The sequence below is a fragment of the Cervus elaphus genome, chromosome 24 (genome assembly GCF_910594005.1).
Source record: "Cervus elaphus chromosome 24, mCerEla1.1, whole genome shotgun sequence".
In the NCBI taxonomy this organism is placed as follows: Eukaryota; Metazoa; Chordata; class Mammalia; order Artiodactyla; family Cervidae; genus Cervus; species Cervus elaphus.
The window spans coordinates 68,894,047-69,037,024 of record NC_057838.1 but is presented as its reverse complement, the minus strand read 5'-3'; the positions used below and the strand labels follow the sequence as shown (position 1 = coordinate 69,037,024).

The 142,978-nt window shown below is 53.3% G+C and overlaps 1 protein-coding gene across 1 annotated transcript; it reads right to left on the bottom strand.

The window, feature by feature from the left end:
• Nucleotides 1-39,949: 39,949 nt before the first annotated feature.
• Nucleotides 39,950-106,438, bottom strand: WNT7A (Wnt family member 7A). The gene is made up of 4 exons (XM_043886991.1): nucleotides 106,071-106,438; nucleotides 100,605-100,831; nucleotides 83,710-83,981; nucleotides 39,950-42,251 (listed from the first exon to the last, which is right to left on the bottom strand). The coding sequence occupies exons 1-4, from the start codon at nucleotides 106,139-106,141 to the stop codon at nucleotides 41,772-41,774; spliced, it is 1,050 nt and encodes a 349-aa protein (XP_043742926.1). The 5' UTR covers nucleotides 106,142-106,438; the 3' UTR covers nucleotides 39,950-41,771.
• Between the last annotated feature and the right edge of the window lie 36,540 nt (nucleotides 106,439-142,978).

The following is a 142,978-nucleotide window of genomic DNA, read 5'->3' as shown; positions in this document are numbered from 1 at the left end:
CCCTGCCCCTGAGCCCCTGCCGGCTACCGTCCAGGAAGCCAGGCCAGTTCTGGGCCTGGAGTGAAGGGAGGGCGGTCTCGTGGGGCTGCCAGAGATGCTCCATCTCTCGGGGATGTGGAAGGCTGTGCCGTGGAGTCGGGGCACAGCTGTGCTGGCGGTAGGGGAGACCCGAGGCACCCTTTCTCTGCCTGGCGGGGCAGCGGGGACTCGGGGGAGGGCCTCGGGGGTGCGGGGAAGCCAGTTCGCAGGAGACAGCTTCAGGTCCATGTGGCCTGAAGTCCCGGGCGGGTGACGCTTCTGCTAGATGCCCACACGCAGAGCTTGCAGGTCAGGCATCAGGGAGCCCGCCTCTGGGTACCACGTCTGAAGCTCATGTTCATCTTCCCCTCCCGCTTCACCGTGGCTCCAACACACCAGGCACCCCAGATACATTACTAGGTTTTGCGGTTGCTGTTTGACTATCTGCTCCAGCAGGACAGGGTTTGGGGGATCTGTCTGTCTGTTTATCTGGTACATTCACTGCCTTCACTTCCACTGCTCATGCCCCCAGAAGGTTCTCAACAAAGATGCACGGAATGAACTTGTGCCGTGAGCTTGGAGTAAGGATGTGGGAAGCCGTGTCTGTCCTCGGGGGGACAGTAGACACAGGCAGCGGGGACGGCCAGCCGGGACGTGGCACAGCCTCTGGCTGAAGCCAGCCCAGGGCTCAGAAGGGCCCAGGGGTCACTTGGGCCGCCGGCTGGCAGGGGCCAGGGCAGCAGTCGGGGGAGGAGCACAGCGTGGAAATCCGACATTAATACCGCAGGACCTAATTCATGAAAACATCTAATTACAGGGTGCTGGCGTTTAATTGTAATTTTGGTAATGACCTGCAACTGCATACAAATTATAGGGTAATCAACTCGAAACGTGCTTACAGCTGCTGTAAATGCCATTTAATCTAACGGGGAGCGCCCCGGCCAGGGTCTGCGGGGCGCGGACCAGGGCACGGCGCTGGGAACGTCCTCCGTCTGGCTTGTGATGTCCCCGCCAGGGAGGCGAATAGCATGGAGCTGGGCTGCGAAGGCCAGCTTCTCTGCACCCCCAGCCCCCGGCCGTGAAGAGGGCCCTCTGCACACAGGCTCCGGTTTAGACTGCAACAGGAGAGGCTGAGGTCAAACCCAGACTGAGCCGGCAGAGATCGCAGGGCGAGCGGGAAGGTCGACCTGCTGGCTGGTCTCGGCAGGTGGGAGCCCCAAGACAAGGGCTTGAATGTGTAGGCCTCCTTCGTACCTGCAGGGAGGACCAGGTGACACGCCTGTGGGTGCGTTTTATTTGGGCTGCTTCCCAGGTGGTGCTAGCAGTAAAGAACCCGCCTGCCAATGCAGGCAGATGTAAGAGACGCGGGTTCAGTCCCTGGGTGGGGAAGACCCCCTGGAGGAGTGCGTGGCAACCTGCTCCAGTGTTCTTGCCTGGAGAATCCCATGGACAGAGGAGCCTGGCAGGGTGCCGTCCACGGGGTCGCAAAGAGTCGGACACGACTGAGGTGACTTCGCACACGGAGAGCTCTGAAGGGGCAGAGCTGAGCGCCTTGGACGGGCACCCACGCTCTCGTAAGCACATCCCGCCTCGGCCCCGGTGGTCTCCCCGCAGGGCCCTGCCTCTCACGCTCACTTGTGCCCTTACTGCCTGGATCTCGGCGGTATTGACTCGCCTGCAGGCGTCCAGAGGCAGCGCCCCTGCTGAAAGGGAGGTGGGCTTCGGGGCCGGACACCCAAGGACTGAACTCTGCCCGCTGCCTCTTGCCAGCTGGGCGGCCTCGGGCGTGAGGTCAGGCACACGCAGAGAGTGCTCAGCTTGCAGCCCCAGGCAGCGCGTTCTCCAGCTGCAAGGGCGGCCTAGCGTCGTGGGTAAGAGTGTGGGCTCTGGAGCCAGCCACCTGGCTTTCCATCCCAGCCCGGCACCCGTGAGCTTCCTAAACTTGCCTCCCCTTGGACAACACTTGTTTCTCTGTCTGTAAAAATGGGGATGATTGTAAGGACTGCTGCCTAGCTCAGAGAGTCCGTGGAATGAGTTCATGAATAGGAAGGGCTTCAATATAAAGAAATATCAGCTGTGAGTCTGCACTGTGTGCTGGGAGAGAGCTGTGGGTAAAGGGGAGGACAGGCTAGCCCGGGTTCCTGCACGGGTGCACACATCTCCCCTTCCTCTCCTGGATAACTTTCCCTTGCCGATCTGCCTGGCGAACTCTTATTCATCCTTCAAAACCCAGCTACTTTCCCCGTCTTTGGGCCAGTGTTGGCTACTCTCCTCCCCCTCAGGGGCATCATCCACCGAGTGCTGCCTCTTCTGGTGGCATCACATTCACGAGGCCGCTGGCTCATTTCTGTCTCCGAGTGGGAGTGTTTGGGGGCACGTTGGTGGCTGGCATCGTAACTGCAATGGGCGCAGCTGCTCAGAAGAACTTCCTAAATGTTGATTGAACTGATCTGATTGGATTAGCGAGCGAGGAGAGGGGGGACTTGGGGGACTCCGTGCCTAGGTAGATGCTTTTGAGTTTTTTGTTTAAAAAAGGAAACATTCATAAGGGGAAATATATATTATATAAAGCAATAAATAATTACATCGAGTAAAAGTAACATTTTCCTTGTCAACCTCTTGAATCCTCTAGAGGCGGCCACTGTAGTGAACTCTTCACTGCACACCTTTTCTGTGCTTCTGCACACAATATATATTTCTCTCTACAAATGGACCCTCGAGACACACTTGTCTGTGTCTCCTCTGTTCATTTGCTAGTGTTTGCTGACCGTCCTGCCACTGCAGAGTTCACAGACCACCCCGCTGGTTTTTGGGGTGCGTGGTGTTCCACCGTCCGGGTGCCTCATGATTTATTTAGCTGCCCCCCTGACCCGCATGTTCTGACGATGGGCAGTTTCTGGTTTTCGCTCCCCCGGGCCAGGCTGCACGGGCGTGTCTGTGCGACCCCCCAGCATGCGTGTCTGCTGCAGTGGGGAGGTCCCCCAACCGGCCGGGCCTGCCCCGCAGTGCTGGGCCTCCCCATTGCTTTCAATCCTTCGCTCTTTCTGCAGCTCTTCAAGCGGTTGTCCTGCCCTGCTTTACAGAGAGAAGCCTTACCTATCCCGTGGCTCCCGCCCCGGTTCAGGGCTCTGATGGGAAACGCCATCGAGGGTGAGAAGAGGGACAGACGGGATGGTCCCTGCCCCTTCCACCCCGATCGGCGCCAGCCAGCTGGGGCAACGCCGCGCTGTCTAGTTTTAGATGGCTTTCTTTTCCTGTGGGTGTGGAGTTTCTCAGCTGAGAACCACATTTGAAGGCCCTTCTCCTTGTTCTAGATCCAGGGACCCTGAGGTCCCAGCAGAGGGGCTTGGAGGGCGAGGCTCTGCCTGGAGCGGGGTGTGGGGGGAACGTCTGGGGGCAGCAGTTGACACTCCCTTTCTCCGGGGAGCCCATCAGGGGCCTGGAGCCCCGTCCCTCGGCCTAATCCCGTTTTCTGCCCAGCTGAACAGCGGAGAAGGCTTATTTCTCGTCCCATTTTAATGCAAAGGAGGCTGCCAGGCCCGGCTTGTTCTGAGCTCGGTGACAGTGGCCGTGAATGGGGACCCCAGTAACCGGGACAAAAATGTGACAGGCCCTCCATCATGGCATTGTCCGACAGCCGGGACATTACGGCTGCGCCCGCAGCCCCGCCTGGTATGCTAAGCAGACAGGGGCCACCGGCCTGGTCCGGTCAGTGCTTCCATTGTGTCAGGAGCTTGGACCTGAACAATTCAGACGGCCCCCCAGCTGCTCCCCCCTCCCGCCCTCCTCCTGACACGAGGCGCGGACGTGCGGGTGTGGGTAGAGGGGCTCCCCGACCACCGCCCTGGAGAGGCCACGGCCGCTGCTGGACGCCAGGGCGGGCGCTCCCCTCTGGGGCTCGGTGACAACACCCGCCCCCAGCAGGAGCATTTCTGAGTGTTTGCCGGGAGCGCCTGCCAGGCAGGCCTGCTCTGAGCCCCACGGTGGCCTGGGCCGGACCCGGCACCGCCTCCAGCTTGCGATGGTCACACCGCGGGCCAAGTCACCAGGCCTCGGGGGGCCCAGGAGGCGTGGCGGAGGGCTGCAGGGGGCGAGGAGGGCAGCGCTGTTCGGCAGAAACGGGGTGCAAGCCAGACGTCTCATGATGTGTGTGACTTCCACACAGTTCCAGTAAAAGAAAGGGAAGGGAAACAGGTGAAATGAATTTCAGGAGTACAGTTCATGGGACTTGCCAGAAATCTCAGTTCAGCACGTAACCTCTATTGGAAATACTGTTAACGAGACACTGCATTTATGAGACACACCGGGCCTTTGAAATCTGGTGGATGCCAGACCCCCGCTCCCCGCACATCTCAGTCCTCTTGTATCTGCTGAGGGTCCACACGTGGCTGGTGGCTGTCGTGCTGGGTGGCTCAGGTCTGCAGGGGCCAGCGGGCACACCCACCCTCCCCCGTGACCCTGGGCCGCTGCTCCACCTCTCTGGAGGTTGGTTCCCCCCTGGAGAGCCCTTTACAGCCTGGTGATGGAGAGGAGCAAGGCGATCCCCAGGGCCCTGGTGGTGGCTCCTCAGGGGAAGGCACCCTAGTAGGGCTTCCCTGTGCAACCCCCCACCCCCTGATTGTTCTGCAGCCTCCACCCACCCCAGGGCCTCCCCCCCAGACCCTGGCCGGGGCAGCCCCTCCTCTCTTCAGGCAGCAGCAGAGACCCCGCAGCTCCTGTCCCGCCCCTCTGGAGGGCTGGGTGGGGGCGCCGGGGTGGTGCATGTCGGGCTGGACTAGATGGGGATCTCCCAAGCCAGGCAGCAGTCCCTCTGCTGGACCTGCCCTCGCTGCACCCATTTTGCAGATGTGGAAACAGAGGCCCGTTCGCACAGATACGTGGAGGGAGGGTGGAGCTGAGCCACTCTCTGAGCTGCCCCTCGTCGACATTCAGCTAGGAGAGTCCTCCCCACTCCAGTCTGTTCAAAGATCTGTGAAGCTCCTTCACGTACAAAGAGAAAGGGCTACTACCGCCCCGGGCGGGGTGGGGAAGCTGGGATGAGGGGCAGCTGGGCGGGGCGGCCTCTGGTACGCGTGTGCTGAGCAGCTGCAGGGAAGTCACTGCCCTCCTCACGCAGTTTCCGGCGGGCACGTCCAGGGTCTCTGCACCCGCGGCGAGAAGGCAGACACATTTGCAAGCTTTGAAGGGCGGTCCCCAGGCCGGGGCTGGGAGGGCAGAGGGGGTGGGTGTGGACACAGCGCTCCTCTCCTTGCCCCCCACCACCCTCACCAGACCCCATTGATCACAGGAGGCTCCCATCCTCAGAACCGCAGGCTCGCCTGCTCAGCCAGTGCATTTGCGACTGGACACCTTCCAGGGCCGGAGCGGGGACGGCTGGTGACGGACCGCAGACTGAGTTATGCAGCCGCCAGGCTGGCCCGGGGGAGGTGATGGGGGCCGGGACACGCAGGGGTGGGGTGCCCCCGCCCTCCGCCTCCCTGCCCCTCTTCTCCCCAATGCCCCAGCCTCTGAGCCGCCCTCCCGCCCCCATCCACCACCACCCAGATGGGCCAAGCAGCTCTATTATGCGGAGTTGGAGACTGAGGCCTGGAGGAGGGAAGGGGCTTGTCCAGGGTCAGAGAATAAGTGACCTCTAGAGTCCGGGGCCCTTTCTCCTGGTCCGGAGCTGCCTGGGGACCCTCCTAGCAGCCTGAGCCACACGCTGTCGCCCACCTGCCCCAGCGCTTGGGAGGTCCAGCCTCGAGGCTCCCAAGTCTGCCCTCTTCCTGGCCTTGGATTTGCTCTGCCTGCCGAAGGAGGAGGGCATGTTGCTTCACCTTTATGTGCTCCATGATGCTTCCCACTGAGTCTGTTTCTTCATCTGTAGCATAGAGAGTGAATTTTACAGCTGGCTTCTGGAGAAGGAAATGGCAACCCCCACTCCAGTATTCTTGCCTGGGAAATTCAACGGACAGAGGAGCCTGGCGGGCTACAGTCCATGGAGTTGCAAGAGCTGGACCTGACTGAGCAACTAAACCAGTACAGAGCAGTTGGGGACCATGTGAGGAACAGCGTTAGAGCCTCAGCCCTTCAGGACACGCTGGTCTGACCCTCGACCCTGGGCGCCCTAGGTCCGGGCCTGAGCGGGGAGACCTGGGGGACAGTGAGGGGTTCCACGCTGGCCTCGTCCAGGGAGACCTTCAAGGACCGGACACGCAGGCATTGGGAGGCCTGATCTCACCGGGATGGGTGAGATCACCTGGACACAGACATGCAGAGAGCAGGAGGATGGGCTCAGAGCTGGGCCGACTTGAACCCAGGTCCCATTAATCAAGGTCTATACCTAGGAGAAGGGAGGTGAAGTTGTGCTTGGGCGGCCCAGCCCCTCTTGGGTCCTGTGCCTGGAGCTGGGTGAGAGGCGCCAACCAGGTTTGGGAGGCGACCACACACACCATTCAGTGAGTGAGGCTGGGGAGATGCCCAGCTCCGTCTGAGTCTCTGCCGGCTGCCCCGGGTAGGGGAGGAGGTGGGGCCCTGCGCCCAGAGGGCCAGGAGGGGCTCCAGTGGGCAGAGCAGAGTCGGGCTCCAGCTGGGTGTGAGGGCGTGTGTCCTCCCAGGCAGGCTCGGCAGGATGGGGCGGGCTGATGGACAAAGGGGGAAGCGGAGCCTCACGTGGACGCTGAGGGATGCAAAAGTGGGCCCTGGTGTTGAGTGGGGGCGGGCCTCCGGGTCCACAGGGCCCCTCCTGCTCAGAGATGCGGGCCTCCAGCGGGGAATAGTGTTCCCAGGGAGCAGCGGGAACCACCGCTGACTACAAATTGCTCTGTGATTTTTCTCCCGTTACCAGGGCGACAGCAGGCTGAGCATCTTAAGCAGCAGCGGGATGCAGCGGATCTTTTAAAGCCGTAGATGGTTTCCCTTCAGGGCTCCACACATCCTTTCTCCACCTTTCACCCTCCCTTCCCCTTGCACCTCCCGGTTTCATTAACACTGTCTCCTCCCTCCCTCCCTCCCCCTCTGCCTCCCTCCCACCAACCCCGCACTCACATGAGGGGTCACACCTGTTCCCCGCTCACCTTCACATATTGTGCCTCATCCCTGCAGTTCAGGGCTTCTTGTTCTCAGGTTCCCTGGGCCTCAGTTTCTACATCTGTAGAATGGGAACGGCACGTGCCTGGGTGATGCCTACCCCATCCTCACAGGGTCATATCAACTCACCCTGCAATTCCAGGGCCAGTGCAGGAAGTCTCCGGAGGGGTCCAGGCTGCAGCAAAACCCTCCTTGATTCATTCACGTTCACCTGAGGGTTCTTTAACCTGTGCTGTTCTATGCAGTAGCCACCAGCCCACGTGTGGCTACTGAGTCCTTAACCTGTGGCCGGTACTGTGTTTTAAGACGGTATTGGGGCTATATTGGGTTAAACAACATAAATTATTAGAGTGGCTTGCACCAGTTTCTTTTCAGTTTTAGAGAAGTTTAAGCCACAGGTGGTCTGCATTGTATTTCTGCTGCAAACGGCATTAACAGGTGTGACCACGGGGCAGCAGCCGCGGTGGCAACTGCTGTGGACGGAGGTGGGGCTCGTTTCACCCGACGGAACCCCCTGAAGTCATGTCCACATTGTCGGTCTGACCACCGGGGAGAAGGAGGCCCGGAGGAGGAAGTTGCTGGCCGACGGCACCCTGTTGGGTGGTTGTTCTAGGACCCCGTCTTGGTGGGCGTGGGGCATGGGGCGTGGCATGTGCCCCACGGATGCAGGGCTTGAAGGCAGAGAGCGAGTGGCTTCGGAGCCCAGCGGGGCTGAGCGGGGGCTTCAGGGTGTTCAGGTCGGCAGCAACTTCAGGGTGTTCAGGTGGCCGCCCCGCGTCTGGGGTGTCAGGGCGTGGCACGTGCTGAAACAGTCCTCCCCGAGCCCGGGGCCCCTCGCCCGCCTCATCGCCCCAGAGCTCTGGCATCACCACCTTGTCCGAGTGGGGCTAACACCCAGGTCCCACCTGCTGCTGTGTCCCGAGCCCACACGTGTGCGGCCTCACAGCGGCCCCCGTGCCTCCCTCATCTGTGACCTTCTGTGAATAGTGCACACATACCCGTGGACCCCAGCCCGGCAGGCTCCTCTGTCCATGGATGTGTGTGTGTGTGTGTGTGTGTGTGTGTGTGGCTTCCCAGGTAGCTCAGTGGGATTTCCCAGGCCAGAATACTGGAGTGGGTTGCCATTTCCTCCTCCAGGGACTCTTCCTGACCCAGGGGTTGAACCCACATATGCTGTAGCTTCTGCATCGGCAGGCGGATTCTTTACCCCTGAGCCAGTCATAGTCACACACACACTTACATATATCCAGTGTGTGCACATACATGTACACGCACCTACATATAATCACACAGACACCACATGCACGTGTTTACACACACATCTGTATGCATCCACATAGTAGGCATATAGATAACATATACGTATGTATGCACGTGTATACACACATCTGTATGCATTCACATAGCAGGCATATAGATACATATACACACGTATGCAAGTGTTTACACACACATCTGTATGCATTCACATAGCAAGCATATAGATACATATACACATGTACACAGCTATGTATATAAACTGGTGTGGTTGGGGCATCTTCAGTTTGTAGAAACTGTTAGAAGCTGCCAGTTGGATGCCCGGGTGAGGCGGCTTGACGTGGACAGAGGGGGGAGCACTTTCTGTAGCCTCCGGGGCTTACGTGGGTCACTCTGTGCCCAGCAGGCGTCTAGCACGGTGCCCACAGCCCCCGGGGCAGGAAGACACATTTCATAAACGGAAGAACACTCTTGCGAGACAGGAGCCCTGCACCCAGGACTCTGCATCATCTCTGTGGCCAGTGCCAGGCCTGAGCGCTGGGCCCGGCTCCTGGCAGCGCGGCATGCTGGGGACCGACGAGATAGGCGCGTGTTTGCGGGCAGGTCGTGGGCCCTTGGAGCCCTGGCTTGGCCATCGCCCGCTCTGTGGAGATGGCTGGGCTGGCCCTTCCACGTCGGCCCCTGCAGACCACCTTGCAGTCCTGCTCCAGGCCCTGGGGGCTGACCTTGGGGTGGCTCCCATAGCCTCCCAGCCGCTGGGCGGAGGGTGAGTGGGGCTCCCTGCCCCTCCTGCAGGCTGGCAGCGGGGCAGGGGGCACGGTGTCCACCAGGGCCCGTGGCTCCTGCCTGGCCGCCCGCTGCTGCCCTGGCCACTGGTTCCAGCTTTTCCGAGCCTCAGGCCCCAGAGGGAACGTCTCCCCACCTCTGCCGGCCCCCCCGCCCCACCCCCATATCCTCCTGGCTTCTCTGGCCCGCGCCTCTGAAATCGTGTGAATCACCCACCCACGGGGCTGCCTGTTCCCCACCAGGACCCCGTCCAACACACCAGGCAAGTCCCCCTGCATAGTTGAGCCTCGGTTTCTGTGAAATGGGAGTGCTCACAGGCGCCACACCCTGCCGAACAGGTTAAGGGAGAGAACTCGCCCCAGCGGCGTGGCCAGCCCATCGCCCGCACCCGGCAGACGGCTCTTGTTTAACGAGGCTGCGGGGGGCGGGCCGGGAGGGCTCCGCCGCAGTCAACAGCTTGGACTCTGGAGCCGCACGGTCTGGAGTTCCCAGTCGCGTCTCGGCCGTGTGGCAGCTGTGTGACCTTGGGCCAGGGACTCAGCCTCTCTGAGCCTCGCCTGTAAGTTGGGAGTGGCAGTTACTAGAGCACCTCGCACATGAGGACTCTGCATGCGCACCAGCCGGGCTGTCCCTGCCCTTCCCGAGTGGCCACGGATGCCCACGTGTGCGGGGGAGAGGCTGAGCGCCCGTGGTCCGCGGGGAGCAGCAGGCGCCCCCCACCCCCTGCACGTGGGGCCTCGTCCGCCTGTCCGGCCACCCACCTCGACTTCCTCTGCCACGTGGCTGGTGGGCAGACGTGACCCAGCGCTCCCGGAGGCTGCGTGTGGGTCCTCTCTTCTCCGACGGTGGTGTGTTGGGTCCGGGGGCTCTGTGGCATCAGGGTACGCGCCCTTCTTTCTGGGATATGTGGGGGTCACTCCATCCGCCCTTGGGGACACGCGGGGCCTCACGCCGGGCCAGCAGCCTCACGGCCCCTCCCGGGCGGGCGCCCCCCACCCCACCGGGGCCGTGTAACCAGAGTCGCAGCCCCGGGAGCCGGGCCCGGGCCGGATCGCACAGGTATCAGCTCACCGCCTGGGTCTCGTTTCCCTTCACACGAGGGTGGCTAACAATGGCTGACAGTCCCCATGGGGGGCCCGGCCCCCCGCCCAGGGAGAGGCCCCGGCCAGCTATCGGGCCACACGATCTCACCCCTCGGAGAGGTGGCCCTCCCCTGCCAACAGGGCGCACAAACAGGGCCTTCAGCGGCTGCCAGCGCCCGGGGAGCGGCCAGAACCGGCCCCCCGTGCCAGCCAGGCCGCGCGGCTGCCTCTTCCCCTCCGTGTGAACCTGCCCCCCCGCACCCGGGCCTGGGTTACACCCCGTGAAAGCCCTTTGTTCCCGGGCCTGGACGAAACTGGGCCCGGCTGGGCGAGGGGCTGCCCCGCCTCTGCCCACGGAGCCCACTGCCCCCCGAGGGCCCGAGGGCCCCGGCTGGCGGGCTGGGGCACCAGGCCCGGAGGCAGGTGGGGTCAGGGTGGGGGGTACCACTGGGCGAGGGGGCGAGGCTGCTGTCGCCTCAGGGGGCCTTGATTTTGTCTCTTTCCTGCCCCCTGGATGCCGGCTCCTTTGCTCTAGAAGTTTCTCTGCCGTGGGGCACGGGAGGCTGGGATTCATGACAGGGTCCCCACGGGGACACGCAGAGGCCAGGCTCCCCTGAAGCCTTTCCAGCCACACCTTTCGGGGCGTGGGGAAGCACCCTGAAGATGCCGAGCTGCAAGCCGAGCCTCGGGGTTCTTTGTTTTTTTTAGTATTTGTTTGTCTGCACCGGGTCTTCACTGAGGCACGTGAGGTCTTGAATCTTGGTTGCGTTGTCTTTTAAGTTGCGGCATGCGAAGTCTTAGTTGTGGTATGCAGAATCTAGTTCCCTGAGTGGGGATTGAACTGGGGACCCCACTGTGTGGGGAGCATGGAATCTTGGCCACTGAGCCACCAGGCAACTCTCAGAACTTGGGGTTCTTGAGGGAATTCAGCCCACGCAGTGGTCTGTCACCCCCAAAACACAGGCTGTGGGTCTGGGCGGGCCGGGTGCTGGGTGAGCCGGACTGTCCTTGCAGTAGCCACTTGCCCCGTGCGGCGAGTCACACTTGAGAAAGATGAAATAGTGTTGGCTCCGTCACACCTGCCGCGCTTCACGTGCTCCTGGCCGGGCGTGGCCGCAGTTGCCACACTGTTCCACGTGGAACACTCTCTGGAATGGCGCGGCTGTCGAGCCTGGGGGCAGTGGACTAACACACACCTGCTGGGCACCTGCCCGTGTGCCAGGCCCCGCCCCGGCTGTCTGCGAACCGGCGGGTCAGAGGCGCCCTCTGAGCCCCACTGCTTGCTCTCCCCACGTGCGTGTGTGGGGCGTGCACACGGCTGGCAGCAGAGAGAGCAGGGCCCCGGCCAAGCTCACAGCACACGGCAGAGGCACGTGGGGTAACACAGCCCTGGGGGTGATGACCCCCGAGAGAGGTGCAGGCCGGGTGCTGGGAGCTGGTGCAGAGGAGTCCCCTCTGCCCACAACTGGGGCAAGGGATGCTTCCATTTCTCTGCCCCAAAATGTGCAGTCTGGGCTGAGAGTGAGTGCCGAAGTTTCAGGTCTGAGGTGAGCACCCACGACTCCCAACGCCAGGGTTCTGCGTGGACCCGAAATGTGCTCCATGCATCCAGGGACAGGGAGGTCACTATCTCCTCTCTAGCAAGACGCAGCCCAACCTGTTCATGGCTGTGGCAGGCAGGAAAACGGCCCTCCAAATCACAGGTGTCCTAGAACCTGGAGCCTGAGTGTGTTAACCTCGAGCGGCAGAAGGGCTTTGAATATGCGGATAAATCTAGGGTCTTGAGATGGGGGATGAGCCTCAGTTGCACAGATGGCCCTGATGTCATCATCATGACTTCGTGAGGAAGGCAGGAGGAAGGGGCCAGGAGCCAAGGAGTGCAGGTGGCCACCAGAAGCTGAAAAAGGCAAAGGCCTGGGTCCTCCTCTCAGAGGCCCCAGAAGGGACCAACCAGCTGGCACCTGCCTCCACCCCAGGGAAAGTGACTCCAGACTTCTGACCTCCAGAGCTTGAAGAAGGTAAGTCTTTGTTATTTTAAGCCGTTCAGTTTGTGGTCATTTGTCACAGCAGTGAGAGGGGTCTAATACACTAGGATCGTGGTCAGCATCACGGGTTTCGGCAAAGATGGAAATAGGTTTCAGTCCCAGCTGCTACCTCTTCTAAGTGCGTAATCTTGGGCAAGTGGCTCTGTTTCTCTGTGCCTCAGTTTACTTTAGCTGGAAAATGGGTCTCCTAATGATGCCCACCTAATAGGGTTCAGTGCAAGCAGGCTATTCAGAAAATGCCCCCTGTTGGCATCATTGTCAGAATCCCTTGAAAGGCAGTGCGTGGTCTGTGACGGTGTGGTATCCAGAACAGGACCATCTGGGCTGTAGAAGTACTCCGTCTGCCTCAGTGTGTTTATCCGTAAAATCACAGTAGTTGATGGGATACCGTGACGGTTAAACAAAATACTCTGCATACCTCACTGAGCACAGTGCCCAGCCCCTGGTAAGCATTCTGTTGTTCATTCTCCAAGCATGTCCGACTCTTTGCAACCCCATGGACTGCAGCACACCAGACTCCCCTGTCTTCCACCATCTCCCGGAGTTCGCTCAAATTCACGTCCATTGAGTAGGTGAAACGATCCCCTTCATGGATCACAGCCTTGTCGTTGTGAAGGGGCCAGTGTAACTCAATGAAGCTGTGAGCCATGCCGTGCAGGGCCACCCAAGATGGACAGGTCAGAGTGAGGAGTCCTGACACAACGTGGTCCTCTGCCGGAGGAAGTGACAACCCACTCCAGTATCCTTGCCTGGAGAAACCCATGAACAGTAGGAAAAGGCAAAAAGATATGACACTGGAAGATGAAACCCCCGCCAAGCCCAGGTCAGAAGGTGTTCAGTGGTAAGCATTTAAGCAATGCTAATTATTATGGGCCTCTATTGTAGCTCAGTTGGTATAGAATCTGCCTGCAATACAGGAGACTCAGGCTCGATTCCTGGGTCAGGATGATCCCCCGGAGAAGGAAATGGAGAAGGAAATAGTAATTATTATTATTGATGTCATTGGATACCCAGCCCCAGCGCCCCCATCCTGGGAGCCCCGCAGGCCCGGCTGAGCGTGTAGCCAGGAAGACTGCCCACGGTGCCCAGCCTGGGGGGCGGGCTGGGTGGGGCCACGCTGGCTGACCAGGCCTGGCTCTCTGCATCTCTACTTGCTCTGCCCCTGCGCCCCTCAAGCTGTCCATACACAGGCCGGGCGCCCCAGGAGGACCCCCAAGCAGCAGCCCTGGGGAAGGCCAGTGTCCACAGCACGCGGCTGGAGGAAGCGGCCCTTGTCTGCTCCCTCGCAGCCCCCGGGAGCTCCCCGCCCTCTGCGAGTTTGCTCAGCTTCCCGGCAGCTGTTGGCTGTGGAGGGCTGGCTGCCCGGCGGACCCGGGCCCAGGAGCTCAGTCCCCGACCTCATCTCCCAGACTCGGCTCTTGTCCTCCTGGCCGTCGAGAGTCATTAAGGAGCGGCCGCCACCAGCGTCGCCGAGCACCCACCGTGTGCCTGGCCCCCTTCGCCGCGGCCCACGGAGGTCGGTTCCTCAAACTTTCCCTGGGACACTTTGAGCTCGTACCTTCTCTCCCCATCGACCAGCCAGGAAACCGAGGCACAGAGCCGCCAGGTAGAGCCCCAAGGTCTCACCACTCCTGGGGGTTAGATCTGATCTCCAGGAACCTCAGCCCAAAGCCACCTTCTCTGTGTGGCCCCCTCTGAAGCTGTCACATGGAATCAGGGGCTCAAAATCACGTGATAGAGCATTTTAAAGCAGAGCTGGATAAGGAAACCGAAGACAGACATTCTCAATAGCACTCCGAGATCTCAGAGGGAAATCAGAGGTCCTTACTGTCAGGCTCCTTACGTCTCACTGCCGGGGAGCCTCTGAACGTCATGGGGTCCCCCCCAGTTCAGTCCTTCCTAGGAGGCTGGGAAAGACGGAAGGCAAATGGAGAAGGGGGCGGCACAGGCTGAGATGGTTGGATGGCATCACCAACGCCACAGACATGAGTTTGAGCAAGCTCCGGGAGTTGGTGATGGACAGGGAAGCCCAGCGTCCTGCAGCCCATGGGGTCGCAGAGTCAGACACGACTGAGCGACTGAACTGCAACAGACACTTTTCCTTGCCTGGCCCCAGCATGGGGCTCTCTCGCCTCCCTAGCCCGCGCATCCTCCTCGAAGCCCCCTTCCCACTTGCCTGCATAAATTAGCACCCCTGCCTCAGAGCATCTGGTGACAAACAGTGGCACTGATCAGGCACTGCAAGGCGTTGCAGTTCTCCTGTGGATTTCACAGGGCCATCCCGGAGGAGGGCGAGGAGGGCGGAGGAGCATCAACCCCAGGCTGAGGCGGCTCTCGTTCCCTCAGCAGATGGCCTCCTCCCCACCTTCGCACCGTGGCTGTGAAGGGAACTCATGCAGGTCTCACCCTGCGGGGGGGGGGGGGTGGGCGTGGTGGCTTAAAAACCCCTTGAATTCCTCCAACAAAGAGAAGCTCACTCCCTCAGGGGCTCTCCAGGGCTGAGCCAGAGTCATCCTGGGGGAAGACCACCCCACTTGTGGCGGTCCCAACAGAATGTAAAAGCCACCACCGTTTGACCCAGAACCCCCACATTTAGGAGGCAGAAAAGCTATGACGAACTTAGACAGTGTATTAGAAAAGCAGAGACATCACTTTGCCGGCAAAGTTCCATCTAGTCAAAGCTGTGGTTTTTCCAGTAGTCACGTGCTGGAATGTGAGGGTTGGACCGTAAAGAAGGCTGAGCGCCGAAGAATGGATGCTTTGGAACTCTGGTGCTGGAGAAGACTCTAGAGAGTCCCTTGGACTGCAAGATCTCTTCTCTTCACAGAGGCTGCCCCCTGCTTCGTGCAACCAAGGCCGGCTCCTTGCTTTTCCTGAGTCTGCAGAAGGCTCATGGTGAGACAGGCCAGGGCAGCCTCTGTGGATAGGAACCGGCCCAGAGGGAGCGACAGGCCGAGTCCCCAGGGCGGGGATGAGCGTGGCAGGTCAAACCAGCCTGGAAGCCCCTGCTTAGGCAGGCTGCAGGCCGGTCAGGAGAGGTGGGCTGCAGCAGGAGCCCTGTCCTGGGGCCCCTCTGGCCATGGTAAGGAGTTTGACTTTATTCCAGTTTGATGACAGACTGTCACAGTGGCTGCATGAAGGAGGCAGAGGAGCAGGCGGTTGTGAGAAGGCAGTACTGCCCGTCCCAGCAGGGAGAGCCGAGCACAGCCAACCACCTGGGTCCAGGCGCCCCGCGGACGTGGGACCCCTGCCCGCTTCCTAAGGAGATGATGCCTCGGAGCAGGGAGGTTGGCCAGGCCAGCGGCTCGGGAGGGTTTTCTCAGGTAGTAGCCATGGTAGAAATACAGTCATGGGTGTAAGCAGGCCATTCACAGCAGAGACGGAAAAGGCCCAGATGGGCAAACTCACCGGTGATCAGGGAAGCCCAGGTCTCATCTGCATCCACTAGACCTGGGCAGGTGGGGCTGGGCAATGCCAGGTGCGGGCATGGGCGTGAAGGCCCCCTGGTGCCCTGCGTGGGAACAGTAGCTGGTGGGGCCACCTCCGGGGCTCATGCACATGAGGCACCCCCTCCCCGGGACTCAGCAATTCTGCTCCTGGAGCTGGTCCGCAGACTTGCTCACAGGTTCCTATGAAGCCCCCCGTCCTGCAGTGCTCTCTGGGGCAGTGAGCTTACAGGCACCTGGGTGCCCGTGACTCACAGGCACGTGCAGTTGACCTCATGGCTCCACTGCAGAAGGAATCTCTCTTGTTGTGCCCATTGTACTGCCCAGAAGACTGAGGCTCAGCAGGTCGGCACCCTCACTTGACCTGGCACCCTCACTTGACCTTATGACTCCACTGCAGAAGGAATCTCTCTTGTTGTGCCCATTGTACTGCCCAGAAGACTGAGGCTCAGCAGGTTGGAGCCCCGGTGCCTGAGGCACCGAGTGTCAGGAGCTGAGGTCTGACCCTGAGGCAGCTGTCGTGTGTCTTCAGCTCCTGACCCGGTTCCCATCACGGGGGCAGCTTCTGCATGGACGGTGGCGGAGAAGTGTGCAGGAGGGGCATGCGGGCTGCACCCTGGCCGTTGTCAGGAGAAGGGGACTGCAGAGGTTGAGATGGTTGGAAGGCATCACCGACGCAATGGACATGAGTTTGAGCAAGCTCCAGGAGTTGGTGATGGACAGGGAGGCCTGGCGTGCTGCAGTCCACGGAGTCACGAAGCGTCGGCCATGACTGAGCGATGGAACGGGATCCCAGCGTGAGTCCTGGCTCTGCCCTTCAGCAGCCGTAAAACGTCAGACCGGTCGCCCCTTTGCTCGGCATCCTCCACCTTCCCGTCTGTGAGATGGGCACAGGCCACCCAACTCAGAAGCCTTAGTGAGGTTTCCTGGGCCAACTCCTGACACAACTCTTCCTTCTCCTTCTCCCTACTCCCCAGGCACACGGGGGAACTCTCCCATCACCACCCCAAAATTCAGTAAGGAAGGCTTCTCAGAGGGGAGGGGAAACAGGTTTTGCAGAAGCAGAATCCAGGCCTTCACTCCGGCCTCCATCCCTCCTGTTAGGCAGACAGTCCAGCAGGGCCGCAGACTCTCTCCACCCGAGCAACGCTGCCTGCCGGGGGCCAGGAGCCCTGCGTGCTCTGGATGGAAGAGCAGAGGTGGGGGAGAGGCAGACTCCCCAGGGCGGTGTGGGCAAACCTGCACCCGGACGTGGGGGCGTGTTGAGGGGTTCACAGCAGCCAGGGGCCCCAGCCCTTTTCTGGGCAGCAGAGCCGCACCCCACATAACTGCCTGAGCAAAGACCCTTGAACCTGGCACCCTCTCTCGGCCTGGGCCCAAACCAAGCAGAGAGGCCAGGCACTGAGCTGCCAGCCTTCCTCGGGGCCAAGCTGGCCTCTAGGCTGCGGCGGCTGGCACCTTCCGGCCCTCAGAGGCAGGGACAGGAACTGGGGGGCCAGCTCACAGCCTGCCTACCTCCTGGGGCTCCCCAGACAAGTGTCCCGTCATCAGCAGGGCCACCGGGGTGCTGCGACCGTGCGGCGAGCCGGTCGGGGCATTAGACACACAACGCGGATAAGCCCCTGGCATTGTTGTTCTGCAGCTCCTCCGGGCAGTGTGTGGGCCGTGGAATCCCATTCATCAGGACCGTCAAGTCAGGAGAGCCCAAGTTTTGCTGCGGTAACAAAGGCCCCAAATCCCCAGCGGCTTTACTGCAACAAAAGTTTCCTTTTCACCCATTCAGCACGCCCCAAATGGGCCAACTGTGGCTTTGCTGTGTGCAGTCGAGTCAGGCTGACGGGGCAGCCGGCGTCGGGAACGCTGCCAGTCTCTGCGGCAGAGAGAACGAAGCAGGGGCTGCTGCCGGCTCCCAGGGTGTCCGCCTGGACACGAGACGCATGACTTCCCCTGCAAACTGGCCAGTGCGGGTCACACGGCCAGCCGCGAGGCAGGAGCGTGGCCCTGGGCGCGCCTGAGGGGTGGAGAGGCAGCTTATGTGTGAGCAGTGCCAGTGCCTGCCCACCAGGCCTCCTCTATTATTGTCGTTCAGCCGCTCAGTCACGTCCGACTCTGTGACCCAGGGACTGCAGCACGCTAGGCTCCTCTGTCCTTCCCTGTCTCCCGGAGCTTGTTCAAACTCACGTCCATTGAGCCGGTGATGCCATCCAACCATCTCATCCTCTGTCGTCCCCTTCTCCTGCCCTCAATCTTTCCCAGCATCAGGGTCTTTTCCAATGAGTCAACTCTTCGCATGAGGTGGCCAAAGTACTGGAGCTTCAGCTTCAACAGCAGTCCTTCCAATGAACACCCAGGACTGATCTGCTTTAGGATGGTCTGGTTGGATCTCCTCGCAGTCCAAGGGACTCTCAAGAGTCTTCTCCAACACCACAGTTCAAAAGCCTCAGTTCTTTGGTGCTCAGGTTTCTTTATGGTTCAACTCTCACATCCATACATGACCACTGGGAAAACCATGGCTTTGACTAGACGGACCTTTGTTGGCAGCATGGCTGGAGTCCTTATAAAAAGGGGAAGTTTGGACACAGACATGCGCTGAGGGCAGGCAGTGTGGATAGGGTCATATACAAGCCGAGGAGAGAGGCCTGAGCAGACAGTCTGTCACAGCCGCAGAAGGAACCCACCTGCTGATGCCCTGATTTGGGATTTCCAGCCTCCAGAACTGAGAGGCGATAAATCTCTGCTGTTTAAGCCACCGAGCCTGTGGTGCTCATACCAAGGCTGAGAAGAGTCCTGTCTCATATAGAGAGGAGTACATCAGAGAAGATGTGCAAAGTGCTTAGAAGAGGGCCTCACTCCATCACCGATCAGGCAGCTGAGGCCCAGGGAGGTTAAGCAAGTTGCCCTGGATCACACAGCTCCTGGGTGCCTGATCTCTTGGTGACCCTGCTGAGCTCCAGTTTAAATCCCCTCCCGAGGGCGTTTTGCTGGGTTCCTGCCACCCTGGGCCTTCTTTGCCCATAGCTGGGGCTCAACCACACCAATCGATCATCCTTTCAGAGGTCAAGGGAAATGGCGAAACAGCAGAGAAGGGGGCCGGGCTGACAGAGGAAGGCTGTTACTCAAGGAAGTAATTATGTATTAAGTGGAAAAAGTCCACCGGTGTGTTCAGTGATTCAGCATCGCCAAGTCCCTGCCGGATGTGCAGCGCTGGCTGCCTTCCATCGGCAAGAGATGCGTCAGCATGTCCACCAGCGGTCGCCTCTGCCGCCATCCAGGTGTGCTGGCGGGCAGGGGCCGGAGGCAGGTGGGCTGAAGGCCGCTCCAGGCAGAAGACCTTCCCCTGGAGAGAGGGCCTGGCATTTCAGGATCCAGTGGCCTGGCACCTAATCGAGCACTAAATCACAGGCCCTAAGAGCTGAGCCTCAGTTTCCTTGTCTGTAAAATGGGTACCTCTCTGATGAGGAAGCTCCAGGACCTGTGGCCTTTCAGGAACCTGTTGCTGGGTGGCCCCTCCCCAGCCACGCCCCGTGGGAGGTCAGAGAGGGTCATGGTGAGGCTGCAGAACCCACAGTCCTTCCGGGACACCCAGGGTGGGGGCAGGGGCGTGCATTTTGCAACAGCTCTGGGACGACCCCTCCAAGTAGCCCTGACCGGCTTTAGAGGGGGGGCCAGGGCGGGTGTGTGGGGTGGGTGACAGGATGCTGTGGACACCGGACTTTAGGGGAAAGGTTACTAGAATGAAAAACGCCCGTGATCATTACAACTCTGCTCCCACCACCCCTCCATCTCGGCCCTGGGGAGGGGAACCATAAGGCAGACCAGAGACGGGGAGGGACTGCCCTCAGGGTGCACAGCCAGAAAGAGGCCAGGCCACGCTGCCCGGGACGGAGGTCCAGCAGGCCAAGACCCTGCACACCCAGAGCAGGCCCGGCACAGCCAGTCACCAGATTTAGCAAATAAGCATGTAGGACACCAGTTAAATCTGGACTTCAGACAAACAATGAATTAGTGTAAGTGTGTTCCATGTAATGCTGAGTACATGCTTGTACTAAATGTTTTGCTTATCTGAAATCCAGAGTTACCTGGGCACCTCGTATCTTATTCGGGACAGGGAGGGGTGGGAGATGGTGGGGTTTCAGCCTGGGGTCTCTCAGGCCAGAAGGCCTGCGTTTCAGTCCTGACTGCCCCTCACTGGTCCTACAACCCTGTTGGGTTACTTGAGGCTCAGCCTGAGGTTTCCTCCTCGGCCTTGACGTTACCGCCTGCATAAGGCTGGTGTGAGGATTCCCTGAGATGACCTAAAGCCTTCAGTTGGGGCCTGGGTGCAGAAGGAACTCAACACGTGCTCCCTGTGTGTGTTATTCACTGAGTTTGGGTGCGCAGAAGAACTGTAATCAATCATTAGCCATGTGTCTAAGGCAGCAGGTCTCAAACACTGGGGGTCTCAGGACCCGTTAGCGTTTAAAAAAATCATTGCAGACCGACTGTTGCAAATGTGTGTATCAATATTTACAGTGATGGAAATTAAAGCTGGGAAAAAATAGAGGTCTTCATGCGTTTGTTTTTAAATGACAACGAACCCACTGTGCTTACAGAAATAATGCACTTTTTTTAATGAAAAATAGCTCTGTTTTAAAACCAGCAAAGCAGCCCAAAGAGCGGCCTTGTGTTTTACTTTGCAGGTCTGTTGAACGCGAGGTTAACACAAGGCCAGCTGGGTTCTCACACCTGCCACGGCTTTGGGCCTCTCGCAAGATCAGGCCTCACATAGCCTCTGGAAAACTCCGTGGAACGCCTCCCTGCGAGAAGGTGGGAGTGAAAAATGCAAATCTCTTGCTATCGTCAAGAAAGCAGTTTTGACCGTTTGATCTCTGGATCCCCTGAGAGGTTCCAGGACGTTGCTTTGAGAATCACTGTCTGGGACTCTGGGGAAGACGCCCCCCGTGCCGCCAACCCCTGAGCCTCACCCGGCCGCGATGGCGGTGGGGCTGCCCCAGGCCTGGGTGTCGAGGTGGTGGTCCGGGCGATGCCCGCTCCGTGGCGGGCCTTCCCAGCTGCTGTCGGCGCTGAAGGCAACGGGGTGTCCCGCCGGTACCTGCATCCGTCCCCACGTCTCTCCAGGTAAGAGGGGCGAGCTGTGGTTGGAGGCCTGCGTCCTGGGCTGAGAGCCAGGGCTTGGTGGGGGTGGGGAGGGGGTGGTCACTGCCCTGTGGGGGGCAGGGCTCGGGCCTCGGAGGTGGTCTCTCTTTACACACACACAGACACACACGCACACACCATGCACACACTCGCTGGGGCCTGCGCAGCGCGGGTTCCTGGGGCCACAGGTGAACGAGGTCGGATGTGGCCTCCCAGGTGATGCTGGTTGCCTGGCCCGTCTGGCCTCTGGGTGGGCGTGCGTCTCGTGAGCAGCCCTGGGGGCGGGGGCCTCTCGTGGGGTCTGTCTGGGGTCCGGTCTGCCCTCGCCATGTGGGCCTCTGGTCTCTGCCTTGGCGGGAGCTCTGCGGCGCGTGCAGGCCCCTCTGGGTGTCTGGCGCGTCCCGCGTGTGGCCGCGGGTTTGTGCGTGCCCGCCCATGAGCACGTGTGCGGCACTTCCTTTGCGTCAGAGGCGGGCTGCCGTCCTGGGGGCTGAGCCGGGGGTGACTGCGCGCTCTCCCCTTGTCTCCAGCACATTCTTCTGGGGCCAGGAGCGTCGTCGTGGCAACCAGTGGCCACCTTGTCAATGGAGCAGATGGGCCTGTGACCACGTCCGGGGGCTCCCTCTGTCCCTGCCACCCCCTGAGCAGCCCCCAGGCCTCTTGTCCCCCAGGCCTGGGCCCTAGAAGCCCACCTCAGCCCACTGTCCCCCAGCCTGGGCCTGGGTAGGGGCCTGGCACGTCTGGGAGTGGATGCGCATCTTCATTTATTCTTTTTTATCACTGTTTTTATTTTTATTAAAAATGGTTTTCTTTGAGACAGAGTTGGTATACAATATTATGTAAGTTTCACGTGTACGACATAATGGTTCACAGTTTTTACAGGTTACACTCCGCTCACAGTTGTCATAAAATACTGGCGATATTCCCCGTGCCGCACACGGCGTCTCTGCGGCTCATTTGTTTTATACGCAGCAGGCAGCCCCTCTTAATCCACAGCCCCTGCCGTGCCCTTCCCCACGTCCCTCTCCCCATGCATAGCCACTCGCTTGTTCTCTGTATGTGTGAGTCTGTTTCCTTTTCCTTATATTCACTAGCTGTATATTTTAGATTCCACGTATAAGTGATAGTGTACACCACTTGTCTCTGTCTGACTCATTTCACTTAGGGTAATGCCCTCCAAGTCCATCCATGTTGCTCCAAATGGCAAAACGTCATTCCTTTTTATGGCTGTGTAGTATTCCTGTGTGTGAGTGTGCGTGTGTGTGTGTGTGTGTGTGTACACACATATATGTACCATGTCTTCTTTATCCGTTCATCTATTCTTGGACACTTAGGTTGTTCCATGTCTTGGCAATTGTAAATAGTGTTGCTATGAACATTGGGGTGCATGTGTTTTTTTCAATTACTGTTTTCATTTTTTTAGATGTATACCAGACATGGAATTGCTAGGTCATAAGGTAGTTCTGTTTTCAGTTTTTTGAGGAACCACCGTATTATTTTTCAGTGTCTGCACCAATTTAAATTCCCACCAAGAGGATACAAGGGCCCCATTTTCCTGCATCCTCACCAACATTTGTTATTTGCAGTCTTTTTGATGATAGCCATTCTGACAGATATGAGGTGATAGCTCATTATGGTTTTAATTTGTGTTTCTCTGGTGATTAATGATGTTGAGCATCTTTTCATGTGCCTGATGGCCATCTGTATATTTTCTTTGGAAAAATGTCTATTCAGGTCTTCTGCCTATTTTTTTTTTAATTAGATCAGTTTTTTTTTTTTTTTTTTTTGTCTGTCTGTTTCCAGTATAAGCTGTTTATATTCTTTGGATATTAACCTCTTATCAGTCATATTTGCAAATATTTTCTCCCATTCAGTAGACAGAATTTTCATGTTGCTGATGGTTTTCTTTGCTGTACAAAAGTTTTTACGTTTAATTAGGTCCCATTTGTTTGTTTTTTGCTTTAGGAGACAGATCCATAAAAAATTTTGCTACCGTTTATATCAAACAGTGTTCTACCTATGTTTTCTTCTAGGAGTTTTGTGGGTTTTGGTCTTATATTTAAACCTTTTAATCCATTGAGTTTATTTTTGTATATGGTGTGAAAAAATGTCCTCATTTGTTTCTTTTACATGTAGCTGTCCAGTTTTCCCAGCACCACTGATTGAAGAGACTGTCTTTCCTCCGTTGTGTATTCTTGCCTCCTTTGTTGTAGAATAATTGGCCATGAATGTGTGGGTTTATTTCTGGGCTGTGTATTCTGTCGTGTTGATCTATGCATCTGTTTTTGTGCCAGTACCAGACAGTTTTGATTACTGTAGCTTTGTAGTATAGTCTGAAGTCAAGAAGCATGATTCCTCCAGTTCTGGTCTTCTTTCTCAAATTGTTTTGGCTACTTGGGGTCTTCTGTGTTTCCATACAAATATTAAAATTACTTGTCCTAATTCTGTGAAAAATGCCCTTGGTGTTTTGATAGGGATTGCCTTGAATCTGTAGATTGCCTTGAGTAGTATGGTCACTTTAACAGTATATGTATATTTTAAGTAATTTTATTGGAGTAGAGTTGATTTACAATGTTGTGTTAGTTTCAAGGGCACAGCAAAGTGATTCTGTCCCACATAAACATCTATTCAGGCTTCCTTGGTGGCTGAGCAGTCCAAAGAAGCTGCCTGCAATGCAGGAGACTTGCAGGAGATGCAGGCTCGACCCCTGGGTGGGAAAGATCCCCTGGAGAAGAGACTGGCAACCCACTCCAGTGGTCTCAGCCTGGAGAACCCCAGAGAGCCTGGTGGGCTACAGTCCATGGAGTCGCAGAGTCGGACTCAACTGAGCAACTCAGCATATATTCATTATCTTTAAGATTCTCTTCACATCTCGGTTGTCACAGAACATCGAGGCGCGTTCCTGGTTGGTGTTCTCTCTTGTATGTAGTGGTGTGTGTGTGTGTGTCCCAAGCGCTGATTTATCCCTCCCCAGCGTGTCTCCCCTTTGAGGACCATCAGTTTGTCTTCTGTGTCTTTAAGTCTGTTTCTGTTTTGTAAACATGTTCGTTGGTATCTCTTTTTTAAAAATTATATTCCACTTATGAGTGACATCGTATGACACTTTAACAGTATTAACTCTTCCAGTCCAGCGTGTTCTGTCTTTCCATCTGCGTCATCTTCGGTTTCTTTCATCAGACTCTTATAGTTTTCTGAGTACAGGTCTTTTGCCTCCTTAGGTAGGTTTATTGCCAGGTGCTTTAACCTTTATTATGCAGTGGTAAATGGGATTGTTTCCTTAAATTCTTCCTGTAGTTGGTTGCTAGTGTATAGAAATGCAACAGATTCCTGTATATTAATTTTGTATCCTGCAGCTTTACTGAATTCATTGATTAGCCCTAGTAGTCTTCTGGTGGCGTCTTTAGGATTTTTCTATGTATAGTATCACGTCATCTGCAAACAGTGAACACTTTACTTCTTTTCCAACTTGAATTTCTTTTATTTTTCTTCTCTGAATGCCAGGGCTAGGACCTCCAAAACTGTGCTGAATAAAAGTGGTGAGAGTGGATGGACATGCTTGTCTTGTCTCTGATCTTAGAGGAGAGGCCTTCGGCTTTTCAACACAGAGAATGCTGTTTGCTGTGGGTTTGTCATATATGGTCTTTATTATGTTGAGGTATGTTCCCTCTATACCCGCTTTCTGAAGAGTTTTTTTAAAAATCATAAATGGATGTTGAACTTTGTCATAAGCTTTTTCTGCATCTAGTAAGATGATCACGTGATTTTAATTCTTCAATTTGTCAGTGTGATGTGTTGATGTGATTTATGGATCCTGAAAAAGCCTTGCATCCCTGGGATAAATCCTACTTGATCGTGGTGTCTGACCCTTTATTGTTGGATTTGGTTTGCCATTATTTTGTTGAGGATTTTTGCATCTATGTTCGTCAGTGACATTGACCTCTAATTTTCTTTTTGCGAGATCTTTGTCTGGTTTGGGTATCAGGGTAATGCTGGCCTCCTAGAATAAGTTTGGAAGTGTTCCTCTGTGATTTTTTTAAAATAGTTTGAGAAGGATAGGTGTTCACTCTTCTCTAAATGTTTGGTAGAATTCACCTCTGCAGCCATCTAGTCCTGGACTTTTGTTTCTTGGGAGTTTTAAAATTACTGATTCAATTTCATTGCTGGTAATTTGTATGTTTATATTTTCTATTTCTTCCTGACTCAGTCTTGGGAGACTGTACATTTTTAGGAATTTGTCCATTTCCCCTAGGTTGTCTGTTTTATCATCATTCGTTCTTAGTTAACAAGCTGGGCCTTGGAGACCCAGTGGCCACAAAGACAGGAAGTCCTGCCTTAAGGAAATTTAATAGCATGTAAATTAAACCTCATGCTTCCTCAGTCCTTGCAGTGCATTAGGCCCTGTGTTTTGCAACTGACGTGTGTTGGTTCATTCAATCGCTGTGATAATTCTATCACCGCTCCCATTTTGTAAATAGAGACAGGCAGGCACAGAGAGGTTATGTTGCTTGCCCTAAACCACACAGCCATAAATAGCAGAGGCAGGCTTGAACACGGGGCATCTGGCTCCAGAGTCCATGCTTTTAACCACCACTATACTGCACAGCCTCTAGGAAGTGAGAAGTAGCATTTCAGATAGTGGTACACGCCATAAAGAGACAGCAATGGAGGGTGAGGGGTGCTGGAAGCCAGGGTGGTAGGCGCTGTGTCCTTGAAGTGTTGGCATTGGAACTGAGTCTTATGAACCAGAAAGAGCCAGCCATGCAGAAGTCAGAGGGACGAGCATGTGCAAAGGCCCAGAGGCAGAGCAGAACACGGTGTGCTGGGAATGGATTCGCCTGGCTGTAGCTGGGAGGCTGGCTCGATGGAGCCTGGGTGGAGGCAGAGAGGCCTGGGAGGAGGCTGTGACTTCCTCGGGGGAGAGCCGACGGCAGGTCAGTGAAGAGGGTGGGCAGACGGGGGGCACCCAGGGAAGCAGGGCCAGAGCTGGGTGAGCTGTCGGAGGCACCTGCTAAGGTGGCTGGGGGAAGTTGACGGCACTCGGTGCCTGGCGTGGGCGCCCCGGCCTGAATCCACTCTGTCTTCCTTGAGCCTCCTTGGAGCTGGTGGAGGCTCAGGACCCCAGCTATGGGCTGACGTGGGACAGCCTGAACCAGAGCCCTCGTCCTCTCTCCTCCTGGTGGGGGGGCCTTGAAGCTGTCCGTTCTCATCCCCGAGACTGTCCTCCCCTGAACCTGGGGATGAGCGACCTCCTAGGGGCTCAGGGAACATGTCTCTTCTGAAGCTGGAGGGCTCGGCTGCAACTCAGGTGGAGAAAAACATCTCCCCGGGACTCCCCTGACCTGGGTCTCACTGAGGGAGTCCCTTGAGTGGAGGGACAGGGAGTCTGCGAGGATTGGGGTCCCTGGGCCTTCTGCGGGGCGTAGCCCATCCCTGTGAGGCCTTGGGAAGGCCCAGTTCCTGCCCTGGGGAAACTTGAGCTGGTTTTAAACTTAACTGCAGAGGGCCTGTGAGTGCGTGCACACAGACATGTGCTCACATATGTACGTCTGAACAACACATGGGAAGTTTATCCTCCCAACCCGCGTGCGGATGACTCTGCCGCCTCTGGGGTGCCCTGTATCCGGAAAGGAGGGCGCGACTCCTGGCCTTGGTGGCCCCTCTGCTGTGCGGTCTGGGGTAGAAGCCTGCGCCTCTCTGGGCCCCAGTTTCTCTGTCTTAAAACAAGAGATTTGGTGCACGTCCCAGGCTGTGTGCCGCTTGCACAAATGCCATGTTCAGCTTGCAGTCATGCTTGCTCCTTCCTCGTGGTGTTTGTCAACATACAGAAAAAGGAGGTTTCACTCTGAAAACCTGAATACTCAGCCCCTCTGGAAAAACCACAGGTCTGGCCACAGGGTGGCCCTCGTTCCCACGCGGCCTCAGCGGGCCCGCGCTGAGATGCTCACCTCCTACAGTTTTGTTACACGTGGGCCTTCAACACCAAAGTCCTGGGCTTCCTCATTCTTGATTTGGCCTCTTAGGATTTGCACCTATTTAAAGTCTGTTTTGTTGAAAAGCCACTTTAGAAGTAAATCAAAGGTGGGTGGGGAATACCTTTGCCCAACACAGAGCCAAGTACTTATTACCGTGTGCCCTGTTTGAGGAATCTCGTCCCTGCGGGGGGAATAGTGGCAACAGTGTAGTAGTGTTCTGTTTTTTGTTTCCCTGGAGTGTGGGTGCCTCACGATGTGTCGCTTTCTGCGTACAGCAGTGTGAATCGGCCGTGCGTGTCCGTGTACCCCTTTTTGGACTTCCTTCCCGTTTAGGGCCCACAGGGCCTGAGTATTCTCTGAGCCACGCAGCCGGTTCTCACCGGTTACCTGCTTTATATGTAGTGGTGTGTGTGTGCTAACCCTCCTCTCCAATCCAGCCCGCCTCCCGCCTCCTCCCGTGGTGTCCATGGGTTTGTTCTCTGACTCTGTGTCTCGATTCCTGCTTTGCATGTATGTTCATCTGTACCACTTCTGTAGATGCCATATATGTGTGTGTGTGTGTTAATATATGGTATTTGTTTTTCTTTCTGACTTACTTCACTTTATGACAGTCTCTAGGTCCATTCATGTCTCTGCAAATTAACCAGTTTAGTTCCTTTTTATGGCTGAGTGATATCCCATTGCATTATGTACCATATTGTCTTTATCCATTCATCTGCTGATAGACATTTAGGTTCCTTCCACGTCCCGGCTATCGTAAAGAGTGCTGCAGTGAATAATGGGCTACATGTGTCTTTTTGAATTACAGTTTTCTCAGGGTATAACCATCCAGTAGTGGGATTGCTGAGTCAATGGTAGTTTTATTTTTAATTTTTTCTGGAACCTCCACACTCTTCTCCATAGTGACTGTATCAATTTACATGTCCACCAGCAGTGAATGACGGTTCCCTTTTTCTCCAGTAAATCGTCTCCAGTATTTATTGTTTGTAAATTTTTGGATGATGGCCGTTCTGACTGGTGTGAAGTGGTACCTTGTTGTAGTTTTGATTTGCACGTCTCTAATAATGAGCAATGTTGAGCATCTTTCCATGTATTTGTTGGCCATCTCTGTGTTTTCTTTAGAGAAATGTCTGTTTAGGTCTTCTGCCCAATTTTGATTGTGTTGTTTGTTGTTGTTTTTTATATTGAGTTGCGTGAGCTGTTCGTACATTTTGGAAATTAATCCCCATCAGTTGCTTCATTTGAAAATATTTTCTCCCATTCTGATAGTTGTCTTTTCATCTCTTTTTTAATATAAAATATATTGACTGTCTATTGTCTTTTAAAAAATAATTTCATTTCGTTACTTTTGGCTGTGCTGGGCCTTCATCGCTGCACGTGGGCCTTTTCTAGTTGCGGCGAGCAGGAGCTCGTCTCTAGTGGTGATGCGTGGACTTCTCGTTGCGCTGCTTCTGTGGAGCACGGCTCTCGGGCGCACAGGCTTCACTAGTTGCTGCTCGCAGGCTCTGGAGCGCGGGCTCAGTCGCTGTGGCACATGGCCTTAGTTGCTCTGTGACATGTGGGATCTTCCCAGACCAGGGGTTGAGCTGGTGTCTGCTGCATCGCAAGGCAGACTCTTAAACCACTGGACCACCAGGAAGGCCTGCTGCCATTTACAATGTTGTGTTCATTTCTGCTATACAACGTTGTGGACCAGCTACATGAATACATCTGCCCCCACCCTCATGAGCCTCCCTGCCACCCCCTCATCTCACCCCTCTAGGTCATCATAGAGCACCGAGATGAGCTCCCTGTGTTGTCCAGCAGTTCCACTGGCTACCTGTTTTACACGTGGTAGTGTATGGAACTGGAGAAGGAAATGGCAACCCACTCCAGTACTCTTGCCTGGAGAATTCCATGGACAGAGGAGCCTGGCGGGCTACAGTCCATGGGGTCGCAAGAGTCGGACACGACTGAGCGACCAAACCACCACCACCAGTGAGTGGAACCTGGAAGAACGGTGGGCTGATGAACCTATCCACAGGGCAGGAACAGAGACACAGATGTGGAGGATGGACTCGGGGACACAGCGGGGAAGGAGAGAGTGGCGTGAGTTGAGAGACTAGCACTCACATGCATACACTAGCGTGTACACAGACAGCTAGTGAGAAACTGCGGTCAGCGCAGGCAGTCCACCTCAGAGCTCCGCGATGACTGCACACGACCCAGTTTTGTGCCTTTTATGGCTGCATAATATTCCACTGTGTGTACGTACCACATCTTCTTTATCCGTTCATCTGTCGATGGACATCCAGGTTGCTTCCATGTCCTGGCTATTGTAATTACTGCTGCTGTGAACCTTGTCATACACGTGTCTTTCTCAATTTTGGTTTCCTTGGGGTATGTGCCTAGGAGTGGGATTGCTGGCTCATGTGGTGATTTTTAGTTTTTTTAGGAACCTCCATACTGTTCTCTGTAGGGCTTGTATCAGTTTACATCTCTACCATCAGTGAAAGAGGGTGCTCTTTTTCTCCAAAAAATCCTCTCCAGCATTTATTGTTTGTAGATTTTCGGATGATGGCCATTCTGACCAGTGCGAGGTGATGTACCTCATTGTAGCTTTGATTTGTGTTTCTCTAATAATTAGGGATGTTGAGCATCTTTTCATATGGCCATCTGTATGTCTTCTTTAGAGAAGAAATTTAGGTCTTCCACTCGTTTTTTCATTGGGTTGTCGGTTTTGTTTTTGATATTGAGCTGCATGAACTGTTTGTATATTTTGGAGATGAATTCCTGTCTGTTGCTTCGTTTGCAAATATTTTCTCCTATTCAGAGAAGAATATGATCTTTCATCTTTATGGTGAAAAAGCTTTTTTGCTGTGAAAAAGCTTTTAAGTCCAATTTGTTTATTTTGTTTTTATTTTCATTACTCTGGGAAGTAGGTCAGGAAGATTTTGCTGTGATTTAAGTCAAAAAGTGTTCTGCCTATGTTTTCCTCTAAGAGTATTTTATAGCGTACAGTCTTACATTTAGGTCTTTAATCCATTTTCAGTTTATTTTCGTTTATGGTGTTAGGAGGTGTTCTTATTTCAGTCTTTTACATGTAGCTGTCCAATTTTCCCAGCACCACTTACTGAAGAGGCTGTCTTTTGTCCATTGTGTATTCTAGCGTCATTTGTCAGATGAGGTGATTAGAGGTGTGTGGGTTTATCTCTGGGCTTTCTATCCTATTGCATTGATCTGTGTGTCTGTTTTTGCATCGGTACCAGACAGTTTTGATGACTGTAGCTTTGCAGTAGTGTCTGAAGTCCGGGAGCCTGGTTCCTCCAGCTCTGTCTTTCTTTCTCAAGATTGCTTTGACTATTTGGTATCTTTTGTGTTTCCATACAAAATGTCAAATCTTTTAATCTAATTCTGTGAAAAATGCCTTTAGTAATTTGATAGGTATTACATTGAATCTGTAGATTGCTTTGGGTAGTATAGTCATTTTCACAATATTGATTCTTCCAATCCAGAAACATGGTATTTCTTGCCATCTGTTTGTGTCTTCATCAGTATCTTATACTTTTCCGAGTACAGATCTTATGCCTCCTTAGGTAGGTTTATTCCTAGGTATTTTTTTTGCAATGGTAAATGGAATTATTTCCTTAATTTCTCTTTCTGATCTTTCATTGTTAGTGTGTAGGAAAGCAAGAGTTTTTTGTGCATTAAATCTGTATCCTGCAACTGCACCAGATTCATTGATTAGCACCAGTAGTTTTCTGGTAGCATCTTTAGGATTTTCTATGTAAAGTATCATGTCATCTGCAAACAGTGACAGTTTTCTTTTCCAATTTGGATTTCCTTTATTTCTTTTTCTTCTCATGATTGCCATGGCTGAACTTCCAAAGTGATAGTGAATTGCAATGGTGAGAGTGGACATCCTTGTCTTATTCCTGATCTTAGAGGAAATGCTTTCAGTTTTTCACCATTGAGAATGTTGTTTGCTGTGGGTTTGTTGTATTTGGACTTTATTATGTTGAGGTCTGGGAGACAGGGACCAAGACCATCCCCAAGAAAAAGAAATGCAAAAAAGCAAAATGGCTGTCTGAGGAGGCCTTACAAATAGCTGTGAAAAGAGGAGAAGTGAAAGCAAAGGAGAAAAGGAGAGATATTCCCATTTGAATGCAGAGTTCCAAAGAATAACAAGGAGAGATAAGAAAGTCTTCCTTTCTTATCAGTGCAAAGAAATAGAGGAAAATAATAGAATGGGAAAGACTAGAGATCTCTTCAAGAAAATTAGAGATACCAAGGGAACATTTCATGCAAAGATGGGTTCAATAAAGGAAAGAAATGGTATGGACCTAACAGAAGCAGAAGATAATAAGAAGAGGTGGCAAGACTACACAGAAGAACTGTACAAAGAAGATTTTCACGACCCAGATAATCACGATGGTTGATCACTCACCTAGAGCCAGACATTCTGGAATGTGAAGTCAAGTGGGCCTTAGAAAGCATTACTATGAACAAAGCTAGTGGAGGTGATGGCATTCCAGTTGAGCTATTTCAAATCCTAAAAGATGATGCTGTGAAAGTGCTGCACTCCATATGCCAGCAAATTTGGAAAACTCAGCCGTGGCCACAGGACTGGAAAAGGTCAGTTTTCATTCAATCCCATAGAAAGGCAATCCCAAAGAATGCTCAAACTACCGCACAATTGCACTCATCTCACACACTAGTAAAGTAACACTCAAAATTCTCCAAGCCAGGCTTCAGCAATATGTGAACTGTGAACTTCCAGATGTTCAAGCTGGTTTTAGAAAAGGCAGAGGAACCAGAGATCAAATTGCCAACATCCGCTGGATCATCGAAAAATCAAGAGAGTTCCAAAAAAACATCTATTTCTGCTTTATTGACTATGCCAAAGCCTTTGACTGTGTGGATCACAATAAACTGTGGAAAATTCTGAAGAGATGGGAATATCAGACCATCTGACCTGTCTCTTGAGAAACCTGTATGCAGGTCAAGAAGCAACAGTTAGAACTGGACATGGAACAACAGACTTGTTCCAAATAGGAAAAGGAGTACATCAAGGCTGTATATTGTCACCCTGCTATTTAATTTAGATGCAGAGTACATCATGAGAAATGCTGGGCTGGATGAAGCACAAGCTGGAATCAAGATTGCTGGGAGAAATATCAATAACCTCAGATATGCAGATGACACCACCCTTATGGCAGAAAGTGAAGAAGAACTAAAGAGCCTCTTGATGAAAGTGAAAGAGGAGAGTGAAAAAGTTGGCTTAAAGCTCAACATTCAGAAAACTAAGATCATGGCATCCGGTCCCATCACTTCATGACAAATAGATGGGGAAGCAGTGGAAACAGTGTCAGACTTTATTTTTCTGGGCTCCAAAATCACTGCAGATGGTGTTTGCAGCCATGAAATTAAAAGAAGCTTACTCCGTGGAAGGAAAGTTATGACCAACCTAGACAGCATATCAAAAAGCAGACACATTACTTTACCAACAAATGTCCGTCTCGTCGAAGCTATGGTTTTTCCAATAGTCATGTATGGATGTGAGAGTTGGACTATAAAGAAAGCTGAGCGCCAAAGAATTGATGCTTTTGAACTGTGGTGTTGGAGAAGACTCTTGAGAGTCCCTTGGACTGCAAGGAGAGCCAACCAGTCCATCCTAAGGGAAATCAGTCCTCAATATTCATTGGAAGGGCTGGTGTTGAAGCTGAAACTCCAATACTTTGGCCACCTGATGCAAAGAGCTGACTCATTTGAAAGGACCCTGATGCTGGGAAAGATTGAGGGCAGGAGGAGAAGGGGACGACAGAGGACGAGATGGTTGGATGGCGTCACCGACTCAATGGAGATGAGTTTGAGTAGACTCTGGGAGTTGGTGGTGGACAGGGAGGCCTGGCATGCTGTGGTCCATGGGGTTGTGAAGAGTCAGACACAACTGAGTGACTGAACTGAACTAATGTTGAAGTAGGTTACCTCTGCGCCCACTCTCTGGAGAGTTTTTCCTATAAATGGATGTTGAATTTTGTCAAAAGCTTTTTCGGCATCTATTGAGATGGTCGTATTTTTTTTTTTCAATTTGTTAATATAGTGTATCACATTGATTGATTTGCATTTACTAAAGAATCCTTGCATCCCTGGGAAAAATCCCTCTAGTTCATGATGTATGATCCTATAAAAACGTTTTTTTTTTATTCTGTTGCTAGTATTTTGTTGAGGAATTTTGCATCAATGATCATCAGTGATTTTGTTGTTGTTCAGTCACTAAGTTGTGTCCAACTCTTTGTGACCCTATGGCTGTATCATCAGTGATATAATCAATTTTGTTTATCTTCTCAAAGAACCAGCTTCTAGTGTCATTGATTTTTGCCTTTTTTTCCTTTTTCTCTATTTTATTTATTTCTGTTCTGATCTTTATAATTTCTTTCTTTCTACTAACTCTGCATTTTTTCTTCTTTCTCTAGTTGCCTTAGGTGTAAGGTTAGGTTGTTTGAGATGTTTCTTTTTTCTTGAGGTAGGATTATATTGCTATAAAGCTGCCCTTTTAGAACTGCTTTGCGGCCTCCCATGGGTTTTGGGTCATCATGTTCCCAATGTGGATTGTTTCTACATATCCTTTTATTTTCTCTCTGATTTCCTGGTGATCTCTTGGTTATTTAGTAGCATATTTCTTAGCCTCCATGTGTTAGTGATTTGTACAGTTTTTTCCTCTGTCACTGATTTCTCATCTCATAGTGTTGTAGTCAGAAAAGATGCCTGATACAATTTCAGCTTTCTTACTGAATTTACCAGGGCTTGATTTATAACCCAAGATGTGATCTGTCCTGGAGAATGTTCCACGTGCACTTGAGAAGAAAGTGTATTCTTCTGATTCTGGATGGAATGTCTTATAAATATCAGTTACATCTGTCTAGTCTAATGTGTCATTTGAAGCTTGTGTTTCTTTATTAACTTTCTCTCCAAATGATGTGTCCATTGGTATAAGAGGGGTGTTAAAGTCCCCCACTAGGAACTTCCTTGGTGGTCCAGTGGTTAAGAGTCTACCTTGTAATGCATGGGACGTGGGCTCAATCCCTGGTTGGGGAAATAAGATTCCATGTGTTGTGCAGAAGCTAAGCTCATGCTCTGTAACCAGTGAGTCTGTGCTCTGTAGCTAGATTCCGTGAGCTGCAAAGAAAAGATTCTGCATGATGCAACAAAAACCCGATGCAGTCAAATAATAAATATTTAAAGTTCCCCACTGTTATTGTATTACCATTGATTTTCCCTTTTATGGATGTTAGCATTTGCCTCAGGTATTGAGGTACTCCTATGTTGGATGTTGGATATATACTTATCATTGTTGTATCTTTTTCTTGGATTGACCCCTTGATCATTATGTAGTGTCCTTCCTTGTCTCTTGTAACAGTCTTTAAAGTCTGTTTTGTCTGATATGAGTATTGAAGGAGATGGGAATACCAGACCACCTGACCTGCCTCTTGAGAAACCTGTATGCAGGTCAGAACGCAACAGTTAGAACTGGACACGGAACAACAGACTGGTTCCAAGTAGGAAAAGGAGTACCTCAAGGCTGTATATTGTCACCCTGCTTATTTAACTTATATGCAGAGTACATCATGAGAAACGCTGGGCCGGAGGAAGCGCAAGCTGGAATCAAGATTGCCGGGAGAAATATCAATAATCTCAGATACACAGATGACACCACTCTTATGGCAGAAAGTGAAGAAGATCTAAAGAGCCTTTTGATGAAAGTGAAAGAGGAGAGTGAAAAAGTTGGCTTAAAGCTCAACATTCAGAAAACCAAGATCATGGCATCTGGTCCCATCACTTCATGGCAAATAGAGGGGGAAACAGTGAGAGATTTTATTTTGGGGGCTCCAAAATCACTGCAGATGGTGATTGCAGCCATGAAATTAAAAGACACTTGCTCCTTGGAAGGAAAGTTATGACCAACCTAGACAGCATATTAAAAAGCAGACACATTACTTTACCAACAAAGGTCTGTCTTGTCAAGGCTATGGTCTTTCCAGTAGTCATGTATGGATGTGAGAGTTGGACTATAAAGAAAGCTGGTGCTGAAGAATTGATGCTTTTGAACTGTGGTGTTGGAGAAGACTCTTGAGAGTCCCTTGGACTGCAGTCCATCCTAAGGGAAATCAGTCCTGAATATTCATTGGAAAGACTGATGTTGAAGCTGAAATTCCAATACTTTGGCCACCTGATGCGAAGAGCTGACTCATTTGAAAAGACCCTGACACTGGGAAAGACTGAAGGCAGGAGAAGGGGACGACAGAGGATGAGATGGTTGGATGGCATCACTGACTCAATGGACATGAATTTGGGTAGTCTTCAGGAGTTGGTGATGGACAGGGAGGCCTGGTGTACTACAGTCCATGGGGCTGCGAGGAGTCGGACACGACTGAGCGACTGAACTGAACTGGACTGAGGATTGCTCCTCCAGGTTTCTTTTGACTTCCATCTGCACGGAATATCTTTTTCAGTCCCTCACTTTCAGTCTCTGGGTGTCCCTAGGTCTGAAGTGGGTGTCTTGTATGGATCTTATTTTTGTATCCATTCAGCCAGCCCATGTATTTTGGTTGGAGCATTTAATCTGTTTACATTTAAGGTAATGATTGATATGTATGTTCCTATTACCATTTTCTTGATTGTTTTGGGTTTGTTTTTGCAGGCCTTTTTCTTCACTTGTGTTTCCTACTTAGAGAAGTTCCTTTAGCATTTATTGTAAAACTAGTTTGGTGATGCTGAATTTTTTTTAGCTTTTGCTTGTCTGTAAAGCTTTTGATTTCTCCATCAGATCTGAATGATATAGTTGCTGGCTAGAGTAATCTTGGTTTGTAGGGTTTTCCCTTTCTTCACTTTAAATATATTTGGCCACTCCCTTCTGGCCTGCAGAGTTTCTGCTGAAGAAATCAGCTGATAACCTTTTGGGGATTCCCTGTATGCAGTTTGTTGCTTTTCCCTTGCTGCTCTTAATATTTTTTGCTTTGAACTTGATTTTTGTTAGTTTGACTCACATGTGTCTTGGCGAGTTTCTCCCTGGGTTTGCCCTGTGTGGGACTCTGTGCCTCGGGCACTTGGGTGACTGCAGTGGGCCTGTGCTGAGCGACTGCCTTCCCTTGGCTTTGTTACACCTGGGCCCCGGCATCTGAGTATTCAGCACCACAGTCCTGGATTTTCTAAGTTTTGATTCAGCTGCTTATGATTTTGGCCTTTTTAGAGTCAGTTTTATTGAAAAGCCACTTTAGAAATAAACTCAAGAGGGAAAAAATACCTTTGCCCAGTGCAGAACCAGATATTTATTACTCTACACAGTATTTGAAGAATCTCACCCTTATGGGGAGGATAGTAATGACAGCAATAGTAATAATTAATAATACTAATATTTAGCATTGATCCATTGCTCTGCCACTGAAAGGGCCATGCAGTTGTTACTGGGAGGGAGGCCCTTCACAATAGCCCTGTGAAGTAGGGATTATTCCCCACTTTTCAAGTGAAGAAGCTGGGGCTCAGAGCACAGCTGAGCTGGGCATCTTGGACAGAAAGCAGGCCCCAGGCTTGGGAATTAACATTATTCTAAGGTGCCACAAGTGTGGTGCTGGAGAAGCCCCTTGAGAGTCCCTTGGACTACAAGGAGACCCAACCAGTCCATCCTAAAGGAGCTCAGTCCTGGGTGTCCATTGGGGGGACTGATGCTGAAGCTGAAACTCCAGTACTTTGGCCACCTCATGCGAAGGGCTGACTCATTGGAAAAGACCCTGATGCTGGGAGGGATTGAGGGCAGGAGGAGAAGGGGACGACAGAGGATGAGATGGCTGGATGGCATCACCAGCTCAATGGACATGAGTTTGGGTAGGCTCCAGGAGTTGGTGATGGACAGGGAAGCCTGGCGTGCTGCGGTCCATGGGGTCGCAAAGAGTCGGATACGACTGAGCGACTGAACTGAAGGTGCCACATGAAGGCTGGCATTCTTCTCAAAGGCCTGGTTGCCCTCATGCCAGGCCCATTCCTTACCCAGAGAGAAGGGAAGTCATGGGGTGACTTCTGATATCATGTTATGTGATTAACATTAAATAGTCTGGGGAGTCTGGTCAGAACCTTCCCCTTTCTCAGGTGCTATGAGACCAGGAGCAGAAGAACCGCAGGATTGGGGAGCCTCTACTCAGGGTAGATGCTGTAGATTTTCCAAGGTAGAGATAAACCTGGGACCTGGGGTGGGGTGCCAGAAACTTCCGTGTGTTTGCTCTCCCTAATCCCATCTATCCACCCACCTATCCACCCATTCATCCATCTGTCCACTTACCCTGCCACCCATCAGCTCATTCATCCACCCATACTCATTCATCCAACCATCTACCCATCCATCCATCCATCCATCTACCCACCCAGCCTCTTACCCCTCCATCCGTTATCCAACCATCTATCTGTCCACTTACCCACCCATCCATCTACCCATATATCACCCACCCACTTACCCACCCATCCATTAACATCCGTCTGTCCATCCAATTGGGCTTCCCAGGTGGCTCAGTGGTAAAGAATCCACCTGCCAAGCAGGAGGCATGGGTTCAATCCTGGGTCCAGAAGATCCCCTGGAGAAGGAAATTGCAACCCACTCCAGGATTATTGGCTGGAAAATTCCATGCACAATGGAGCCTGGTGGGCTACAGTCCATGGAGTCACAAAGTTGGACTGACTTAGTGACTAGCAGCAGCAGAAGCTATTTACTTATCCATCCCCCCATCTACTGACCCCTTTATCTGCCCATCCATTAGCCATCTATCTATTCACCCATTCACTCACTCGTCCATCCACCTACCTATCCACCCATCCATCTACCCATTCACTGACCCACCCATCCATTATCCATCCACCAATCCAGTTTACTCATTCATCCATCCATCTACACATCCACCCATCCCCTTATCCATCTGCCCACCAACCCATTCACTCACCCACCCATTATCCATCCACCTATTCATCCACCCACTCATCCACCCATCTTGCCATCCACTGACTCACCCACCTACCCACTCATCATTTATCCATCCATCAATCTGCTCATCCATCCATCCAGCTATCCATCTACCCATCCACCTACCCACCTATCCTTTATCCATCCACCCACTTATCCATCCACCCACTTACCCATCCCCACCCATCAGCTCACTCATCTACCCATTCACTCACTCATCCATCCATCGTACTACCCATCCACGAACCCACCTACTTACCCATCTGTCTTATCCAATGATCTAACTGTCCATTTATCCATCCACCCATCCACCCACTCATCCATCCATCCATCCACCTATCCACCCATCCATTAACATCCATCTATCCATCCAGTTGGGCTTCCCAGGTGGCTCAGTAGTAAAGAATCTACCTGCCAAGTAGGAGATGCAGGTTCAGTCCCCGGGTCTGGAAGATCCCCTGGAGAAGGGAATGGCAACCCACTCCAGTATTCTTGCCTGGAAAATTCCATGCACAGAGGAGTCTGACAGGCCTCAGTCCATGGAGTCACAGAGTCAGACATGACTTAGTGACTAAATAGCAGCAGCATCCACCCATCCACTTATCCATCCACTCATCAACTCACTCATCCACCCATCCACCCCTTACCCACCCATTATCCATCTATCTGTCCATCCACTTACCTGTCTTCCATCCACTCACTCATCCATCCATATATCCATCTACCTATCCCTTCATCCAACCATCCATCCACCCATCCATCTACCCATCCAGTGACCTACCCGTGTACCTATCCATTATCCATCCATCTATCTACTCACTCACCCATCTCCCATCCACCCACCCACTTATTATTTATCCATCTATCCAGTCACCCATCTACTCACTCATCCATCCATTCATCCATTTACCCATCCACCAACCCACTCACTTACCCACCCTTTATCCATCCATCCATCCATCCACTTATCCATCCTACTAGCCAATAATACATCCATCTATCTACCCACTCACTTACCTATCCATCCATTATCTATCCACTTACCCATCCTCCATCTACTCACTCATCCCTCCATCTACCCACCTATCCCTTCACCCATCCATGTACCCATCCAGGGACCCACTACATACCCCCCATCCATTAGCATCCATCTATCCATCCACCTATCCACTTACCCATCTATCCTTCTATCTACCCATCCACCCACATACCCACCTGTCTACTATTTATCCACTTATCCATCCACCCATCTACTCACTCATCTATCCATCCATCTACCCATCCACCAACCCACTCACCTATCCACCCATCATCCATCCATCTGTCCATCCACTTAGCCACTAAATCCACCCATCCATCTACCCACCCACTTATCTATTCATTCATTATTCATCCACTTACCCATCTTCCACCCACTCATTCATCTCTCCATCTACCTATCCATTCATCCACCTATCCATCCACCCATCCCTCTCCCCATCCAGTGACCCACCCATGTACCCACCTATTCATTATCCATCCATCCATCTACCTACCCACTCACTAATCTATGTACCATCCACCTACCCACCCACCTTTTATCCATCTACTCACTCACCCATCTATCTATTCATCTGCCTACCCACTTACCTATCCATCCATTATCCATCCACTTACCCATCCTCCATACACTCACTCATCCATCCATCCACCTATCCATCTAGTGAACCACTCACCCACCTACCCATTATTCACCCATCTATACATCCACCTATCCACTCACTCATCCACCACCCACCCACTTACCCACCCATCCATTACCATCCACTTATTCATCCACCCACTCACCCATCTATTATCCATCCATTTATCCTTTCACTTACCCATCCATCCAACCATCTACCTATTCATTCATCCATCAATTCATTCATGATCCATCCACCTGTCCACTGACCACCCACCTCCCTACCCATCCATTATCCATCTGTCTATCCATCCACTCATCCATCCATCTAGTTATCCATCTACCCATCCACCTACCCACTCATCCATCATCCATCCGTCTTTCTAGCCACCCATCCGCTCACTGATTCATCCGTCCATCCACTCATTCCTTTATGTGCCTACACATCCAGACACCCATGTAAAGAAGACAAAAAAGGTCCAAGGGAAGAAGTCAAGCCACTGTCCAGTCATTTTATTTGTCCATGCTGTGACCCAGGCCCGGTGCTAACACTGGGGAGTCTGACACTGCCTGGAGACACTGAGGGGCTCCCAGTGTGTGGGGCCAGGGGACTGTTGTCTCAGAGGTATCTGAGTTTCACCAGTGTCTGCGGGCACAGAGTTCAGAGATGCCATCTCTTCTTGGTGGCTCATCACAATCGCCAAAGGTCCCAGCAACCTGCTTCACACCACAAGCCCTCACCCATAAGCAGACACCCCTGGGACCACAGCAGATCAACAGGCACACAGCACCCTGAATCTCCCAGGCACGTGGAGAGAGATGCACAGATAGCCATGTACATGCAGGAGCGCACTAGACGTACACGTCAGCACCCAGAAGGGGCTCGAGGGGGCGGTCACACGATAGTGCTGAGGATCCCTAAAGTGTCTCTCTCTCTCTCTCACACACACACACACACACAGGGAAATGCAAACAGACACGCATTAGAACACCCACACCCTCCTGGAGGAGAGACTTCCAGGTTCAGAGGCACCGGACGTCGGTGGACCCAGTGAAGAGGCCTCATCCACACCTCTCTGAGCCCTGGGGCTGTGCCATCCAGGAAGCCCTGCTGCTCGAGGGAGCCCCTCACCCAGCTCTGCTGCCCCGTAACAGAGGACGCCCAGCAGTGGCAGGGTGTCCTGAGGAGGAGCGGGCTCCCTTAGCTGGCTTCTGCCAGGCGGTCATGACGTGTCTCTGTGACAGCCACGTGGGGCCCAGGACACGAGCCTACCCTCCACATGGCTCCTCTCGAGGTCACAACTAGGGGGCCCTGCTCAAAAGGCCGGAGCTCAACGAGCCAGGGCCAGGGCCCTGCCTCCTCCTCGGGGAAACCGCTGACTGCACGGCCCAGGCGTCTGGGGCCGCTCCTGCCCACTTGGCCAGCAGGGCTGGAGAGCCCAGCTGTGTGAGTCAGGGTCTCCGTGGGGCCTGACCCCACACCCAGGCCTGGCCCCTCCTTACCCCAAAGGGAGTACCGGGATTAAGAAGGAGCACAGGTCGTGGAATGATACAGGCAGACTCAATATAAATAAAATATTCATATAAAAATAGTCTCTAACAAAATATTCTCTCTTATCCAGTGGCTCACTTTCCAGAAGGTGGGAACAGCTGGGGGTTTGAGCATTACCTTTCCTCTCTCTCTCTCTCTCTGTTCCAAACTGGACTTTTCTAATGGGGAGGTTTGAGCTGGGGAGGACTATAGGCTGGGAACCGTATTCTAGAAAACGTCTCCCAGTTCCAGGCCAGCTTAAATCTCTGGAGAATTAGCAGCAAACAGCAAAAAATATATGTGTGTGTGTGTGTATCTATATACACACAGAAAGGATGTCTGCCCTTGCCCTTGAACATCTAGTGCGGCAAGGGGGTCCTCGCGAAATCAGCTAGGAAAAAGATCTGCCTGAAGAATCACTATGTACAGTTCTATTCCACTCCTTGTTCTAGCGGCAGAACCATCATCCCACAGGGAAAGCCAGCGGTCCACGTTGATTGCAGAAAACGGATCCCGACGAGGTGGAAGGGTTCTTGTTTAATTAAATAAATTAATATTATTTTTTTATATCAGAATAAATTGTTAAATATTGCTATTACTGTCGAGGCCCCCGGGGTCCGGTGCTTCTGGCTCTGCTCCGGCCGAGGGCGGCGTCTGGGTGCGGCATGGATGGCGACTCGGGGCCCGGGAGGGGTCCCCCGCCCCCCCCTCCACCGGCAGGGGCAACCCCCCCCCACAGCAGACAAGACCAGCTCAGCAGCGGCGCGGAGGCCGGGCGCCCGCTCACTTGCACGTGTAGACCTCGGTGCGCTCACTGCACGTGTTGCACTTCACGTAGCAGCACCAGTGGAATTTGCAGTTGCACTGCCACACGCGAGCGTACTGGTGCGTGTTGTAGCCGCGGCCGCAGCACATGAGGTCGCAGCCGCTGGCCTGGGGCGCCGTCTTGTTGCAGGCGCGGCCCTGCGTGCCCACGCTGCCCGTCACCGGATCCTCCTCGCAGTAGTTGGGCGACTTCTCGATGTACACCAGGTCGGTGTCCATGGGCTTGCGGTAGGACAGCGGCTTCTTGATCTTGAGGAAGGTGGGCCGCTTGTTGCGGCTGGCGCGCACGGGCTCCACGTGGACCGCCTCGTTGTACTTGTCCTTGAGCACGTAGCCCAGCTCGCGGAACTGCGGCAGCGTGGTCCAGCAGGTCTTGGTGGTGCAGGAGCCCGACACGCCGTGGCACTTACACTCCAGCTTCATGTTCTCCTCCAGGATCTGCGGGGGGTGGGGGAGGGGGTGGGGGGCGGGGAGAGCACAGCGGGTCACTGCAAGGCTGGGCGGGCAACCCTGGGACCACCCACCGGCCCCGCCCCCCGCTGCCCCGCCCCCTCTGCCCCGCCAGGCTGGGTTTGCCCTTCGCTTTTCTTTCTGGGGGTCTTCCCTGGTGGCTCAGCTGGTGAAGAATCCGTCCGCAATGTGGGAGACCTGGGTTCGATCCCGGGGTTGGGAAGATCCGCTGGAGAAGGGCAAGGCTACCCCACTCCAGTATTCTGGGCCTAGAGAACTCCATGGACTGTATAGTCCATGGGGTCTCAAAGAGGCGGACACGATTGAGCGACTTTCACTTTCACTCGCTGTCTTTCTGGTGCCGGCAGCTCAGACCTGGATGCAAAGCCTCCCTGGGACTCGCCTGCCCTCCCTGCTCCCGACCCCGAGGGAGCCTCACGCCGCTGCTTAGATCCGTGCAGGCCGGTCTCGACCACACGTGGGTTCTCTCGGGGCTGCGCAGGCTTAAAATCACTTGGGAACCAACGTTTGAAAGCCAGGAGGAGACTTTCAAAGACAGGCTTCCGGGTGTTCTGCCAGGCTGACAGAACAAGTACCCGGCAACTCTGGAGTGATGCTCAAAATTATTTCATAACCAGAGCAGCTGGGCGCTGACCTGCTGGTGTGGGAGCTGGCCACAGAGGCCAGCACGGTGGTCCAGCGGCGTCCGGCTCACCTCAGCCAGCTCGGCCACCCAGGCAGTGATCCCCAGACCTGCAGCAGCCTCCGCCTCCCCCTAGGGCCGGCAGCCCTCAGCTCGCCCCAGTCCTTACTGTTTCCTGGGGCCGAAAGGACTGGTTTAAGTCCCAGATCTAACATGAACCTGCTGAGCACCCTCAGGCAGCTTGCTGTTTCCCCATGTGCAGAAGCAGGGTGATGGTTTGCTTCATTATAACCCTCCAGTGAGACACTGGTCAGAAAGGAGAGAGGGTGGACTTCTGAGACGCACAGGAAGCTCAGCTGTCTAAGACACACTTTGGCATGGAAGAAGCTGGGTGCAAAAGCGAATCTAGTATGTGACGGCAGTGACAGGAAGTTCCAGGAAAGGCAAAGCTAACGACTGGGGTCCACGGCATCTTTATTCTCAGCTACAGGCTGAGATGGCCCATGGCCTGGATTTTGCTGCCCCTGCTGCAGACATGACTGAGCGACTCTCTGCAACCCCATGGACTGCAGCACGCCAGGCTTCCCTGTCCTTCACCATCTCCCGGAGTTTGTTCAAACTCATGTCCATCAAGTCAGTGAGGCCATCCCACCATCTCATCCTCCGTCACCTCCTTCCCCTCCTGCCCTCAATCTTTCCCAGCATCGGGGCCTCTTCCAATGAGGCGGCTCTTGGAATATCCCAACAATTAAAGAAGACAACGTTTACCAAATCCCCCACAGGACAGGATATTTATATTGCTATCTAGGTTTTTTTTTCTTTCCAGTTTTTGTCTCCTTCCCTCCCTCCTTTCTGTTGTTCATTGGTGTAAACTCTGCGTGAAGAGGCATCTTTGGAGCTAAACTGTCTTCTACTTCCGGGTCATCTTTAGCATGATGTCATCCTAACAGACTCTTGTTGCTGTGTGCCAGGCACTGGGATGGGCGTGTGCTGGTGAACGTCGTTTCTGGGTCATCGCGTGTGAGCGTGTCTGTGGTCCTTCGTCCACACTGTCCTGCTGCCTCTGCCTGTTCCAGTTACAGACTAAGTGAACGGGGGAGTAAGCGACCTGGGCACACTCTGGGTCCACGCGTTTATGTTGTTGCTGTTTTGTTGCTAAGTTTTGTGTCCGACTCTTTGGGACCCCACAGACTGCAGCCCACCAGGCTCCTCCGTCCATGGGATTCTCCAGGCAAGAAGACTGGAGTGGGCTGCCATTCCCTTCTCCAGCGGATCTTCCCGACCCAGGGATCAAACCTGCGTCTCCTGCACTGGCAGGCGGGTTCTTTGCCACTGAGCCCCCAGGAAAGCTCATGCACTGGCGTCTTATTTAACTCTGTGGGGTTAGCAGGATTCTATTTAACGAGGCAAAAACCAAGGCTCGGCTAACTCCCAGAGCGGGTCTGTGCGGTGTTCGGAGGCCAGGGTCTTACTGCCGAGGGGTGCGAGTCAAGAGCTTGGTGGCCGAATACTTGCTGTGTGACCTTGGGGTTGTCACTTCCCCTCTCTGAGCCTCAGCTGCCTTCAGTGAACATGCAGTAATGGCAATTCCATCTTCTCTGACAAAAGTTAAGGGGGCTGGAATAGAATCTGATGTTCCAAAAGTAGCCGTTAGTTCTGCCTCTGGGCTGGGCCTGTGTGGGTGCTGGGGACACAGAGGTGACCAGGTCAGATCCCTGTCTCCAAGGACAGGCCTGTGTCCAGGGTCCTCTCGGCCCTAGATGCTCCAAGTCCAGGAGGTGACTGGCCACGATACTCAACAGAAGAGAAGCCCACAGCGTCGGCACTCAAACACACCAGAGTGTTCTGGGACTCAGCTGAACGCCTGCTTTCAGGACACCTGGTGGGACAGAGCACGTACTGTTGTGTGACCCTCACGTGCTGCAGCCGGTGGTGGGGAGCAGCCCCCCAAGTCACACAGATGTCCCCATCAGTGAGCAGACAGCCCCCAAGTGTCACCTCTCCATGTTGGCCTAAAAAGCAGAGGCGTTGTGTGTGTTGAGGGCAGAGCTCAGCAGGCGTTTCTGGGGCCCGATACCCTGGCCGGTGGATCTCAGAGCATCAGAGCCTCCCCCATGGATGCCTGGGGTGAGGGGCATTCAGAACAGGTGCTGACACTGAGGGGGGTTGAGGACGCGGACACACGGAACTCTGGCTCGGAAGTGTCCCTTCCAAGGTGTTTGCCCTGGAAACCGCGTGCTCACAACCAGGTTCAGGGATGTTCCTGCCAGCAGCGTTCATGGACGGCTTTGTGGGCACAATCTGATGTCCGTCCACGGTAAGATGGATGAACGGAGGAGAGTGGGCTCAATGGGGCCCTCGAGGACAGGGACCTTGAACAGCCACAGCGGCAGAGGTCAACCTCGGAACACCGTGGGGAGGGAAGGGGGCGGTCGTGGGAGCTCTGCACAGAATGACTGCGTGTGTATCAAGCTCAAAGGCGGCTAAACTGGACTGTAGAGAAAGTGGTTGTCCCTGGGGTAGGAACTGAGGGACTGGGGTTGGCTAGGGTCACCTGGGGGGGGTCCTGGCAGCTTTCTGTTCCTTGATATGGGCACTTTATCTTTATTCCTTTAAATCCTTGTGGATGATCTGAGAGCTTTTTTTGTACATGAGCTGTGCTTGCGATTTATAAAAATGCAACGGGCGCAGGAGCCCGTAAGCACATGGAGAGAGAGTGCATGTCAGTAGCTCCGGGAAAACGAATCGGCACCGCGGTGAGCCGCCCACCTGGATGCCACGAGAGGAAGCAGGGAGACTGCTGTTCTAGGACGACGTGAGGCAGTGGGAACCCCGTGTGCTGCTAGGGGCGATGTGAGCAGGCGCGGCCCCAGAAACAGCCTGGCAGCGCCTCCAAATGACTGGGGACCGTGCTTCCGGCATCTGGTCTCCCGTCCTCACCCCTCATCTCGCAGGCTGAAACCCTAGCCCCCAAAGGGAGGGTCTTCAGTCACAAGTGAAGCCCTCATGAATGCTATTGGTGCCTCATGAACAAAGCTCCAGAGAGCCCCTTCCAACCCAGGAGGACAGAGAGAAGGTCCCGGCCGTGAGCCAGGAAGTGGGTCCTCACCAGGGCACAAGCCGCACCTCGGGCTCCCCACTCCCAGAACTGGGAGAAGCACATTTCTGTTGTTTTGTTCACGTGCCGCCCAGTCTGGGGCACACTGCGGGAGCTGCTCGGGCAGCCCGAGATACCCAGCAATTCTCCCTCTGGGTGTTGGATTGGCCACAGAGTTCATTTCAGTTTTTCCGTAAGATGTTAGGGCAAGGATAACGAGACATCTGTTCATCACCTGGGCACACCTGGGTCCATGCCTTTATATGTGGCATCTTACTAACTCCACGATTCCACTTAACAGGGGTCTAAGGGTCAGCTAACTCCTAGAGCAGGTCTGTGCAGTGTTCGGAGGCCAGGGTCTTATTGCCAAGGGGTGCGAGTGGAGTGGTTGCTGGCTGCTTATTTGCTGTGTGACTTTGGGGTTGTCCCCCCACCCCCGAGTCTCAGGTGCCTTCACTAAACATGGACTGAAGGCAATTTGATCTTTTGTGGCAAAAGTTGGCAGGGGTGGTGCTGGGAGAGAACAGATATTCCAAAAGTCGCCGTTAGTTCTGTCTCTGGGCTGGGCCTCTGTGGGTGCTGGGGACACAGAGATGACCAGGTCAGATCCCCATCTCCAGGGATATGCCCATGTCCAGGGTTCTCTTGACCCCAGATGCTCGGCCTCCAAGGGAAGGTAGCCCCAGCAAGTCAATACACCCAACAGAAGGGAAGCCCCCACACACACATCCACATTAAAAGACTGATTAAAGCAATGTTTACATCAGCATCCTTTACAATAACCCCAAAGTGCAAACAACACCAATGGCCACCGACGGGTGAAGAGATAAAATGCGGTCCATCCACACAGCAGAATAACATCCATAGAAAGGGAAGAGGTGCTGACCCCTGCTGCACCACAGGTGGACCCTGGACACATGCTGCTCAGTGACCGAAGCCAGCCCCACGGGACCAGGTCCGGTCTGATCGCGTTTACCGGCGACGTCTGGGAACGTCTGGCGCTATGCAGACAGAAGGCAGACCAGAGCAGTGGGGGGTGAGTGCTGAAGGGTGCAGCGCTCTTCTGGAGGTAAGCTGACAGTGGGGATGGCTGTGCATACATGGGAAGATATCAAACAGTGTGGAACTGTACCCTTTGAGTGAGGGCCACACCATGGTGTACGCAGTAGACTGTAACTAAGTTGGCTTTAAAAAAAGAAAAGTTCTTGGTCGCTTGTGAGGAAGCACTGGGTGACACTGTGTGTCCTTGGTGGTGACCCCCTGGGCAGCGAGCCCCAGCGCCAGGGCCAGACTCCCGGGAGACCGCCTCCAGCTCACTGCCTCCCTCCTCATCTGGGGCCACTGTGGCCTGAGGCTCTGGCAGCATTTGGATGGGCCCCTGATCGCATGACACACAGCCCGTTAATTAACCCTGCAGACTCTGCATTTTGAGAGCTCGGTGATCACATTAAGTCCGCATTAAGCTGGGTGGAATCACAGCCGCGCTGGCCAGGACTGGTCACTCGGACGGGCACCGAGCCCTCTGCCCCAGGCAAGGGGGCGCGAGCAGAGGAAACGCGTGTGGGACAAAGCCAGGCTCGGCTCCCACCCCCGAGGCCAGGCTGGCTGCCAGCGTCTGAGCCGCCCGGGGCGGGGGGCCTTCCGGGGCCCCTCTCACTTTGGGCCTGGGCTGCAGTTCTGGGTCAGGCAGTCACGGGTCTGCACCTTCCCCATGGCCTGGCCTGGCCCACGGCTGGTGCGCTCAGGAGATGGCCAGAGAGAAGTCAGCAACAGGTGCCTTCACACCCTGGCATGGCTGGTACCCCGGGCTTGAGCACCCAGCCCGAGCGTCTGGGGTCCTGGGGGCCCTGCATTGCCGGATGGAGGGGAGGTCAGGGGCCCTGGGGAGGGGCAGTGGGGGGCCTAGAGCCACCCGAACAGACCTCTGTCAGTAGTTTCTGCCCCTGGCTGCACTTCTGGGTCCTTCCTGGCTTAACGGCTGGGCCCCTGAGACTGCCCAGGCGATGCCACATTAGCATCCTTGATGCAGAGACCTCTTGGGACGAAAGGAAAGGCCACAGAGAGAGCAGATCACGAGGCCCTCCGAGTTCTCCTCCTGCCCCTCACCCCACCTGTCACCGCCGGTCAGGCAGGGCACGGACTGGCCTTCATGGAAGCGGCTCTGGGTGACGACCGGGGACTCACCCGGAGCCACTGAAGCTGTGCCCTTGCCAAGAGCACGTGGGGAAGCAGGGCGCAGGCACCCACTTCAAATAAGAGAATAGCGAGACAAAGACGGTGGAGCTGGGTCAGGGGTGCGGAGCGTGGGGGTGGGAGGCAGGCGGCCACGTGACCCCGCCGGGCGGGGACATCCTCTCTGAAGGAGGGGATGCTCCAGCAGAAGCAGAGGCCCGGGGCAGGCCGGGGTGGGGTGGCACAAGCCTGCTCCCTCCTTTTGTTCTCCCTTGAAGGACAGACACTGCGGCCAGTGGCCAGAGGGCCCGAGGCTTCCGCTGAACAGGGTCAGGGCCGTGCGGTGCCCAGGAGGGGGGCATCCCACAGGCTCTGCTGACCACGCTAAGGAGCTGGGGCTTGGTTTTTCTGTTCTTAGTGGAATATGAGTTCCTGGTGTATAGCATCGTCCATCAGCCACACGTACGAAGCGATGTGCGTGAACCTACAGCCTGTCATACAGAGTGAGGTCAGTCAGAAAAACAAACACGTTTACGCACAGATGTGGAGTCTAGGAAAACGGTGCTGATGAAGCCCTGCGGCAGGGCAGGAATAGAGACGCAGCTGGAAGAACGGACTTGTGGACACAGTGGGGCAGAGACGGGGTGGGACGAACTACAAGTAGCGCTGACGTGTACAGACTACCGCGTGCAAACAGGTGCCTCGCGGGGAACTGCCGTCCAGCACGGGGGGCTCAGCGCGGGGCCCTGTGATGAGCTAGAGGGCTGGGGTGCGGGGTGGATGGCAGGGAGGGAGGGAAGCTCAGAGTTCCAGATTTACTGAGGAAATGTCAAAACAGTACCAAGGGTCCCAGTACACCCTTTACCCCCTTTTGCCCGTGACTAACATCTCACCTCAGTACAACGTCAGCTTATTAGCACGGTGCATTAATGAATGAGCTAAGGGCTTCCCTGCAACGCGGGAGACCTGGGTTCCATCCCTGGGTCGGGAAGATCCCCTGGAGAAGGGAAAGGCCACCCACTCCAGTGTTCTGGCCTGGAGAGTTCCATGGACTGTAGGGTCCGTGGGTTCACAAAGAGCCGGACATGACTGAGCCACTTTCTTCTTATAACCGTCGCTTGTTAAGTGAAGTCCACACTTCCTTCGGACCCCTGGGTTGGTACCTCCTGTCCCCTTCCTGTTCCAGGAGCCCATCCAGGTCACCCAAGGCATTCAGTCCGCCTGTCTCCCTGGGCCGGGAGATGGGGTTTTATTGTGTGAGGACAGGACAGCCAGTGGCGGCCAGGAGCAGGATTTATGATTTTTAAAAGTCCTCTCATTGGCTGAAACAAAGGCGCCACTCACTCTGGTGCCGGGAGACTGTGTGTGTGAGAGTCCAGGGGTATTTGGGAAAGTTCTGCACCTTCTGCTCAATTTCACTGCGAACCTAAAATGTGTCTGAAACATAGTCTTTAAAAACTCCCAAGCGAGAGGCTGTACGCAGGGAGAGTCCCTGGAGTCCAGACTTGGTTGATTCTGCTGCTGACAGGCTGGGGGCGCCTCCCTGGACCTGGGTTAACTAAATGATTCCCAAGGCTGCTTCTGACTCTAAGAACCCTGACCTCATAGTGACACGGCTCTTCAACGCAAAGTGTTTTCGGGGTCTGACACCTGCTGAGAGATGGGCACTTCCATCCCATTTCACAGGTGAGGAAACTGAGGCTCAGAGAAGGAAAGGGACTCAAGACAGCAGCGCAGGCCGCATCTCCTCCATACGTCTGTCCGGAGCACTCCCCACCCTCCGCCTCCCGCCCCTTCCCAGGAGACTGGCCCGGAAGGCTGCACCCCTGAGCTGGCTCTCGTTCCTAGGGGTGAGTGGTCTGGCCCCGAGCACACCTGCCTCGGGATGGTGTGAATGCAGGAGGGTCTGGCCAGTGGAAGGCCCCGGAGAGAGCCCCGGGGGCAGGGCCAAGTCCTCGTACTGGTTCCTCCCTGCCAGCCCCACGGGGCGGCCGCGTCCCCCTTGCCAAGTTCACAGGTCACGGCTCCTGCTCCCACATGCTCTGTGCGTCCACGGGGGTCCAGCAGCCCGACCCCCTGGCCCATCCGGCCCGAGGAGTAATGGGCGCCCTGCTGCCAGCCCCAGGGGGTGTACCCTCCCTCTGGATTCCCTCACCTGTGTCCTCTGTTAGCCCCGTCTCTGATAAAACAGCGTTCCTGCGGGGTGACGCACAGCCACACAATCCGCCCTCCTAAACGTGTGCGCGTCAGTGGCTTCAGTATATGCAGCGTGTGCAGCCGTCAGGGCCAAGGGCAGAGCGCTTCGTCACCCGCGAGAAAGCCCACGCTGCCCAGCAGTAGCCACTCCAGTTCTCCCTCCTCTCGGGCCCTGGCAGCTGCTCTTCTGCTCTCTCTATAGATTTTTCTGCCTATTCCGGACATTTCGTATAAACGGACCCATAGAGCGTGCGGCCTTTTGTGTCCAGTTCCCCGCACTCAGCATAATGCTTCCAAAGCTCACCCACGGCACAGCAGCTCTCAGCACCCCGCTCCTTTTCACGGCTGAATAATATTCCCTGGTCGGCCGTGCGGCGCTCTATCCACCCAGTCACCAGCTGTTGGCCTGCAGGCTCTCTGGTTAAAACGGTTCTGGATTTCCTGGTTGGAGCGTGTCGGCCGCCCGGTGCTACCCTCTGGTTCCTCACGGCAGGCCCGGGTACGAGCCGCCCCTCGACTCCCAGCCCGCGCGCTCTCCCCTCCCTCCAGCTCTGGGCCCTGCACCTGCCGGCCCTTATCTGGAAGGCCAATCTTTACTGCCATTACGGAGGCTCGACCCAGCAGTTCCACCGCAGAATATGTACCCTCCGGGCTGGGTGCGTGCATGTGTAAAATGACAGCCTCTGAGAGGTGTTATCGGCAATATCAAAAGGCCGAAAGGCTCTCGGGATCCACTGAGGGACCGGTTCTGTGAATCACAGGGCACCGATGGACTGGAATGTCCCGAGCTGCCGGAGAGGACGAGGCGGCCCTGTGCTTTCCAGTGAGACGCAACGGTGGAGAGAACAGAGGTGCGCAAAGTATGCGGAGCACGAGCTGTTCGTGCGAGAGAAAGGCCTGTGTGTGTGTTCTTGAGAGCACAGAGCACATGCCCGGAGGAGCAGGGAGATGCTGGGAGGAGCAGCTGCCTCTGGAGAGGGCAGCTGGCACCTTCCTTGTCGTAGGATTGTTCTTGCTGCCATCTGAATATACTACCAGGTCGGAAAAACATCACCTCCTCCACAGAGCCTTCCCGGATTGCCAGAGCGGTCACGGACTCCCCCATGGTTTCCATCCCTGTCCTGGGCTGTTGGGTAGTTTTCACTTTGTCTCTCTGGTGACCGTATGTCAGTTATTAATAGCCTCTGGCGTCAGCCCAGCAGCTCCCTGCGGTGGACATGGAGCCCTGCCACCTAGCCCCCCGCCTGAGGTGGTGTGCTGGTAAACCGGCTCCCAAGAGAGGAAAGAGCCCAGTGTGGGATAAATGCTCCCACCACGGCCAGTTTTAAGCTACCAGTGGTTTAACCATCAGCTTGCACATCTCCAATATTTAACACGGGGTCTTGTGAGTGCTAGGAGCCAGCTCCAGGACACCATGGGACCGGGCAGCCTCCAGCTGTCAGATCCTGCAGGGTCCGTCCCAGCCCCACATACCTGCCGCCTTCCCTGCAGCCGGGGACCGAGAAAGGCAGGGGTCCCAAGGTCCGGCTGCTCTGACGGGCAGTGCCCGCTCTGGAGCTCCCGCCGAGGCTCTGCCGGGCCCCATGCTGCAGGGACACTTCTGCCCCCGCCCTGTTCCTCTCCACCCACTTCGCGTGGCACGCTCAGTTGTGTCTGACTTTTCATGACCCCCATGGACTGTAGCCCGCCAGGCTCCTCTGTCCATAGGATTCTGCAGGCAAGAATACTGGAGTGGGTTGCCATCTCCTCCTCCAAAGGATCTTCCTGACCCAGGGATCGAACCAGCGTCTCCTGCATTGGCAGGCAGATTCTTTACCACTGAGCCACCTGGGAACCCCCTTCACTGATTCCTCATGAGCAGCTTGGACGGAACTCCATCTCAGCCTCTGCTCCTGGGGCAGAGAGAATGAGGAGATCACCCCCCACCAGCGGTGACACTCCCCCCACCCCCAGCCTCGGGCAGGAGCCTGGCGCGGAGGAGGTGCCGGCCAGCCGAGAGGGGAGAGGGGACCCGCTGTTCATCTGCACCCGTGCGCATTCCTTCAGTCCTCCCCCGTCTGCACGGAGCACCTGCTCACCTCTGCTGCGGGGGCCCCGGGGGTCCGTGAGACAGACACGGGCCGTCCTGCCTTTCCCGAGCCTGCGGACCCAGACGAGCAGCCCTGGAATTAATACTGCCCCAGATCGAAGTCGGACAGTGCTGTGATGGAGCGAGACAGGGAGCAAACAACACTCGACCCGGGAGGAGCTGCCCCGTGTGTAGCAAGGACCAGAAGCCAAGCAGGACACGTGAGAATCTGCCAAACTCAAGACGACACACAGGAGGAAAGACAGTCCCCTCAGTAAAAGGTTCCGGGAGGGCGGCAACATGAAGAGAAATGGACACAGAACACCCTTTAACACCATGCAATGGATGAAAGATCTAAATGACAGACTGGATACTGTAAAAGCCTTAGAGGAAAGCGTAAGTAGAACACTCTTTGACATAAATTGCAGCCGTATCTTTTTGGATCTATCTCCTAGAGTAACAGAAATAAAACAAATGGGACCTATTTAAACTCAAAAGCTCTTGCACAGGAAAGGAAATCATGAACAAAATGAAAAGGCGCAGAGGAATGCAAATTAAAACTACAAGGAGGTATTACCTCACATGGGTCAGAATGGCCATCATCGCAAAAATCTACAGGAAATGCTGGACAAGGTGTGGAGAAGAGAGAAGCCTCCCACACTGTTGGTAGGAATGTAAGTGGGTATGTCCACTATGGAGAACAGTATGGAGGTTCCTTGACAAGCTAAAAGTAGAACTTACCATATGACCCAGCAATCCCACTGCTGGCCATATGCCCAGAGAAAACCATCAACCCAAGAGACACGTGCACCCCAATCTTCACTGCAGCACTACTTGCAACAGGCAGGACATGGAAGCAACCTAGATGTCCATCGACAAAGGAATGGATGAAGGAGATGTGGCACGTACCTACGGTGGAATACTACTCAGCCATAAAAAGGAACAAAATTATTCTGTTTGCAAAGACATGGATGGACCTAGGGACGGTCGTGCAGAGTGAAGAAAAACACCGTATAGTGTCACCTATAGGTGGGATGTAGAAAAATGGGTCACGTGAACTTATTTGCAAAGCAGAGAGAAAGACACAGATGTAGAGAACAGGTGAGAGCAGGCGGGTTGGGGGAGGGATGACTTGACGAACACACACCACCGTGTGTAACGTAGACGACTCATAAGAACCTGCGTCCAGCACAGAGGTCTCTGCTCAGGGCTCTGTAGTGACCTAAACGGGGAGGAAGTCCAGAGCAGAAAGGGCATGTGTGTACATGTAACTGACTCACCGTGGTGTAGACGAGAAACTAACAGCACCAGAAAGCAACTATACTCCAATAAAAACAAAACAAAACCTGACAAGTCGCAGAATGAAAGCAAATATTTGCAAACAATGCAACTGACAAGGGATCCATGTCCAGAATTTACAAACAGCTCACGGGGTTCAATATGAAATAAAACAAGCATCGATCCTATCCAACACTGGGCAGAGAAACCTAAATGGGCATTTCTCCAAGGAAAACACAGATGGCCAAGAGGCGCTGGGAAAGACGCTCAACGCAGATGATTAGGAAGAGAAATGCCAATCAAAACTACAATGTGGTATCAGCTCACACCAGTCAGAATGGCCATCATCAACAAGTGTACGGACGATACACGCTGGAGGGGGTGTGGAGAGAAGGGAGCCGTCCCACACTGTCGGTGGGAATGCGTGTTGGTACCTCCAGCATGGAAAAGTGTGGAGCTTCCTTGGGAAGCTAAAAGCAGAGCCACCCTATGACGCAGCGTGGCACTACGGGGCGTATATCTGCAGAAAATTGTAATTCCAAAAGGCACGCGCACCCCAGTGTTCAACTACTTAACACCAGCCAGGACATGGAAGCGGCCCAGACGTGCACGGCAGACGGACGGGTAAACAAGAGGCGGCTCATACACACAGCGGGATGTGACTCGGCCATAAAGGATGGAATAATGCATCTGCGGCAACATACACGGGCCTGGAGATGATCAGACCACGTGGAGTCAGTCAGAGGACACAGATGCCGTGGGATACGGCTTACAGGTGGAATCTAAAACATGACACAAATAAGCTTACAAAACAGAAACAGAATGAACTGATACCGACGGGGAAGGATGGGGGAGCGACAGATGGGGAGTTTGGGATGGACGTGTACACGCTGCTCTATCTAAAATAGATAACCAACAAGGACCGACGCTATAGCCCAGGGAACTCTGCTCAACATTCTGTAATAACCTACGTGAGGAAAGAATCTAAAGAGAGAATGGATGTGTGTATAACTGAACCCCTCCACGGTACGCCTGAAGGTAACAGCAACGTCGTTAGTCAGCTGTGCTCCAATATAAAATGAAAAAACTTTTTAAAGAAAATTCAAGCTTGGAATAATATTAAAAAGTTTCTGTGGAACCTGAGAGAAGCAAAGAAATGTAAATACGTAAAGGAAAAGAAACCAAAATCTTCTCTAAATATACGTGTCTGGTAGTCACTCAGACATACCGACTCTTTGTGACCCCATGGACTGTAGCCCGCCAGGCTCCTCTGTCCATGGGGTTCTCCAGGCCAGAATACTGGAGTGGGTTGCCATGCCCACCTCCAGGGGATCTTCCCGACCCAGGGATGGAACCCAGGTCACCACCCATGGCAGGTGGAGTCTTTCTTTACCACCAGAGTCACGTGAAAAGCCCTGACATTAAAGAAATAAAACCATCAAGGACCTCCTGTACAGAGCAGGGAACTCCACTCAATATTCTGTAATAACTTAAATGGGAAAAGAATTTGAAACATAGAAACGTCTGTATGTTTAGGTGGGTCATTCTGCTATATCCCTGAAACTAACACAACTCTGTGAAACAACAATACTTCAATAAAAAGTTTTTAAAAAGTTGAACTCAGGGGAGATGGAGGAACAGCACGTGCCAAGGCCCGGAGGTGGGCGGCATGCGGACCAGCCCCCCAGGAGGAGCGGGAGGAGACGGGGCTGGGGCCGCGTGTGGGGGCGGCGGGGCTGGACGCTCAGGGCAAGGGCTATCCTGATGAGCTGCGGGCCCAGGGGTTCCAGGAAGGGGCCTTTCTGCAGGAAGGGATCAGGTCTGGCTGACCCCCTGAGAGCCGACTCCAGAGAGGGGGGAAATGAGATCAGAGAGGCAGAGTAGAGGGCGGGGTAGGCCGTCCCCATCACCCAGGCCGGAGACGCTAGAGGCCCCGATGGAGGCGGCGGCAGTGGGGGGCAGGGGCGGTGATACCCGGTGGGGTGGAGTGCGGGGCCCCGGGTGACTCACGGGCCTCTGCAGGACACAGAGGCCGCCAGGGACCAGGCCGGGAGCCAGGCTCGGGGAAGGGCAGGTGTCGAGGGCGTGATGGCGACATTTCAGGCTTGGTGAGCGGTCGGGAAGAGGGGCTTCTAGGGGAGCAGAAATCTGAAATCTGGCCCTGGTCAGCTTAAGCGACCACAGTGGACGATCCCGGTCAGGATCCAGTCACTTCTAAAAAGCCTTGATAAAACGTGGATGAAAACAGCCAGAAGTAGGACACCCACCTCCATCATTTTGGGTATTAAAAAAAAGATTACAAAAGCACAAGAAATGAGAGAATGAGAAAAGATGACCGCCAGCTAACTATGAATTAAGAGGCTGCTAAAAAGGCAACCATCTGAAGCCATATTAACAGAGGCCTAACGTTCATAATACAGGAGCAGACAGTCTGGCTGTGTGACTTTCAGAACTGGGCTATGCCCCCACGGATGGACAGAACCAGAGAGCACGCTTACCAAAGGGGCTGGAGAGCCCAGGCTGATGGAGCTGGAACTGCCCCCCTAGAGAAGGCAGATTCTGGGGCCCTGCGCACCACCCCCTACACCCTGCTGGCCTGTCCTGGGGCGGGGTAAATGGGAGGGGCTGTGTGTCCAGAGGTCAGAACCGGGACCCCCGCTGCAGGGGATCCCTGCAGCAGATCCCAGCTCCGTGCGAAGCCAGGAGACCCCGCCACGCTGGCCGGCACTGGAGGGGCCGCGGGAGGTGGGGACCTCCTGTCCTGGGAGGTGTGGGGGGCGGCAGCTGGGGGGTCTGCAGGGGCCATTCCTGAACTGGGTGGGGCGGGGCTGCTCTTAACCTGCTCCTCTGTCCCCCAGCCCGGCAACCAAACCTGTCTGGAGTAATAGGAAGGATTTTCTGCACCGCTGGAGGGAGAAAAATCAATCTCTCCCTGACAGGTCCCCCGGGAAGTGCCAACAATGTACCAGGTGCTGCCCAGAGCCCGGAATTACCAGGGCGGGGCTCCCAGGCCTGGGAGGGGCCTCGGGAGAAACTCGGCTCCAGCAAAAATTCCTGATTCATGACACCCAACAGATACTATCGAGGTTGGCCTCCTGGGCCGCCCCAGACTTTGGGGCTGCCTGGATGATCTGGGGGTGGACTTCCTGGAGGAGGAAGGGGTCCTCCGGGGAGGGAGGTCAGGCAGTGACAGAAGGCCTCAGTTCGGAAGCCGAAAGCTGTTGGCCAGTGTTGAGCTCCACTGCGCCCCTCCACAATGCAGCCCCCACCCGGGGAACCCCCGGCCCAGGACGATTTCCCCACCTCGCGGTGACCGGCCCTCCTCCATTCATCCCCGCATGGCCCGGCCCAGCCCAGCCCTCCTGGGGCCTCTGCAAATGCCACCTCCTCCTCCTCGGAGCGCCCTGCCCCTGCCCCACCCAGCCCAGGAGGACTCCTCCAGCACGGACCTCTCCCACGCCCGACACCCTTCTCTTTGTGCCCCTGTTTACCGCCAAACTGCGTGGCCTCCAAGCTCTGCAAATGTGGACGGCCCGATGAGGCGTTCTCCAGCCACGGAAACTAAAGTGGCCCCAGCCCAGTCCTCACTGCCGCTTGCCACCAGTCATCTCTCCAGTTCCCACTGGTCACCGCTAAGTCCGGGCTGGTGACTCAGGCAGGTCGGGACCAATCAGAGGGAGTCCTCGGGGTTCGGCGAGAGAATGAGCGAGATGGAACGCTTTAGACGACCACCAGCTCACTGTGAACTAAGAGGCTGCTAAAAAGGCAACCGTCTGAAGCCGTATTAACAGTGGTCTAAGGTTCATAACACAGGAGGAGACGGCCTGGCCGTGTGACTTTCAGAACAAGAACCACAATTTCCCACCAGAGGAGCAGGAGGGGCTACAGAGGACAGAGCCACGGATGGGCATCTCGCAGCCACGTGGTCTGACCAGGAAGGCAGAGCTGAGGAACAGAGAGAGGGGGAGGGGTGTGTGGACGTGGCTCCTGGGAGTATCATTTGTGCCCTGGATCAAGCTCGCCCTGAATCCACTACCCCGGGACCAGTTGCTTCCGTGAACTAATGAATTCCCTTTTAGTTTTTAAGCTGGCTTGAGTCGGGTTTCTGTCCTCGTGGATTAAAATGTTGTACCTGGCCGAGAGGTCCTTTTGTCTGCAGCGCAATGCTTCATGTAAACCCCAAAGCCAGTCCCTAATTGGTGGGTGTGAAGTCACAGCAGGAAGCAGAGCTGAGAGCCTCCGGCTTGCTGGGCATCTCCAGCTTCGGTCCAGGCAACCAGACTCAATCACCACATGCTGGTGGTGGCAGAAATGGCCACAGGAAACAGGGCCCACTGCCTGCCCGCCCGCCCCCCACGACCTGACCACAGCTGGCTGCCTCTGACCACAGCAGGGAAAACACTGGACCCTGCCTGATAAAGAGAGACCCGAGAAGGCAACTTCCGTTTTCCATTTTTGGATGCTGTGGTGTGAAAGCGCGACTGCGCGAGCTTAGGCAGCCGCCTTGTGACCCAAAGGCAAGAGAACCAGAGGCCGACAAGGTGACGAGGGCAACGGAAGGATGGAAACGGCTTGGGCCTCGCAGAGTCTGCAGAGCCTCTGAAAGAAACTGCATCCAGACTTTCATTTTGCAGGAAAAAGCCAACTCCTATCATCGAAGCCACACCTCACGAGGTATTCTGGTACTTGGCACCTTGCACCTTCAGAGATCTGCTCCTTGTCGTCAAGCAGGAGCAACTCTTTCCTCAGAGGAAAGCGTGGAGATTGAGGAGAGAAGGGCGGGGCTTCCCTGGTGGCCCACTGGCTAAGACGCTGAGCTCCCAATGCAGAGAGCCCCGGGTTCGATCCCTGGTGGGGGAAGCACATCCCACAGGCGGCAACCAAGAGTTCACATGCCCCAAGCACAGATATCTCCTGCCACAGGGAAGATCAGAGACCCCAAGTGCAGCCAAATAAATATTTTTTTAAAAGACCTCTTCGAGTTTTCCTTGCTCTGCACAACGAATGCTGGGGTGAGCCAGCACGGGGCAGGCGGGGTGGGGGGCAGGGTCGTGGGGTGGAGGAAGCAGGCAGGCCCAAATCCTGGTTCTGCGCCTACGTTGCTGTGTGGCTGCTGGCAAGTCCCCTTCCTTCTCTGGGCCCCGGTCTCCTCTGCCTCTAGGACGAAGGCCCCAGAGGGGACTTCCCGAGAGAGAAGATAGGGACACAGAGGGACGAGACGGGCACGTTCTCCCAGGTATCGCTGGGGCAGGAGCAGAGACAGAAGTGAGGGAGTGACCATTCCCCCGGAGTGGGGGGCACTGGGAGCACCCACTGCAGCCTGTCTGCCTCCCTCCAGCCTCCGCCCACACCTGGACACCTCTCCTGTCGGAACCCCACACCCAGCTCCTGCTGCCTGCCCGGGTGCACCGCACAATCACCGCCTCCTTCCCACATGCTGTCTGCCCTGGCCCCCGCTGCATCCCTGCCCGTCCATGTGGACGCTGCCCTGGCCCCTGCCGCATCCCTGCCCGTCCGTGTGGACGCTGCCCTGGCCCCTGCCACATCCCTGCCCATCATCCGTGGGGACACTGTGCCTCCTCCCATGCCCAGACTCCAGCCACTCCCTCCCAGCAGGAGACCTGGCTCCGGAACCTTCTTCAAGTCCCCCCAAGGTGTCCGACCACCTGGGAGAGGCCGCACCAGCTGGGGGGAGCAGAGAGCAGGGGGCAGAGCTGCTGGGCGTGGAGGCCTCCTCTCCCAGGGCCGGGCTGGACCAAGGGAGGGGACGTGGGCAGGGGGATGGTCCCCGGGCCCCGGCTGCCCGTCTCCAGGCAGCGCGTGGCCCACACAGCCTGCTGCAGGGAGGCCAGCACGGGGCCCTCCACCTCTGCATGTGATCCAAGGTGCCCCTCACTGTGCACTAGGACCACGGCCTGTGCCGGGCACCCCGTGCCTACTTCCTAAGGAGCCGACAAGGTGGGGGCCCCACTGGAGTCAAGGCCAAGGGCCTGGGTGTGCCGGGCACCTCTGTGCCCCCTTCTCTGTCCCCCGAGGTCAGCCTGTGTCTGCTGCACCCACAGATGCCCCATGCTCAGCCTCTGGCCAGGCCCAATCAGGGGAACCCCAGTCTCCAGGCTGGGTGCTGAAGCGCCTTGATGCCACCCGCGCCTGTAAGTAACCCCTTCGTTAAACTCCCCTGTGTTACCCCAACTGTGCCATCCACCAGCCCCCCCCCGCCGACTGGGACCCGGGGTGAGCTGCCCCCACCACAGGCTTCGGTTCTGTCTCCATGTTCGAGGGGACATAGCCCGTGGTGGCTGCATCAGGACCGGTGACCCACGGCGAGGTGCCGGGTCCAAGGAGCCCTCGGAAGGGCAGCCGTGTTGCCGGTCATCACCCGAGGGTGAGCGTAGGGACGACTGCCCATCAGGGCCCCGCGCCCATTCCACGCCAAGCTGCCCAGGGTCACAACTTCCCATCTGCGCACCTCTCCCTCCTGCCGGACTGTGAGCGCCCCCCCACCCCCCGAGAGCAGGCACCACCGAGCCCGACTCCAGTCCGAGCCGCCGACAGCATCGGCTGGCATCCCGAGCGCTCAACAGGCAGCGACTCACTGAAGCCGCCTGGTGAGCCCATCAGGCACATTCATCCTCGTCAGCCCCACTTTCCAGAGCAGGAAGCAGAGGCGCCAGGGCCTCACAGGTGGGCAGCGCTGGGCTGGTGTGAACCCAGGCAGTCGGGCTGTGGGACACAGCTGAACAGAAGGCAGGCACGCATGCCGGGTTGGCCTTGTCCCCCCAGGCCACGGTCACAAGGCTGGACGGTGCAGTGGACGCCACGGCGCCCACCCAGGCCCTCTTCCAGGACTGAGCACTCACCAACCAGCTGCCCAGGGTGTCGGCCTCCTGGAATCCTCCTCCAGGAAGATCCCCTGGTGGAGGGCATGGCCACCCACTCCAGTATTCATGCCTGGAGAATCCCCTGGACAGAGGAGCCTGGTGGGCTATGGTCCATGCGGTCGTGAAGGGTCTGACACGACTGATGGGATGCAGCACGCATAGGAGCCCCCGTACCCGAGCTCACAGCTCCTCGGCAGGGCGGCCACGGCCAGCGCCTGGTTGATGCTGGGTCCCTGGGGGGGGGGTCCCCTGCCTCCCCCTGGGGACGACGCTAAAGGGACGTCTGGAGCCCGGAGCCGCTCCCAGGACCCACCGGAGCCTCTGCAGCCTCGGCATCCCTGCCTGGCTTCTCTCCCACTTCCCGGGAAATGCGCGGCGGGTGAGTGTCCACGTCGGGGACCCTTTCCGAGGACCCTGGTCTAGGGCACCGTGGAACCCCGTGGGCAGAACGCCGCCCCCGAGACACGGGAGGTGCCACAGGTGTGAGCGCCACGCTGGGAGGGGGCTGCGGGCCCCCCATCCCCTGCCCCCCCGCCCCCCAACTCCCACACCTTTCTCCGTCGCCCCTCCTGCCCGCACGTCGATCCATCATGAGCAGAAAACTTCACTCAGCTGCAGCTGTGTTCCTCTGGGCGACTCAGATGAAAGAGGGGGAAAGACAGCTTTTTTTTTTTTTTTTTTTGGTAAACACGTGGAGTATTTTCTCCTTGGTCACATTCTTTGAGTCACTCTGGATGCACTGACTCCAAGCAAGGATTCCTGCCTGCCTCCGGTGGGGATGGCCGGGGAGGCCGCGTTCCACAGAGCAAGGCTGCTGGAATGTGGCCGGGTTGGCCCGGGGAGGGGTGCAGACTCCAGCTGGGGCCTCTGGAACGAGCAGCGTCAGCCCTGTCCCCGAGGGAGACGCTCCCAGGTCTGGACTGGGACCTGCCGAAGTGAGCGTGGGCTGGGTGACGGTGGCTCAGACTCCATCCCTGGCTCCCTGTCATCCAGGGCTTGAAGCCCAGGGTCTGGGGCCTGCCAGCCTCTGCCCATGGTGGGGCCTGGGAGGGACTGCTTCTCGGGGACAGACGGCCCTCACCCCAGACTCGTCTCTTTCGTGACCTGACTCTCGCACGCTCAGAGCACACATGTCACCACGTCCCGCGCAAGCTCAGTGCCCTGGGGCCTGGACTGTAGCCCCAAGTGAGGCAGCCAGGTGCCCCCAGCTATAGGGTGAGGGGCAAGGAGGCTGATGGGAGTGAGTGGAGCCACAGAAACACGTTCCTCCCGACTTCTGACACATCACTGGATTGGCCTTGGCATTCATTCATTCATTCATTCATTCATTCACCCATTGTTCAGTCGCTGAGTTGTTGTCCAACTCTTTGCAACTCCATGGACTGCACCCCGCCAGGCTCCTCTGTCCGTGGGATTTTCCAGGCAAGAGGCTGGAGCAGGTTGCCATTTCCTCCTCCAGGGGATCTTCCCCACCCAGGGATGGAACCCGCGTCTCCTGCATTGCAGGCGGATTCTTTACCGCTGAGCCACTGGGGACGCCCATCCACTCGCTCACTCACTCGCTAATTTCAACTTTCTACCACGTGTTCATTGAATCGCTGTCCCAGGCAGGCCTGAGGTCGGTGACTGGGTGGCAGAAAGAGGCCAGGCCCCTCTCACCAGAAGCTGACGACCTGGGCAGGGAGGCGGCCTGCACCCGACTGTCGCACGGGCACGAGGCTGACGCTGGCCTCCCCCGCTGGCAGCTCTGAAGAAGAGTGCCTGCTGGCCCCTCCCGTGCTCACGGACCCCCAGCAGTGGCCCCCGGCCCCCCACAGCCCGACTGGAAAGTGCTTCCAAGACAACGGGAGCAGCTGAGTCGGGGAGGGGGCACGCGGCATGGAGGGACTATTCCGGCGGCTCCAGGTTTGGGGGCGCCTGGGGGGGACCCTGGAGCGACGGTGGCTGCTGGCCAAGTGCTGGCTCCGTGGGTCCCCGTCCCCCTCCTCCACCCCCGCGGTCCCTGCCGCCTCTTTGGCTAACCTGCACCTCCTCTGTTTGCCCTGATTGCCCAGGTTCCTTGCGGCTCCTCCCACACCCCCGGCACGCTCCTGCCTCAGGGCCTTTGCACGGCCCGCTCTCTCCACGGTTCCCGCCCTCACTTCTTGGGGGCCTCTGCCAGGACTCTCCCTGACCCCTGCCCTGGTTCGTCTTGCTCCCCGCGGGCATCGATATCTGACATAGCACACATTGCTGTCCTTGGCTTCTCTTGTTTACTATGGGAACGCCACCTGCCCAAGGGCAGGGACTCAGTCTGTCCACTCCTGCCGCAGCCCCGGCGCCCAGACTGGCCTCCAGAGCAGGCCTGGTGCTCAGTAACTGAGTGAATGGCTGAGAGCAGGCCCGGCCAGAGTTGGGGCGGGGGGTGAGGAAATGACCCCCGAGCTGACACGGGATGAGAAGGGCCAGGCTGGGCGCAGAGGAGGAAAGGGCAGGCCGGGCGGAGGGAACAGCATGGGCAAAGGCCTGCATGGAGGGGAGCCGGGGAGCCCCGAAGTGGGGAGGAAGCCGGTGGTCTAGCTGCAGGGCCGCCTGCCTCCCGTGGGCCGGGGACTTGGCATCGCAGTGGCTCCCTGAGGCCACCACGGGGAGGACAGACCCGAGCAGACGCGGGGAGGAGGAGGACGCGGCTCAGCCAGGGGCAACTGCAGAGGGAAGCCGGGAAGCAGAGATGCTAGAGAACCGCTCGCCTCCCCCCACGGACCCAGCCTGCGTCCACGGCACCTATCCGGCTGCGTGGCCCTGGCCAGCCCCGCAGAGAGGCAGGACCAGAGCACCCGGGGCACAGGTCCTGCCCGCATCCGCCCAGACCCTCCTTCTCTCTTGACCCACAGACCTGGGCTCTTTCAGGGACGGCCCCGAAGAGGATGGACTTCAAGGACGTGTGGGGCCTAAGCACAAGGACAACGCAACACTCAGACCAGAAACACGTGTCCTCGCAAAACCCGTCCATGCGTGTCCACAGGAGCCAGAGGGTAAAACAACCCAAACGGCCAGCATCGGATGAACAGATAAACGAGACGTGGTCTAGACTACAGGGCAGTATCACTCAGCCCTAGAAAGGGATGGAGTGGAGACCGCCCTGGTGGTCCAGTGGCTGAGACTCCACACTCCCAATGCAGGAGGGCTGGGTTCGATCCCCGCTCAGGGAACTAGATTCCACAGGCTGCAGCTAAAAGGATCCCGCATGCCACAGTGAAGATCGAAGAGCCGCGTGCCACCTCTAAGACCCGGTGCAGCCAAAAGAATTTAAGAACAGTTTTTTTAAAGGGGTAAAGTGCCGACACCTGCTACAACATGGATGGACCTTGACAACGTGATGCTCGGTGACAGAAGCCAGACCCCCTAAGGTCATATATTATAGCGATTCCATCTGCACAAAAGGTCCTGAACAGGTGAACCCATAGAGACAGGAAGCAGATTGCTAGTTGGCTGGGGGATGGGGAGCAGGGAGTCACCACGGACAGGCACGGGGGTTCCTTTCGCGGTGGTAAAAAGTTCTAGAATGGACTGTGATGATGGCTGCACGGCTCCAGAAAGCCTGCTGTGCACACTTCATGCCAGGCTGCTCTGAACCACTCCAACCCTCGGGGCTTCGGCACCTGCGGTTCCCTCTGCCTGCAAGACCCTTCCTCCGGCTTCTTGTCTGTCCTGTTCAGGAGGCATTCAGAGGGGCGGAGGTGTTCAGTAAGCCTTTGCAGAGTGAATGAATAAATGAGTGTGTGAATGAATGAGTGAGTGAATGAATGAATGAATGAGCACATGAGTGAGTGAATGAATGAGTGAATGAGTGCATGAGTGAGTGAATGAATAAATGAATGTGTGAGTGAATGAATGAGTGAATGAATGAATAAATGAATGAATTCATAAATGAGTGAATGAAGAAATGAGTGAATGAGTGTGTGAATGAATGAGTGAGTGAATGAATTAATGCAAGAGTGAGTGAGTGAATGAATGAATGAATGAATGAATGAAGGCACCCTGGCTCGGGAGCCCGATGGCCTTTTCCTTCATGGTGGGGTCTGCTAGGCCCCTGACTTAGTCCACAGAAGACCAAGCTGAAGCCCCAGGGAGCGGCTTTGGGACAGAGGACAGAGGAGCGGATTCCCCAGAGTACTGAGACAGGGCCCAGGTCCTGCTGCCTGGACACCCTCTGTGCCCTTGGTCACCCCCAGATGAATTGCCTGGACCCCTGTGAGGTCCTGCCCGGGTGACCAGGCACGGCTGAAGCCCTGTGAACGCCCCCATCCCGCAGCAGAAGCGCCCTCTGTGTCGGCGTCCAGGCAGGCGGGCGGGCCCGGCCTCAGCCCCTGCTGCCCGGCAGCCCGCCCAGGGGACATGGAGTGGGGACACCTCCCCTGAGATAGCCTCTTTCCTGTCCCCGCTGGAGGCAGGTTTTTTCCAGGCTGACAAGAGGGAAAAACACCCCGGGTTATCTCTGTCCCAGGGCAGTTTCCAGCAGCGGTGGGGGGCTCTCCCCGGGGCAGGGGGCGGGCGTGGTGCGGGGAGAGCCGGCTCCTTACTGCTCTGCGGCGCCGGGTGACCAGGCACGACTGAGGCCCCCCGCACGCCCCCGCCCCAGAGCAGAAGCTCCCCTTGTGCCGGTGTCTGGGAGGGCTGTCAGCGCAGGAGCTCGGGAGGACCCAGAGAGCCACTGAAACCATGTCACACCAAGGACCGGGCGCTCTCACGGCAGAGAGGAGAGGCGTCCACGTCCCGACTTGGAGTCCAGGCTCTGCCACATCCTGGCCGGGTGATCGGGGGACACTTAAAATCCCCAAGCCTGGTTCAACTAGAAGGAACAACAGCAGAGACCACAGCTGGGGTAGGGCACCGAGGGGCCCGCCCACAGAGGGGAGCTGGAGGAGGGGACCTCCGCACGTTTGCAGGACTGTTTATTCCCTGCAGAGGATGCCAACGAGCCTCGGGATGCAGGGGGGGATGCTGGGTTCTTCCCGGCTGGCCTGGGGATAACTCCCAACTAAGAGCCTGTGGGGATGGAGTGAACATCCAGGAGGGAGTGAGTGCCCTGTCACCAGAGGTATTCAAGCCAGACTGAGATCTGTGCCATCCAAGAGGGGAGCCATGTGCCACATGAGCATCTGAACTGGGGCTAGTCTGAACAGAGACGTGCTCTAAGTGTAAAGTGATGGCCAGATTCCCAAGACTCATTATGGGTGGGGGGCAGGGAAGAAAAGATGGGTAAACCCTCCCATGTTTTCATATTGCATGCCTGCTCAGTCACTTCAGTCATGTCTGACTGTGCGACCCTCTGAACTGGACCCGCCAGGCTCCTCTGTCCATGGCATTCTCCAGGCAAGGATACTGGAGTGGGTTGCCATTTCCTCTTCCAGGGCATCTTTCTGACCCAGGGATCAAACCTGCGTCGTCTCTTATGTCTCCCGCATTCATCGGCAGGCGAGTTCTTTACCCCTAGCACCACCTGGGAAGCCCACTTTCATATTGATTGCATATTAAATAAATGACAGTATTTTGGACATATTAAAGATATTATTAGGTTTAATGTCATCCCCTCGCCCTTTTTGATGGGGCTACTAGAAAATTGAAATTACATATGTGGCTCGTATTAGTTTCTCTTGGACAGAATCCCTGAGCTGTACCCTGACACACCCCCTCAGGTGATGTGTGTGTGAATGAAAATCTGAGACGCCCTGCAGGTGCCCTGACCCAGGGGCTGGGGGACTTGGCTTAGAGGCAGTGGGAGCAAACAGCCTGAAGCCCAGCCGTGTCCATGGAATGTTAGATAATCAACACCTCGGCCCCCGAGCCACACGCGTGGTCGGCAGTGCCCTTTCTGCCAGTGGGCTCTCACCAAGAACACACAAACTTTCAAGAGAAGGGGGTAGTTTAGCGGGGACTGGGCTCTCCTCGAAACGAACCATGTCCCAAATCCACCATTCGCTGGCCTCCTGTAACTTGGTGAAAAAGTCACTCAGTCATGTCCAACTCTTTGGACCCCATGGACTATACAGTCCATGGAATTCTCCAGGCCAGGATACTGGAGTAGGTAGCCTTTCCCTTCTCCAGAGGATCTTCCCAACCCAGGGATTGAACTCAGGTCTCCTGCATTGCAGGTGGATTCTTTACCAACTGAGCTATATCAAGGAAGCCCTGTAACTTGGTAAAGGCTGGGAAATAATCTCAGAAAATAACTGAAAAATGGATCTGCATGTTAAAAAAAAAACAAAAAAACACGTAACAACTCTCCCTAAATTCCTCCTCCTTTTTCTCTCTGAAAACTTGGCCCCGAGGTGTTCAACAGCACTAAATATAGAATTGGTGAGCCAGTGAATCACTCGAGGTGCCAGGGCCCAGGGCTGTCTCACGGTCGAGCTGCAAATGCTGAGAGCTGGGTGCTGGAATCAAAATGCCGACAGGCCTCCCGATGGTGAACAGGCCGGGGCGGGGGTGTGGGGAGCCGGGCTGGGACCTGCCAGGGGAGTGGGCGGGGTGGGGCCTCTCTACACGCAGAGCAGACCAGGTTCAGAATCTGCCCTTGGTTTTCCCAGACATAAGCCGTGCCACACACACTCCTTCCAGGGTCCAGGAGGTGATCTGCCCATCGCCCCCACCCCAGACCCCAAACACACCGTCTGGGACCTCATCTTCTGTCTCCCTCGGTCAGTGAGCGACACTGGCCTCTTGGCCTCAAGCTTTTACACTTGCTGTTCCCTCTGTCTGGGATGCTGTTCCCCACGCGTCTGGCTTCCTGACCTCCCGTTCAGCAGAGGCCTCTTCCGACTCCCTGATAGAAAGTGCTACCCCCATCTGCGGTCCTCTCTGCCCTCTCACCCTGCTTTCCCTTCTCATCACAGCACTGATTACACTCTGACAGTAGAGTCCATATATATGTGATTATTTGTTTGTCTCCTGCTTTCCATCTGGAATGTCAGCTCCATAAAGGCAAGTACCATTTAATCCCAGAGCTTAAAACAGTACCAGACACAGAAATAGGCGCTTGATAAACATTTGTTGAAAGAGTGAATGCATGGATTTCCATCCTTTTCTTTCAGCTGGTCTCATGATCTCACTGAGATAATGTCCAACTTGCCAGCCGTGAGCTCAGCTTTTCACCCGTCCATTCAACACAACCTCCTTCCAAATATCTATCCATCCATCCATCCAACTGTCTATCCATATAACTGTTCATCCAAACATCCAAATACTTCCTATCTATCTTTCCTTCCCTGGTGGCTCAGTGGTAAAGCATCCACCTGCAATGCAGGAGATGCAGGTTCGATCCCTGGGTCGGGAAGATCCCCTGGAGAAGGAAATGGCAACCTACTCCAGTATTCTTGCCTGGAGAATTCCAGGGAGAGAGGGGCCTGGTGGGCTACATGGGGTGGCAGAGTCAGACATGACTGAGTGACTAAACAACCACCACCACCTACCCTTCCAAACATCTATCTGTCCATCCACATATCCATTCACCTAACCATTTTCTAATGTCTATCCATCTAGTCATAAGTATAGAACTGGGGAGCAAGTGAATCACGCCGAGGTGCCGTGGTTATTATTCATCCATGTCTATATCCATGCCGTGCCTATATCATTCATCCATCCAACCAACCATTCAACCATCTACCTAACCGTCTTTTAATATCTGTCCATCTAATCACACATCCGTCCATCCACATAACCATTAATCTGACCATCCTTCCAAATACAACCTATCATCTATTTATCCATCCAACTATCCACATATAGAATTGATGCTTTTGAACTGCTGTGTTGGAGAAGACTCTTGAGAGTCCCTTGGACTGAAAGGAGATCAAACCAGTCCATCCTAAAAGAAAGCAGTCCTGAATATTCATTGGAAGGACTAATGTTGAAACTCCAACACTTTGGCCACCTGAAGCAAAGAGTCAACTCATTGGAAAAGACCCTGATGCTGAGGAAGATTGAAGGCAGGAGGAGAAGGGGATGACAGAGGATGAGATGGTTGGGTGGCATCACCGACTCGATGGACATGAGTTTGGGTAAACTCCGGGAGTTGGTGATGGACAGGGAGGCGTGCTGCAGTCCACGGGGTCTCAAAGAGTCGGACACGACTGAGCCACTGACTGACCTGAACTGATCCACATATCCACCTGCCCAACTACTCAGCCACCCGCCCACCCAAACCAGCCCCCAGATGCTGGGACCGCCTCCTGCCAGGTCCCACAGTCTCCCACCCTCCTTCACTGAGTTCAGCCTGTGCTGCCGTGATTCCATGCGGTAATCCACGCTTTCCCTCTGCTGTTAGAATGTCAGCACCTCAGAAGCGCAAACTGTGTCTTCTCTCTGATCTCCAGTGCCTAGCAGACGGCTGGCATGGAGGAGACGTCAGCAAATGTTTGCTGGATGAGCATATTTTTCTTTTCCCCGTATTTATTTGTTTTGCACTTCCTACTAGACTGTGAGCTCCCTGATGGCCGAGACCATTTTCGAGTCATCTGCTGCTCTGTAAAATCTCACACCTGATGCAAAGAAGGTGTGTTATCCGTATGAATGAATGAGTCAATGCATGCACACGAGAGAAGAACTATGGCAAGAGTAGAGATTCTGGAGCCATACTGCCTGGAGGCACATCCTGGCTCTCTTGGTTTTTTTTGTTTTTTTTTTAGTGGTATGACCTTGGGTGAGTTAATGAACCTCTCTGTGTCTCAGTGTCCTCATTTGTAAAAGGGAGATCACAGGACTTCCTTCCTAAGTCAGAAGGAGAAAGAGAAACACCGCATGACATCACCTATACGTGCGATCTAAAATAGGACACACGTGAACCCATCTACAAAACAGAGACGGACTTGCAGACAGAGACCAGCCGTGGCTGCCAAGGGTCGGGGGAGGGAAGGGTTGGGAGTTTGGGATTAACAGACACAGATTGTTAGATGCAGGATGGAGAGACAAAAAAGGCCCTACTGTATAACCCAGGGAACTATGCCCAATGCCCTGTGATAAACCATAGTGGAAAAGAATACGAAAAAGACTATGTGTACATACAAGTTAATGACTCTGCTATGCAGCAGAAATTAACACAACATTGTAAATCAACTACAGTATTTTTTAAAATAGTGCTTCACTAGGCTCTTATGAGATTTTTATGACTTAATATACATCAAGTACTTAGAACAGAGCCTGGAGTAAGATAAGGGTGGGCTTCCCATGTGGTGCTAGTGGTAAAGAACCCGCCTGCCAATGCAGAGATGCAGGAGATGGTTTGATCCCTGGGCCGGGAAGATCCCCTGGAGGAGGGCTTGGCAACCTCCTCCAGGATCCTTGCCCGGAGACTCCCATGGACAGAGGAGCCTGGCGGGCTACAGTCCACAGGGTCGCAAAGAGGCGGGCACGACTCAAGTGACTTAGCACACACAAGCACTCACACAGGCAGAACAGAGTGAGCAAAGGGAAGGAGCAGATGAGGTCAGAGGGTCCCCGGGGTCCGGCCTTTGTGAAGACTTCAGCTTCTCCTCTGAGCGAGCTGGGGGCTGATATAAGGTTGGGAGTGGAGAGTGGATAAGGTACCTTACATCTGAAGGGCTTCCCTGGGGGTCCAGGGGTTTAAGAGTGCGCCTTGCAATGCCAGGGACACTGGTTCGATCCCTAGTCTGAGAAGACCGCACATGCCACGCAGCGACTGAACCCGCGTGTCACGACTGCTGAGTGCTCCCTCCGGAGCCCGTGAGCCCCAGGGACGGGGGCCCGTGTGCGCTGGAGCCGTGCTCTGTAGCAAGAGAAGCCACCACAGTGAGAAGCCTGCGCACCCCAACTGGAGAGCGGCCCCCGCTCCCTGCAACTAGAGGAAGGCCACGCACAGCAGGGAAGACCCAGCACAGCCCCAAATAAATCAACAAATATTTTTTAAAAATATCCCATTTAAAGAGGCTGCTGGGGCATGGCGACAGCAGAAAGACGTGTTAGGAGGCTGCCGTACCGCGCCAGGGAGGAGGTGATGGGGTGTGGACAGTGAATGCCACGCACGTAGGCAGAACCCAACGTGCCGGACGTAGGGAGTGACAGGGGTCAGGACGAAGCCCGCGTCTGGGGCGTGGACGGTGGGGAGGATGGGGCTGCTCCCCGCCCCGAGCTGGCGGGTGGATGGAAGCCGGGGCGCGTCTGTGGGAGAAGGAGCTGCGGTGAGGGTTAGGGCAGGTGGGCTCCGGGCCAGCAGACCCCCTGGAGCGGGGAGGAGGCAGCTGAGGCTCGAGTCTGGACGGACATCTGGGCAGGAGACTGGAGCCCACGGACAGCTCTGCAGGTCCCAGAATGTGGCGGTGCCTGGGTACCTCTGGGCGGGCTGGGAAGGGCCTGGGCAGAGCTGTTTCCTGGGGGCACTGCTCTGACACCCCTGAGAGACCCAGGTGGACCTCACCTGTCACGGAGCAGGGAGGGCCCATGCAGGGCCCTCTGCCCCTAGTGACCCCCTCTCCTCTGTCCAGTGAAGTGACCGACCAATCTCCACGAATTCCCGCACACCTCCTCCCCAAGTCCCCAGTGGGCCACGCAAATGGTCCATGGGAAACACGGAGCTTCAGAGCTAAGAAAGAGCCTAAGGAATTTCGAACATAGGAATTAAAACCCAAGTGGGGCTTTAAAATGACCATGGCAGCTACCACCACTGATCACGGGAAAAACAATGCTCATGACAGCAGCCACTGTCTTCCGAGCGCCCGTCACAGGAGAGCACGGGCCTCTATTTCCGGGGCCTCATCTTCACTCTGCACGACGGCTCTGGGGTGCAGATGATCACTGCCTCTCTCCCAGGGAGGAAATCAAGGCTGAGGCGGGAAGACCACCCAAGGTCACATGGCAAACCGCAAAGTCGGGATTCTTCTGACCTCCTTCCCCAGCCTGTGATTCCCACCTCCCAGTGCAGAACAGAAGCCCAGCATCCCCTCTTGGGTCAAGAGCTCGGTGTGGTGAGGAGCCTCTGACCTGCCCCTGACCCAGGACTTGACGCCCTGCAGAACCGCCCAGCCCGCAGGCCAGAGCCTTAAGTAGGTCGCCTGCAAAATGGGCACAATTACCCCGCTTGCTTGGAGGAAAACTGGCAGAACAGAGTGTTAGAAAGTGTCAGTCGCTCAGTCGTGTCCAACTCTTTGCGACCCCACAGACTGCAGCCCGCCAGGCTTCTCTGTCCATGGGATTCTCCAGGCAAAAATACGGGAGTGGATTGCCATTTCCTTCTCCAGGGGATCTACCCAAACCAGGGGTCGAACCTGGGTCTCCTGCACTGCAGGCAGATTCTTTACTGCCTGAGCCACCAGGCGGCTTTGCAAATTTTAAAGTGTTTTACAAATGTTGTTAGAATCATTATTATTTCAAAATACTACCAATCCTTCCAGGTCTAAAATACACACACACACACACACACACACAAACACTCTCTCTCTCTCTCTCTCTGTCTCTCTCCCGGGCTAAGAAGAGACCCAGAGAGGACGGGCAGAGCGTGGGCTGCAGAGACAGGTGGCTGAGAAGGAAGCTTGCTTCCATGTTTTCTGCCTGGGCAACCTCAGTCTACCCCTTAACCGCCTGTGCCTCCGTTCTCCCCATCTGTAGAATGGGACCAATACCGCCTTCCCGGGGGGTGGGGGCGGGGGCTCACTTATGGAGACCAGAAGCACCAGGGCAACACGTGATGCCACAGACCTTGGAAGAGGCGCGCTGAGCAGCGGAGGCTGGGCTGGCCCTGTCCACCCCCAGCTGGTCCTGGCCCACCCCCTCCCCACAATGTCCCGGGGTGGCCCTGAGGTCAGGTGAGCCCCCGGCCTGCAGCAGCCCTGGAGTCTGGGCCTCGGCTGCCCGTCTGCGACATGGAGCTCATGAGGAAACCCCCCCAAGGTGGTCAGGCTGGTGAAACGGACGCCCTCATGTCGACAGACCACAGGACTCGCGTCTCGAAGGCACGCTGCAGGGTGAGGACTTGAAGAAGCCCTTTGTCAGGCCAGGGGTCCTTTTTGGGGGACAGGACAGCACCTTGATTGCTCCTCAAGGGACACCCAAGTGTCAGGATCAGGGTAAGCGACACTGCTGCCCGGGTGCCCAGTCCTCCACCCCCCACCGCTCCGCTCCCCGTCCCGGCCTGGGCAGATTTGATAACACCCGGAGTCCCGCTCCCCCCGCAGAGCACAAAGGTGGCGATTGTCCCCGGTGGGCGCCTTTTGACTTGGTCTCGCCGCGCTGAAACCAAGCCCCCTCTTCTGTGCCCCACCTGGGAGGCCTCACGGGGCCTCGCCAGGCCGCCCCCACACCCACACCTTGGCTGGTTTCAAATGCGTGTCCCCCCCTGACCGCCCCCAGAGGGCCCGCAGCCACGCTGGGGACGCCTTCCAAGAGAACCACCACCCACGGCCCCTTGTGAGGCCCTGCCCTGGGCTGGCCGGGGCCCAGGGAGGCGGCAGGATTGTGCCCCTCGCTGCCAGACCTTTCCGGGTCCCCCGAGAAGTGACATGGGGGTGTGAGCCCATGCCCACCACCCCCAACCAGCCCATCCACCGGGCCTTCCTGCCCGAGTCACAAGCCACGTGGCCCCCTATCCCTGGAAAAGCGGACTGAGGGGCATGCTTCGTCTTACTCCCTAGCAATGAATTCAAACTTCAGCAGCCACACGGAGCCTGTGGTGACCACGCAGGACAGCAGGGCTAGAAGCACATTCAACTCCTTTCCTCTTCCAACCCTCATAATAGGAAGTGATCGTCACCATTCTGCAGAGGGAGACACTGGGGCACACAGAGGCATGTTAAGACGCCCAAGGTCACACAGCCTGGAAACAGGAAAGCTGGGCACCGTCTCCAGAGCCCAGAGCCCGCCCCCCACACCAGGACAAGCCAGCCTCGGCCCAGCCCCTCCGCTACACGGCTGGCACAGGAAGGCAGGGGACAGGCTCCTGCAGCCCCCGAGCCCCCCAGGACCCCTTCTGGACAGCGGGTCTCGCACTGAGGTTGCCCCACCTCGCTGAGCGCACCCACTGGGCGCCGGCCTCCAGGGTGGGCTCCGGGAGGTGCTGAGGTGGCTCTCACGCCCGCCTAGAGGGACGAGAGAAGTCCGCAGGGGGACAGGATGGGGGTCCCTGGCCAGCTTCCCTAGGCTGAGCCAGCCCAGAGGCCCCACGATGGCAGGAGGTGTGCCGAGTCCCAGCACGGGCCTGGGTACCCCTGGGCACCTCCTTGTCCAGCTCCTGCACCCCCGGGATGGCCCAGGTCCCTCTCCTGCTGGCGATGGACAACGGGCACAGCTTCCTCTCCACATGGCCCTGCTCCCTCCTGACCCAGGAGAGTCGTCTCCCAGGACGAAGGCAGGGCTGCCCCAGCGCTGCAGTGGCCAGGACAGGACAGGGGGTGTACGAATAACCTACGATCCCAGAACCTCAGACACTGGGGCCTTCTGGGGAGATGGGGGACTCCAGAGCCTCCGAGGTGCCCCAAACAGGGGACTGGAGAATCTCAGGACAACGTCTTGGAATCATGAGATGTAAGACGTGGGGAGAAACATGTCTGGGTCCAAGAGGTCCTGGAGCGGGAGAAGCTGTCAGAGGTTAAGAGCCGGGTCCGGAGCCAGACCGCTCGGATCCAGGGCCAAGGCAGCTCCTGCCTGCTGTGTGGCCTGGGTCACGTCTTGCCCTCTCTGGGCCTCTGTTTCCGCATTTGTAAGATGGAGACGACAATGGAGAACAGCAGCCTCCCGGGACCTGTGGGGATGAAGTCGGCGAGAAGGCAGAACCCAGCCCCCACCTTCTCCCAGCAACCAGGCACCTGCCCTCCGGCTCATCCCATCATCAGAGCTGCGACCGGCAGCCTCTTCCCAGCCTCCTCTGCCCAGTGGTCCTCCTGGCTGCCTCCCCACACCCCCGCCCCAGGCCCCTCGCTGACCGGGGGACAGTGACAGCCTCTCCGAGGTCACCTGCCTCAGGCTCAGGTCCTAAGCTCCTCCCAAGACCTCTGGGCCTGCCTGTGCCCACCCGGACTGGGCTGGGAGGGGGTCTCAGCAACCTGGGGCTAAGCCCCAGGACAAGGCCCCGCGGAGCTGGGGCCCCGGAGATGTCTGCCTTCTCCGGGGAAGGGCTGGGGCTGCCTCCACCCCGCATTGCCTCCCCACCCCTCCCATTGCTATCACCGCTGCAGCATCACCCACCGGACCTGGCTGCGCCCTGCCCTCACTGTGTCACCCGGAGAACTGGAAAAAAGCACTCAGGCCTCCCGGGCATCCTCCCCCAGGCCCCGCGGGCTCCGCTCCAGCCCCTCCTCTCGGCTTCCGCTCCGGACCTGCCTGACTCCTTCCTCTGGGCCTGCACACCCGCCTGGCCATCCCAGCAGGCTGTCCCCGGGGCCTCCCAGCCCCACGGCAGCATCCCGTCCAGCCCACCCCCTGCCTCGGCCGGCCACGGGGGGCTGGGGGGCACAGAGCAAGGGGGGTCTGAGCTGGGAGCTGGGGCTGGGCGCACATCCTGCCCCACCCCCGCTGCGTCTGGCCGCGGCCGGGTCTCTGTGATGGGAACCGCCTCCCGTCTACTAAATGGACACAGTTCTCAGCGCCGTCTGGAGACCAGGGCAGTAGGGACTGGGGACCAGAGTAGGGGCTTCGGTTTTTGAGTTTTACTTTGTAACAGATACGTTATAAAAATATTTAAAACCATGCGTGTACGTTAAGTCACTCAGGTGTGTCCAACTCTTTGCGACGCCGTGGACTGAAGCCCGCCAGGCTCCTCTGTCCATGGAATTTCCCAGGCTAGAAACCTGGAGTGGGTTGTCACTCCCTTCTCCAGGGGGGTCTTCCCCACCCAGGGATCGAACCCCAGTCTGCTGCATTGCAGGTAGATTCTTCACCATCTCTGCCCACCAGGGAAGGCACCCCAAAGGCAGATTCAAATGTAAAACTGCAAAGCTTTTAGAGAAAAAAAACACAGGGTAAAATTTTTGGGACCGAGGGCTCAGAAGAGAGATCTCAGCACAAAAGCACTATTCGTAAAACGGAGAACTGATAAATTGGACCTTATTCAAATTAAAAATTTTTGCTCTGCAAAATAACCTATGAAAAGGCGGAAGGACAAGGCATAAACTAGAGCGGGGGGTCTGCAAACCGTGTGTCTGACAGGAGGCGAGCATCCAGGACATACAAGGAATTCTCAGAACTCAGCAGTAAAAAGCCTGATCAAAGCAGAAAATGGGCATAAGGCACAAGAGACATTCCCTGGAAGAGGCTATACGTTTGGCAAATACACACGTGGAAAGGTGGTCCACGTCACTAGCTACGAGGAGACAGTCGTTAAAACCACAGTGAGGAACTGTGCACACCTCTCAGAACGGCAAAAGCGAACGGCAGTGACAACTCCCAGCGCGGGGGAAGATGCAGACAGGTTCCCTGGCGCACCGCTGGCGGGCACCTACGACGACACAGCCGTTCTGCGGAAGGGTAGCCCCTTCTCACAAAGCTCAGCACACAACCCCGGCACTGACCCCAGAGACCTGGAACCCTGCGTTCACACCAAAACCTGCCCACCAATGTTCACAGCCGCCTCGTGTGTCAGAGCCCCCACCCGGAAACCACCCAGACAGCCTTTAACGGGGGAAGGGTTCCATACCGTGAAACCACACTCCGTCATAAAAAGGAACCAACTCTCCATCGACGCAACAAGTTGAATGACTCATGACATGATTATGCTGAGCGAAAAAAGCCAATCTCAACTGGTTACCTACTGTGCAATTCCATTTATATAACAACCTTGAAATCATAAAATGTGGAAATGGACAAGAGATTAGTGGCTGCCAGGGGCTAGGAAGACCATAAAGAAGGCTGAGCACCGAAGAACTGATGCTTTAGAACTGTGGTGCTGGAGAAGACTCTTGAGAGTCCCTTGGACTGCAAGGAGATCCAACCAGTCCATCTTAAAGGAGATAAACCCTGAATATTCATTGGAAGGACTGATGCTGAAGCTCCAGTCCTCTGGCCACCTGATGTGAAGAGCTGACTCACTGGAAAAGACCCTGATGCCGGGAAAAGACTGAAGGCAGGAGAAGAAGGTGACGGCAGAGGATGAGATGGTTGGATGGTGTCATCGACTTTACGGACATGAGCTTGAGCAAACTCTGGAAGACAGAGGAGGACAGGGAAGGCTGGTGTGCTGCAGTCCACTCTGTCTGTGGCAAAGACAGGGACGTGACTGAACAACAAGGGCTGAGGAGGGTATAAGGAGGGACGGAAGCAGATCTGGCTGCCAAAGGGAAGCACAGGAATCCTCGCCATGGAACCATCCGTGTCCTGACTGTGCTCACCCACACCCGGCTGGGATGCTGTGTTAGATAACTTTACGAGCTGCCGGGGAACAACGAGCCAAGGACACGCAGGAGCCTTCTGAATTCTTAGAAATGCACGTGGGTTGACATCTCAACATAAACATTTTAATGTAAAAATGCAAGAAATCCATTGACGTTTTAATGTGAGATACGCAACAAATACATGTTTGCTCTAAGTGTGCCCCACACAACATTGGAGACATATTTGTACTAAAAAACCGTTCGTTATCTCGAATTGGACCAGGAGGCCTGTTCTTTATCTGGCATCCCCAGGCCTGGGAAATTCCCGCAGGTGAGAGGAGACAGCTGGCACGTCACTCACCAGGCCACACATCTTGTGTGAGCACTTACGATGCGCCAGGCCCCGTGCTAGGCACAGAGGATGCAGCTGCAAATGCAGGCCATCCCACCCCTTGCGGTGCTGATGTTCTCGTGGGAAGAGACAGTGAACAGAGGCATTAAATGTGTGCTTAGTCAGTCAGCCGTGTCCGACTCTGCACACCTCTGGACCACAGCCCGCCAGGCTCCTCTGTCCATGGCATTTCTCAGGCAAGAATACTGGCGTGGGCTGCCATTTCCTCCTCCAGGGGATCTTCCCGACCCAGGGGATCAGACCCATGTCTCCTGTGTCCCCTGCGTTGCAGGCAGATTCTTTACCCACTGAGCCATTCAGGAAAGCCCTGAACAGAGACGTAAACAGCCGTGTAAATAAGATGGTTTCACACGGCGCTAAGTGTGACGAAGAAAATAAAGCAGGACAGCGTACAGAGGTGAGGCGGACAGACAGGTGGAGAGTCAGGGAGGGATTCCCCGGGAAGGGGACCTCTGAGCAGAGAGCAGCAGGAATTAGCTGCGCAGACGTCTGAGGGAAAGGGCATTCCAGACGAGGGAAACAGCACGTGCAAAGGCCCCGAGGCAGGAACACGAGCTTGGCGGACTCCTGGAGCTACGGCCGGGGACACGGCCGGTGTCCAGTCAGTCCTCAGCACCTTGTACTCCCCCCACCCCCTCACATCAGAACTAGAAGACCCTCCTGACACTCAAAGTCCCGCCACGGAGGACATGGAGGCCCTGGAGGGTCGGGGTTTGCCCATAGCCACCCTTGGTCCATGTCCCTCAAGTTCCAGCTGGAAGCTGTCGCATCTGGAAAGGGAAGAACCCACATGGGCACCAGACCCGGAGCTGGGAAGGACATGGAGGCTCTTGGAGGCCTCCCCAGAGCCCAGCCTGGGCGGCCAGCCGGCTCCAAGACAGGAGGGACCTGGCTGGGCTCAGGCCCTCGGCGTGCCACCTGACCACTCCATCCGATCAAATATGCAAGTGGCCCTCAGGACAGCGGAGGGGAGCATAGCTGAGCAGCCTTATCTGGGCCCCGCCCCAGCCACCCAAGGCCAGCACCCTGCCGTCCTCAGGGCAGGGTGGGAAGCCTGCTCCCGGGAGCACCCAGACCAGACCGGGCAGGGCAGGAAGGGACAAGACCGGCACCCTCGGCGGGCAGGGGCTGGGCAGGGGCTGGGAGGTGACTCCCGTTCGGGTGGAATTCCATCTCCCTGAGCTCACCTCCCTTGGAGCAAGCGGCACATTCCAGCGGGGCCAGCCCCGTCCCGGCTGGGCCCCCATCCCCAGGGCTGCCTCCACGGGACTCAGGCACCGCACACCCAGGAAGGGCCCCCAGAGCTCCTCTGCACACGTGGCCCTTAGGGTCCAGTGAGGCCTCAAAGGCACGCTCAGCCCGGTGCAGGAGCATCACGGAGGGGCAGAGACTGACCCCTAGACCCCCAGGAGAAAGCCAGCTCCATGCACAGCAATCAGGGACCATCCACAAGGCCCACCTCCCCATATGTTCTCCTGCCCCATTGCCCGTTTCCCCAGGGCTGAGCCCGGCTCTGGGCCTTCCCAGGACAGTCTTCACACTAGCCTGTTCTGCTAAAACCCCAGGGCGTTGACTCTCACCTCCCGTAGGTGGCTCCCAGAAATGGCTCCAACTAAGACCTCCCTCCAGGCACCCGTGGTCCCAGGGCTTCCCCACCTGCTGCTCATGGGGTCCCCCACTCCCAAGCCCAAGAGCACCCTCATAACCATCACCCCTCACATCCAGTCTCCCCCTGGCACACTGCCTGACCCTAGGGAGGTGGGCTCCCACCCATCCACCCCAGATGCAACCCGTGGTGGGTTCCCGCCCATTCTGGCCCCCTAAACGGCAGTTCCTCCTGCCCACCTGTGGGCCCTGCAGGGCTGGGGCACCGGCTGCCACCTCGCTCCCTGCACTGTTCCCTACCTGGTCCCAGAGACCTGCCCTGGCACCCCTCCTGCAAAGCCTCTGTAAGAACCGCCAGCCCAAGGGGGACGCTTTCTCCTGGGCCTGCACTTGACCCCAGCCCCCTCTGCAGCCCCGTCACCCACGGGCCCCTCTCCCCATGTGTATGCAGTCTGCCCCCATGGGCCCATGCTTTTGGAGGACTTCCTGCCCCTGTAGAGCTTTCCTGGCGGCTCGGACAGTAAAGAATCTGCCTGCAACTCAGGAGACCCAGGTTCAATCCCTGGGTCGGGGAGATCCCCTGGAGAAGGGCACGGCAACCCACTCCCGTATTCTTGCCTGGAGAAGCCCATGGACAGAGGAGCCTGGGAGGTGACAGTCCGCGGGGCTGCAGAGTTGGACACGACCGGGCAACCAACACCATGCTTTTCCAGAGGCCGTGACTCCTCCCTCAACTCCCTCCCCCCCGCCTGCCTTGTCCACGTGGAGGACTCCTCCGTATCCTTAAAGCCCTGCTCCAGGGTCCCTCCTCTTTGCCCCAGGGGTGTCCGGACTTCTCCGAGAAGAAGCTGCTCCCGCCTCTGAGCCCTCATGAGCCCCCTGAGCAGCCGCGTCTCCTGACCGTTCCGTCCCGAACCATCCTTTTTGCTCCTCTGCCCGCCTCTCTCACTAGACTGGGCACCTTGAGGGCAAAAAGAGTGCTGAGCTCATCCCCTCACTGCCCAAAAGGTGGGAAAGAGACGACGCAAAGCCACAAAGATCCCAACACCATCCAGAGATTCCAACCCACTGCTTCGGATGCCCCTCTCCCTCCCAAAGACCTTGATTTCAAACCCAAAGTGTGAGGGTGTAAACATTAACATTCTACAGCCCCAACCCCAAGTCTGTGATTTCAATCCCAAAATACGGTGACCCTAAAATTCCAAAATATGGTGACCTGGTGCTGGGAAAGATTGAAGGCAGGAGGAGCAGGGGACAACAGAGGATGAGACAGTTGGATGGCACCACCGATTTGATGGACATGAGTTTGAGTAAACTCCAGGAGATGGTGAAGGACAGGGAGGCCTGGCGAGCTGCGGTCTGTGGGGTGGCAGAGATTCGGACACGACTTGGGAACTGAACAACAACAAAATCCCAATAGTAACTCTGATCGGAACATCACATCTCCAGAGGATCTGCTGGCTCTGTCTTCTAACCTGGCCCCTCTGATTCGACACTGCTGACCGCACGATTACGCGAGACAGCGGGACACGGGTGCAGAGGTGCCGCCACCCACCCCCGCCCCGCGGCCCCTCGGACACGTCTGCAGGGGGAAGCCTGGCTCAGCGCCCCCGGGCCAAGCTGGGGACAGGGTGCTCCCCGCGCGTTCTTCCTCATCAGTCAGCCGGGTCGGGGCGCCCCTGCAGCCCCCCGCGCCACCCCTCGTGGGGTCTGCCACCGCCCCGGCCCCCGGGACGCACACCCCGTCCCTCTCCCCCCTTTTCTCTCGCACCGGCTGCCAGCAAGCCCAGAGCCCCATGGTCAGGTTGAGTCTTGTCTCCTCTCAGCAGGGGGAGGGAGCTGGTGATAAACACATCTGTGCTTCCTTCCAAGACGCTCAGCAGGACTTCCAGCTCACCAAGACCTCCAGCTCCACTGCACCTGGGGCCCACGGAAGTCTTGGGTGGGCACAGTTTCTGGCACGGGGTGCCACATCTGCAGGGTCCTGGGGGGTCCCCCAACTGTGCCCCTGCCAGGCCCCAGAACAAACGGAGGCTCATTGTGCCACTGGACAGATGAGGAAAGCGAGGCCCCCAGAGGGGTGGACTCCAGGCTGATACATACTGAGTCTCGGCTGCCCGGGGTGAGGCCCTGCTCCTGGCCGCTGGGATCTGGGTCCAGGCGCTTGGGGTGCCTCGGTTCTGGGGTGAGGTGCGGGCAGGGAGACCCCCAGCCTGCCGTGCTCTGACCGAGGGGCCTGGCCACTGCCCCAGGTAGCTGAAGGCCAGTCAGGACCCGCTCCGGGCCTCTGCTTGCACCCCCGAACCATAAAGCGGCTGCACTGGGGGTTAATCAGGGTACCCTGGGGAGTCCCAGATTCTACCTCTTGGCTCTGGGAAATACAGCGTCTGGCTGAATGGCCATCCAGGAAGCCACCCTCAAGTGGCCCCTCAAACCAGAGTGGAGCTGGGTGGTGGCGGGGGGGGAATGTGGGGCTGCAGGGGGCACCCCTGAGCTGGGACAACCATTCCTGCTCAGAAGCATTCAAGTTAGGCCCAACCCCCACTCTGCCGAGACGCCCAGATCCCACTCCTGACCCCAGCCAAGGCCTTGTCTCTGGGATTCCACCCTCCCCTGCTCCATAACCATCAGGGGCTCCCCAGGGGCCGTCGGGGACCCACCCCTTCACGCCACAGGGACACAGAGCGCCCCTGTCCACCAGGCCCTGGGGTGCAGCTGCGAACATGACACGCGAGGTCTCTGTCCTCGTCAAGCCTGGGACCTGGGAGGGGAGGAGGCCCCGGGACAAGGCACCGCGTGGGGAACGGCTGGGAACAGGCTGAAAGGGGGCACAGCGGAGCTGGCCAGCAAGGGCGGAGCAGCTCCGGGAGGAAACCCACCGCTCTCACCTCCCCAGCCTGCAAGGCGACCACGCACCCTCCCAGCCGCCGTTACCCGCTCAGGGACCCACTGACTAGCCAGACTGGGCCCCTGAGTGGGACCCAAGCCCCCTCCTCTGGGCCTCTGACCATGACCTCTCCACACGAGACCTGGCTTGCTTCCATCTCTCTTCTAGGCTGAGTCCAACCTCACTCGCTTCCTGGGGTCCACCTACTCCAGGGAGCCCCCTGAGGTTGCTCTCACGATGTCGGACAGCTCCCGTCCGCTGCCTCACCCCAGAGCCGCTCTGAAGAGCACACACGGCCGTCTGGCCTGCTGGAGCTGGAGGCTCAGGGAACCGTCTCCCCCTGCCTTCCGCCAGGCAAGGCGCTGTCTCCTTTCGCCCTCACCCTGGCCAGACCAGGTAGCCACGTGGGAGGAAACGGGGGTGGAGGGAAGCCACTTTGCCTTCTCCTGTCCACCCCCCTAGGGATGAGAGCTTCAAGGTTAGGAGGGAGCCCGTGACCTGCGACCTCAGTCCTAAGAAGTGCTCCAACCGCAGCAAGCGGGAGGGACAGACTGCCCTGGGCAGGCGCTCCCGGCACAGGGCTGGACGGGCAGGGCCTTCAGCCTAACCCCCCACCTCACCAGCATCACCAGGGACAGACTAGCCGAGCGCCTGCCCCTGTGACTCACCATGGCCAGCCGGGAGGCTCGGACACAGCGGACGTGGCCGAAGACTGCAGCGGGAGGGACAGCGGGCCGCTGGTACCTCTTCCTTATCCGCCTGCAGGGAGCCCGGCTCCCCTCTGAGACGGGCGGGCCACCCCCAACGTCGGTACCAGACAGATCCCTCTTACGCCACACGTACGCACCATCTGCGGTCACACCCACCCTGTGCTGAGGGCCAGCCGCGTTGCCAGGGCCTGGGAAAGGCTCCCCTGCCCCCTCCCCGCCCCTCCTCGCCCTGGACCGAGGACACTCCCGCCAGCTCTGCTTCCTTCCCGGGAGGAAGAGAGCGGCAAGGGCCATGATCAGAACCCAGGGGCCCACTGCCAGCCCACGCTGTGCGGAGGACGCCAGCCTACCAGCCAGACCCCAGGCTTCACATTCTGGCTTTGACCCTGAAGAGCCCGTCAGTCAACCCCTGTGTGCCTCAATCTCCTCATCTGCAAAATGGGGTAACAGCGCTGCCGTTCACAGGGACGCCGTGAGGAGGGAGGGAGAAGACTGCTTGCCCCTAGACACGCCCGAGCAAACCAAGGCAAGCCAAACGGGCAGCGCCAGGCCCCCTCGCCAGGACATGTGATTGAGTCCCTGGAGTAACCTTCTTTCTCTTTGCCCTCTTGCACATTTTTCAAGAGTCATTGGTAACGACCAGTTTTAAAAACCAACAGGGAAAAAATGAAGTGCTTGTGCATGAAAATCTGAGTCTAAAACCAGAGGAGGTCGCTACCCTGGGACACTACAGACTGTCTTCCAAGCTGAGCCCAGACTCTTGGAGGACATGAGGAGGCAGTGAAGAGGGAGTGGTCACTTCCATCATTGTGAGCTCCAGATCTTGGTTAAGCGGACCAAGGATTCGTTACCGGCCCCGGCAACTACCCCATGGGAATGACTTCTACTGAACTCACCTTGACTCCCGAACCGCCCCCACCCCACAATCTGTTTTTACAGCTGATTTTGTGGATCCCAGGATGAGAGTTCACATCCGCCCCTCGTCCCATCTTGCTGAGTTACAGTGTTCTAACAGGGACACAATTACTCAGGCTTGCCGTTCACTGATAAGCGTCATACCACACAGAACCCCCGACCGGCAGCAGATCAGCCGTGGACTCCAGCTGAACGAGGCTGAGGGCAGAGCCCCGCGGCCCACCGCCCGACCCCCAGCCCCAGACGTTAACGAAGAAGCCAGAGCCGCCCGGCTCCCCTCCCCGGCTGCCTACCTTTCGGCCTGCCTCGTTATTGTGTAAGTTCATGAGAGTCCGGGCATTCTGCTTGATCTCCCGGGCATCCACAAAGACCTTGGCGAAGCCGATGCCGTAGCGGATGTCGGCAGAGCAGCCGCCCCACTTCCAGCCCTCGTCCCGGTGGTACTGGCCCTGCTTCTCCTTGTCGCAGCCGCAGTCGCTCAGGTTGCCCTGGGTGCAGGCTGCCGTGATGGCGTGGGCCACGCCTGCGGCGATGATGGCGTAGGTGAAGGCGGCCTCCCGGCTCCCTGCGGGGACAAGAGCGGAAACACTGGGCTCGGGTCTGGGCGTCCGGGGCGAGGAGGGAGGCTGAGCTCTGCTGGGGTCCGCCAAGACCGACACAGCGCCTGGCACTCGCCCCCAGGGCCCCCCGTCACGTGCACCCCCATTCAATCCCCAGTCACTGAACGCCCTCGGGAGCGGGCGGGGGCAGCGGAGGAGGGGGGCACCTGCTTGCCTGGCCCCTGTGACATTAGAGGAGGGACCCCCACCATACCGATTACCACCCACTCTCCACGCTGACGTGGCTGCGTGCACGGCGTGCACTCACGCACACGCATGCACACACACAGAGGACCTGGTGACCGTCAGGCAGCACTTTGAGCACCCGCAGTGCGCAGAGGCTCTGGAGCCACAGGCTTGGGCCGAAACCCCAGAACATCAGTCTCTGCTCGGTTACTTTCAGCCGCCGCCACCCCTTCCCTGGGTCTCGGCCTCCCCACCGTAAAGTGGGGACCCAGCCACAGTGCCTTTCTCGTGAGGACCCCAGGGAATAAGAGATCAGGGTTTATTACCAGTGTCTGGTGGTGGAAAACACCTGCTACGAGATTGATTCAAGCCTGTGAAAGTGAATGGAGAGTGAGGACTCGACGCCACACTGAGCCTTCAGGTAACTGATGAGAGGACCTTCTGTAAAACGTGGTGTGCAAATTTATACTTACACTTTAATACATATTTTATTGTTATTTTTTGAACAATAATATCTAAGTAGAACTCTACCAAATATAATAAAAGCAACTCTTCAGTCAATAAGTAAGTAATCTAAGGATTCAAAAAAGAGAGAGAAAGAGAGAGATTAGCGTCTGTCTGCGGCTCTGGGCACCCACCTGCCCGCAGCGCTCCTGAGTCTTGCTCCCGCTGCGCCCGGGTCACCTGTGGTCCAGAGGTCCGGCCCACGAGACTGTGAGCACGTGCAGACAAGGCTAGGACCTGAGTCCTCAGCCTCTGTCTGACGTGGCCATCAGGGCTGGGGTAGTGGAGAGGGACCACCCGCAGGGACAGGAGGACAGGCCGGCCTCGGGAAGCCGGGTCCTGGGGACCCCACTCACAGTGGCATCAAGTCCTCACTCTCCGTTCACTTTCACAGGCTTGAATCAATCTCGGAGCAGGTGTGCTCCACCATCAGACACTGGTCTAAACTCTGACCTCTTATTCCCTGGGGTCCCCACGAGGAAGGCACTGTGACGGGGTCCCCACCTTACAGGGGGGAGGCCGAGACCCAGCGCTGAGGGGCCACTTCCCCACATGCTTTCCCAGCTACGTGGAGACGGGGCCTGGCCGGGAGGGCAGCTGGAGGCCCCGTGGAAGGAGGTACGTGGGCCCAGCAGGAGGGCACTGGGGTGGTCAGCGGGGCACGAGGGTCCTGCGTGGCTGGGGGCAGGAGACAGAACCCAGTGGGGGAGCACTCGGGCTGGGGACCCAGCCTCCCGGCCCCTCTGGATCTGAGAGCAGCACCAACTGCCCGGGAAGAAGAGGAACCCAGGCCCCCGTGTGGTGTAGGCGCTCAGAGCCAGGGTGGGTGGGGGTCAGGGGAGCCCCCTGGAGGAAGAGGCCCTCGGAGCAGAGAAGCATTTTAGGAACCGGGGTGGGGATGATGGTGGCTGAAGCAGGGGCCGGGGAGGTGGAGGAAGCAGCGACCCCCAAGATGCTTCAAGCCCCAGGTCACTGTCACCTGACTCTGGGAGACCTTTTCTCATGCCCCCCACCCAGGCTGCCAGGACATGAGCACCCTGCCCTCCAGCCACCTTCGCTTCCCCAACCCTGAAGATACGCAGGCCTGTCCACCTGCCAGACCCACTGCTTCACCGTGCCATGGCCGGACCCTGGCATTCCACGACAGCCCTGCTCACACAGGGGCTCAGAGCCCGAACGCCCGAGTCCAAACCCCAGCTTGGCCACGGAGTGCCCGCAATGCGAACAAGCTCCTCCTCATCCTGAGGCTCAAGCTCCAGCTCACACTACCAAGCATCAGACCCAGAAGGAAACAGCACATGGGAGCAGACAGACAACAGTGAGGTCAGAGCCGCACAGACAGCAGAGAATCACCAGGTGGAGGAAACACAGAGAGTAAGACGGGGAGGAAAGCCCCGTTCCGCCACTTTCGAGCTGTGTGACCTCAGCCGGGTCACCTAACTGCTCTGTGCTCCAGTGCCTCAGCTACAAAACAGGAGAAGGACCACCCACTTTGTCAGGGAGGTTGAGCGGACTTGCTAGAATTAACAAAGAATTTAGCAAAGAGCCTGGCGTGAGAAGGAGTGTGTTAGTTGCATTTGACTCTTTGCGACCCCATGGACTGTAGCCCGCCAGACTCCTCTGTCCATGGGATTCTCCAGGCAAGAATACTGCAGTGGGTTGCCATTTCCTTCTCCAGGGGATCGTCCCAACCCAGGGATCAAACCCAGCTCTCCTGCATTGCAGGCCGACCCTTTACCATCTGAGACACCAGGGAAGCCCCGCGTGAGAAAGTGACCCCGGGTATCAGATTGATTACAATTCCTACTGATGATAGTAGTTCACAGTCCCTTAGGAGAAAGCTGTGAGGTAAGGAGGAGGAGTCTTCAGTTGTTGAAGAAACCGGGGCCGAGAGAAAAGTCTGGCTTGCTCAGGCCACTCAACTGGTGGGGTGGCAGCGCTGAGCTGTGCAGACCGGGACCTGTCCCCAGTGATCCAATGACCGCAAAGGGCAGAGACCCGGCTGGCGGCCTCGGCAGGTGAACGGACACTGTGTCTCCTTTATCAGCCCCAGAGCAGAGCAGCAAATTGAGGGGGCGGGTTGGGGGGGGGTGCTGGCCTGCCGCTTGAGACTTGCCCTGCCCCCCAGGTTCCTCCCTGGGGTGGGGCGGGGCTGGGGACAGGGGGCGGGGCTGTACCACTCAGTGGGCGGGGGCGGGGACAGGGGGCGGGGTTGTCCCACTCAGTGGGCGGGGCCGGAGACAGGGGGCGGGGTTGTCCCACTCCGTGGGCGGGGCTCTCCCACTCAGTGGGCGGGGCCGGGGACTGGGGGCAGGGCTCTCCCACTCGGGGTCCCCGGGCCTCTGAGGCTCCTCTGCAACACGTGGCAACCCAGAAGCTCAGGGAGGACACCTACCCAAACGCAGCAGCGATGCGGATGGCTTCCGTTCCCACCGGGATCCCCCTAGCATATCCCAGATGGGTGGGAGAAGGGCAACTACCCCTGCACACACACAGCTCCCCTGAGTTCAAGGTCACACTCTGACCAAGGTGAAGTCTATCACGGGCCATGGCCTTCCCCCCACTCCCCGCCCCCAAGCTGGGCCTCACCTCTGCACCCATGGCCCCCAGGAAACAAAGGGACCATTACTCTTAGCTTCCAAGCTCTCAGGACCCAGGTACTGGCTGCTCAAGTCCAGATGTGGAAGGGCCACTGCTGATTCCTGCCATTGACCTTGACCTAGACCTTGCCCACCAGTGTGAGGCTAGGACTGCCCAGTCCCCGTACTTCCCCCTCCTCACTGACCACCAGGGAAGCTGCCCTGGGCAGGGGGCTGGCATGTAACTCCTGTCAAGCCTGCAACCTGTCGAGGCCTCTATTGCTCCCTCTCTGAAATGGGTGTAACAGCATCTATGAGTCATGGGCTGGCGCAGGGCTGACTCACTGCGCCCGGCATGGGGTGACTGTTCCGGAAACAGTTGACACTGCCACTGTGACTGTTATTAAAGATCTTTCTTAAAAGAATATACGTATTGGACTGTGCTGGGCTTCAGCTGAAGCACGCGGAAACTTTACCTGTGTCTTGTGAGCTCTTAGTTGCTGTGGGCTCTTAGTTCTCCGACCAGGGATAGAACCTGGGCCTCCTGCACTGGGAAGGCAGAGTCTTAGCCACTGGACCACCGGGGCTGAAGGACACGGCTGCCCCATGTGGAGGCCAGTGTGTGGGAATGACCCAGCATCCGGCTGCCCGGCCAGGCTCAGGGTTACCTGCCTGTCTGGCTCCCACTGTTGACAGCCCCCATGACAGCGTGTGAGGGAGGGATGAATGAACGAGCAACTCCACCCTGCCAGAAGCTGGGTGACCCTGGGCAAGTCACTGAGCCTCTCTGAACCTCTCTGTCCATTATCTGTGAGTCTCACCCACCTGGCCCGTGGCCAGCGTGTGAATAAGCGGGGGTGAGTATTATGATAATTGTAACAGATGGAATCCCAGGCCTCCTGGGAGGAAGGGAGAGAAACTTCCCCGCCTTGGCATTCTCCATCGCCCTCCTGCCGTGTTAGATTTGTCTGCTGGCTGTTGCTCACACTGCACCGACCACTCCTGCTGTCTCTGAGTGTCACCCCTTGCAAGGCAGCGCCGTGTCGTATCCCGAGGGGCTGCCGTGGAATGGGTGCTCAGTATGTTATCTGTTCAATGAATGAATGAAGGCAGGCTCCCAACAGTGGCCAAAAGCTGAGGAAGCTTCATTTAGTGCTTTCTACCGGCTTGGCGCTTTGGGGAACAGCTCTGCTCAGCTGTGGGTGGGGAACCCAGTTGACCGGGGTCCAGAGAAGCTCTGACCCGGCAGATGCAGGGCAGGGATGGGCCGCACCTGTTTGGCACAACCTCCCCATCGCCCCACTCAGGGCATCGGAACAGAGTTTGCCCGAGGCCTGGGGTTTGGGGGCTTTTGAGGATGCAGGGAGAGGCTAGAAGGAAAGGGACCTTGGTGAAGCACCTGCTCTGCTCCAGACCCACACTTGAGGCTGTTTCCCAACGGCCCTGCGGGCGGCCACCATTCTTCACAACGTTACCGAGGAGGAGGAGACTGAGGCTCTGAGAAGCAAACCAGCCTGGACTGCGATTCCGGGCCCCGGCCGGTCAGCAGGGTCCTCCCCCAGCCCCGGCCCCCACCTCCCTTTCTGGCTCCTCACCGCGTGGGAAAGCCCACGGTTGAGAGAGATTCCTTTGGCATAAGGCATCGACCCCGATCAAAATGCCTTTATTTCTGCCATTCAGTGGTTATCGGTTAAAACATCAATAAGTCACTGACAAGACCCATTCAAACAGGACAGGATGCTGAGAACAGGGTTGACGGCAGAAAGAAGGTAGACAAGGATCCCCAAATCTTAAAACCTCAGACTCTCTGCGTAAGAGGCCACCTTAAATGCCTCCTGCCCACACGCCCTCCGCCCACCCCAGGCGAACAGCAGTTCCTTATTGTGTCTGTGGGTAACTGGGGCTCGGGGAGCGGACTTGCCCAGGGGCAGCCAGGATGCCAACCTGGAGGTCACAGACAGCCTCGAAGGACTCCCCCGACCCCAACCACGTGCGTACTCCCAGGACCACCCCTCTCTGAGCCTGGGGAAGGCCCTCCGGTGGGGCGGTTTCCCGAAGCTGCGTAGGTGTGTCTCACTGGACGTCTGTGAGGGGTCCTTGGGGGTCTGCTTTACTGCTGCAGAAACAGGATGGGGTGGTGACCCAATGGCACCCACTTCATAAGAAGAAAAGCAAAGTCATGAAATGCTAACTGTCCACCAGGCTCTTTCCTAAACACTCAATACAAATCAACTCGCCTCATTCTGGCAAGAACTGCATGAGGTGTGCAGTGTTGTTATGTCCATTTTACAGATGTGAACACTGAGGCCCAGAGAGGTGGTGTGCTCTGACGAGGACCCAAACCTGGTCAGCCTGGCCCCAGAGTCTGACCCTCTCTCCTGCCTTAAGGTCAGGACACCCACTCCAGTCCTACCGGCCCCCAGCCAGGCTCCTTCCAGATTCTTCCTCGTGGGGCCAGTGGGCTTGGCCATCGCTGACCATCCCCACCAGGGGCAGACTCGGCCCCCTCTCACCTCGACCACCCCCTCTCCCTCTGGTCCCTGAGCAGAGGAAGAGCCTCCATCTGCCCTGCCTCTCCTCCGCCCCCAACCAAGCCAAGGGCCCTGCTCCTTCACTCCACAGCTATTTCCTCAGCACCTCCTGGGTGGGCGTCACTATGCAGTGGCTGAGGACCCTGAGAGGAGGGATCCAGGCCTGGCCTTGCCTTCTGGGGGACAGACAGCAAGATCGCATCACTCAGTGGCAGGCCAGGACCCTGCAAAGTGCAGGACAGGAAGGTGACAGGGGCAGGGAGCTCTGGGGCAGGGCTTCTGCCCAGGGAGAGAGGGCTCCCGGCCACCAGGGTCAGGTGGCCCTGCCCTGGCATGGGCAGCGGTGGGAGCAGGCAGGGGAGGAGGTCCTGCCAGCCCCACCGCCCGGCCTGGGCAGAGGGCTGTCTGTCTTCAGAACCAGAGAAAAGTACCCCGTGCCACAGACATAAAGCCCAGGGTTCCTCCTGGACCCAGAGCTTCACAGAGGCTGGGAGACTTGCCCAGGTCACCAGTGACTCAGCGAGACCTGAGGGTTAGAGCCAGGGTCTCCTGGCTACGAGCAGGAATCCCGCCCTCACCTCCGCCTCTGGCTCCTCCACTAGGCCACCTGCATCTCCAGGTAATTTTCCAGCCAGAAGCCCAGGTGGCCTCAGCTCCAAACTTGGCCATGATGGAGCGTCTTCGTCCCTCCTAGCTGCTCCCTACTCAGTGGGGTGACCCTAAGCAGGGACTCCAGCTCCCCAGCCTCAGCCTCCCCACCTGGGAAGTGGGAACCGCCCAGAGGACACGACCCAGCTGCCCTGAAGATGAAACGAAAACTCTCTGTTCAGAGAGGCCCAGTTCCCTGGGAGTTTCTTCGTAAAGACTGGAGTTATCAGGGAGATGAACCCGGGGAGCCCAGCTGACGCCCTCCCTGCATTCCAACTCCGTAATGATCCCGGCGGGGACAGAGGAAATGAACTGGTGTCCAAGCCTGCCCGAAAGATTCCATTCCACCGCCCTGTGCAGCCGCTGCAAATGGTTTGCACCGGAATATTATCTGGGTGTATTTACGGTATCTTACTGGAAACCACAAAGTGCACTGTATTTTTTTTTTTCTCTTTTGCTATTTAAAGCCGATGGGTCAGAGAGTGAGCAATCTGCAGGGACACCGGCCGAAATATATGATTATTTGGAAAAACAGATGGAAAAAGGTGGCCTCTGCCAGCCCGTGGCATGGCACTCACAGCCCTCTGTGGGCTCAGAAGGCCACACCTGGCTGTCTCCGAGCCGAGGAACTGGGGGGCCTCTGGATGAATGGAAGAGTGGGGGCTTCAGGGGCACGTGTCTTGGCTGAACCCGGCTGACGGGACGGGCCCTCAGAGCTGATCTCTGGCCCCTGGCCGCTGCCCTTCTCTCCTGCCTCCACTGCAACCAAGCATCTCCTCCCAGTGAGCAAGGCTGGAGAGCACTGCTGCCGCTCATCAAGGGTCAACAACAAACCTGCAGAAGATTATTCAAACACCTGAGTTGGTTTTTTTTTTTTTTTTTTAATACTTGTTCACTGCAGTAATTTGGCCCATAGGTATATCAGAATCTAATTCAAAATAGCCATACGATTGATTGATACTGGCTCAGATGGTAAAGAATCTACCTGCATTGTAGGAATTCCTGGGTCGGGAAGATCCCCTGGAGAAGGAATTGACAACCCACTCCAGTATTCTTGCCTGGAGAATCCCATGGATAGAGGAGCCTGGCGGGCTATGGGGTCGCACAGAGTCGGATACGACAGAGCAGTTAACACACACACGCGTACTGTATTTTCCTGTGATTTAACTGTAAATACATTTACAAAAAAAAAAGAAATGCTCACGGCATTCCTTCCTTCCTCCAAGCCTTTCTGCCTTCAGCCTGCAAATACCCTTCCTCTCCCACCGAGCTGGTGACAGGCCTTGTCGCCCAGTGGTCTCAGAGCAGGGTCTGGGGCAGAGGAGTGCCGATCCAGCTGGGTTGACATCCCAGCTCCACTTCCCAGGGGTGGGGCCTGGGGTGAGTTGTCTGACCTCTCAAGGCCTCAGTTTCCTCCTCTGTGAAATGGGAATAATAAAGCACCTGGCTCCTAAGGGTGTTAGGAAGATGAAACAAGCCAAGGCACCAGCCACCAAGCCAAGAGCATGCCTGGAAGGGGTGGGTAAGCAGTGGCTCTTCCTAGGAGGGTTAGTGGTTACCATCTCCCTCAAGGCGCAGCTCGGGGTCCCCTCTGAGGGGCCTTCCTGACATCCCCTCCATGGCTTTGGCTCGGCACCTTCACCATCCTTATTCTGGGTTGAATTCAAAGATGAGTTCAACAGAGAGGACCCAGATTACTCATCTGCGACGCCTCGGCAGGTGAATGAATGAACATGCGTGTAAAGGCGTGCGAGAGTGTGAGAGTGTGTCTGTCGACCAGAGGAAAGCTGGCAAGAGAACATTTTAACAAAAGAGTCATCTCAAAGAATAGTGTCAGGAGAGCTAAAACCCAGGATGAACTGAGGCTTGCAAAAAAAAAAAAAAAATGCACACGAGACAAAAAGTCCTTTGTTAGCTGTGTTCTAAACAAGAATAGGGAAAGAATAGGTCTTTTGCTCCCGCAAGATGGCGTATTGTTAAGAAATGGCAGAGAGAAAGTGGAGCTGGCCCACCCCTTGCTTCTGTGTCACTCTGGAAAGGCCTTCAAATCACCCCTCCAAGCGGTCATCCGCTCACCAGACATGGGCTCCATCCACCCGCCCAGATGGGGGGAAAGACAAGACGGAGCCATTGTGCAAGGCATGCGCATTTCCAGACTGGGACCCTGGGCCCAGCAGGTCACCCGGGGGAGAGGGGCGAGCTGCTCTAGATCACTCGGGAGGAGACGCAGTGAAGCGGGTCGGGAGCAGAAGCCCAGAAACGCATCCACGTTGCCCGGCTGGTAGGCAGAGGAGGGTGGCCCCCAGCGCCTGAGTCCTAGGTCACCAGTGCCCTTCCCTGGAAAAATTCCGCAGGGGCGTACCAAACAGGAGGTCGTGAGTATTTGAAAAAGAATGCAGCCGTCCCCAGGAGCGCATGTCAGGAAATCACCGTTTCTCTGTTGATGATAATGCTGGACTCTAGCAGATTTCTATATGTGCTAAGAATCTGATCATTCCCACATCCTGTCTCTTCCCCGGACGCAGGGGAGAGAGAGGGGCTTCGGAGAGCTCTCCCCACCCCCATCCCCTGGCAGACCCTGTGGGAAGAATCCTTCCCCACCCCTGTCTCCAGCCCCTTTCTGTCCCCCGCCCGCCCCCCAGCATCCAGCCGGTGCCCAGGTCACTCTGCCCCCCCCCACCCGCTCCACTCTGGCCAGGGTCACACCTGCAGGCCTCCTGTGACTGCCCCTCCCCATCACGCCCTTCCTCTCCCGGGTTGCGGCGGCCCATTTTAGGTGACCCAGCGGGCAGCCTTCCATGCAGCAGCCCAGTGCCATCCGCCTGGTGCCCAGCCCTCTTCTAGCAGACTCCCAGGGCACAGTTCAGCCCCGACTTCGCTGTCTGTTCCCAGCAGACGGTGGGCACCAGGAGGGCAGGCCCGGTGGCCAGTTCATCAGCCGCTTATCACACACAAGATTCCAGTAAATATCTGTGGGGCCAATGAATGAATGAGTGGGTGGACAGGAAGGCGGGGGAGACCCACGAGCACTTAACTCACATGAATTCAACCAAATGCACCTAAAGCAGAAGTAAGGTTAACATACTGTACGGGTGGGACGGTAGCCTGGTGCAGCCGCTATGGAAAAAGAGTGTGGAGAGTCCTCGGAAAACTAAAAATAGGGACTTCCTGGTGGTCCAGCGGCTAAGACACAGTGCTCCCAAGACAGAGGACCTGGGTTCCATCCCTGGTCAGGGAACCAGATCCATGTGACACAACTAAGCGTTCACACGCCACAACTAGAGACCCTGCATCATGCCGCAACCAAGACCAGGCACGGCCAAATAAAGAGATAAATATGCTTCTAAAAAATTAAAAATAGAACCAGCATATAGCAATTGTACTTCTGGGTATGCAGCCAAAGAAAATGCAAGTGCTAACTCAAAAATATTTGCACCCTCAAGTTCATCACAGCATTATTTACAATAGCCAAAACATGCAAATACCCTGAGAATCTATTGACAGACGAATAAAAAAGTAATACATACATACATATAGGGGTGTGTGTGTGTGTGTGTGTGTACATGAAAAGAAGTGAAGGTGTTAGTCACTTAGTCATGTCTGACTCTTTTGTGACCCCATGGACCTAGCCCACCAGGCTCCTCTGTCCATGGAATTCAGGAGACAATACTGGAGTGGGTTGCCGTTCTCTTCTTTATGGGATCTTCCAACCCAGGGATCGAACCCAAGTCTCCTGCACTGCAGGCAGATTCCTTACTATCTGAGCCACCAAGGAAGCCCACACATATACATATATAAATATATATATACACACACATGTGTATGCATACAGCAGAATATCATTCAGCCACAAAAAAAGAAGAAAATCCTGCCATCTGCAACATCCTGGACAGACCACAAGGGCAGAGAAAGACAAACACTATATGATCTCACTTATATGTGGAATCTTGAAAAAAATACTGTGTGAATACTCTGCATACAGCGAATCTTCATTCTATCTGGGGTACATGTGTTACACGCGCACAGGAATGTTTTCCTGTCCTTGTATAGAGAACCAGGTATTCTGAATGTTGCGGCTGATTTAAGGGACTTTGGAGAACGGCGCTGGATGGAATGGATCTCACCGTCCACGTCCATATCAGACACACCCTGCTGTGCCCTCGGGGAAGGATGCTGGATGTGGGGGCGGGTGAATACAGTTCCGGTGGACTCCTGGTTAGTCCGAAAGCCCTGGGATGAGCATGGCCCATCCGTGAGGGTCCCCAGAGCACTGTTCCCTGGGGTGGGTGCCTTGGAAGAGCGGTTCCAGCAGACTGTCAGTGAGCCCAAGGTCTGGGGAGAGGGGACCCCCAGGGAAGCCTGCTCAGGGTGCTCTCCTGTCTGCAGGACTTCTCAGAGCCTCTAAATGCAGGGAGTACAGCATGCTGAGTTCCCAAACTGATCATCCAGGGGGCCTTCCTTTTGACCCCCGAGCGGCGGGTGGGGGTGGGGAGGGCTGGAGACCTATGTTCTCCAGAAGAAACGGAGTAACAGGTCCTCCTGAGTCTCGCCGTGGTGGGGGGCGGCCTCCCCGAGGCAGGGACCTAGACAACACTCCTTCCACCTGAAGCAGTGCAGACGTGGGGACAGAGCTAACAGAAAGCTGGGCTGAGACAGGTCAGAACGACCACAGGCAGGACTGAACCATCAGGGCTGCGTTTCGGCTCAGAAACGGAAAGCATTCGCTCCAAGAGGACAGGGTATGTCCCCCGTGTGCGGTGCACCCAGACCTGGGGCCTGAAGACGAGCAAGACCCTCGAGGGCTCAGAGCGGCTGGATGTGGAGGGTGGAGTGGAGCGGGTCTGCCTGGGAAGCAAGCATGTCTCCAAGTGTTTCCCGAGCACCTACTGGGTGCCAGGCCCTGGGGTCACACAGAGAAGATGGTTGACAGGTCCATGGTCCATGGACTTCCACACGGCCGGGGACTGATGTCAGACACACGCAGCCTTCCCAAAGCACACAGTCACTTCTGAAAGTGGTAAGTGCTGTCAAGACAACAGCACGGAGTGACCTGCGGGGGAGGCTGTCACGGCCAGGTGGTCAAAGAAGGCCTCCTGGAGGAGGTGGCATCTGGGTGGAGGCCTGCACAACGCTGGGCTATGCAAGGTCCCCACCACCACTCAGCAGCTTGGCCCTGTCGCCCTTCTGCTCTGACCCCTGTTCCAGAAGGAACTGGGGCAGGGGTCTGCGCCGGTACCCCGGGGGGCCCCCACCTCCACTGAGTTGCCCTGGAATAGCAAGTGATGCAAAGAAAACCACGGAAGGCAGGGGCAACTAGGGACGGCAGTCTACACTACACAGCAGGTCCTGGTGAGCGGCGGGCACGCGAGCCGAGGGTGGAAGGAGCAGAGGGCGTCCAGCTTGGGGACCAGCCGGGGCAAAGGCTTCGAGGTGGGAAGGACTTGTCACGCGTGAGGGTCATGGGGGAGACAGGGTCAGGATGCAGGTCACAGAGGTCAGCAAAGCACCAGGGGAGGGTCAGCATCTTGTTCTCAGAGCAACAGGAAGAGTTTTACAAAGGGAGACGCCGTGGTCCAAGCAACCTAGAGGAGAGGCTTTGCGGGGGGCTGTGTGGTTGGGGGTGGGTGGCAGTGTATTAGGGGCTGATGGAGTTGGATGACAGTGCTCTGAAGATGGAGATTCAAACCAGGAGGTGATGGTGGAGGTGGGAAGAAGTGGACAGACTGGGCAATGTGCTTCGTAGAATCAAAATGACAAGCTCAGGTTAGAAACGGGAGCGACAGCCTCTCCCCTGTCTATTCCACATCTTCTTGTCCTGGGTTAACCAGGAATAAACTCCAGAGCGCCCCCAGTTCCTTGAGTTTGTCTTCATAGCAGAGAGGCACGGGGGCCTCCTGGGAGGGTGAAGGGACACCCCCGATGGCCCAGACCCTCCGAGCGCCAGGGCCTTACGTCCAGGAAGTGCTGCTGCCTGCCCCCTGGCGAGGGGGGCCGCGGGACGTGGACACCAGCACTCGCTTGGACACCCCACAGCCCACTGGCACAACCAGCCTTGGATCCTCGGCGGCCTCGAGAGTCCTACAGTCTGTTAGGACCACACAAACAAGAACCTCTGCAGCTACGGGAGACGCGCCGCCCGTCTCAGTCTTGCCACAAAGCCGCCACGTGACATGGTCAGCCTCCACCTGGGGCTGAGTGGGACGCAGGTGTGAGAAGCCAGTGAGGTGATGGGTGAGGAAGGGCTGCCTGGACTCTGCCCGCCCCCCGTCAATGCTCAGTGAGAAGGTGAAAGGCGGGGGTGAGGCCCCAGGCGGCCCACCCTCCTCGGGGTCCTGCCCAGGAACTGGGATGCAGCCCTCACCCCCTACCCGCGACACGACACGACCGCGTGCAACCTGATGGAAAACGGGCGACAGGAATGAGTGGGCAACTCACCCAAGACTGAACCTGCTCAGGCAGCAAATGCAGGAAGAGATTGCAACCCGGTGACTTCAAGGACATGCAAATCAGGATGACGGTGAGAAAGCATTTCACATCGCCCCGCAGGCAACAAGGAAGACCTCTGGGCGATCCCTGGTGCTGGAGAGGCCGCAGGTCAACGCTGCGGGCTGGGGGAGCAGCATGTGCGCAGTCACTGGGGAAAGCAGGTCTGTCCTCGCCCGCTGCCACCAGCAATCCCGCGGCTCACTATAGACGCCAGAGACACACGGGGGCCCCGGGACATGCGCACAGGGAGGCCTGCAGGGGCCCTGTTAGTAACAACCCAGACACCCCTCGGCCGGTGTGTGGGCGCACAGCTGGGGTCTGTTCACCACGGCTGACACGAATCAACCATGGCCACAAGGGGACTTCCCCGGCGGCCCAGCGGTTAAGAATCCGCCTTGCAATGCAGGGGACGCAGGTTCAAACCCTGGTGGGGGGATCTAAGATCCCACATGCCATGGAGCAGCCAAGCCTGCACACCACAGCTACTGAGCCCTAGCACTCTGCAGCCCGCCCACAACAAGCAGAAGGTCACGTACGGCAACGAGAGATCCCGATGCCACACACAAACCCCACGTGCCGCAACTAAGACCCGACGCAGCCAAATAAAAAATATGTTTTTAAAAAAATAGCTACAAGGAACGACACATACGAGCTTTGTTAGTGGCAATGGAGAAAAAAAAAAGTAAATTCCGAAAGACCGCATACTATGTGATGCCTTTCCTCTGTAAAATTAAACACAACTCAAAACAATGTGCTTCCGGGGAATCTATCAGTAGGATAAATCAGACATCAAGATTCAGGAGAGACAAAGTGTGACTTGGGAGGCGGAGACAGAAGTCGCCTGAGAAATGCTCACAGGGGGTATAAACTGAACGTGCTCTCCTCGTCATCTTGGTGGATTCGAGGGGGAGGTCATCGCTTTATTTAAGCAGAGGAAAGGCCTGGAGTGGGGGCTGAATGCCTTCCTGGGTCCCCCGAGGCCACACTGTTGATAAACCTGATGAGGGGTCATAGAATGCCTGGTGTGTAAGGCCCTTGATGGCTGGCCTGTGGTCTCACCTGAGGCTCCTGACCCCTGCCTCCTGAGGCCGCAGACCCCCGCTGCCCCTCCCCTGAGCAATCACACGCCCATGTCTTTTCCCCGCGGTTCCCTCCACCTGGGATCCCATTCGCTGGCCAATGAGATCCCTCCCACCCTTCAGGACCCAGAGCAAGGCCATCTCCACTGTCCAGGCTGCTCTTTCCACCTGGAGTCTCACCTCTGAGCACCCGGCATTCCTCGTATGCTTTCCCCTAAAGTGCAGACCATCCTGCTGTCTGGTTGCTTGTTAAGGGCTCAGCTGTGTCCCCCAAATGTCATATGCTCAGCCTGAACCCCCAAGACCTCAGAACATGTCTGTATTTAGAAGCATGGCCTGTAAAGAGGGGGTTAAGTTACAATGAGGCCACTAGGCTGAGCCGTCTCCCAACCTGTGTCTCCCAACCGGTGTCCTTAGGAGAGATTAGGGCAGAGACATCGGGGCACCTGCAAAGACCGAGTGGGCACGCAGGAAGACAGTGACCATCTACACACCAAGCCCTGGGGCCCCGGAGGAAACAGCCTGCCGGGGCCCCGATCGCAGACCCCATCCCCAGGACTGTGCGTGGAAGCTGCCCAGCCTGCGGCCCTCGCACGGCCGCCCGAGCCGCCCCGCTCCCTGGAAGATGGTCGGCGTGCGGCTCCCAGGCCCGCACAACATCAGCCCTGTTGCCCATGGTCCCTGTGATGGTTCGGGATGGACGGACGCTCCCGAGCCAGGCCCCAGATTCGATCAGAGTGAGCCCTAGGTCGCTCGCAGGCCTGTCCTCTAGAACTGCAATCCCAGGGGTTTTCCTGGAGCCACCCCCGAGGCCACCTCTCCTACTGGAGCCTCCTCTGCAGGAATGCTCCTTGCCCCAGGCCTCCGCTCCTGCTGGGAATATACTGGTAGTATAAAGGAGACGTGCAGACTGGTGGCATCCCCCGCCCCCCGCCTCAGCCTGCAACAGACCCCTCAATTCCACAGCTCTAGGCAGCTGGGGAGCTGCTGGCCAGCAGGGCCTCCTTCGTCCTGGGGCTCCCTACGCTGGAGCCCCACTATTGCACCATGCCTGGCACTAGCACAATGCCACCAACGGGCTAGCTATTCCAAGACTGCCAGTGAGACCGGGATCAGCCCAGCCCCAGGACCATGCCACTCGCTGTTGCTGACCTTGGGCAAGTCCCCCTGAGCCTCAGTTTCCCCATACATAATACCTCACTTGTTAACAAAGATCCAGCTAAAATGCCAGAGCCCAGGCCTGGGTCCCAGAAACAGGGGGTAGGGGCTTGGACAGGAGAAGGCGAGAAAAGCACGAGGGGCCAAGAGCGAGGGCTCAGAAGACGGCGGGAGAGGAGACAAGGGGCAAGGGATGCGTGGTACCTTGGAGTCGCATGCTCGGGGAGCAGGGTGAGGCTGGGCGGGTGGAAGGATGAGAAGGTGGGGACAGACGAGGACCGGGGGCTGCGGGAGACCAACAAGCAGGTGGGATTTCCTCCTGAGGCCGGGAGAGCCTCCCCAGGAGGTTAAGCCAGAGACGACAGAGTCCGGTTTCCATTTACAAGGGACAGTCCTGCCCGCGGGAGGTTTTCAGGGTGGCCGGGGGCAGGTAGGGGGCTGGGGGTGCCTGGGGAGCCCTGAGATGCTCCCAAAGGTTGGGGTGAGGACACGGAGCAGTGGGCAGAGCTGGTTGGATCCTTCCGACATGAACTCGATTTGCTGCTGTCAGGGCCGCAGGAGATGGAGAACCCAGGGGTGTCCCTGGAGCAGTCAAGCGGGCTGGGGTGAACCAATGCAGCCCAGGGACCCCAAGCTGACCTCACTTCCAGAGAAGCGTCCCGCTTCTCGGCTCAGCAGTGGGCTTGCAGGGTTCCCGGCCCCCCAGGTCCAGATGCACACAGCAAGAAGACACACAATGGCCTTCCCCACCCAGCGCGGGCCTCCCAGCCACCATCACTCCAATGCCCTTTCCACCAGGCTTCCCTCACTATCGCCGTGGAGACCGGATGTGTGGCCCGGCACTGTACGCGTGTCTGTGTGTGTTTAACTGCACAAGGCACCAGTCCCATAAGACAGGGGCTGGAGATCCGAATGCCCACAGAGGCCAGGCAGCTTGTATCAGGGCAGCGGGTGGACATGCGTAGGGACGGGCCCTGCGGCAGTGACTGGGCTGCCCAGGCTCCATCGACAGGGTGCTGCGTTCTCAGCTGCAGCCCGTCATTAGCTCAGTGGACACAGGTAGAAGCTATCAGTAGCTCTTCCGAGTTTTGCAAAAGCAGCCACAAGTTCACGTTTTTAGGTGAAATGGATAACTTTAAAATTTGGGCGTCAACTTGCAGACCAGTATCAGTGCTGAATCAGCCAGTTCGCCTGTGGGCCCCTGGTCTGCAGCTCTGCCATGAACAGATGGTGGCGTGGATTCAAACCAGAGAGCTGACCGCCCCCCCATCACCGGACCTGAATGTCGCACCTGTGGGATCTCATAGCTGGGGCGTTCCACCCTGGGGCAGGGGAAGGGGGTCCCGGAGCAGTCCCGAGGCCTCCTGGTCTCCCCACGGCCTGTCAGACCCTGCTCGGGGCGCCCGGGTAGCACATACCCACTTTGAGCTCCTTGCCGAAGACGGTGCGCTCCCCCAGCGCCGAGCAGTTCCAGCGGCCATTGCGGAATTGAAACTGACACTCGTCCAGGCCCATTTGTGAGCCTTCTCCTATGACGATGATGGCGTCGGGCCGGCTCTGGCAGATCGCCCGCTGTCTGGGAGCCAGGCCTGGGATCTTGTTACAGATGATGCTTGCGCCCAGAGCTACCACCGAGGAGAAGCCGCTGGAGCAGGGGACACAGAGAGATGGAGCGTTAGGCCGGCAAGGTGGAGGGGCGGGGCACAGCCTGCAGACCCTGCCTGGGTGTCCAGCCCTGCCTCCTCCCCACCGCTCCCATCACGGGTCTCTCAGCTTCTGACACTGCACACCCAGCCCACGTTCGCATATTTATCATCCCCATCAGCACTTGTGTATATTCATTATTAGGCATAATTTCCTTTTTAGACACAAAGAAAGATGACACTGGTCACAAACATACTGCCACACCAACTCAGCCAGTTGCCTTTGCATCTTTGGGAAGATTTGATCGAGACGAAGTTTAGAATCATGCAAAATGGAACTGATAATCATTTAGGGATCATCTCTGTGTGATGGAGTGAAAAAGTTGGCTTAATGCTCAACATTCAGAAAACTAAGATCATGGCCTCTGGTCCCATTTCTTCATGGCAAATAGATGGGGAAAAAGTGGCTATTTTTCTGGGCTCCAAAATCACTGCAGATGGTGAATGCAGCCATGAAATTAAAAGATGCTTGCTCCTTGGAAGGAAAGTTATGACCAACGTAGACAGCATATTAAAAAGCAGAGACATTACTTTGCCAACAAAGGTCCATCTAGTCAAGACTATGGTTTTTCCAGTGGTCATGTATGGATGTGAGAGTTGAACTATAAAGAAGGCTGAGCACTGAAGAATTGATGCTTTTGAACTGTGGTGTTGAAGGAGACTCTTGAGAGTCCCTTGGACTGCAAGGAGATCCAACCAGTCCATCCTAAAGATCAGTCCTGGGTGTTCATTGGAAGGACTGATGCTGAAGCTGAAACTCCAGTACTTTGGCCACCTGATACGAAGAGCTGACTCTTATTAGAAAAGACCCTGATGCTGGGAGGGATTGGGGGCAGGAGGAGAAGGGGATGACAGAGGATGAGATGGCTGGATGGCATCACTGACTCGATGGACATGAGTTTGAGTAAACTCTGGGAGTTGGTGATGGGCAGGGAGGCCTGGCGTGCTGCGGTTCATGGGGTCGCAAAGAGTTGGACATGACTGAGCAACTGAACTGAACTGTGTGATGAAACTGCAAAGGTAACCCCTCAGTTTCACAAAGCAGTTGCCTCTAATAGGGCAGCGGGTACACAGATATTCATTAATGAAATAAAACATTTAGATGTGTTATATATGTATTGTGGATGTATGCGTTTCATTATAAACACATCTTTAAAAAGCAACTCTAAAGAGAAAACAAAAAAGAAACAAATAAGAAAAAAAACAGAAAAGAATTTTTTTAATGGGAAAAAAAGAAAAATAGGAAAAAGAGAAAAAAATAAAAAGCAAGTGTTAATAAAAGTTGCAGTCTTTCCTTCCTGCAGGCCCATGGAGTATGTGGATCCCACTCCAGGCACGAGTGGCCTAGAGCATGCTCACGACCAGGGCAGGGAGGTTCCTGTCTTGCCCACTCACTCGCTGCACAGGTCCATACCAGACACCTATCAGGGCACCAGGCTTGGACGGGCAAGGCCCTGTCCTCAAGGGGCCACCAAAGGCCACAACGCACGCACCAGATGAACACAACAGGCCATTCAGTGATGCATGCTACTGAGAAAATAAGTGAAGACGCTGTGACAGCAAGTAGCGGAGGGGCGGAGGGGAGGGGAGGGGAGGGGCGGCTTCAGCTGGAGTGGTCAAGGAGGGCCTCCCTGAGGAGGTGACAGTGCCGCGGAGCCCTGAAGGGTTGGGAGACAGCCGTGGGAGGGTCTGTGGCAGAGTATTCCAGGCCGGGGTGGAAAAGAAGATGCAAAGTCCCAGGATGGGGACAAGCTTGGGATCGCCAAGGAACAGAAAGAAGTCACGGAAGCCAGCTGGGAACCAGGGCTCAGGGAAGGGGAAAGCCTGGAGAGAGGGGACGGCTGGCAGTGGGAATGTTATCCGTGCATCGCGGGACACGGGAGGGCTGGAAGCCGGTCACTGGCAGGGTACGCCCACCTCCACCCCCGGGCAGGAGAGCACTGCGGGACTCCAGGACGAGGGCAGGGAGCGTGGGCAGGCCAGAGGTGGCGGTGGCTTGGCCTTGGTGGCAGAGGTGCGGGGTGGCCCAGCGTTGCCAGAGGGCTCGGGCAAGGGCGCAAGGAAAGACGGGCAACCGTGAGCCACGGGCGTCTGGCCTGAGCATGGGGCCGCTTCCTAGCGTCAAGGTAACCCCAGAGAGGCTCCAACGGCAGCCCTGAGCGTGGAGCCAGCCCTCTGCTTACACAAAGATGGCCCGCTTCTCTGGAGCTCCCGTTGTGTGTAATCCTTGAAAGGCCATCAAGCAGCCTCTGAACAAGAAGATCTCACTCGGGTTATAGTATCAAGCTCTGGTTGACACGGCCAAGGTCAGTGCCCCCGCAGAGCTAAGCGCCTCATCCTTCCTGCCCAGCCTTGGCTGTGGGAAGTCGTTCTGGGATTGGGATTCGCCAAGGGGAGGGGCCCCCGCCGCTCTACAAGCGCATAACAGACCACCCTTGCCCTCTTTGCCGCCACCCCTGTCACACACCAGCCCTCCTCCTCCCGCCTCGGGTCCTTGATCCTCGCTGGTCCCTCTCCCGGGAAGCTCTCGCCCCCTGAGCTTCACGTGCATGTGACCACGAGGGTCCCCTCCCTGACCATCCCACCTAAGGGAACCTGCCTCCCCACTCCATCCCTCCTAACTTTCCATACCAATCGTGAGCCTCAGAAACGTCACTCAGGCTGCGTGCCTGCCACGCAGAGGCACCCCCAGCTATGCCTTGGACACATCCGTGAGCTTTGCAGGACGCCTACAACACGCAAAGGCAGCGCGGCCGTGCCGCCACACACACCAGACGACGAGGTCTTTCTGAACAGCCCTCCTGGACAGGGCCTGTCACGTTCATCTCACATGTCCACTCTGCAGCTGACAGCTGAGGCTCACAGACGGTGAGACCCGGAAACCGGCAAGTGCTCTCAGTCATTCGTCTCAGCCACTAAAACACAGAGCTAGAAGGTTTGCACTATTGGAGGAAGAGGCAGCATAAAAAGATTAAGTCAAGCGGAGATGCTCTGGCCACAAGACGGGAGAAACCTCTGAACACCTAGCTGACCACCAGGAAACCCCCTCCACCGGCAGAGAGTGAAATTACATATTCGGGCAAAAAAAAAAATCACAGGCACAAATAGTCTCAAAGCTAAGCGTTCAGGCCTAGGGTGCTACCGAAGCTTCCATCACCTAGACTGTGTGACCTTGGGCAAGTTACATCTCCTCTCTGGGCTTCGGTTTCCCCATTGCTAAAATGAGGGTATTAACTAGACCTCATCTCAAAGGGTGGCTGAAAAATTAAACACGGGAAGTGCTCCAAAGGTGTCCCGCACACGGTGAGTACTCAGTAAATGAGCCGCTGTAGTAGTTATTGGGTCTGATTGTTCCAAAAGGCTTGGGCCTGAGTCAGAGGAACTATCCAAATAAGAATACACAGGTGCCTTGCCATCCATCGAACAGGAGGGCCTGTCGCGAGGGCCATGAAACTTCTCCCTTCTTGCCCATTTTACAGATGTTGATAAGCCGAGGTGCAGAGAGCAGGAGGGCCTGGCCCCAAACCACCCTGCCACTCCCCGCCTGACCTGGCCCTCTGCCCCCACCCCAAAGGGCGGCCGCGGGACGGAAGGCGGGCGCCCTCCGTGGCTCCAGGGCTCCCTCCCTCTGTCCCTCCGGGCAGCTAGATCCCTGCGGGGACGCTGAGGTCTCGGCGCCGGCGGCGGGAGGTCGGGCGGGTGGGGCGGCCAGGGGAGGTTATTTTCTGTTGTTTTCCCTTTCTCTCTCCCCTCCCGGGTCCCTCCGCCCCGTTTCTAATTAAAAAAGGAGATAAAGCCGCACGCGGCCAGCGCCAATCAGCCCCACCGGCTTCCTGGATGCGCGCGGGGCGCGGGCCAAGATGAAGATTAAAGCAGGGGGAAAAAAAAAGAAAAGCAAAGCCACCCAGACGCGGGCGAAATCAATAACACTTAAAACAGCCGCAGGCAGGCAGCGCGCGAGCCCCGCAGCCGCCTCCCGGCCCGCGGTCACGGCTGGCAGCCGCCTGGTCCGCTTCTTGCGCACCTGCTGGCCGCCTCGGCCGGTCAACTTGCGAGAACGCAGGAGCCGCCGGGGCGGGGAGGCGGGGGAAGCGAGTGACAAAACACAAAGGATCCATCACACTCACACTCACACACACACACACTCACACACCCCGCCGCAGACCCTGCAGTTCGCCCCCTCCCCAAGCGGAGCTGGGGGCGCCGTTCGTGCGAAACCTGCCAAGGTGGCCCCGGCGCGTCGGAACCCCCATCCATCCCTGGAGCCCCCGCCCCCACGCTTCACGCGCGCTATCTCCGAAGTACAAAGGGTGACTGGCCCTGCAAACGCAGCTCCAAGACGCGTCCCGCCGCCCCCTCCCACCTTCCAGCCCGAGCGCCGCCCCCGGCCCACCTCCTAGAAACGCCGGGGTGAGGCGGGGAGGGCCGCTCGGCGGACGCGCCGGCCGCCGCGGGTGCCCAGCGTTAGGGGGCGGGCTGTCCCGCCGCTCGCCGGCGCTGGCTCGCGAGCTTGCGTCCCTGGGCGTCTCGAGCCATCTCCAGCTCTACCCTTGTGTGCGTCTGCTCGGGTGGCTGGCGCTGTCCCCTCGGCCCGGGGGCCTGAGGGTCCCTGGAAACGCGTGGTGCCCAGGCTTCTGTGCTTTGGCCCAGCGAACGTCCCTCCCTCCGGGTACCTGTTCCTTGCTCGCAGACCCGCCCCGCCTGCCACCCGGGGACTGCCCTGCACTAGGAGCGGCTGTGCCCGCCCCTCTCTGGACACTTTCTCTCGGGCTCTGGGGGCTGAGCTCCCTGGGAGCGGCTGTGGTCCTGGCTGGCGGTCCCATGCCCCGGTCTGAGCGTCCCTGGGAGGCGCTGACCCTTTGCAGCGGGGGACCCTCTTCAGAGTTCCCCGCGCTGGATAGTCCCTGCCGGTTGTCCTTGGCTTGAGGTGGGGGGCTTCCTCCCTCGGGCATTCCCAGGACGGCCGGTCCCCCTGCCCGTGTCTCTGGAGCTGTGCGCGCCCCTGGGGCTCGCGCCTGCGGGGGCCCTTTGTGCGCCCACCGCTCCCGCACTTCACCCCCTCGGCCTCTCTGCGGAGCCAAGGAAGTTGGCGGCCGGCGGCGGCTTGCGGGCGGCTCAACCCCTCCCCGGACACGCCAACTTTGCCGGGACGCGCGCGCAGGGGGTGCGAGCGGCCCTTACCCGATCCGGAGGTAGACCATGCCCAGGCTGAGAAAGAGGTGGCCCAGGCAGCGCCGCGCTTTCCGGTTCATAGTCCCCGCTGGCCGCCGGGGCCGCGGGCCGGGCCGGGCTGATCCCGCGGGCCGGCCCTGGCGGGGCAATCCACATAGCCCGCCCTGGAGGAGCGGGCCGAGGCTTCCCGAGGCCGTCTGTCGTGCGCCCGTCCGCGCGCTCGGCGCCGGAGCCTCGCCGGGAGCGCGGGAGCCACCGAGCCCCGGGGAGGAGGGAGGAGCGAGCGCGGCGCGGGGCGACGCCGGGCTGCGCGCGAGCGGCCGGGGCGAGTGTGCGAGGCGCGGGGCGTGCGGGGGCGCTGCAGCCGCCCGCCCCCGCCCCTCCCACCGTCCCCCGCCCCCTCCCCGCCCGCCTCCCCGGAGCGCCCGCCCCGCGCCCCCGCGCCCGCGGGACAGGGCCGCCTGCTCCGAGCGCGCTCACGCTTGCCCCACGCGCTCCCGCGGCGCCCCCTCCCGGCTCCCGGGCGCCCAGCCTTGTGGAGGGCAACCGGAGTCCGCACGAGCCGCCCCTCCGGCGCCAACTAGCCAACTCCGGGGCGAGCGGACGCGCAGGGACGGCTCTCGGGTTTGGGGGGGAAATCGGGGCTCGGCCTAGAACCCTCGCTCGCTCCCGGGCCCGCATCCCCGTCCCGCCGAGTGCTCGGAGCTGGGGGGGTCGTGGGGAGCTCACCCCAATCCCCCCTCCACAGCTTCGGGGGAGGGCGCCCCCTTTCGCAGGGCTAGTGGCGGAGGAGGATGACTTGGCTCAGCGTATTCATCCTCACCCCAGTCTATTCGAGGCGGGGAGGCAGGTGGGTACCCAGGTGAGACAGCCTCCGCTCGGATCCCGCTCCTGGAGGATAGTCGGAGTCGGGCGGAGGCCTGGACGCCCCGCTCGCAACCCAGACGCGGGGCGCTCGAGCCGCCCGAGGGCTCCGGGCGCAGCCGGCGGCTCAGCGCGCGCTCGCGGCGACACCTGCCGGGCAGTGCAGATCGGCCTGGCTCGCTCGCCGGGACAGCGTCCGAGCTTACTAGAGGGGCTGACCCCTTCCCGTGATACAGTCAGCTAGGGACTCTGGGACTCAGACTGCAACGGAAGAGACCGAAGCTCAGGGCAGCTAAGGTGTTTTCCCAAAGACACCAGCTGGAGGAGTGGCCGAGCCAGATTGCAAACAAGGCGTGCATGACTCTAGTGAACAGCTCCCGGCTCCCCAGGGCTATTACTTCTGAATGGCTTTTCTAAATCACACAAGGTCAATGAAAACCCCTATTCTAGCGTCCATTCCCGTTGCACAGGTGTCTGTGCCACGCCCCAGGCTGGGCTCCGCGGATATTTTAAGGAATAAGTACAGCATCCTTCTCTCCGAGACGGTGGGGGAGGCAGACCCGAAGTAAACAAGTGGCATAATTGAAGACGTCAGAGTGGCAGGTGCAGATGATAAGACAGAGGGATGGGGAGAGACAGCCCTAGGGCTGGAGGGTTGATTTTAGACGTGAGACCTGAAGGGCAGGGAGAAGAGGGTCCAGCAGGGCAGGAAGCAGGAAGGCAGGACAGAGGCTCTCCAGTGGGCTGGAGCCCCAGGAGGAGATGAGGGCTGTGCCCCAGAGAAGGAAGGTCAGCGAGGCAGGAGGGGGGAGATGGCGTGTGGACCCCATCGAGCTCCGTTGGCAGACGAGCAGCCATCCTCCTCCTGTGTTTCTCCCAGCCCTGAGCAGCCTGCCTCCAGAAGATCACTCAAACGTGCTCTTTCTTCTCTACACGCACCATCATTCTTAGACCAAAGACACACTCAGGTCACAAATGTTAGGGGACATTCAGAACCAGGGACTGGTTCACAACCAGGACGTTGGGGCAGGTGGATCAAATAAATAATTCAGTGCCTGCCCTCCAGAGGCAAGTAGTCTGAGGACCAGTTTAATCATTACATAGGTAGCACATACTGCATGCCAGGTGCTGACATCAAGAACGTCAGCATATTAACTCATTTAGTCCTCTTACGATACTATGAGATTGGTGTTCTTCTTGCTAATATGAATGGAGTGTTGGAGGGGATGGGGTGGGGAGGGCTGCAGAGATGAGGCCCAAGATGGGGTCTGGGGATAAATTCAGGGTACAAGCTCCGGGAGATGGTGAGGGACAGGGAAGCCTGGTCTGCTGCAGTCCGTGGGGTTTCAAAGAGTCAGAACAGCTCAGCGACTGAACAACAAGGAAAGTGAATTAAGTATGGGCCTTCTCCGAAAGAGAAGCAGGGGTGTGACAGCCTCCGATTTGTGCTTCAGAAGGCAGGTGGCGGCTGTTATGGGACCAATAGAGGGAGGCAGGACATGAGGTGGGAGGTTACTGGGGGGAGAGAGGTCTCAGGTTGGACAAGGCTCAAGGAGACCAGTGGATGCAGACAGTCTGAAGGCAGGGGAGACGGGGTGAAGAGGCCCCAGGACGGGCTTCTGCCCTGGGAGGCAGGGTGGTTGATGAGGACAACCCAGAGCCTGGCAGGAGAAGCTGGTCTGAGGCCCGTGAACTTGGTCTTGGAGGTACCAAGTTTGATGTGCCTGTAGGCCACTGATCAGACAAGTGAACGTGTGTGCCAGGAGAGAGGGTGTGGGCTTCCAAGGGTGACTGAGGTCTCCGCAGCCAGCAGTCGGTTAAGCCAAGGCAGGGATGGGACGCTGCCTTGGGAGGCAGAGAGGCTGAAAGTGTGAAAGTGAAAGTGTTAGTCCGACTCTTTGCCATCTGGTGGACTGTAGCCTTCACAGGCTCCTCTGTCCATGGGATTCTCCAGGCAAGAACACTAGAGTGGGTTGCCATTCCCTGCTCCAGGGTCCCGACCCAGGGATTGAACTTGGGTCTCCTGCGTTGTAGGCAGATTCTTTACCGTCTGAGCCACAGAGGAAGCCCCCAAAGAGAGGCTGAGTATGATGGAAAGGACGAGCTAGGGCGGGAGCAGCAGGAGCGACTTGGAAGTCACTGAGAGAGCCGGGAAGGAGCAAGAAGCTTGCAGGGTCAGACCCTGTAAGGGAGGTGAGGGCATTTGGCATTTAGAGACCCTCTCTTGAGCCACCTCCGGCAAGCCTGGAGCGGGGCTGGGGGCTTTGGCGCCCCCTGCTGGAGTCCGAGAGAGGCTGCTTGGTTCCCAAGGCTTGCAGTAATCCGTCCTAAAACACCTGGTGGGGTGGTTGCCAGATCAACTCTTAAGTGTGGGCTCTTAGAGGGGGTCAAAGCCTGGCTCCACATTTGTCTCTGTGACCTTGGGGCAGGTCTTCACATCTTTCCTTGGTGCGTCTGTAAACCGGGGGTGGTTACAGGTTCTACCTCCGAGCATCGTGAGGTTTGAGACGCTCACATAAAGTGCTCAGAAGGTAGCCTGGAGCACCATAAGGGCCGTGGACACGTTTGGGATGTTAAATCAATGGGGCTGGCCACAGATGCCACTCGGTGACACCGCTAAGCAGGAAAGGACATTGTGTGTAAGACGGTCTCTCTCTTCATTTGTGCTTACGAGAAAAATGTCAGCAACGCAAACCAGAGGTGAAGCTTTCATCACTAAAGTATTAGCTTTCATCACTAAAGTATTTGGAGGGCGTGGAGATTCCCAAGAGCCAGGCTCCCAGTGACCTGCTGCCTGGGGCAGCCTGTGGGGGAAGTTGGGCCCTTTCCAGCACAAGGAGCGCAGAGCCGTGGGGTGTGGGGCAGGGCGCTCATGTGGGAGCCAGGAGAGTGACGTTCTCCTTGCTCACTACTTTGCGTGGCTCCGAGGGAGTCACTGCCTGTCACCTCCTCTGTAAACTGGGGTGAGGATGATAACGCCCCCTCACGAAATATATGCAGTCATGTATGTGAGCATTTAGCAGAGCATCTGGTAGGTATCATGCACTCAGCATGTGATAGCTGTTTGATGCTGATGAAGATGATTTCAGTGATAATATTGTATATTGGGATCCAGCCCTTTAGGATCTTCAGGAATCTTAAAGGTCATCTAGATCAGTGTTTTTCAAACTTCCAGGTGCAACAGAATGACTTGGTTACAAAAAGAAAAAAAAAAAAAAACCAAAAACTAGTGCCCAGGTCCTCTCCTGGATTTCCTGGTGGAGGTGGGCATCGCTTCTGATTATAACCAGCTCCCAAGGTACCAGCCAAGTCTGGCTTCATTGGAGCCCAGGCCTCACGCAGAGCCCATCCCCCTTTGGACCTGTCCTGGCTGAGTGGTGGCCACTGTGCCCAGAGCTTTTACCAGGAGGCAGCTCACTTCGATTCAGGTGTGGGAAGAGCAGGTCTCCACTGTTTTGGGCCTTGATGCCTCCAGCTCAGACAGGGCTGCCCTATGTCTGCATCTCCCCCAAAGGAACTTCTGAAGACCCTTAGTTTTCCAGAGACAAGCTCAAGGGTCCAAGAGTGAGGATTTTAAAATTGTCTTATTTCAGTGCAATGTGACTAGAACATCCACGGATCTTGGATGATTGGGGATGACAGCTTTCTGAGTGAAGGCCACCCTCCGCTGACTGCGCTGCTTGAGTTTACCTCTGTGTTGACTGCCATTGACTATATTTAATCTGTAACTTGCTGACTTTAGAAGAGCCTATACTTAGTTTTATGATAGTATATACTAAACAATGTAATACAGGCAGACCTCTGAGTTATCGTGGGTTTGGTTCCAGACCACCAATGATCCAGACAGTAATGCAAATATCTCAATAAAGCAAGTCACAAGAATTTTTTGGTTTCCCAGTGCATATAAAGCTATGTTTATACTGTACTGTACGGTAGTCTGTTACATGTGAAATAGCTTTATGTCCAAAAAAAGTACACACTTTAAAAATACTCTGTTGCTAAAAATGCTCACCATCATCTGACCCTTCAGTGAGCTGTGGCCTTTTTCCAACAGTAACGTAATGCCCACCCATCAGAGATCACCTTAACAAATATAATAATGTTGAAAAAGTTGAAATATTTTGAGAATTACCAGAATATGGCACAGAGACCCAAAGCAAGCAAATGCCATTGGAAAATAGACGTTGATAGATTTACTGAACACAGGGTTGCCACAAACCTTCAATTTGTAAAAAATTCAAATTAAAAAAAAAATCTTTGAGCCACACTACAGTGAGGTATGCCTGTAACAAAAATTGGTCAAATGGACATTTGGTGCAGAGGAGGAGCACATAGACAGCCTTCTCAAGCTCAAGAAACACTCTCCACGTTTGCTTCCGAGGACTCTCATGGTTTGTGAGCCCATAGGTGGATCCTCACATGGGATTTTCCACTGACCTTGCGGTTAAAGTCATTACAAGGCCATTGTACACTAACTATAGCATGTGGGAGGCGATGGGGAGCTTGGAGCTTGGTGGTACCGGAATCCTCTTTGGACTCCATCCTTCCCGTCTGTACGCTGCGCAGTTTGGGCAAGTCTAGTGCATCTTCCAGAGGCACGTGTGAGACCTGACGCCTGGTTTGACGTGAGGAGTCTGCAGCCAGTGGTTTTATCGGCAAGGCTTCACGTCCAGGCCAGAGCACCAGGAGCAGGAGGGGGTGGTGGCAACAGATGAAGAGGCCAAGTCCCCCTTCAAAGCATTTCTGCCCCCGTGACCTTGAACGGGCGACTCGTCCCCAAGGCTATTCTCTCCTCTTCCTGCCATAGGTGCTCATCCTTCTGCCGTAAGGTCCCTGAGAAGCCCCTTCTGGAAAGCACCTGGAGCTATTCTTACACACCTCTGAGTGCTCCAGCCACACAGACCTCATGGACTGCTGGCAGCTCACGTGGGCTTCTGGTCACCTTGGGAGGAAGGTGCTTATCACAACTCTGCCCCCAAGGTCTTCCTCAGGATAATCTGTCCCTGGTGATTCATCTCGTGGGCTGGGTCCTTCCTCTCGGGCCTGAAATATCTCCCTCCCTCCACCATTCCTGGGTCAGGCCTGTGACCCCCCCGCCATGTGACTTCCTCCGGGGCCTGGCCGTGGGCCCCTGCCCGCCGGCCAGTCCTCCAGTCCCTGGCTGCGGACCCATTTTGGGCCTGACATATCACGCAGGGCTCAGTTGGGGCGGAGGAAACCCACAGCGTGTTGTGCTGGGGAAAATGTGCATTCCTATGTCCGGCCCCCACCCTGGTCCAGCCGCGCCTCTGCCTTCAACGGGCTGGGCTTCCGCCGCACATCCTGGCCCAGCCCGGCCCTTTATCACCCGGCTGCCACGTGGTGCCCTACCCCTCAGACACACATCTCCAGGGAGGCTTCCGGCCTGGCTGGGACAGAGGGCCTGGCCACTGTGGAAGCTTCCCCCCAAGTTTGTGGAAGCGATCTTTTTCTGGAGCCAAGGACAGCTCTTTGGAGAAGGTCAGGAGATGAGCACACACCTCCCAGCTCCACTGAGAACTTGCTCTGTGACTTTGGGCAAGAGAGTCTACCTCTCCGGATCTTAACTTCCCCAATTTTAAATAGAAAATACCATCTCCAGTTGCTGTGAGACTAAAGAAGGTAATACAAGTACACGGATGCCCAGGTTCTACCTCCAACCAGTAAGTCAGCATTTCTGAAGGGTAGGTCCCAGGCACTGAGCACAGTGAAGGATGGGAAAAATGGTGAATAGCCAAAGCTTTAAAGCAGACCAACATGGGTTTGAATTTTGGCTCTGTTATATAATGACAGCGCCTTGAATAGATCATTAGCCTCTCAGAGCCTCCGTTGACTTGTCCATCAGATGGGAAAATAGTACTCACTTCCCAGTGCTGGTAGGGGAATTAAAGGGAGTGATTGCTACCAGCTGCTTGGCACTTAGGGAGCACTCAAGTGATCCTGTGAGGATGGACCCTTATCTAGTCACCACTAAAAATCCAACAAGTCTGTGCCTGACCCACAGCTGACACTTCAAACATCTGTGAGTGAATGATGAGGCTGTTGTGACTATAGATTAAAAAGTGATGAAGAAACACAAGTTACCATTGAAGATGAAGCTTCCGTCTTTTGACTTAAAAAACTGCATTTCCCGGCATCATCCGCAGAACTCTGTTCTGGCCAGGGAGACTCAGGAGCAAGTCTTCGGGCTCCTAGTTCCTTGGGTTCCCTCTTCTTCGCTGGCCTCTGGCCACCATCTTGAGAAGGACGGCAGACTGGAAACAAGAAGGATCGGGGGATATGGTCGAGCTGCCATTGCAGCTCAGGCTGCCCAACTCTGGGCTTTATTATTTTCCCCCAAGTGAAAGAAACTTGTCATTGTTTAGACCCCTGGTTGGGAATTTTTGTTTCTACAATAGCAAAGGAAATGCTTTGAACTTCCTCATTGTCCTACTTTCTGTCCACAGCTCTCAGCCTCCAGGTAAACCTAGGACAAGACTAGCAGCCTGTGTCACTCATTCCCTCCTCAGACCTCTGGGCCTGGATTAGAGGCACCACAGGGCATCTGCCCAGCCCTGAAACTGAGCCCTGGGGCAGAATTAGCCGTGTGTCTTGACAGCCCCCTCCGACCTCCCCAGAAGGTTCAAGGAGAGTGACTCTCCCCTTCCCCAGATGCCAACCTCGTACCAAAAGCTCCTGTTTCCTGGGTAGTCTTTGGAGTCAGGAAAATCTAACTCAGAATCTTGACTCCTCCACTGATCTGCCATAGGCAACGTGTCTTTGAACAAAGCTTGAGGTTCACATTCATCAGTTGAGGCTATGCCCATCAAGAGATAAAACTAAATATGGAACTCAGAGGGAGAAAAGTCAAGGTAATAGGGCCAGAGGTGAGTAATGCTCCCAAATAAACCCAGAACTAGCACTAAATATCCAAGGGAAGGGAGGTGGCAGAGTAAATGTAATATTGAAGACCTTGGCATTATGAGAACAATAGCCCAACAGCAGAATGTTGGGTGTGGGCATGAAGAAAGTGTGAGGAACTTACCTTCCTTCCTCCATAGTAGGGCAAAGGGCTTCCCTGGTGGCTCAGAGGGTAAAGCATCTGCCTGCAATGCAAGAGAACTGAGTTCAATCCCTGGGTTTGGGAAGATCCCCTGGAGAAGTAAATGGCAACCCACTCCAGTACTTTTGCCTGGACAATGCCATGGACGGAGGAGCCTGGTAGAGTACAGTCAATGGGATCACAAAGAGCTGTACACTACTGAGCAACTTCACTTTCATAGTAGGGAAAAATTGAGCCAAGAGCAAAACGTGTAACTTAAAGAGAAACAATGACCCCCAACTTCTCAATGTTCTTCATAATCTTGGGAGGGGGGGAGTCTTGTAGGAAATATCTGTCATGGTAGCAAACAATAAATCAAATTAGAAACTGCTTTTATTTCATTTAAATTCTTTTTATTTTGTTAAATTCAAGTATAATAAGCTTCATATATTTATTTTAAAATTTAGCAAATAGTGTGATCCCCCTTCACAGAATTCTTTGATTCCTTTTGCCCTCCCTCCCTTCCATTCAATCTCCCTTCAGTCTTTTCTCCTTCTTGCCTCCTGCCATATATAGGCCTACAAAGATAACTGTGATGATGTTGCTAATATTAATCTTGGACATTTGGGGTACTAGAATTTGCTATGATTATCCCTAGCCCCACCCCCTAATTTTTGCAGCATTTTGCTATCTAGCTTGAATTCTTTAGAAAGGCATTTAGCAATTTTATGAAGAAGATAAAATCATTTCCCCCCAAACTAACAGCACTTAGTTGGTAGGGTTTGTGAGCATTGAATAAGATGACCAGGAAAGGACCCGGCATAGTGTGGCCCCCAGATCCCTGCCCTGTCATAGCGTGTCCTGTCCCTGCTCCTCCTACATGGAAGCCCCATTCTTCTCCCTTTGGCAAACTTCTATTCATCCTCCAAAACCGACTCCAATGTGAAGAATTTCCTGACACGAATGTCCCATTAATCAGATCGTCTAGTCTTGACACAGTCCAGGTAGTGACAGCTCAGAGTCCGGGGTGACTGTTCAGAGGTCTTGGGTACTGAGGCCACCTGGGGCAGCCCAGCTCCTGTTTTACTGACTTCTACTGTGTTTTTTTTTTTTTTTTCTTCAGGCCTCCCTTAATTCCCCAACCTTTCAGTATATCCTTTCAAACAATTGTTTTCATTTAAATTCCTAAATCCAGTTTCTGCAGCTTGCAATTCAAGTACCCACCTGTTGCCCTGCCTCCCCAGCTTTTGAGTTCCAGGCTAGGAAAGGTCTGTGGATCGATCTCAGTGGAGGCCACGGACTATCCTTCCCTCAACCCAACCTTCTGAAGGACGTGCAATGGGACACCTGTGCAACCTCATTCTTCCAGGTCCCGGGCAGGGGCGCCCACAGAGAGTTCTTGCTTGTAAAGGAACTGGTCCTTTACTGAGAGGAAACTGGGCGGCTTGCTGGAAGACACACAGCTCTGGACGGACAGGCAGCGGGCCGGGTCTCCGTGCACGTCTCCGCACTCAGGGCCCGGGCTCTGGCTGTCCTGTCCCTGGCTCTCCCCCGCGTCCACCCTCGGTCTTGCTCACAGAGCGACACGCGCTCCCCGGCTCCTCAGCCACGCCGCGAGCCCCGGGACCACGGGGTTATCAGCAGCTCCAGTCCGCAGAGGCAGAGACCGAGACTCGGCGGGGAGGGGTCGGTCCCAAGGTCCCCCGGTTGCGATGTGGGGGCCTGGACGCGAGCCGAGGCCGCGACGGTCCGAAACCTAGGGGCTGCCCCTCAGCCCGCGTGGCCTGTGCGACGCGGGAACGCCGGGAGGACCCCTGCGGGGTGGTGTACGAGCGGCTCCCTCAGAGCGGCCCCGCCGCTGACGGGTGGGCAGGGGCAGGGGACTCCTTGGGTGACCGGAGAAGTCGACGAGGTTGCGGGTGGAGACGGCTGTGCGGGACACAAGCCGAAGGGGGGCCGAATAGGGCCGAGCCGAACCCGGCAAGGACCGTAGCGCCCAGCCAAGGAAGCGCGCGAATCCCGATTGTTCCACGGGTCGATAGCGGCAGAGCAGGTGGGCCGAGCGGAGCCGAGCGGAGCCGAGCGGGGCTGGGGAGAGCCGAGCGGAGCGGAGAAGGCGGACAGAGCCCGTCGGGTAGAGCCGAGCGGGGCCGAGCAGGTGGACAGAGCCCGTCGGGTAGAGCCGAGCGGAGCCGAGCGGGGCCGGGCGGGGCTGAGGAGAGCCGAGTGGAGCCGAGCAGGTGGACAGAGCCCGTCGGTTAGAGCCGAGCGGGGCCGAGCGGAGCCGAGCGGGGCCGAGCGGGGCCGAGCGGGGCCGAGCGGGGCCGAGCGGGGCCGGGCGGGGCCGAGCGGGGCCGAGCGGGGCCGAGCGGGGCCGGGCGGGGCCGAGCGGGGCCGGGCGGGGCCGAGCGGGGCCGGGCGGGGCCGAGCGGGGCCGAGCGGGGCCGGGCGGGGCTGAGGAGAGCCGAGAGGAGCGGAGCAGGCGGACAGAGCCTGTCGGGTAGAGCCGAGCGCGGCCGAGCGGAGCCGAGCGGGGCTGAGGAGAGTCGAGCGGAGCCGAGCAGGTGGACAGAGCTGTCGGGTAGAGCCGAGCGGGGCCGAGCTAGTCCCCGGCAGCGGAGCGGGTGACCGCAGGGTGACTGAGCGGGTCCTGCCTAGTGGAGGCGGTGGCGGGACTTGGTAGGAGTGAAGCTGCTTTGGAAGTCTTGTGGTCCTTCGCGTTTAGACACCGCCTTTTCAGTCTAAACAGGGGAAGCGGGGCGCTTCGTTTGCCAGGTCCGTGAGGTAACGTCAGAGGAGTCTTTTCCTGTGGCGGCTTCGATTTCCCGGTTGCACCATCCCGGCTGTGGATGGTGGAGACCTTGTGCCCTGTCTGCTGGGACTGGGTGTCACCTCTCTGGGTTGGGGCCCTCGGGCCCGGTTAGCCTGGGAGGGGTTCCGGGGGACAGGTCTCCTGGGCTGAAATTGCCCGCCAGGTTGTTCGGAGAAGCGCGTACCCGCCTCGTCGTCTGGCGGATGTGTCCCCGGTCCGGAGCGGGGGAGGGACGGACAGACGACCCCAGCCGAGCCTGGGCTGCGCCGGCGTTTGGACCTGAGGCGGGAGGCGCTTCTTGGGCTCCGGGCGGTGAAGGAGTCCGGAGTCGGAGGACGGCCTTGGCCCAGGCGAGGGGCGACCTCACTGAGCCTGGTTGTCACCTGTGAGATGGGGGGACACGCCCGCCTCTCGGAATGTTCAGAAAGGGACTTAGGAGATGCTTGGGGTAAGGACTTCGGCAGTATTATCCTGTGGTCTTTATGTGGTAAGATGTCACCCCTTTTAATTCCTAATAAAAAGTGTTATGTGCCAGGCACTGTTTAAGCTGGGGGCGGGGTGGGGGGCGCGCATAGACGTGAACATATAGCCCAGAACATATAACCCTGCTTGTATTCTGGTAGGAGGCAGCTATTCCTGTGATCTGGCCCCAAAATTCAGGCAGAAGCACAGCTTGGACCAGCTGTCCACGTGGCCATCTGATCCCTTCTCACAGCCCCTGCCTGTATTCCTAGGATGGTTTGTTCTAAAACACACATTTGATCGTGTCACAGGTGCTAAGAGCCCTTCAGCGCCAATGAGATTAAGGCCTCCCTCAGAGCTGGCCCAGTCTGCGTTTCCAGGCGCATCTCCTTTCCCTCCCCGGATTTTCAGGAACGCTTGGCTACATCCCTCTGCTCTTTGCTTCCCGCCGCCCCACCCCCGCCCCCCCGCCCTCGTTTAAAATATTTAGAAGTGGTCGACTCGGTGTTGACACGAGATGGCGCCAGAACGGTGCGCAAGGCTTTCTCTAGCGCCCGCTGAACATGTTGGGCTTTTTAGAAAGACAACTTAAAACTTGTTTTATTAGCAGCTTGTATCTTTTTAGCACACCTCTCAATGAATTTTATGTATCTAATTAATTTTCCAGATATGAACATAAATGGGCTTCCCAGGTGGCGCTGGTGGTAAAGAACCTGCCTGCCAATGCAGAAGACTTAAGAGATGCGGGTTCGATTCCTGGGTCTGGAAGATCCCCTGGAGGAGGAAATGGCAACCCACTCCAGTATTCTTGCTTGAAGAATCGCATGGACAGAGGAGCCTGGAGGGCTACAGTCCATGAAGTCATAATGAGTCAGACACGAATGAATGGACGTAGCATGCATACACACCCAGGCTTGAACACATATTAGTTTATTCTCTCACAGCTCAGCCAATAAACCTGAAGCTGAAAAACAGGTGTAGTTCAGGTTAGTTCCTCGTGAAGACTCTGAGGGGTCTGTCCCACGCCTCTTTCCCAGCCTTCCGGATCACCGGTAACCTTCAGCATCCTTCCTTGGTGCTGTTCTTCCTTATGTGTCTGTGTGTCCTCTCGCTTATTATAAGGAAACCAGTCAGTGGAGTTAGGACCCACCCTGGTGTAGTACAACTTTATCTTAAATAGTTATATCTTCAAAGACTTCATTTCCAAATAGGGTAACCTTCTGAAGTTCTGGGTGAATTTTGGAGGTTACTGTTTAACCAATTATAAAACCTCTAAATTTGAAGGAGATACCATTCAATCCATTAAACTCTACGAATGTAGTAAATGTGGGAAATCCTTCAGCTATAGCTCAACTCTTTTTCAGCAGTTGTAAGAACTCTGTTGGGTGCAGACAGGGTAGGAAAGTCTTCAACTCTAAATGATCCTCTTTAGGAATCAGAGAATTCATCCTGGAGCAAAGTCATCTATGACTGCAATTAATGGGGGAAAACTTTTCAAAATAACTTCTCTCTTATTCAATAAGAAAAATTCATAATGTATATAAATCTTCTGAATGTAATCAATGTTTAAAAGCTTTCAGATGCCTCATTAACCACAGAGAATGCACACTGGACAGAAATCCCAAGAGTATAATGTCAACAAAACCTTAGCTGGAAAGTGGAGCTCATTTACCTCAAAGATTTCATACTTAGTAATATATTTTTATGTTTATACTGAGGTAAAGTTGGCATATAACATTATATTACTTTCAGGTGAACAACATAATGATCTGTTATCAGTATATATTGCAAAATAAGTTTAGGTAACATCTGTTACCATACATAGTTACAAATGCTTTGTTTTCTTGTGATAAGGACTTTTAAGATTTACTCTCTTAACAGCAGTCAGATTGCAATATAGCATTGTTAACTGTAGTCACCATGGTCTACATTATATCCCTAGGACTTATTTATTTTATAACTGGAAGTTTATGCCCTTTGATCCCCTTCACCCATTTTGCCCCCCAACCCTCACTTCTGGTAATCACGTCTGTTCTCTATAGAGAGCTGAGGTGTTGGGGTTTTTTTTGTTTCTTTCGTTTTTTTTTTTTCTTAGATTCCACATAATAAGTGAAACTACATAGTATTTGTACAGTCCTTCTCTGTCTGACTTATTTTACTTAGCATAATGCCATCAAGGTCCATCTATGTCACAAAGACAAGATTTCATTCCTTATTATGACTGGATAATATTTCATTATATATATTTCATATATATATATCACATTTTTAAAATCTATTCTTCTATAGATGGATACATGGTTTCCCCCCATATCTTGGCTATTGTAAATAATGTAGCAGTGGACATGGAGGTACAGATATCTTTTCAAATTAGTGTTTTTGTTTTCTTGGAGTGAATACCCAGAAGTGGAATTGCTGGATCATATGGTAGTTCTATTTTAATTTTTTGAGGAACCTCCTTACTGTTTTCCATAATGGCTGCATTTTTTACCACTTGAGCCACCTGGGAAGCCACACTACCCTTACTAATGTACTAAAGTCATCAGAATGTGTGCAAGCACCTAAGTTCCTTACCATGCAAGAACTCATGCATGTGAATAAAAAATAGGTGAGATACATGTAGGTGGAAAAACCAGTCTGGGAAAATCATCTGGAAATGAAACCTCTTTGTGCATCACTAAATGTCTGTTGTGTACAAACCTAATTATTTTATTAATTTGGGGAAAATGTGAAACTCATATAAACATATTCAAAAGTTGATATTGTTTGATACCAAACTAAATATAAAAACTTATAAGACCATGAGCCTTCAGGATAAAGTTTATAATTTTTTCCATGTTAAATAATTCAGGTAACAGAGTAAAAATTCCATATATTCTAATGGAGTAGGAATATAATAGGATATAACTTCAGTTATATGTTTCAGTTATAACTGGAAATTATAACTTTCAGTATCTTACTTCACTTTTAAATAGCAAATTTAAAAAGATGTATTTTTATGAGGGTCATGTACTGCATATTATCAAACTAGAATTGCTACATATTTTAAGAAGTAACATGATTTTATGTATCACCAAGACTTTTTAAAAAAAATTCCCATTTAAGCTGTGTCAGTTCAATGATTATAAGATCCAACATGATTCAGAGATGTTGAGATGTGGGTCATAAGTGAGTCACAGAGTTGCTCATCTACATGGCAATTCCATAATGTTTCCTTATGTATATAGAGAAAAAGCATTGAATTTGAGCCCTAATTCACAAAATGAAGTCTTTCTCATTCTACCAAAAATCTGAAATAGTGCTGAAATATGAATTTGACTTCTTTCTGTAATTTTGTGCTTTTCATTAAATCCATTTTTGAAGTCTGATCTTCTGATATAACAAATGTCTAACATTTTCAGCATCTGTATGGTGAAGGTTTGGCATCCATTGATCATGTTTATCCCTTAAAATTGGTCACATTATCCTGATTCTTTGTATAGTGAATAGCTTTAAATTATATTTAGACATTTTGAATGTTGTATTATGTTTTCAGTCCTGTTCTGTCCCTCTTGAGATGTTTTGCTGTAGAAGGCAATTAGCCTGGTGTGGTTCAACCTGTGTGCCTAGTTCAGCTTCTGTGTGTTGGATCCACTAGCTCTTGTTGTGGCTGTAAGCTGTGTATGTTCGGGATTAGGCTGAGACACCTGCAGGCACACACACGGAATTAGGACCCCTCTGTAGGTTCTCCCCTCTGGAATTCCCTCCCACACTCTCTGGCCCTCAAAAGCATCTTTTCTGTATCCTCCGGCCAGATGGATATGGTTCCTATTACCACTTCCAGGCCAATTCATGGGTGAGAAAAGACCCATGAGAGAGAAGAAATAGGAACCTTACTTATTTTTATGTATTTTTAAAGTCTTTTGACCTCTGCTCATGTTTTTTAATTCCCTTACTTACTTCTTTAATGTTTTTTATGCTTATGTTACATACGTGATCATTACAGGATATGTACTTTTAGAGATTCATTGTTCTTTCCTCATTAATTTCAATAGATATTTGATTTTTCAGTGTACTGAAAATTTAGTTTTTTTCCCTCATATATAGTTCATCTTCCTCTGGAGAATGTTTTATGATTGAATTGTTATTTGCTTCTTTCTTGCTCTGGAGGACTAACAACTAGAGAATATATATTCTTTATCACATACATTTGTTAATCTGAAGTCACAACTAACATAAAGGAAAACTTTCATCACTACCAGATCCATATGATAATTCTAGAAATTAAATGAAAAGTTAAAAAACTGAAGTGAAAATGTGGTGGAAAACTTTCAATTGTGCTATGGTGAAACCCATTGCTCTTGCTAATTGCAGAGAAAATCTTTGGACAAAGTATAAAAGACAACTCTGAAGAACTCTGAAAAGTAAACAAAAGTGGGCCAGTTATGGAGGGAGTGCTTTGGAGATGCACACTGCATGAGGGTGAGTTTCCCATTTCTTTTCTCTTGTGAAATGATAACAGAAACCATGTTGTTCTGACAAAGAGCAAACAGGAGGAGGGGCCTCTGAAAGTCGGAGGGAAATTCTGATTCCTTCTACAGTGAGTATGAGCCTTGAGGACATTGTGCTGAGTGACATAAGCCAGACACAAAAGGACAAATACTGAATGATTCCACTTACGTGAGGACCTAGAGTAGTGAGTGTCATAGAGATAGAAAGCACGGATAGGATGGTGGGTGCCAGGGGTTGGGGAAGTGGATGGGAAGTTGTGTTTAATGGGGACAGAGCTTCAGTTACTCAAAGTGCAAAGAGTTATTTAGATGGGTGGTGTGTATGCTTGCAGAGCAGTGTGTCTGTTCTTAATGCCTCTGTGCTGCTGCTGCTGCTGCTGCTGCTGCTAAGTCACTTCCATCGTGTCCGACTCTGTGCGACCCCACAGACGGCAGCCCACCAGGCTCCCCCATCCCTGGGATTCTCCAGGCAAGAATACTGGAGTGGGTTGCCATTTCCCTCTCCAATGCATGAAAGTGAAAAATCAAAGTGAAGTCGCTCAGTGGTGTCTGACTCTTAGCGACCCCATGGACTGCAGCCTACCAGGCTCCTCCGTCCATGGGATTTTCCAGGCAAGAGTACTGGAGTGGGGTGCCATTGCCTTCTCTGTAATTCCTCTATACTATACATTTAAACACGGTGAACATGTTACATTTTTTGCTTTGTGTATTTTATCCCAGTTTTTAAAAAGGAAATGCAATGACCCTATGTTTATTTTACTTGACATTAAAAAGAAACTTCTCCTGCTCACTCTATATGTGTGCTGTCTGTCTCACTCTGTATTAAAGTGTTCCTATCTTAGAATGCAGATAATATGGACTTCCAAAAATCATTCTCCATCTTTGCATTTATTTGGATGCTTTAGATTTTAACATTTTGGGATCTATCATTTTTTATGTGTTTTCTATTTTTCTCCTCTGTTTATTTTTCTCTCCCTTTGCTTTCTTTTGAATTATTTGAATAATATATGCTTTTAATTTTAAATTTTTTGGCTGCCCCATGTGCATGTGGCGTTTTAGTTCCCTGACCAGGAACCAAACCTTTGCCCCCTGCGTTGAAAGCACAGAGTCTTAACCACTGGATCGCCGGGGAAGTCCCTATTTGAATAATATTAATATTCTGATAACAAATGACATTTTGGCAATATGTCTTTGAACATTTTTATTTGCTGTAGCCCAGGGTATTACAATATACATATTTAATTTTTCCAATCAGTTTAGAATTAACATAGTAGCACTTCATGTAATTTCTCAGAACCTCAATACCTTATAGGTTTATCATAGCACTATTGCTGTTACATTTATTACATATAGTGAAACTCCCACTAGTCTGTGTTACACATTTTGCTTTAAACTGTTCTCAGAATGAAAATCTGAGAAGAGATAAAAGTAGTCTTTCCTAGGCACCCAGGTGTTTACCACTTGTGTGCTCTCTTTTAGTTTCTGAGGTACCATGTTTCCCTTCGGCATGAAGCTCTTCAGCATTCCTCCGGGAGCTGATTGGTTGGCAAATCCTCTCAGTTGTATTTTAATTAATTGATTTTACTGTTTTTCCTGAAATACATTGTTTCTGGGTATAAAACCGGGTTTCTCATCTTCTTTTTTTCCCTTGTGGCTCTTAAAAATACCTTCCACTGTCTTTTGATGTCTGTTATTGCTGAGGAGAAGTCTATGGTCATTTGAATCATTGTTTCCCAATAAGTATTTTTTATCTTTAGTTTAATCATGATCTGCCCAGGGATGGTTTTCTTTTAATTTTTCCTGTTTGAAGTTTGATGAAATTCCATGTTTGTAATCACATTTGGGTAGTTTTATGATGATCGTCTATTTATTTTTAGAAATATAGTAAGAGTAAGTTATTTATTATGTTTACTCTTTACATTTTGGAAGTTTTCCAACATCCTTTCTTTTCTTCAAGTTTTATTGTGATATAATTGACACACAGCACTGTAAAAATTTAAGGTATACAGCAAATGATTTCAGTTACATACATCATGAAATGATGACCACAGTAAGTTTAGTGAACATCCATCATTTCATACAGTACAAAGTTAAAGAAATTGAAAAAATGTTTCCCTTGTGATGGGAACTCTTCTTACTCTCTGAACAACTTTCCTATGTAACATACAGCAGCATTAATTATATTATCATGTTGTACATTACATCTCAAGTACTTACCTATCTTATAATTGAAATTTTATACCTTTTAAGTACCTTCACCCCATTCACACTTCCTCTCCTCCCATTCACCTCTGGTAACCACAGATCTCATCTCTTGTTTCATGAGTTTGTTCAGTTTTGAAGTACAGTTGGCCTGCAGCACTATGTTAGTTCCAGATGCACAACACAATGACTTAATATTTCTATACATTTCAAAATGATCACCACAATAATCTAGTTACCATCTGTCAACATACCAGGATATTATGTAATTATTGACTATAATCTCTACACTGTACATTTCATCCCTATGACTCATTTATTTTGTAACTGCAAGCTTGTACCTCTTATTTCCCTCACTTATTTCTCTCTTTCCCCCCACCTGTTCCCCTCTGGCAAGCACCTGTTTGTTCCCATGTCTATGATTCTATTTCTGTTTTGTTAGGTTTGTTCATCTGTTTTGTTTTTTAGGTTCCACATATAACTAAAATCATACAGTATTTGATTTTCTCTGCCTGATTTATTTCACCTATACCGTCTTGGTACAACCATGCCCTGTAAATGGCAAGATTTCATTCTTTTTTTACGGCTGAGTAAAACGCTATTGTGTATATATAAACCACATGGACACTTAGGTTACTTCCATATCTTAGTTATTCTAAAAATAATGCTGCAATGAACATAAAGTGCATATATCTTTTCTACTTAGTATTTGTGTATTTTTTGGATAAATACCTTGGAGTGGAATTGTTGGGTCTTATGGCAGTTGTCTTTTTAGTTTTTTGAGGAACCTCCATACTGTTTTCCACAGTGGCTGCAACAATTTACGTTCCCACCATGAGGGTTCCCTTTTCTGCACACCGTCACCTACACTTGTTATTTTTTGTGTTTTTGACAATAGCCAGGTGTGAGATGATATCTTCCGGTTTTGATTTGCCTTTGCCTGACAATGAGGATGTTGAGCATCTTTCATTGTGCCTGTTGGCCATCTGTATGTCTTCTTTGGGAAAATGTCTATTCAGTTCCTCTGCCCATTTTTTAACTGGGTTGCTTATTTCTTGATGTTGAGTTGTATGAGTTCGTTGTATATTTTGGATATTAACCTTTTATCTGATATGGCATTGGCAAATATTTTCTCCTATTCAATAAGTTGTCTTTTGGTTTCTGCACAGAATATTTTTAGTTTATAGCCCTGTTTGTTTACTTTTGCTTTAGTTTCCCTTACCTGAGGAGACATACACATTTTTTTTTTTTTTTTTTTTTTTGCTAAGACCAATATCAAAGAGTATGCTGCTTGTGTTTTCTTCTAGAAGTTTTGTGATTTCAGGTCTTTTGTGATTTAAGTCTATAATCAATTTTGAATTTACTTTTGTATATGGTGTGAGAAAATTTTCAAATTTCATTCTTTTACATGTAGCTGTCCAGTTTCCCCAGCACCATTTATTGAAGAAACTGTCTTTTCTCCATTGAGTATTCTTGCCTCCTTGTCCTAGACTAATTGACTATAGGTGTATGGTTTATTTCTGAGCTGTCTATGGTCTGTATGTCTGTTTTTGTCCCTGTACCAGGCAGTTTTGATTACTATAGCTTTGTAGTATAGTCTGAAGTTAGGGAGCATATCTCCAGCTTTCTTTTTCCCCCCAAGTTTGCTTTGCTATTCAGGGTCTTTTGTGGTTCAGTATACATTAAAATCCTAAAGGCTTACTTGTTTTAATTCTGCAAAAAATATCATGAGTATTTTGATAAGAATGGTATTAAATCTGTAGATTATTTTGGGTAGTATGAACATTTTAACAATATTATTTCTTCCAATTTGTTAAGACAGAATATCTTTCCACTTCTTTGTATCATCTTCAGTTTCCTTCATCGTGTTTTACAGTTGCCAAAGTACAGGTTTTTCACCTCCTCGGTTAAGTTTATTCCTAGGTATTTTATTATTTTTTTGATGTAATTTTAAACAGCATTGTTTTCTTGCTTTCTCTTCCTATAGTTCATTATTGTGTATAGAAAAATAACATGTTTCTGTATGTTAATCTTGTATCCTGCAACTTTACCAATTCATTCGTTAGTTCTAATAGTTTTTTGATGGAAACTCTAGTATGTTCTCTAGATAGTATCATGTCATCAGAAAACAGTGGCTTCTTTACTTCTTCCCTTCTAATCTGAGTGCTTTTTATTTCTTGTCTGATTGCTGTTGCTAGGACTTCTAATACTATGTTGAATACAAGTGGCAGGTGTGGGCATCCTTGTCTTGTTTCTAATTTTAGAGAAAAAGATTTCAGCTTTTAACCATTGAGTATGCTAACTACGGGTTTGTCATAACCTTTATTTTATTGAGGTTTGTTCCCTCTATACCCAGTTTGATAGGAGAGTTTATTATGAATGGATGTTGAATTTTGTCTAATGATTTTTCTGCATCTATTGAGATGATTGTGTGATTTTTTTCCTGTCCTTTTGTTAATGTGGTGTCCTACATTGATTGATTTCTGGAATATCGAACCGTCCTTACATCCCTGGGAAAATAATCCTCCTTGATCATGGTGCATGATTTTTTTTTTAAATGTAATGTTGAATTTGGTTTGCTAATATTTTGTTGAGGATTTTTACATCTATATTTATCAGAGATATTGGTCTATAATTTTCTTTTTTTGTAATCCCTTTGTCTGATTTTGGTAACAAGGTAATAATGGTGGCCTCATAGAATGAACTTGGGAGTGTTCCCTCCTCCCAAATAGTTTTGAATCATTTGAAAAGAATAGGTAGTAGCTCCTCATTAAAAGTTTGGTGGAAGTTCCCTGTGAAGCGTCCTGGTCTCAGACACTGTTAGGAGTTTTTCGATTACTATAATTACTATACAATAGTAATCAGTCTTTTCAGATTGTCTATTTGTCCTGATTCAGTGTTGGAAGATTATCCATTTCTAGGAATCTATTTCTTTTTGGTTGTCCAATTTATTATCATATGACTGTTTAGAGAGTTCTCTTATGACTCTTTGTGTTTCTGTGATATTAGTTATAACTTTTCCTTTATCATGTATTATTCCATTTATTTGGGTCCTCCCTCTTTTTTTTAAGTGGGGGTGCCTAAAAGCTTACCGATCCCAAAGAATGGCAATGCCAAAGAATGTTCAGACTACCGCACAATTGCACTCATATCATATGCTAGTAAACTAATGCTCAAAATTCTCCAAGCCAGGCTTCAACAGAATGTGAACCGTGAACTTCCAGATGTTCAAGCTGGATTTAGGAAAGACAGAGGAACCAGAGATCAAATTGCCAACATCTGTTGGATCATAGAAAAAGCAAGAGAGTTCCAGCAAAACATCTACTTCTGCTTTATTGATTATGCCAAAGCCTTTGACTGTGTAGATCACAACAAACTGTGGAAAATTCTTAAAGAGATAGGAATACCAGACCACCTTACCTGCCTCATGAGAAATCTATATGCAGGCCAAGAAGCAACAGTTAGAACTGGACATGGAACAACAGACTGGTTCCAAATCGGGAAAGGAGAACGTCAAGGCTGTATAATGTCACCCTGCTTGTTTAACTTATACACAGAGAACATCATGCAAAATGCTGGGCTGAATGAAGCACAAGCTGGAATCAAGATTGCTGGGAGAAATACCAATAACCTCAGACACGCAGATGACATCACCCTTTGGCAGAAAGTGAAGAGGAACTAAAGAGCCTCTTGATGAAAGTGAAAGAGGAGAGTGAAAAAGCTGGCTTAAAACTCAACATTCAAAAAACAAAGATCATGGCATCCGGTCTCATCATTCCGTGGCAAATAGATGGAGAGACAATGGAAACAGTGAAAGACTTTATTTTTTTGGGCTCCAAAATCACTGCAGATGGTGACTGCAGCCATGCAATTTACAGATGCTTGCTCTTTGGAAGAAGAGCTATGACCAACCTAGACATATTGATTATTGACTGTTTGAACACATAACACGTGAATGATGGGGTTATTGTAGTTGTATTTACCCTTCCTTTGTTTATGTAAGTCTCAAGGGAATTGGGGTAGTGGGTTTGGACACATGGGGTATAAAAGATTTTCACAAATGCTGGTCGGGGTCCTTGGCAAAGAGGAGACTCTGCCTTGGGCCCGCCGGCGTAATAAACTGCACTCCACTAAAAAAAAAAAAAAAAATGCAGAGACATTACTTTGCCAACAAAGGTCCATCTAGTCAAAGCTATGGTTTCTCCAGTAGTCATGTATGGATGTGAGAGTTTGACTATAAAGAAAGCTGAGTACCAAAGAATTGATGCTGTAGTGTTGGAGAAGACTCTTGAGAGTCCCTTGGACTGCAAGGAGATCCAACCAGTCTATCCTAAAGGAAATCAGTCCTGATTATTCATTGGAAGGACTGATGCTGAAGCTGACACTCCAATATTTGGTGACCTGATGTGAAGAACTGACTCATTAGAAAAGACCCTGATGCTGCAAAAGATTGAAGGCAGGAGGAGAAGGGGACAACAGAGGATGAGATGGTTGGATGGCATCACCGACTCAATGAACTTGAGTTTGAGCAAGCTCCGGGAGTTGGTGATGGACAGGGAGGCCTGGTGTGCTGCAGTCTGTGGGGTCACAAAGAGTCAGACGTGACTGAGTGACTGTACTGAACTGAAAAGCTTACCAATTTTGTTTATCTTTAAGAAAAAAATGCTTTTGGTTTCATTAATCTTTCCTCCCCCCGCCCCCGCCCTTTTTTTTTTTCTGGCTCTATTTCTGCCTGATCTTTATGACTTCTTTCCTGTCTTTGGTCTTTGTTCTTCTTTAACTTTGTTTTTTAACACCTTGTTTGATTTATCTGATATATAGTAAACTGTACGAATTTGAAGCATACCAGTGGATTCTTTTCAATGTGTATTAGACATGTAAAACAACTGTCACAATCCCCCAAATTTTCTTCATGCCATTTTAAAATCTTACTCTGCTTTTCTTCTTCCCCTCATGCATTCCCAGACAGTCATTGATATCCTTTCTATCACTTTACAGTTTGTTACTGGGTAAGGGGTTTAGTTCTTAAGACTGGGATTTGAATGAAACTCATGAATTATCTCAAATAGATATGTTGTTAAATGACCTGCCATGTATGTGTGAGCTACATGTATCAAAGTGAAGACACTAAACAGACAAAGCCTAAGTCCACATATTTCAATTAACCCAGAGAGCACAGACTGTACACTGTGGTTAATAATTTTGAAGTCAGGAGGCAAGAATATACAATGGAGAAAAGACAATCTCTTTAACAAGTGGTGCTGGGAAAACTGGTCAACGACTTGTAAAAAAATAAAACAAGAACACTTTCTAACACCATACACAAAAATAAACTCAAAATGGATTTAAGATCTAAACATAAGGCCAGAAACTATAAAACTCCTAGAGAAAAACATAGGCAAAACACTCTCTGACATAAATCACAGCAGGATCCTCTATGACCCACCTCCCAGAATATTGGAAATAAAAGCAAAAATAAAAAAATGGGACCTAATTAAACTTAAAAGCTTTTGCACAACAAAGGAGGCTATAAGCAAGGTGAAAAGACAGCCTTCGGAATGGGAGAAAATAATAGCAAATGAAGCAACTGACAAAGAATTAATCTCAAAAATATACAAGCAACTCCTGCAGCTCAATTCCAGAAAAATAAATGACCCAATCAAAAAATGGGCCAAAGAACTAAACAGACATTTCTCCAAAGAAGACATACAGATGGCTAACAAACATAAGAAAAGATGCTCGACATCACTCATTATTAGAGAAATGCAAATCAAAACCACAATGAGGTACATTTCATGCCAGTCAGAATGGCTGCTATCCAAAAGTCGACAAGCAATAAATGCTGGAGAGGGTGTGGAGAAAAGGGAACCCTCTTACACTGCTGGTGGGAATGCAAACTAGTACAGCCACTATGGAGAACAGTGTGGAGATTCCTTAAAAAACTGGAAATAGAACTGCCATATGACCTAGCAATCCCACTGCTGGGCATGCACACTGAGGAACCCAGATCTGAAAGAGACACGTGCACCCCAATGTTCACCGCAGCACTATTTATAATAGCCAGGACATGGAAGCAACCTAGATGCCCATCAGCAGACGAATGGATAAGAAAGCTGTGGTACATATACACAATGGAATATTACTCGGCCATTAAAAAGAATACATTTGAATCAGTTCTAATGAGGTGGATGAAACTGGAGCCTATTATACAGAGTGAAGTAAGCCAGAAAGAAAAACACCAATAGAGTATACTAACGCATATATATGGAATTTAGAAAGATGGTAACGATAACCCTGTATGTGAAATAGCAAAAGAGACAAGATGTATAGAACAGTCTTTTGGACTCTGTAAGAGAGGGCGAGGGTGGGATGGTTGGGGAGAATGGCACTGAAACATGTATTTTATCACATGTGAAACGAATCGCCAGTCCAGGTTCAACGCATGAGGCAGGGTGCTCGGGGCTGGTGCACTGGGATGACCCAGAGGGAGGGGATGGGGACACATGCACACCTGTGGCAGACTCATGTCAATGTATGGCAAAACCAATGCAATATTGTAAAGTAACTAGCCTCCAAAAGTAAATAAATAAAAATAAAGAGGATGTGGTGCATTAAAAAAAATAATTTTGAAGTCAGTACCTTAAATCATCCTTTAAATGGTTCATTCATTGCAGAATGGGCTTCCCGGGTGGCACCAATGGTAAAGAATTTGCCTTCAATGTAGGAGATCCATGTCCGATCCCTTGGTTGGGAAGATCCTCTGGAGAAGGAAATGGCTACCCACTCCAGTATTCTTGTCTGGAGAATCCCATGGACAGAGGAGTCTGGTGGGCTACAGTCCATGGGGTCGCAAAGAGTTGGACATGACCTAGCAACTTTCACTTTCATTGCAGAATAATTACATATTTAATGTCATTTCACCCGTATGTATTTTAAGACCTCAATTATTCGTTTTTCAGTACCGATTAGCACCAAAGGACTGATGCTGGCATAGCCATTTCCCACAAGCATCTGGACACACATACGCACAGAGTCGATATTCCACAACATTCTTGAGAACCAAGAGACAGTTATGTCCAAAAAGTACACGACCACAAAGAAACTCATGAGCAACAGAATGGTCTGGGTGGCCCTTTCCTCGGGGGAGGCTTTTGGAGAAAGCTTGGTGCTGTGAAGATGCTGGGTCTGCCTCTTATGCCTGTACAGGAGAGTCACCATGTATCCACTTGAGAGGGCCATGAGCCCCAACAAGCAGACGTCTTGTAAGGTCCTCAGTACAAACTGCGCGTACCTAAGGAAGTGAATCATGGGGCGAAGTGAGCAGGATTCAGTGACATGTAGAAGATGGGCTGAGGTCATATTGGGGGTGGCAACAGTGGACACTAAGAAGTAACCACTAATGAACATGTTGAAGACCCACAGGAAGAGAATGCAATACAGGTTGTGATGGGATGATTGAAGTTTGAACTTTGCCAAACAGGAGTTTCTGGGGCTGAGGGTGATGGCCTGGAGGACACTCAGCAGGCAGGTGGTACAAATGGAGAGGCCCCTCATCAAACTGTACAGGTAGACAACCAATTTACATTTGATGTCATCCCAAGTTTTCTGAGACCCAAAGGTGTCCGTAGCCATAACTGCCACGGTTAGTAGCATGACTATGTGGATTAGGGCCAAGTGACCAATGGTCAGGTCAGTGGACTTGGGTCTGTGCTCAAGAAGGAAGTTGTGGGCATGGAAGAGAAGAAGGATGGTGTTGGCCAAGATCCCAATGGCAACTTCAGAGAAAAAGGCATTTCTTATGTCAATGAAACTGGAAAGTCTATTTTTATTCATCTTTGTGGAGGAAAATACGCATGTAGTCAATACCTGTAGAGAAACCCAAGAAAAATTCTTTTTCACAAATATGAGCAGTATCAACAACCTCAGCTGGCACTCTTGCCCCCATCTGAATAGGTGGGTTGGACTCCCCTGGTGGTCCACTGGCTGAGACTCTGAGCGCCCAGTGCAGAGGGCCCAGGTTCCATCCCTGGTCAGGGAACTAGACCCCACATGCCATAATTAAGAGTTTGCATGCCATAACCAAGACCAGGTGCAGCTACATAAATGAATGAATATTAAAAATAAGTAGGTGGGTCGATCCCAATTTATACTTTACCACTATTCAGTGCACAAGACTGCGTTACTTACCCTCTGCCCAAATACCATCCCCAATATTTCTCTAGTCTCACTACTTCCCAGGCTTCACGGCTTGTGTATCTCATTGCTGTACTTGCATAGTACCTGAGATTTCCTCTATAGTAAAAAATGGTTTGCCTTTTATCTGCAGAAACGTGATATAATGCTACATATATAAAAAGAGCTCTATCATTTTTGTTGAATTAGAGTGAGGAGAAATGCCTACAGGTGGACATCAGGTCCTCTTAAAGAAAGGGTGTCAACTAGATCACCATGCACAGAGTTGTTTTATCTCGGTTCTATCTTTCCTCTAGTTTATTGATTGTCAGACCAAATATACAAAGACTAAATGTTGAGAGGCATGGTCCCTGAAGAGGCAGCTTGAAATAAAATGTATGATTGGACACTGAGCACAAGTGTGACTCCAAGCAGCCACTTTACGTCTGAGCCTCGATTATTTATCTCTTGTGTAGAACATGGCAAACCACATTACCTCTATGCTAGAGATACTATGGGAATAAACAGATGAAGCATGCCAAGTGGGGAAGAGTGTGTGGTGTGTAAGAGTCTCTATAGAAATGTTAGATACTGTTTTTAGTATTATGTAGTTCCTCATACATGTGACTTGGGAGAGTTGGCACGGTTCTCTTAATAACTCCTAAGCTCTGCTCCTGCCTCAGGGGAGAGGGGGAATCACTACCAAAATGTGGACCATTTAAAAAATATCTGTTCATAAGGCCCTGATGGAGTGTTGCTCTTTTCTTGGAATCCTCAAAGATAACTTCACATCCTACATATATTTCATTATCTAGCCTGAAAACACTACTTTATGACTCTTTGAGTTGTCAGTCATTAGTAGGAACAGATTTCTTTTCTCTCCATCCTTTGACTTGTGGTACCAGGGTGAGTAAAATATAACAGTTTAAATAGATTCTGGATTGTTTTCTTTGCAGATTTTAATTAGAAATCTGGTGTTTATCCCACCCTGAAGGAGGTTTCTTTCATAGGGCTTCAATACAGGAGTTCAAGCATGCAGGTGTCCTTCAAGCAAGCAGTGCTATCTCGCTAGTCAGGAGGACCAAGCATACAGTTTATACTCAAGAATTTGGTGATAGCCTACAGGGATATTTTATCTGTGCGATGTAAGTATTTAAGTCAAGCCTTATAAATATGAGGTACATAGCATCATAAAATGGCTTTAGACATTTTCACAGATCTGTTACCTGTAAACCAAGAGTATAGGGCTGTAATATTTTCACAGGTACTTAGCAAGAAGCTCTCTGATGTTTACTTGCTCTGGACGTGCTGCGCTGTGCTTAGTCACTCAGTCGTGTCCAGCTCTTTGCGACTCTGTGGACTGTTCTCCACCAGGCTCCAGCGTCCGTGGGACTCTCCAGGCAAGAGCACTGGAGTGCATTGTTATTCCCTTCTCCAGGGCATCTTCCTGACCCAGGGATCAAACCCAGGTATCCCATGTTGCAGGCAGATTTTTTACCAGCTGAGCCACCAGGGAAGCTCATGAATACTGGAGTGGGTAGCCTGTCCCTTACCCTGGGGATCTTGCCGACCCAGGTATTGAACTGGAGTCTCCTGCATGCCAGGCAAATTCTTTACCAGTTGAGCTACCAGGGAAGCCCCAAATTATCTCTAGGTTACTTATAATACTTAAAACAATGTAAATGCTATGTAACTAGTTGCCAGCATGTGGCAAATTCAAGTGTTGCTTTTTGGAATTTTCTGGAGTTACAAAAAGTATTTGCCACCCTGGTTGGTTGAATCTGTGGATATGAAACCCACACATACAGAGGACTGGCTGCATTATGAAGATATGTAGCCATTTCTGTGCTAACATAGTGTTTTTGTTAGAAAACATCCTGGAGGATTTGAATATTTCATAGACACAGGTTAAAAGAAGAGAAGAAAGGACATGCACTTTTTCATCTGCAACAGGATCATCATAATGCACACTTATTAGGGTGGAGATGGTGTGTAAATAATATGTTTAATGTCAGCACTTAGGAATTGGCCTGAGACATGTGAAAGAGCGTGTATATTTTGGTTTATCATTATTTTATAGGTCAGCTTCATCTTTCTTATTACATTTGTCATCCACAAATCAAGCTAAAATGGTCCAAAGGCATTTATAAGATGCAGTTGATCACGTACCATTCTAGTGGGTTTGGGGCTGCGGGCATATTGGGTATATTCTCTACCTTGAGAATATTCCAATTGTTGCTGGAAAATTGCAAAGAGAACTGTAGAGAACCAGTTAGCACTCTCAGGAAAGCCCAATCATCAGCTAGACGTCAGTGCGGTGTGCAGAGCATCTGTGGCATTTATAAACCCCAGAATGAGGAAGAAAAACCTGGGGAGTATGTGAGTTGATGGATGGCAGCTATTTCTCAGAAAACATGGGTGAGAATGATCTATTGATTTTCCTAAGTGAAAGGATTGTGAAGTGCAATCTCAAGTGTTCACTTGAACCACAGTATTTATAGTGTAAATATTTTTTATCTATTATGAGAAGAGTAATTATTTTTCCAATTAAAGGAACATTAAAACTCCAGAGGCACTACGTGTCACAAATACTAAGTTGTCAAACCTCAGGAATACAAAGAGTCCTGTGTAAGACTTGGTTTCCCTAATCAACCAATGGCAAAATAAGAGCAGAAAGTCTTTCTTGCTAAACTGCTTTCACTTTCACTTATCATCACAATCTTGGTATTTTAGTAGGGAAGGAGATTTAGTAGAAGGGAGATTGGTTCACATTTATCTGTTTATTATAAATGCATGATAAGATAACAGTTTGAAAAGTAAAATGTAGTTCCCACCACAGGTAAAAAAATATTTCTGTAAATATTTACAGTGATGCATGTTAACTAGACTTACTGTGGTGATCATTTTACAACATATACAAATATAAATTACTAATATAATGCGTGTCAATTATGCCTCAATTGAAAAATCACAAAGGAAAGAAAAAGAAAATGTAAAACCCAAGCATAGAGATAAGGGTTATAATTTTCTTCCTAATGAAATTTGTTCTGGCATATCCATTACCAATGGAAATCTTTTAATGAATATGAAATAATATATGGATTAAAGATAAACAAATGGATCCAAATAGTCTTTCTCCTCACAAATTTCTGGGAGATAATATCCTTAGATGAGCATAGGAAATCTCTATCATCATCATCACTTTATCTTCTTAATTTTTAACATAATTGCAGCCTCACTTTCACTGTTCGTGATTTGAAGTTTTCTAGCTGCTAAAACATAGGTTTAAGTGCTGACACCATTGACATTTGTGGTATTAAAACCAAGACAAAAAAAGTTTTCATGAAAAAATACTGTAAATATTTTATAGTTATGCATGGTTAAAGTCTCTTTACGAAACAATTTTTTGAACAAAGAACCTACTTTCCTCATAAGGAATCTAAATTTTAAAAATTTAAATTTTAAAAATACCAACTACAGAAGACACAATAAATATAATAGTTTTAGTTGCTTCTAGAAGAGAATTAAACTGAGTATGTTTAATTAAAAACCAGAGCTAAAATTTACCCTTTCATGATGAGTATAAATATGAATTAGTAAAATTTCAGCCTAAAATGAGTAGATAATATAATCATATGTAACTTGAGAACTGATACAGTTAATAAGTGAAAGTAATTTTATTCAGAAAAATTGAATGGGTACCTAAAATTAATTGACTACTCATTTGAGAATCAAGTAATTTTTATGAGTCATCAAATTAAATAATAAGTATATTTAGAATGTTCATATTGCCTTGTAGACAAAGCAGTCCTCTGAGCTGTGGTAGATGGCTAGCTGGATGCCTAATCTGAGGCTACCAAAAAGCCTCCCTGTAGACCTGATTTCCTCCTTCCGTGCCCTGTCTAGATCCTACCCACGCACCGATTCTAAGTGTGTGGAATAAAGAGGCACTTACCCAGATGCGTGTGGGGTGATCTGTGTATGTGAGAAGGACCCGCACAGTTTTAAGGCAAGGATGTCATTACCTCATCTCTCTGCAGGCCTGTAATTTTAGTGTCTGTAGAAATGTGACAAGATCTGGCTGGGGACAACAGAACCATCGTGTCCCCAGTGGAACGTTTTACTTGTCCCTTGACTTGATTCTCTCTTGGAAAATAACAAGCTGGGAAGATTTGAGCTCAAAACTTTTCCACCCATTCCCTTGCCACATCTGCATGGAGGGGCGAAAGGTCACAGTACCAAGTTCTCTCATTTTCATCCTGAGATCAAATTAGTGTTATCTCACTCCAGACTTTGTAATGTCACTCTCCGGGGGAAGCCTCACATGAGTTCACGGTGGCTTTGTGTGTGCTGTCCCCACAACGTCTGATGGGCACCCTCTTCCTGGGGTTGATTCTCAGGAGGGCACATGGTTTCTGGGTGTTATTGTCCTTTTATTCCATGATTCCTATTCTATCAATTTCATACTGGGTTAGTTGCTAAGTTGTGTCTGACTTTTGTGACCCCATGAACTGTAGTCCATCAGGCTCCTCTGTCCATGGAATTCTTCAGGCAAGAATATGGAGTGAGTAGTTGTTTCCTTCTCCAGGAGATCTTCCCAATCCAAGGATCAAACTTGGGTCTCCCACATTGCAGGCGAATTCTTTACCAGCTGAACCACCAGGGAAGCCTAGTTTCAGATTAAATAAGATTTAAAGGATCCCTATGGCCATAGGTGAAGGCAGCAGAAACCCTTTGGAGCCAATTTCTTTTCATTTTCCACGATTTCCTAAATTAGCCCCAAAGTGTGATGTAAAGACCCATCCCCTGTATGTTAATGGCCCTTTCTGAGATGGAATACACATTCTGAAAAGATCTGGGAACCCTTTGCATTCTGTGACCGAGGCACTGAGAAACCCAGCTTCTGATTCTTCTGGATTAACAACTGAGAACTATATTGTTATCGTCCAGTGTGGAGCTGTCAGTACATTTTCTGGCAGTAGAAGTACCTCAAAATTCAGTGACACAGTTTGTAAAAGCAAAAATTCCACACAATTGGATCCTGAGTGACTCTCAGCTTTTCTTTTTCAATTAAATTCATTAGGAAGGGAACCAGAAAAAAAGACCAGTTTCTGCCCATTCAAAGAAGTTAAAAAAGAAAATTAAAATGCTCAGGAAAAAAATTACTATGTACCTACAGATGGTAAAGAGTCTGCCTGCGATGCGGGAGACCCGGGTTCTATCCCTGTGTCGGGAAGATCCCCTGGAGAAGGAAATGGCAACTACTCTTGTAGTCTTGCCTGGAAATCCCATGGATGGAGGAGCCTGACAGGCTACAATCCATGGGGTCGAAAAGAGTTGGACATGACTGAGTGACTTCACTTTCACTTTACCTAGACTAAATACATACCGCTGATATTTGATAAACTGAGTCTTCATAATAAAGGACCATAAAACCACATGTCTTTCAGCGCGGTGTGGACTAACCCAGACCAAGACATGTGAGGTCCACCACGTAGGTCTGCACTTGCTGTCTCTGGTCAGAAATGTAGAAGCTTTACCTGTGGTTGCTAGTCAGACATACTGAACAACAAGGGGAAACCATGGAAGGGAGTGGGCGTGGTAACCACACATGCAAAACCAGTAGGTTCTCTCCCCCCACCGCGTCAGCCAGATACCACAGAGCAGACATGTCAGTCAGCGGCCTTTGGCTTTTTCTTGTGCACGGTCTGTAAGGAAGTAATTAAAGTCATGAGAAGCCTACTTTTTGCTCATTTTCCAAAGTTTGAGCAAAAAAAGAAAATCTTGTCTTACTTTTTGACATTGACCAAGACAATTCCAAAGATCTGACCTGGAAATGAAAAAAATCATTCTCAGTTTTTTCTTTATTATTCTTGCATTCCAGTGTTGATGTTATTTTAACAATTTATTATAGAAGATTTAAAATGTAAAACCTGCAGAATAATTCAGTGAACGCTCATTAACAGCTTTGATAGTTATGCTCTTCCTGTCATTTGCATCCTCATCCACTGCACACCACCCCAATATTCATCACCACTTTACAGTTCATTTTCAGTTCAGTTCAGTTCGGTTGCTCAGTCGTGTCTGACTCTTTGTGACCCCATGAACTGCAGGACGCCAGGCCTCCCTGTCAGTCACCAACTCCCAGAGTTCACCCAAACCCATTCCATTGTGTCGGTGATGCCATCCAACCATCTCATCCTCTGTCATCCCCTTCTCCTCCTGCCCTCAATCCCTCCCAGCATCAGGGTCTTTTCCAGTGAGTCAACTCTTCACATCAGGTGGCCAAAGTGTTGGAGCTTCAGCTTCAGCATCAGTCCCTCCAGTGAATATTCAGGACTGATTTCCTTTAGGATGGACTGGTTAGATCTCCTTGCAGTCCAAGGGACTCTCAGGAGTCTTCTCCAACACCACAGTTCAAAAGCATCAATTCTTCAGCGCTCAGCTTTCTTTATAGTGCAACTCTCACATCCATACATGACTAATGGAAAAACCATAGCCTTGACTAGACCGACCTTTGTTGGCAAAGTAATGTCTCTGCTTTTTAATATGCTGTCTAGGTTGGTCATCTTTGCATGAAATGTTCCCTTGGTATCTCTAATTTTCTTGAAGAGATCTCTAGTCTTTCCCATTCTGTTGTTTCCCTCTATTTCTTTGCATTGATCGCTGAGGAAGGCTTTCTTATCTCTCCTTGCTATTCTTTGGAACTCTGCATTCAAATGGGAGTATCTTTCCTTTTCTCCTTTGCTTTTCGCTTCTATTCTTTTCACAGCTATTTGTAAGGCCTCCTCAGACAGCCATTTTGCTTTTTTGCATTTCTTTTCCATGGGGATGGTCTTAATCCCTGTCTCCTGTACATTGTCACAAACCTCCATCCATAGTTCATCAGGCACTCTGTCTATCAGATCTAGTCCCTTAAATCTATTTCTCACTTCCACTCTATAATCATAAGGGATTTGATTTAGGTCATACCTGAATGGTCTAGTGGTTTTCCCTACTTTCTTCAATTTAAGTCTGAATTTGGCAATAAGGAGTTCATGATCTGAGCCACAGTCAGCTCCTGGTCTTGTTTTTGCTGACTGTATAGAGCTTCTGCATCTTTGGCTGCAAACAATATAATCAATCTGATTTTGGTGTTGATCATCTGGTGATGTCCATGTGTAGTACCCTGCTTATTTAACTTACATGCAGAGTACATCATGAGAAACACTGAGCTGGAGGAAGCATAGGCTGGAATCAAGATTGCCGGGAGAAATATAAATAACCTCAGATATGCATGTGACACCACCCTTATGGCAGAAAGTGAAGAAGAACTAAAGAGCCTCTTGATGAAAGGGAAAGAGGAGAGTGAAAAAGTTGGCTTAAAGCTCAACATTCAGAAAACTAAGATCATAGCATCTGGTCCCATCATTTCATGGCAAACAGATGGGGAAACAGTGGAAACAGTGGCTGACTTTATTTTTGGGGGCTCCAGAATCACTGCAGATGGTGATTGCAGCCATGAAATTAAAAGATGCTTACTCCTTGGAAGGAAAGTTATGACCAACCTAGAAGCATACTAAAAAGCAGAGACATTACTTTGCCAACAAAGGGCCGCCTAGTCAAGGCTATGGTCTTTCCAGTGGTCATTATGGATGTGAGAGTTGGACTGTGAAGAAAGCTGAGTGCCAAAGAATTGATGCTTTTGAACTGTGGTGTTGGAGAAGACTCTTGAGAGTCCCTTGGACTGCAAGGAGATCCAACCAGTCCATCCTAAAGGAAATCAGTCCTGGGTGTTCATTGGAAGGACTGATGCTGAAGCTGAAACTCTAATACTTTGGCCACCTGATGTGAAGAGTTGACTCACTGGAAAAGACCCTGATGCTGGGAGGGATTGGGGGCAGGAGGAGAAGGGGACGATAGAGAATGAGATGGCTGGATGGCATCACTGACTCGATGGACATGAGTTTGAGTAAACTCTGGGAGTTGGTGATGGACAGGGAAGCCTGGCATGCTGCAATTCATGGGGTCGCAGAGTCGGACACGACTGAGCGACTGAACTGAACTGAACTGGGGTTGGTCATAACTTTCCTTCCAAGGAGTAAGCGTCTTTTAATTTCATGGCTGCAATCACCATCTGCAGTGATTTTGGAGCCCAGAAAAATAAAGTCAGCCACTGTTTCCCCATCTATTTGCCATGAAGTGATGGGATCGGATGCCATGATCTTAGTTTTCTGAATGTTAAGCTTTAAGCCAACTTTTTCACTCTCCTCTTTCACCTTCATCAAGAGGCTCTTTAGATCTTCTTCACTTTCTGCCATAAGGGTGGTGTCATCTGCATATCTGAGGTTATTGATATTTCTCCCGGCAATCTTGATTCCAGCCTGTGCTTCCTCCAACCCAGCGTTTCTCATGATGTACTCTGCGTATAAGTTAAATAAGCAGGGTGACAATATACAGCCTTCACATACTCCTTTTCCTATTTGGAACCAGTCTGTTGTTCCATGTCCAGTTCTAACTGTTGCTTCCTGACCTGCATACAGTTTTTCAAGAGGCAGGTCAGGTGGTCTGGTATTCCCATCTCTTCAGACTTTTCCACAGTTTATTGTGATCCATACAGTGAAAGACTTTGGCGTAGTCAATAAAGCAGGAATAGATGTTTTTCTGGAACTCTCTTGCTTTTTCGATGACCCAATGGATGTTGGCAATTTGATTTCTGGTTCCTCTGCCTTTTCTAAAACCAGCTTGAATATCTGGAAGTTCACGGTTCACATATTGCTGAAGCCTGGCTTGGAGAATTTTAAGCATTACTTTACTAGTGTGTGAAAGTGAAAGTGAAGTCGCTCAGTTGTGTCCAACTCTGTGACCCCGTGGACTGTAGCCTACCAGGCTCCTCTGTCCATGGGATTCTCCAGGCAAGAATAATTGTGCGGTAGTTTGAGCATTCTCTGGCATTGCCTTTCTTTGGGATTGGAATGAAGACTGACCTTTTCCAGTCCTGTGGCCACTGCTGAGTTCTCCAAATTTGAGTGCAGCACTTTCACAGCATCATCTTTCAGGATTTGAAATAGCTCAACTGGAATTCCATCACCTCCACTAGTGGTTTCAACTTATTGTTTAAATGTACAAACCTTATCCATACAATTTTAACAAATGGAAGCACTTGTGAAACCTCCAAGCCAGTCACAGTATAGGGTATTTCCACTTTCCCAGAAGACTTGCTCAGGTGCCTGCACAATTAGTCCCTCTACACTCTACAGGCAGCACTATTGTGGTTTCATTTTCACCTTAGGTCAACTCTGACTTCACTGGAACATGTGACCTCAGGCAGTATTTACTCGGTGAGTCTGGCTTCTTTTATTTGGCATAACAATGCCTGTGGAAGTAGTTCTGTCACTTGGATTGCTGAGCAGTATTGCGCTGAAGTAAAAGAACAATTTGTTTGTTCATTCACTTCTTCAAGGACACTTGGATTGTTTCCAACTGTTGTCTACCGTGAATGCTGCCATGAATGTACAAGTCTTTGTGTGTGTGTGTGGATGTGTTTTGCATTTTTTCTGGGATAAATGCATATTAATATGTGGAATTGCAGAGCAAAAGGGCAGGTTTATGTTTGACTCAATAAGAAACTGCTGCAACCTTCCAGAGTCATCCTATCATTTTACATTCCCACCAGTGATGTCTGAGACTTCTAGCTGATTAACATCCTTGCCACATGTTTGTTGTTTGGTGTATAATTTCATATATCCTACTGAATGTGTAAAAGAGTGTTATTATCTTACCTTGTTTCTGATCTTAGAGGGAAGACGTCTTACCTTTAAGTATGATGTTAATGGTACATGTTTGGCAGTTGCGCTTTATCAGGGAAAGAAACTCCCCCTCTCATGTTAGTTTGCTGAGTTCTTTTTTTTTTTTCTTTTATCAAGAGTGGGTGTTGGATTTTGTCAAATGTGTTTTCTGCATCTGTTGATATAGTTATTATATATGATGTTTTCTTTTTCTCAGTTGATATAATGGATTATGATCACTGATCTTCAAATGTTGACCCACCCTAGGTGGGAATGAATCCACCTAGTCCTGCTGCTTGTATCTTTTTCTGCGTTGGTGGATTTGAGTTGCTAATATTTTGTTAAGGATTTTTGCACCTATACCCCCCTCTATCCTTTGTCCTATATTTTAGTTCTACAAATGTTATCAATCCCACAATCTATTGTTCTTTTTGCTTTAAGCAGTCATTAGATTTTTTTTAATTAAGAGAAAAAAAGCATAGTTTTTTGTATTCTTTACATATTTGTCATTTTTATTCTTTATTTCTTCCTGCAAATCCATGTTTCAATCACTTATTTCTTGATTACATCCTCAAGAACCTTCTGTTATATGTGTTTATATATCATTTATTTGTTTATGCTAGTGATTAGCTCTCTCAACTTTTATATTTCTAAAAAATATTATTCTCATCTTCAGATATGATCTTCACTAGATATAGAAATCTGTAGGAAAACCTTTTAACTTTTCAGATAATGTTTCATTGTCTTCTGATTGCAGAATTTTTGATAGGCTGACGTCTCTGATTTTTGTCATTTTTCACCCTTTTAAAATGTCTCTCGTTTTGGCTGCTTTTAGGTTTCCCCTTTTCTCTCTGCTTCTGAGCAGTCTCAGTGTGCCGTGCTGAGTCTTGCTCCCTGTTTAACATCCATTATGTTGTTTGGCTGTCTCGCGTCTCGGTGGCGGTGTCAGGACCTTCACCGCGTGCTCCTGGGCTCCCTAGTCGTGGCCCTTGGAGTCAGTAGTTTCCCCATGTGGGCTTCATTTCTCTGCAGCCTCTGGGGTCCTGGCTCCCCAACCAGGGATCAAACCCACGTCCCCTGCATTGCAAGGCAGATTCTTAACCACTGGG

Bases quoted from the DNA above. Each gene is read 5' to 3' on its own strand.
- WNT7A (XM_043886991.1), bottom strand. From the start codon at position 106,141: ATGAACCGGAAAGCGCGGCGCTGCCTGGGCCACCTCTTTCTCAGCCTG. The intron at 100,832-106,070 runs GTAAGGGCCGCT...CCCCTGCTCCAG, and splicing joins ATGGTCTACCTCCGGATCGG to CGGCTTCTCCTCGGTGGTAG. The intron at 83,982-100,604 runs GTATGTGCTACC...TTGTCCCCGCAG, and splicing joins CGGCAAGGAGCTCAAAGTGG to GGAGCCGGGAGGCCGCCTTC.